At 43.5% G+C, this 142,344-nt stretch overlaps 6 protein-coding genes across 14 annotated transcripts in view; 5 read left to right on the top strand and 1 right to left on the bottom strand.

Annotated features, from left to right (window-relative positions):
• Positions 1-38,014: 38,014 nt before the first annotated feature.
• CCNE1 (cyclin E1) lies at positions 38,015-50,648 on the bottom strand. Its single transcript, XM_074913728.1, has 11 exons — positions 50,474-50,648; positions 50,277-50,367; positions 49,960-50,028; positions 43,330-43,472; positions 43,115-43,250; positions 42,152-42,298; positions 41,235-41,330; positions 40,730-40,864; positions 40,531-40,642; positions 40,289-40,446; positions 38,015-39,485 (listed from the first exon to the last, which is right to left on the bottom strand). The coding sequence occupies exons 1-11, from the start codon at positions 50,485-50,487 to the stop codon at positions 39,363-39,365; spliced, it is 1,224 nt and encodes a 407-aa protein (XP_074769829.1). The 5' UTR covers positions 50,488-50,648; the 3' UTR covers positions 38,015-39,362.
• A 466-nt stretch (positions 50,649-51,114) lies between these two features.
• LOC141963970 (uncharacterized protein F13E9.13, mitochondrial-like) lies at positions 51,115-97,602 on the top strand. 7 transcript variants are annotated; one of them, XM_074913732.1, is made up of 9 exons: positions 51,115-51,186; positions 51,412-51,487; positions 52,656-52,738; positions 60,000-60,180; positions 67,529-67,679; positions 69,834-69,961; positions 76,066-76,161; positions 77,002-77,118; positions 97,039-97,602. In XM_074913732.1, exons 2-9 carry the CDS (start codon positions 51,415-51,417, stop codon positions 97,134-97,136), a joined length of 927 nt encoding a protein of 308 aa, XP_074769833.1. In that variant the 5' UTR covers positions 51,115-51,186; positions 51,412-51,414; the 3' UTR covers positions 97,137-97,602. The 7 variants fall into 7 exon arrangements, with proteins under 7 accessions (XP_074769833.1, XP_074769830.1, XP_074769831.1 ...); XM_074913735.1 differs by lacking the exon at positions 51,115-51,186 and adding an exon at positions 54,112-54,218 and having other exon boundaries at positions 51,433-51,487; XM_074913729.1 differs by lacking the exon at positions 51,115-51,186 and having other exon boundaries at positions 51,236-51,487.
• Positions 97,603-100,816: 3,214 nt separating this feature from the next.
• LOC141963972 (protein C19orf12-like) lies at positions 100,817-108,434 on the top strand. 2 transcript variants are annotated; one of them, XR_012634243.1, is made up of 5 exons: positions 100,817-100,976; positions 102,406-102,698; positions 103,617-103,703; positions 105,145-106,063; positions 108,097-108,434. XR_012634243.1 is itself a non-coding variant. In XM_074913736.1 (2 exons), the coding sequence occupies exons 1-2, from the start codon at positions 100,817-100,819 to the stop codon at positions 102,669-102,671; spliced, it is 426 nt and encodes a 141-aa protein (XP_074769837.1). In that variant the 3' UTR covers positions 102,672-103,451. The 2 variants fall into 2 exon arrangements, 1 of the variants encoding a protein (XP_074769837.1); XM_074913736.1 differs by lacking the exons at positions 103,617-103,703; positions 105,145-106,063; positions 108,097-108,434 and having other exon boundaries at positions 102,406-103,451.
• A 1,590-nt stretch (positions 108,435-110,024) lies between these two features.
• On the top strand, positions 110,025-120,535 carry LOC141963605 (protein C19orf12 homolog). Its single transcript, XM_074913086.1, has 3 exons — positions 110,025-112,076; positions 117,665-117,834; positions 119,746-120,535. The coding sequence occupies exons 1-3, from the start codon at positions 111,991-111,993 to the stop codon at positions 120,009-120,011; spliced, it is 522 nt and encodes a 173-aa protein (XP_074769187.1). The 5' UTR covers positions 110,025-111,990; the 3' UTR covers positions 120,012-120,535.
• Positions 120,536-129,487: 8,952 nt separating this feature from the next.
• On the top strand, positions 129,488-132,502 carry LOC141963711 (protein C19orf12 homolog). Its single transcript, XM_074913297.1, has 2 exons — positions 129,488-129,707; positions 131,713-132,502. The coding sequence occupies exons 1-2, from the start codon at positions 129,548-129,550 to the stop codon at positions 131,976-131,978; spliced, it is 426 nt and encodes a 141-aa protein (XP_074769398.1). The 5' UTR covers positions 129,488-129,547; the 3' UTR covers positions 131,979-132,502.
• Positions 132,503-141,467: 8,965 nt separating this feature from the next.
• LOC141963664 (protein C19orf12-like) overlaps positions 141,468-142,344 on the top strand; it is a 3,278-nt gene continuing 2,401 nt past the window's right edge. Inside the window, exon 1 of one of the 2 annotated variants that reach the window (XM_074913218.1) lies at positions 141,468-141,690. In XM_074913218.1, the coding sequence (XP_074769319.1) occupies positions 141,531-141,690 (160 nt within the window). In that variant the 5' untranslated portion in view covers positions 141,468-141,530. The remainder of the gene's footprint in view (positions 141,691-142,344) is intronic. The other variant, XM_074913219.1, reaches the window with a different exon arrangement.

The following is a 142,344-nucleotide window of genomic DNA, read 5'->3' as shown; positions in this document are numbered from 1 at the left end:
GGGCAGGCAGCCCCACGGACCCTCTCCTGGACAGCCAGCCCCTCGCACAGCGACCTGCTCCCTGCCACAGATCCGTGTGATGGTTATCCAAATCCATCCCCTGCCCTCGCTGGTGCCCATTTGGACTCCAGCCCCTGAAGCTATACCTGACGATTCCATACAAAAGCCATTCTCCCCCCTTCCTGCCTCCCTTCCCACTTTGCTGCCAGTGACAGCGGCTCTCCATGCTCCTCATGTGAGATCCGTTTCCCTGAAATCTGGCAGGGAGGGCTTCCCAGTCCCTTTTTCCCCAGCACCCTTACCATCCCTCACACCTGGCCTGTGACAGCCCTGCATGGGGACATGCAGAAGTGGCATGACAGAGCCACAGGTAATCATGGCTTGTAGGAAGAAGACGCTGCTCAGTTCCCTGACACAGCACAACCACTGGCACTGACAGCATCACAAATCCTGTCAGGGCTTCCCTGTCTGGCACTAAACCCATACCTATTATTTATGGATACCCCTTTTTAAAATTAGATAATTACAAATCAGAAAATACATGTCCTTAAATCTGTAAGTGCAAAAAAGGGGTTATAAATATGCTAAGTCATTCTTTTATGTGACCTGAATAATTATGGAAACTGTAAGAGTTGCAATTTAAAAGGATTTTCAAAACACATCATCTTTCAGAAGACACATCAGTAGAAGGTCATCTGTGACCCTTGCATTGTATGGGTTTTTCTGACAGAGTAGATAGACCTAAAGTAAGATGACAGCTACCCTCCCATAATTACCAAGTAGGAATCTGTAACAAACTGAAAGCCACCCAAAATATCAATGTCAAGGTACACTCAAATGGAATCAGCACAAAGATAAGCATTATGCTTATATCCCTACACGATGTTGTATCTGAGCTTAAAGGAAGACGTTGATTTTTAATGCACACACAATACATCTGTAATTATGATATACTACAATTATTATAGCAGCATATGCAAATCTTGTACAGTGGAGTATGAGACTAGACTGCTCACACAGACGACTAGTTTGTGCGGTCATGGTAATCACAACGCAAGCAAGAGAAAACCGTGCGTGCACGTCTGCCTTCCCACATTTGGCAGCCCAGGCAGTTCCACCCTTCTGTCCTATTAACCATGTGCCCATCAACCTCACGCTGGAGCAGCATTTATATATTCAAAAATCAGGAGTGTCAGTTCTAATGCTAAGGGACAAGTCCCATTGTCTTCTAGCATATCGCGTTTTCTTTGAAATGACTTGTCCTAGATTTTTAGATTAAAAATAATGAGTATATAATTCATATATACCACATAAATTTTATATTAAAAAAAAACTTAAAACCATACCTACAGTACTTTAGTACCTGACTTGTATATTTATGTGACTATTGTTAGAAGTGACTAATTGGGTTTGATTAGCTTCATCATTAATATTCTGTCCATAATTTAACATGCTTCAATAAAATACCCTAAAGCAGTATAATGATTAGATTTCAGGAATATGTGTTTTGCAATTAAGTTGCTCTTGATTTTGATATGCAGATTAAGAAATGGTGGTCTCATTTAAAAAAAACTGCCCTTATTAACTCAGCAGTATACTCTGAAGATTAGGTAAGAAATCCAAGATTTTCTCTTTGTATATGCTAGTTAAAATGTATTTCAATCAAGCATATGTGGGCAAATCAGATTTGATTAGTTTAAGTTCACAGTCATTCTATCTAAATGAATAATGTGTCACCTAACATTGCAAAAATTTGATTAATAGTTTATCAGTTAATTAAAAATGGGGTTTAATTTTTCTTTTTTAGGAAAATGCAAGGTAGATATTCCTTGTCTTCATCATAAATGCAAATTATTTCAGCTTGAATCTATTGTTCCTTGCTCACTTCTTAGCCAACTGGCAAGAAAATAAAGCTTTTAAAACGATCTCTTTTAGAGAGAAGTAGTAAAACTTTGTTTGCTTACACATATGGCTGCCAGTTGTGTAAGTTCAAGCGGGATAATCTGTGCACATCCTCATTCCTCCCCCAGCCTCTGCAGGCACTTCTCGGAGAAGGCCTTGGACCACCTTTGCTCCATCCCACGCAGGTCCAGGATGACTCTGAGAGTGAAGCAGCCAGGTAGGACCCATGGAAGGGTTGGGGGAGAACAGAGGAGATGCCATCCACTCCAGGGAGCAAAAGGAAGAACCACAGAGGGCCGACATTACTGGCAGCCCTGGGAGCTGAGTGAAGGACCAGCTGACAGTCCTCAGTGTCTACTCTTCGTCAGCAAGGGTGCCCAGCCTCCCTCTGCAACAGCAGCTCCTTGGGGCCATCGGCCCACCACAAGCCCAGAGGAGCACAGGGGCAGGATAGCAGGCGGGAACCCGAACTGAGAGCTCCTGAGGAAGGGATCCACTGAGCAGATTGAGTATCCGAGAGCAGCTGCTGCTGTTGCACCTTGTGTATATATATATATTACATGTCTCTATATATTTTTATATATATATATATATATACACACCCCCCATACACATTCATTCTCGCTAGCAGTCCTCCATCCTGCTTAGCCAGAGAGGGTACAGGATGGAGCTGTTGGTGGTACCTGCATTTGTGCGAGCACTCTATACATGTCTGATCTGTGTTGCCAGCTGTGTGTATGTATGTGTATATATACATATTTATGTGGTGTATGCAAGTACCTACATCCTAGCCTCGCTGCTGGTTGGACCTGGGAGCATGGACCTGCAGAAGCCTCGCACTTCTCAGGATGTCAGATCCTGTCGATACATTTTTCTCCAATATTATCTATGCAGAACAGCTTGGGAAGCAAGGGAGGGGCCATTTCCTCCATCTAAAAAGCTTAGAAAGTTATTTACAAACACCAACATTAAATAAATGACAGCGCTACAAAAATCAAGCATAGAGAGTGAAAAACCAGCAAAGTTGAGGTTTCCTTCAAGACCTCAGTTTGGTTACTTGGTGCAGCCACATCATATAGTTTTAATTATATTCTCCCATGTTACACTTTCTACAGGATTTGATATTATTCAGTGCACAGCATGAATAGCGGTCTCTGAATTAGCAGGCATGAAACATGTACATCTACACATGACATTATCCAAGTACAGAATTTAAGATGCTTAGCAGAGCGTCTTTTAAAGATGCTCTTACAAGTCCCCATTATACCCTGGGGAAAAGAGCCAGGACTTTAGCAGGGAACACAGGACAGTCTTCACACTGCAGAAGATAGTCACAGGAGGTGCCTCTCATCACTCAGGCTATGCTTGGGACTGCTACACAGAGCAGCCTGTGTGCTCCCTGTAAGCATCACCATCAGAGCAGGTGAGAATGGCAGGATGGTGGTTTCTCTGGTTCAGCAATTACCAAGAAAATTTGCCTGCTTTTCCTCAAGAAGTGTGTTCCTTTATTTTTGCATTTGAATTTTAATGTTAAAACCAGTCCAGAACATTAAAAATACCTACTGCAAAACAGCCGGCTGACCTCCTCATGCATCTGACCCTTCCTCCTCCCCACCAGCACGGTCCTCCCTGTGGCTCATACACACTGACTCCAGTGCTCCGAGTATCTAGATCATCCCACCCTTTTTTCTTCAACATTTCAACACCCCATCCTTTTCAATCTGTCTGCAAATCAAACCTCTTATTTTAGTCCTTATAACTGCCTCTTCTGTTCCCTTGTCACCTACACTTTCCATACATTATATCTTTATTTTTCTGCATAAGGTAGCCTCCCCAGAACTGATCAAGATGACTATTACCTTTTCTCCTTCTCTCTATAGCCACCATTGCTGCCACATCAGGAAGAAATCAGCTACTTAATTACAGCATATGAGGCAGATAAAACGCCAATTTTGCCTCCTATTTATAATGATCACTTAATTCTGCAGGCATCCCACAAAGAGCAGAATCTGCATGCTGGTCCCTCATATTTTCATATTGTTATTAATAATCTGAGCATGAGGGGGGTGAAAGACAGAGAGAAGAGATCCTATTTGCTGCTGTACAGTTCTACAGTAGATATCATAACTGTAGCACAATAACCTTGTTTGTGAGCAACTAAATGTATCTATATTAAGGAAACTGCAAAGCGTCATGCTTTCCTGACATAAGCAGTCCCTTCTGACTTTATAGACCATCTTCTGATTGATGAAGTAGAAAGCTAAAAAGGGAAAGAAAAGCCTTATTTGATTATCCATTGGACAAAAAATGGAAGAAAACAGTTAACAGTAATTAAACATAAAAATCTCCAACTGCAAGTGGAAATATACAATTACAGTGACATTCTCACAGATTATATTAGACAGAAGGCTACAAGTAACCCTGAATAATGGACCCGTCAACAAACACAGTTCACTCCAGTGGAAGCTAGGAGTACTCAGAGTTCTAAAAATCAGACCAATAAAGACTAACACCTAGATAACTGTGTCCCTAAGATAGACAGAAACTAATTGGTCATGGATAATAGTATAACATGCTTGCCCTCCACCATTAATATGTAGCTATATTAATATATCATGGCTTAGTAACGTGGTATGACTGGGATCTATATCAAATTATTATGTCAATGGCCCATTAAGCAAATAGTATATTAAACCAGTAGAAGAGCATCGCGTGTTTGCTCCATAAATGGGTATATAACAGCAGGTTTAGGATTTAACTAGACTCTCCAATAAATGAAATACTATATAAGCTGCAGGTTAGCAACAAATTTGCTCTACCTCGTTGGTTTCTATATAGAACCAGACATGAGGAGGTATTTTCTATCCTAAGATTTGCACTGTAGCCAATTAATATGAAATATTTTCCTATGAAAAGCCATACAAACATGACCATGTAATTCCCTTCTAACAGAAATGTTCCATTAACATTTCTGATAGAGGTCATCAATTCTTCTTCATCACATTATTTTCACCATGTCCAGCAGTTATCTATAACACCAAGGACACCAAACATGCCTCCCATGCTTTTTTCCCGCTCCAGTGTTTGAGTTCAGCTTGCCACAGAAGTTCAGTGGTGATGAAAACTCCTGGACAGGAGCCTGTGCAGCCTGGGAACAGGGCAAGCCTCCCTTTCCTGTAGCACTCCTGACGCTGAAAGGCAATTACCTAGATGAAAGATGTCTGACTTCTGTGCCCATTCCCCCTGAAACCATGAGGACTTCCAAAAAGAAAAATAAATAAGCAACAAATTCAAGTTGAAACGTGGATATTTATCCATAAAGGAATGTATTAAAACTGCACATTTGCACAGGTCACCAAGCACCTATCATCTGGCTCTAGTCCCCAGCCATGCCTGGCAGAAGCTGGACTGGAACAGGGGAAAAGTGAGAGGCGTCGCGTAAGGACTGGAAGGTCACAGAAATCTCAGCTTCCCTCTGATGCTGAGCTCAGCCTCTGGGCGCAGCATTAGCCCTGAAGTCACTCCGGCTTTTGCTGTGCAGCGTCTGCCAGTGACTTACAGACTTGCCTGGCTTCTCACTGCACCTTTCAAGAGGGCTCTCGCAAGCGGCTGGGCTGCTCTGTACCCCCCCACCAGCCATCCAGCACTCAGCTTCAAACCAACTGCAAGACAAACTCCTTCCACCTCATAAAGAAAACACAGGACTGCTTTACAAACAGAAAGAAGCTAAAGTTAAATTATGGAAAGCTTTAAGCATGTCCCTGTATTGACTCACCAGCAAAACACAGGGCTGATGCCTTTCAGTGTGCAGCTAAGTCATGGCAGCGGTCATGCCCTCCCAACCTGCCCACCCTATATACAATATCAAAAACCACCTTTTTTGTGTATCCTTTAACAAACTCATGTAAATAAAAACCATGTGGTACTGATAGACACTATTACTCTATAGCAAAGACTTCAAAAAACAACATGGAGAGGGGATGCAGAGTCCAAGGTTCAGGCCAGTTATTATAAACTAAAAAGGAATTAAAAAATAAACTACTGAGTCATTTGGTACAAGCTGCAGCTGGGGGTCGGGGCCACGTGTCCTACGGCTGCACAAGCCAAGGAGGAGCAGAGCTTCAGGGTGCACAGCCCCTGCATCCCGGGGCTTCCCCAATGCTTTTAGTCTGGTTCAGATGCCCAACCCTGACTTTGGGCAACTCAGCGGCAGGTTGGTGCCTTGGCCAGGAGGCAGGCCGGCTGCCCGTATGCATTGCCTCTCCTCTGCAGCAGGGCGTCTTGCTGCCGCTCCCAGCCTTGCAACAAGCTGCTGGTGTTCCCAGCACACAGGTCTCCCCGTGTCCACCCACGGTGTTTGCTGCTGAAGACTCCCTCCACCTCTTCCCCTTCCTGGGATTTTTCCTGAGCTCACTCCTGCCAGTGTACGCAAGTTACTGCTGCTATGGTTCTCTCACGTTGAGCACGAATTGCTTCCCTCCGCATGTGTGTTCTGTTCACCGATACATGGATCTGGTGACAGTAATCCTCTTTATTTTCAAAATGGTTAATGGATTCAGGCTCAATTTATCTCTACTGTGTGTTCAGCTTTCTGGCGTCTATGAAGTGAGCATAAAACAGTTTCAGACACTTCTGTTCACTATGCACAAGAGTAAAGTGCTTGAAAAGATGCAAGATAGTGAAAAATCAGTGCGGTGTCTTTCTGCCTCACTCATGCCTGCCAATATCATTTTAAAAAAATCAATAGATTGCAATTTGCATTAATTTTAATAAATTTGCATAAACTGAAGCAAATACATTGGAAGCTTTGTCCCTAGCAATTTTAAAGTTATGCTGGAGCAAAATGCTAGCATCAAGAGCTCATTGCAAGCAGTTGCCTTGAGAGGTTGGCTAAAGCAGGCAGGTATTCCTCTCCCTACATGGTACTGGCTGGGCCGGCAGCGTGGGCATGGGAGCAGGGTCAGACTGCCCCGGCAGCACGCTTGGGAGGGATGGGCACATCCCCGGCTACTGCAAGGCAGCCTCGGCTTTGGAGGTGGGCTTTGCCAGGCCACCTGAGAGCCAGCCGCATGACCGGCTTGACCCTATTTTTGCAAGAAGGCAGTGAAGGGCCCAGGAGCTGCTCTCCTCGCTGCAGGTGCTGCTCACCAGGCCCTGGGCCACACTACAGCTTTGGCACCCAGCTTCGTGTCAGAAGCTGGTCAGCTCTGTGGTACAGTACAACACGCGTGTATGTGTGCATTCAAAACACTACACACTGTTAGGCAGCCAAAAATGTAACTTCATACAATTAGAAGTAAAGCAGCTATTTGGTGGTTGAATAGAGCCCAGACTGGTTTTCTGACTGCAGCTAAATTCTCAGCTCAGACCTTGAGTAGCCTGTATTGTTCCATTCCCATGTTTTTGGAGCCCAGTATTAGGTCCCTGAGGTGCTGATCAGCCCCATGCTACCTGCAGCAGTCATTGAGCAGCCGATAATTCAGGTACACAAATGTGGTTTGACACTGGGAGATACAGACATGTGCAGGTTAACAAAGCCTCTAGGTCAGATCTGCAAGTCCACCTACTCCAGACTCCCCCAGCAACCTCCAAGCAAGTATTTCTCTTTTCAAGAAGGCATGTTTCTCATCTCCCAAATCCATAACTGATCAGGTATAAAATCGGTTTCAGGACAGTGGGATTGCTTTAAAAAGGATCATGTTTCTGGCTCTCAGCTGTGTTCTTCAGCCAGAGATGCATTCCCTCAGTCTATGGTATAACCTGCTGCATAGCAGGACGAGCCCCTGGTCCTGATGGTGCAAGGCACCAGGTGCTTACTGCCATGGACAAGGTAAAACCAAGCAGACAGGGCAGTGCAGTGTTGTCAGGGAAAGCATCCTATATCCACATCGCACAACCCGATGTTGTCACTTTGCAACTCAGTCCTTCAGCAGAGCAGGCAGACCATCGCACCAGCCTTCACAAGCAGCCATGCCTCTTGCCTCTCAGCATAGCGAGTTTCAGCAGAAACATGACTTCTCCAAGGTTTTTAAGCCATGTTGTTCTGCAAAAATGATGTAGATGACATACAGGCATAACACGGTGCCCTTAAGCCTCAGCAGTCAGCCACAGGCAATGAACTACCACGCCAGAGCCCCTACCAAGATTTAAGGGGGAAGAAAAATACTGCTGCTTACAGGCCTAAAACCAGAAATACAAGGGTAAAAAATGAAGTGAGTAACCACTTTTCTGCAAAATGTGTAAAATATCACTGAGAGAATAAAATCTGCAGTTGGCTAGAATATAAATAAAAATCTCACAAATACACCAAGGCCTTCAACATTGCAGCTAGACCAAAGAAAAGCAATGCATTGGAAAAAATTCTTTCAAATCCAGTTCAGAGAAGCTGATTTCTGATGTTCTTCAACTCAGAGCTTAGAATAATTTTTTCCCTGTAGGAACTTACACAAAAATGACAAAGAAGGAAAAATATATAAAAAGCCAAGAAATAATGACTTTTTAATCTTTGATGATATCTACTCAGAGGGTAACTATCTGTGAGGATTGCAAAATTTAACCTATCATTTTCATAGTGACAACAGAATTTATAGATTAAAGATTTATAGATTTTAAACATTTGGAACAAAACCATCTGGCTCCGTGATAGCCAGCCCCAGACTCACTGCTTCAATAGCTAGAGCACTTCTCACTGAACAAAAGCCAAACCTCAAGTCATCAACAGCATCTGGCTATGATAAAGCCTTGCTCCAACACCAGCTATTCCAAGATGCACTGCTAAATTAGCAGGATGCGCCTGAGAAGTTGAGCTGCAGAAAGGGGTAGGTGGAGACACAGTAGGTGTCCTCTGGGGAGGCTGGATGAGGTATTGAGCGTGTGCCTCACTTGGTCAGGAAGAGGAACATTAAAGCTGAGTAGACATAGACTAAATTTTTTTAATCTGCTCTCATAGGGGTCAGACACTCTCTGGGAGCTTACAGATGCTTCCAGCTGGGGAGGAGGCAGCTCCTGGGAGCAGTCAGTGTGATGGTCCCAAGGCAGCACCTGGCTCCACTTGCCCAGGGAAACGACCTCCACATTCCCTTGCCATCCCCACCCTGGGGCTGGAGGCCCAAAACACCCCAGTGCCCAAGGATCAGGAGGAAAATGGGGTCTCCAGGGTGGGGGTGGCCAGAGGCTCACTCCCCACCCAGCCACAAGCCCATCATGCTGCCCATTTTGAAGCCACTTCTGTTTCTCAATGGTAAGGTAGAAATAAAATACTTGAGACAAATCTCTGACATTTTATAACTGCATTTGCACTAACAAATGTAGACGACACATTTATTGACATTGTAACAACTCCTCCAGGACAACATTTTTAAAAAAATTGAAGAGTAAAGATAAATCTCCCATAGATATTGCAATGAATCTTACACTGACATCCTAACAGCTCTGATTCAATCCTTGAATAGGGAAGAGCTCATTAAAAATATCTTCCCCAGTCACTGCATGGGGCCTATGGCTCCTTCAGCCCAGCCCCAGCGACTCCCGCGTGCAGCTGGTGATGCCAGACAGGAACAATTTATGGTTTCATGAATTTGATGAAGTGACATATACACTCAGATTAGTACGTTCGTAAGAATTGTAAAGGTTTCAGGCCCAGATTTTGTGAACTCAAGTTTAATTGGCCCACTATTACTATGACTGCATATGCAAATTAGATCAGAGCAATTTCACATGTAAATGGCCATAAATTGGGCACGCCAAGCCTGCCGCGGACTTGCTGCTGCTCTGCCGGCGTGGCACATGAGCCAGCCCCCAAACTGCCTACACCTGCATCTTGCTGGGGCTACCCTCAGGATCCCACCTGCACAGAAACTGCTTCATGTCATGCTCAATACTGCAGGCTGTTATAAAACATGGCTTAAGCAATGGGCTGGGGAAAGCACAGAGCGGTGCACGGCCAAGAGCATGGGAGGTGAGAGGAACAGGTTGCAACCCAAAGAGTGAGCCAGCACCTCTCCAGGGAGGCTGCTTCCCTCCCCGTGTGAAATCCTAATCCAGGCCTCCACCAAGGGCTTGCCTGACCTGGTAACTCACCAGCAATTAGGAGTAAAATTTATCCTGAAGTTTTTTCTTACAGACTTGGCTGCATCTAAGAATTTTCACAAGTTTTTCAGACTTTAGTGTCTTTCCCTCAGGACAGTCCCTCCATCCTGGGTCTTTCTTCAAGGCAAGTCCCCACAGTTAATGGGAACCCCACACCATAGGGGTGGAAGTTGAGACTGAGCCCTCAAATTTAAGGCAGTTCAATAGATTTAAACCTAGACTGGTGCATTTCCATCCAGGGCCTGGAGTTTTAGTGACTGGGGCATGGGTGCACTGCAGGGCAGCACCTTGTCTTTCTGCAGAGCCACATGCCGGCCCAGCTCACAGCCCAGGAGGAGATGCTGCAACATCACCTGGGGACACTGCAGAAGAGCCACCACAGAGCTGCTGGCTCCAGACATAGCAGCTTCTGCTCCTTTTCCTTAAATATCTCATTTGCACACTGTATTTGTTGTTGTTTAATGAAGAAAGACTTGCGATCTTCAGCTCCGGACTTGGAGCTCTTAAAAAGAACCTGAAAGTATAAAAGCCTAATATTAATGAAGAAAAACAGAGCTATGCAAGCCAGAGACAACTAATAACCTATGCAGAGCTATAAACTGATAGCGATTTGCTGGTCTCTCCTAAGAAGTGAAGCACCAAGAGTTTTCATATAATACGCTCTTAAGGAAGACTCAGCATTCAGTCTATCTGAACAAGATGCTTTAGGCTTACTTTCCTCAAGACTTCTGTGCCATTTATGGACAATTTCTGCATATAAAAAAGGAAATTAGCGCACTAAAAATGACTTATGCACCAAATTAGTCTGTTTTCATACCCACAAAATCCCAAAGCAGCTGTATTTAACTCTGACCCAAGTATTCACCTCAGGGGTGAATTACCTAGAGAAGCTGGAGTCAGACAGAAAAGCTTTTGCGGCTTTAGGAAGCTTACTTTAAATATTCACCAATAACTTCATTTTGTGGAAAAAAAGCATGAGGATTTGGTACACATCATGCCATGACCCAGCGTGGCAGGAGCCACTCCCATAGCACCAGATGCCCACAGTGCGGTTCTGCCCAACCATTTCTGTTATTCCCATGTTTTTCCATTTTAGGTGAGCCCTAAAAATATATTCCAACTTTAAAAAATGAATCTGCGATACCCAACCTCAATAAGCCACATGCATTGCTGCACCACACTTCCCATGCCCTCCTGCTGCTGGACTTCAAACTTCACCCAGGGACAGGCACATTGGTTTGAGATGCATCAGTCTCCTTCCACATCATCCTATGCCTGATGCTGAAGGGCACTTGAGAAGAAAAGCTAAACCTGGGCCATGTCATACAACAGCCTTCCAAACCGTGGGACCTTTTTCCACACATTTTCTGGGCATTTTCCAGAAATACAGAGATCCTCCCAGTTTCAGCAAGAGGCACCACTCAGAACTTCCCTGTAACTGTTGCTAAGCCTCTGGGTGTGTGTCAGCCTTGTGGAAGTCACATGCAAGAGCTGGAATAGGAATTGGCTTCTTTTGCTCCCTTTAACTCAATGCAGTCTCCTCTGTTTACATCTGCAACCTAGACTCAGCAAAAACATCCTGCACAGATGAACTCTACAAGCACATAATAAATAAATAATAACAACAATAACGGTTTGTGTTAATATAGCACCTCTAATCCAATTATCTGAAAGCTCTTTGCAAATACTAATTAATTAAGTCTTGCAACACCCCTGTGACATAGGTTATTATTACCCCCATTTTACATATGATAAACGGGAGTCACCAGAATGCTGCTTCCCTCGAGCACACAGTTAGCAGCACGGCTGGAGCAAGCCTTGGCTGGGCAGAGCCTGCAGCCTGCACTCCAGCACCACACATCATGGCACTCTGAAAAAAGGGTTTTTTTGGGAAAGACCATCACACTGCAACAGCAGAAGGGTGGGAAACTTCCCAGCGATGATGAAATACCCCTAGAACCAGCCCTCACACACAGCAAGCACCAGGCTCCCACTTGCTGCTTTCCTACCCCAGAGAACCCCTGCAGATCCACTCAGAAGAAAGATGAGATCACATGTTATCCCTCCAGCTGCTAACATAGCATAAAGCAATAACTGTTTGCCTTGGGCCTACTTGGAGGCAGAGGATTACAAAATAAAGAGGTGTAGGGCAAGAGCTCAAGCCCCCCAAAAAAGCTCATAAAAGCACATGACTTTTTTATGGGCAGCTATGGTTTCTTCCAGGTGCCATGAATTTAAGGATCCTCAGAAAAATCTGTAATTTATGACAGGTGGAGACATTTGTGTTTAGTTGGGAAATGGCCCATCCCAAAAGGGCAGGTGTATGGCATCTTGAGGGAGTGGGTGCCTCCTGAGGGCTCCCACACTGGTCTTGCCCATGGCAGCCAAGGAGGCTCAGGCTCAGCACTGCATGCACAGGTGCTTGCACAGATAATCTGCCCTGATGCCTTTTATGTGTCTCAGCAATTTCAATACTTACTTTATTCATCATTCCTTTAAAAGAGATCCTAACATCAAGAAAGCAAATAATTTTTCAACTTGCATTTTATGAAAAATTAATTGCTAAAGAGAAAGACAGTTGCCGTTCACTTTCTGCTGAAAGCAGGTTGGGTTACTTTATGTATCGGGAAAGTCAGGCAAAATACCTCTGAAAATGACCCTTTTCTGCTCTCTCCTGACAGGGAAACACATTTGAAGGGGTTTGCATTTGTTACAACCATTCTACACCCACACTGTCTTTAATTAGCTGCTGTTGGCTGGAAAAGCTGCAGCAACTCCTTTGACCAGCCATCCAAGTCAGGGACACTTTGGGCAGGGGAGTGGTTGGAGCTATCCCTCACTTTGTTTCAGCTTACCCCAACACCAACGAAATGGTGCGAAAGAGGAAATATTTTACACTCCTGTTGAACCTTTTCAGGAACACGCTGGTTTTCACCCCAGAAGAGTGTTTCTGTCAAACCCATCCCCGCTGCACACTGAGCCATGAGCTGTGTGGTAGTAACAGGGGGGAACCACCCTTTGTCTGCAATGAAATCCATCCTCCCCGTTTTTAACATCCAAGTAATAAAATTCACACAGCTAAATGAAAGATGTTGTTAATTATTTTACGGACTCGTTCCAATTCATTCTCTCCCATGTTATACTGAGGTCAGTTAAGTGCCACAGCTAGTCCCCTGCTTCCCCCAGCAGCACCATGCATGCAATGTGGGGAAAACCAGGCAAGAAGGTGTACTGCTTTAAGTCAAACAAGATAAGGTATGTTTGCCAGTTGATTGCTAAACCTAGGAAAGATCAAACAGCTCCAGTGGAGAAGAACTGGGTACGGCAGCTCATAGCAAGTGCTGTGGCTAATTCCAGACCAAAGGGGAAGCAGGATAAGAGGAAATTTATGAGTAAGCTCTTGAAGTAATGAAACGAAAGTAATGCTGATTGGCCTCATTTACAGCAGTTCAAAAGCTGATCGGCATCATTGAAGTAGTGAAGGATCAACTGACAATCATTTCTTCAGTGAGGAGTGGAGCTGACCCAATGGAGGTGCGGGCACTGGGGGCCACAGCTGCCAACCCCCATTGTCCCCTTCCAGCATCGCCCAGACATCCCTCTGGCCCTGTCAGGGCACCAGCTCAGCTTCCTTGGGAAATGGGGTACACCGTGATGAGTGATGACCAGAGCAGCTCACCAGCTTGGTGTTTTGCCTCTGTAAAATGGGGGGACAAAGCCAAAGAGCAGGTGAGTGCCCAGAGATACCTGCCAGGAGACGAACACCATGCATGGAAAGCACTGTCCCAGTACAAAGAGGCGCCTGTGGCCAGCCAGGCTTTGCAGGAGCAGGACGTTGGCCAAAGTCCCACCCAGCACTCACCCTGTCCATGGAGCTCAAGGGGTTGCCCGGGGCTGGGTCAGCCTGGGGTGAGCACAGCCCCTGCAGCACAAGGTCCTCCCTGCTCACCTCACGGTCAGGGCTCTGCTCAACCACAGGAGCCAGTAACCAACAATTCAAAATAAAGCCAGTGGATCTTCAATTACTCTCGAGCCTATTTTTAGGATGAAGGAGATTTCTCTCCAACAGTTCATAGTGTGCTCCCCCAGAAACGGGGCAGGGAGAAAGCGCAGCACATTTGTTACTAATATACCTTCACTTTGAGACTGAGTTTGACCCATGTCTGGGTCAGAGTTGTATGGGAATACATTATTTGTGAACATGGAGTCATCTGGAAAACATGTGATTCCACTGAATTTGGACAAAACCATCTGCCCATAGGTTGCACCGACAGACTGATGGAACATGCAGTGTATGGAAATGTTTGTGTCTTCCTGGCTGATGTACTGTGTTATGACTAATTTTTGTAGGCCACATTGCATTAAGTCAGGATGTGCAGTGAAAACAACATGCCTGATAAAATCTTATGTGAGACAATGAAATGTAATATATATATACATTTTGAAACTGTGGAGAGAAAAATGACCTTTTCCACCTACACATTGACTCGAGTCCTTATGTAAGTGCAAAAGTGCTGTCCATGAACCTGTATGGCCAAAACCAGGGTGTTTCCAGTAGCATTTCACATACCTGTGGGAAAAAAAAGTAAGATGAACCCCAAATGAGTGAAGTGGTTTTAAGCTTTCTGTTTTGATACTAAACACAGTGAGCAAGTTTAGCTTGGTGTCCGTAACGTGGAGAATCCTAACCCACCGCCGCACCAGCTGTTTTACAGGGCAGAACCACAGAACCACGATCTAGGTTGGCAGCACATTGGTTGTGCCTCTCTGAGTCTCTCCCACTCCGTGGGGAATGAAAATCCAACTTCACTGGCGTGGAAAACAAAATCCCGTGAGAGACCAGGAGTTTCCCGGTGTCGGTTGGGTGGCACGGCGGGACTGGGAGCCTCGGTCAGAGGCAGGTGAGGCTGCTCGGCGAGGAATTTCCCGCAGGGGAATTGGGGTGGCGGGGATGCAGCGGCGTGGGGGCAGGCGGGGCTCGGTGAAGCTCGGGGGATCTTGGCGAGGCTCGGCGGGGCTCGGGGAGGCTCGGTGGGTCTCGGCGGGGCTCGGTGAGTCTCGGCGAGGCTCGGTGAGGCTCGGTGGGGCTCGGCGAGGCTCGGGGGATCTCGGCGAGGCTCGGCGGGGCTCGGGGGGTCTTGGTGAGGCTCGGTGGGGCTCGGCGGGGCTCGTCGCGGCCCACGAGGTGGCAGCAGACCCTTTGCTATGCGGCGGCCGGGGCGGGGGCTCCGCCGGGCCAGCCCGGCCCCGCCCCGCGCCTTTCCCGCCCGCGGCCGCGCCGGTGGCGGGGCCCTTCGGCGGGTTGTGGGTGCGGAGGGCCCGGCCCGCCACCGGGCGGGCTGCTGGCGGGGCTGGGGCGGTAGCGGGGCGTTCCCAGGCGGTGACTCGGGGTCCCTCCGAGGGGTGGGGTGCTCAGGCGTAAAAAGCGCTGCCGCGGGCCGGGCGCCCCCCGCCATCCGCCCGGCAGCGCTCGCCCTTCCCTGCCGCATGCGGCGCAGCTTGCTGCCGTCCTACCGATACGGTAAGAAACTTGACGTTTTAAACGGAACAACAGGAGAAAAGTGCACCTCAGGTGTCTTTACTTGCAGGGACTGCTCCTCCGAGGGAGCCGGGGGCGATCCGCGAGGCCCAGCCCGAAGGCGAAGCCGGGCCACAGCGTGACAGGCGGTTGCACCATGACACTGCTGGGCCGCCAACGGGCCCTGGCCCTGCTCACCTGCCACCAGCATCGAGAGGTCCTTCACCCACGGGGGCAAATTAAGGCATTTCCCACGAGGCGTGTACAGGGACTAACGAGTTCAGCGTTAGCCGCCCCTCTGGGAGCCGTGACCTCGGGCACCACGGGCATGGGGGTGTTGGGGGCCATGGGGCGTCACAGCCCGGAGGGCAGGAGGCCCCTGCAGCAGGGCGGGACGAGTGGGGCTGGTTTTAGCTGCGGCTACAAGGCACGATCGGCTGTGCAAACCCAGACAGGGCACCATCAAAATTCAGCAGCTGGTAATTGTATCTGGGGACCTGTGGGGTGAAGTAGTTTTTCTTTATAAACTGAAAACGCAAACGTGGAATTGCTGTCTGCACTGATTTTTCCCCCCAAAGAGCTCACATGCTAATAGAGACTGCTACACATCTCCTCAATTAAGCAGTCAAGACGTGCTGAATAATAAATGAGCACAGAAAGGCCTCTGCTGCAGCTGGGACCGAGTCCCCGGGTAACTGCGGTGAGCGCAGCGGGTGCACGCCACGCTGGCACAGTGCTCCCAGCCCCCAGCTTTGCCAGGGAAGCTCCTCTCCAAAGAGCCCAGCTTTCTCACCGTAGTGGGTGCTCTCTCCGTCACCTGCCCCACCCAGCCTCTGGGAGCCTACAGCGCTGGCGGCAAGGACCAAGCCCAAAGACCCAAGCATCCCACTGTCCCTGTCCTTCACCTTTCTGCTGACAACTTCCAGTCCCCTGCCACCTTTGCATCTCCAATACACAGACCACTCTCCGCTTTAAATGAGTTATGGGAGGGTTACATGTATACATATGAGAATAAAGCAAAAGTTAATTAAAAGTTACGACCTACATCAAGCAAGACCATCAAATGTCTGTTATATTAAATGAGGTGGATGAGTCCTCCATCTTGCTCAGTTTTAGCATTTACTTTTGGGCAAAGCATGGACACGATGGCATTTTTCTCCCACCTTGGGTGGCAATATACCTTTGTTTAAAAGACTGTAAGGAGCGGAGAAGTGAAAGGAATGAATGTAGTTGGAGGTTATTGCTTGGGTGGGCAGAAGAACATGAAAATGCAAAACAACCCAGCAGCCTATAGATGTAGTCAAACTCCTGGCCATTCAGGCAACTGATTGCTCAATAAATGCAAACGGACAAAGTGAAGCATCACTGAACTTGAGAGATAAAGGTCCTAACAATAGAGGCTTTTTACAGTGTGAGTCCAATTTTTTTTTGCCTGTTTATATAAGTAAAACCCAATTTGAGCAACCAGAGCATCAGCTCTTTACAGTGAAAGATAATTTGGCTGGAGGAGCCAGTAAGATTGTGTAAGATCCTCTAAAGAAAGCCCAAAATATGTATCCTCGTTTCATTAATAAATGGCTTAAATCCAAGCATAAAAATGATGTGACTTTAATGCTTTCTCCAACTGGTAGCCACATTCCTTGTTAGCGAGAGATCCCATGTGGGAACATTAAAATAAGACATCCCCACACAGGCTGGGAGTGATGAAACACGACCTAGCAGCTTCAGCATGCATCAGAGGATGGAGCTTGCTAATAAAATATTAAAATAAGCAGTTCAGCCCTAAATGTTTCTGTACCTGCTGGGTGTCCAGATTTTGCAACTGGGATTTAAAGATCTTTATATTTCTAAGTGCCAAGTTTCCATAAGTAAATATGAAACCGAATGTCAAAAGCTGATAATTATGACCCAGTTTGTAGCTGGAAGTCTAACTCGATAATTTAAACCTGTACTTTGGCTTAGTCCAGGAAAACCATCAAAATCTAGCATCTCTCTGTGAATAAATCTTTGTGAAGTTGGCAGGCCACAGGTAGGAGAGGGACCACATGATACGGTAGGTTCTCATTTTTTGCTTCAGTAGACTCATTTTTTATTGAATAGCAGAGTAAATATTTAAGCAAAACTAGTGTAAACTGCTGGCAGGTATGCCATGCTAAGTAGCAGTCATTTACTTTTAAATAATTAAAAGTCAATATACAAGCATAGCATTCTTGTTGCAGTGCGGCATATCCACTGCTCTGCCTGTGTGTCACTTCAGAGCCTGATTTACTAACAGAACATTTAGCTTAGCTCATTTTGAAAAAAAAGGGTTTTAAAAAAAAGCCCTCTCTATTGTGTATGATTGCAGGTATTTTGGCTACGCAGACCCCAGCTATTTCTGGGTAAGGCTGAATCTGTGTTACTTGTGGGGCTGATAAGGAAAGCCCTGATTTCCTTTGCATTATGCATAGCGGAAGTGTCAGGATGGCTCTGATGGCGTTTAATTAAATATTTGGCAGTGTTTAATTAATTAAATATTTAAACATTAAATACTAAATAGGATGTGATATCTGCTTAGTGGACATTATGTCTCAATAGCCATTAGTCATTAAATAGGACTCAAATTGGCCCTAGAAGACTCCCCTTAGCTAAGCAAGGTCTTAAGTACATGCACTTTTGGATCTTCATTAATAAGTAATAGAGGCCAATTCAGACTATGTAGCAACACAGAGATCCCTATTAACGGAAATGTTAATGTCTCTGTTTGAGACCAAGCTCTCCAATCCAGACAGCAGATGAGATGCTCAGAGCAGAGGGGTGGGATGCAGCCCCTCGGGTAATGTATGGGGCAGCGGCTGGGATGGGGGGCAGCAGCTGGGGCGGGAAGGCAGCGATGAGGGGGAGCCCCACCATGGCCATCGGACGCCTGCTGGCACCTTTGCAGGGAAGGATGAAGGTACGGCACTCGGATGCCTGTGGTCTCCCAGCCGCATGATGTCTATATGGGACTATTTTGGGTTAACTTCAGGGGATTTTAAATTAATTACATGGTTTAGCGTTCACACACACTTATGCTCCCTGCAAGAGCCCTGCTTGCCTGGGAAGCTGTGGACAGCTGCCTCGGCGTAAATGAGAATCAGGCCCTGCACGCCCACCCTCTGATAGATTCCCCCAAGCATTCGCCACGAGCTGATCCAGCCAAACGGTACCACGTGCCGGTGCTCTAAAGCCATGCTCGTCGGGTGGCATCCGCAGAGCGGCTCACACGCTGAAAGCTAAGCACATGCATAAGCACTTGGACGAAGCAAGGTCTGTAAAAAAGAGGGGGACGGATGCTTTAAAGATTTTTCTGCAAGATATTTTTAGCAGGGAAACAACGTTTTACAGGCCCTTGTGGTTTTGAATTTGCAATTTCATTATTCTCTATTCCCCAGATGACTACTAGTGGCAAACACTTCATACTTTTCATCTCAGTGATATTTTTGGTAAGATTTATCTTTTTTACCATTAAATCCGAATACTGCACTCAAGTTCACATTTGCAGTTCCTTTCAGCAGCCTGCACAGGCAGTGCCCGAGTGGCTCTGGCCCCCCAGCGAGGGCAGGCGATCCCCGCAGCCACCCTGCCAGCAACCCAGGGCTTTTCAGGTTGTAATTAACTGGTTGTAATAAACTGGTTGTAATTTAAAGCAACTCTGAGATCATTTTAAATGACACTAAAGTCAAATTAAAACCCAGCAAGGGGATCCCTAATCAGCCAAAGATTCCTCTTCTGTGGGGATCTGCTGTAACATGCCACATGCCATCAGTGGGACTTCTGGAGGGGCGGTGGCAGCAGGACCGCTGCATGGGGCTCAGCGTGCTCCTGCCCTGCACTTCTCCCTGGCTTCAGCATTCATAGATCTTCTGTGCCTCCCAGGCTGCATACATGCTGATAATCAGATTGCACTTCTGCCTAGTAGTTTTTACTTGAAATATCATTGAGTTAGCTCTTGAGGGATTTGTGTCTAGTGACATATATATTGGTATTGAAGTCAGAGGTCGCCTATTGCAAAGATCATCTTGATAGGATGATTATGAAAAAAGCCATGCTGGTTAGAAGATTCTCTAACTAGATTTGGTCTTCTTCCTTCAGCCTCACATTAGCGACTCCTGGTTTCTCTCTCTGTTTTAGTGATCCAATCTTTCTTCTTCTGAATATCTCCCTTGGGAGCTTTCTACACAGACATTTTAATATATCACACTATTCTCTGCAGAAATCATTTGCTCAATAAAGAGACTGGATTTTTTTAATTGCAACATTAGCAGTGTTCAATAGCAGCCATAATGCCTGCACCTATGCCTGGCACAGACTGGGAAGGGCAGGTCCTGGATCAAAGACATCTTAGGAGCGAATCAGTCCTTTCACCTTCATGTTTCCACCACATGTAGCTCCTGGTGCAGCTGGGACCAGCTTTGGATGGGACGACGTGGCTGCCAGGAGCAGCGCTCTGCAGGAGACATTCCTCCACCATTTTGCTCCGTGCAGACTCCAGCTGCACCTTCTGTATGTTTTAAGAAATTGTCGGTGATGGGATAGGCACTACAAAGCAAGCACCCTATCAAATATTACGCAGCACAGTCAGTCACTGAATTACCAGCTAACTGCCAAATGCAGGTTTATTTTCAGTTTTAATGCTTCTTGCTGCACAATATCAAGTTATCAGAAGACACTGTCTGCAGAACACAAAACAAGTATCAGTGCCACACATCCTAATAATTCAGACAACCTGCTCAGCATCCTCTGCCCACACCACCTTCCCAGCCAAAGCGAGGTGAGCCTGCTTGAGCTGCAGGCAGGCTGCTCTGCTCCCTGCACTCACTGCTCTCCCAGTTATTTCTCCTGGTAGCTTTGCATGCTTGTTGCGTGCCGTTAAAAGGCTTTTCATTTCCTGACAATTTATAAATATGTATTGGGCCTGAAGGATGAGGGTAAAGCAACTGCTGTTTCTTTTTTTAAAGAAAATTAAACATGACAAACTTAGTTATTCATGCAAACCATCCGCCTGTTATCTCTGATTATGCAGGATCCAAATGGTGAAGCTGAGTGAATGAGTGCATTCATCAAAGTAAACTGTCAGAGGCAGGAACACCGGTTTTAACCTACCCCTACCTATTCTCTTTTGTACTTACCTTTCATCATCTTCAACAGGCAGTGCAGTTGCTTGGTACCAAGAGCACCTATTTCACTACTAGGTCTCTATTTTAAGGGGATTAATTAGCCTCCAGAGAATGGAGAAGAAACCCTGCATGTAGCGCTCTCATGCTTTAAAACATCATTTCGTCGGGATATTTTAAGCTCGCAGGCCAGAACATATGGTATTTCAGGAACAGAAGCTGGAAGCACAGTGCACGTGTATTCCTTCACACACCCAGTGCGGGAGGAGGTGAAGTGTTTTGTTAAGCCTCAGCGTGTGTGCATATGTATGTATGCGTGGGAGAAATAAGCAGAAATAAACTTCACACACCGAAAAGTGACAGATTTATTTTCACCCATCCACCAACCTGCCCCACAGCAACAGTGAAAACCTGGGATACATAAACTTGAGAAAACAAGAAAGATTGTATCATACTGTCTGAAATTTGTGGCAAGCACCACAGTTTGCTTGTCTGTTTTAAGCCAGAGAAACTGCCTCAAACATGAGCTCTTATATCCAGGAACAACTTTGATGAATCTTCCAAGGAAGCTCCCGTGCCTGGGGCCAGGTGTCCCCTCCCGAGGTGGCAGTGGCCACTGCACCAGGGCTGCCCACAGCACGGCCCCAGCCATGGCCAGCACACACAGCACTTCTCTCCCTGCAGCCACCATGGGGAACAAGGAAAACCACCCCGCTGACCCGCCAGGCATGGCCGTCCAGCTCCTCTCCTTCAGACGGGGTGTTACACCAAAACACCCACCTCTTACCCATGTTACCTGTCTGTTCAGCAGCTTGCCAGCTGCTTTCACAGAAGGAGACTCAGGTAAAGATAAAATAATTCTGAGCACACTTACTTAAAGTAGTGACAGGGTAAAGACAGCATTTTGGCAATGCATTGTGATGCTGCCTACCACAACTATGTGCCCTGTCATCTCTGCCTGAACTGCAACAGCTCACAACAGGAACCAGACTCCGGCACATGCTCATGTTGAGAGTCCCACACTACCCTGGGTGTGCCCATATAACTCTCAGCAATGTTCTTTAATACCTTCTTATTTATCTCGGAGTGCAGGTACACGCTGGGAAGGGCAAATTACTGTTTGATGTGGCACACTTGGATCATCTGTGCAAAATTTGCAAGTCAATTGGTTTGTGACAAGTCGTCTTCTTCCCCCTAAAACATTAACACGGTTAATGGTGTGGTGGTACCTCCTGCCCAGATGATGCTCAGGAGACCATGGAGGCTCCCTCCCTCTGTCCTGCACTGCCCTTCACCACTGATCCCACTCACATTGGTGCAAGCCAAGGACCAGAATTTTAAGGTTTTGGTGGCAGTGACAGCAGCCACCAGCCCTGTGGCGCTGTGCCATGCCGGGGGGTCAATCTGGCCAGAGATTTTCAGCGTGGGCTGGAGGACACAAGTACTTCTTGGAACTTGCAATCCCTTCTGTGGTACAATATACTGCTTTAGCAACAGGAAAAAGCCACAGCACTCTCTCCACCGTGATTTACACTCTGGTTGAGTCAGTGTGACAGCAGGACTACTTAACGCTACCCTCCGCCCCCGCTGTTACAGAGTTATGACTTTAAACACCGAATATGAATCAAGAATTTCCTTTCCATTCAAATCCTCCTTCTGCCCTTCTTATCTGACTCATTTCCAAGATGCCCACTGACCTTCATGCTAATTGATCATTACTAATAGATAAGGGTAATGCAGCTTTTGAACTGTACTTACTGCGTGATCTATACTTCTTGATTGGCACAGACTGTGGTTTTTTGCCTGGACTAAGATCATCTGAAATTAAATCAGAAGCAAGTGGACAATACTTTAAGAATACCACTGCATGCTGGAGTGAGCTGCCATGCATTACCTGAAATGTCTGGAAAAGCCCAGTTCCATCAGAGGTAGGGATTTGCAGGAGGGCGAATGAAGTGGGCTCTTCTCTAACACCCCCACGTAGTGTGCTTGGTGTCACTGAGCCCTCGTACTCACACCTCCACCACCACATCTCCTGGGAAGGTGCCTGGATTCACTGCTTGGAGTGTAAGTGCTTACTGGTTGCACTTCCCCAAAGGTTGGGGTGCTTTGCAGATGTGAGCTCAGGAAGCCATGCAGCCCCGTGCAGCTGAGCGATGTCTGCCTTTCGATACAGTGAACTGCAAAGAATTTAAGTGACTTGTCAGGAGTTATCGGGAGAGCCCGAGGCGCAGCTCAGAACACAGTTGCTGCCCACAGCCTCCTCTGCAGCTATCAGATAATGCCAACCCTCTGCAATGCACTAATACTGAAGAGCACATTTCATACACAAATGGATTATTACTGGAATCTTATAGATAAAGCCATTCATCTTCTGAGGCCCTTGGGAGTCTGAGTAGTTAATACGTATCACAGCAGAAAGATACATAAAGCACACAATACAAAGACACATTGAGAAGCATGTATAGAAGTGTTGAAAGGGAGAGAAGAAACAGGGCAGAAAAGCAAATCTGCATGAGATAGACAGTTCAGCAGATGTGCATGCAAGTTGACCAAATAAACCAGATCTTCAAGCACGTTCAGGTGAGGTCTTCAAGAGTATCAATGTGGGCTAAAGACTTCAATTGTTCAGCCACCAATTTTCTTAGAAATGCTGTCAATGATGCAGCAATGATCAGCCCTTATTACCAGATCTGCACGTGCATGGGAACAGTCACAGGTAGGAGTAGATGCTGGTGACTCAGGACACCTAACCTGCCTAGCCTGGGTGTTTCTACATCTGCCCGCTTATCCAACCACAGTGACAACAATAAGACCAGAAATCCTGACACCCCATTTTCACCAGTGCTCATACTCTGGTGATGAGCACTCTAAAAACCCATTTCAGGCAGAAAAGAAAATTAATGAGGGAATAAAAGAGGTTGAGTCACACATCTTACATCTCAAATATGCCTTGCACAAATCAGCCGTGATGAATCGTTGTATGAAGTCTGGGTAAGGCTCCTCGCTGGTCAGAATACAGATAAAGCATGTGTGGGCTTCTCACAGTTAAACAGAGCTTGTTAAAGGAAAGATGCTGTTTATCCTTTTAATTCTGACCACATCATTCACTCGTCATCTTATTTAGACCCTATTTTTCCCCAGACTGGCAGGTGATATGATTGCATTGGCCTCGATACAATCACAGCTTGCACTCTGCTTGACAATCCAGCAGCAGTGACCAGAGCTTTTGTGCCGGTGCAGCTGGGAGAGCCGAGCGCCTGTGCACGGAGATCCCACCCCATCAAAACCATGCGGCCGGCATAAAAACAAAACCAGGCAACTTTCAGTCCATGAATATACATCTCATTCAAAGCAAAAAGGAGGCTATCCAGCAGCAATGCCAAACATGCAGATTAATGACAATGCTTTGCCTGTGTAAATGGCCTTGCTGAGTCCAAACACGTTCTTCCGAGATGCCAGATTTTGTAAGTTAGCAAAAATGTTGAGCTGTCTGTTTGCTTTAAACAATTATGTCAGCTCTGCAAGTAAAATATGTTCCCTCGCCTGACCTCCCCATGCTGCTAGGTAGGGCAGCATTTGGCTGTCTCTTTCTTTAACACAGACATCAGGGGACAGCTGGAGAGATTCCTTGGGAAAAGCAGGGCAGAGCCAGCGAAGGGAGAGGCGGAGGGACCAGAAGCAGAGACAGGCTCTTGCAGCAATGTGCTTTATCACCTGCTGCGTCACAGTGAAGCTCTAGTACTCCAACTTAGGTGCAAGCCCTTGTCAGGTGTGGGTTTAAGTCTTAAGTGCCAAGTAAAAACAGACCTGTTTTAGAAAGGCAGCCCTTTAAATAGAAGATGTCTGATTTATTAAAAATACAGCCCTAAAGCTGACAAGACAAAGGAAGCTATTATTGCTTCTCCCACCTCTCTTCCCAAAAGGGGAGTTGCTGCAGAGAGATTAAATGATTTATCCCGGGTCACAGTAGAAGTTTGTGGCAGAACTGGGAATTGCAGAGGCTCCCCTGGGTGCCCGCCCAGTACATTAAGCACAGACTCAATCTTCTTCTCCACAGCACCAAGTCAGAGGCCGGGTCAGGCAGCCTCTGTACTGAAACAGCTTGTCAGCGCCTGGCACTGGGCTGCCCGGCAGAAAACCGCTCACTGTCAATAGCGAGGGCAGAGCAGCAATATTTATATCGGAGCTAATGGAGGCAAACACCGATCGCTTTCTTATGATTTACACCGAACACGCCATAGCCAGGCTCAGCCAGAGGAGCCGGTCCCCCCCCTTTCCAAAGGATGCTTAGCCGTGCCCAGGGGAGCTACGCCAGCACCCTGTACCAATGGGACCAGGCTAGAGCCAGCCTGCCAGGATATTTTCCCAATCGAGCGCTCACCTGAATTTTTCCCCCATTCAGTAAAATAAGTCACACAAATGTAGTTTACCCTAGGACTGACACTTGATGTGAGACCACAGGAGGCTCCCAGCCTGGAAGACGCACGGAAGGACTGCACGGACAAACCTGGGCGCTAGATGGCAACAGCCTGGAGCGAACTGCCGGGGAAATAAAACTAGAGGGCAGCCTAGTGCCAGTGCTAACACATATCCCGAATATTTCGCTGCTGTTATCTCCAGAGTCCATCTAAGGCAGCCTTCCAGCATGCAGAAGATCAGGTTTGGGAAAGCCAGAAACATTCTGGGGGTTATGCTGAAACGGTTGATTACAGCACAAGCTGATTGTAAACAAATAGGAGGGGAAAAAAAAAAAAAAAAAAAAGAAGGGGGAGGTCTTCAGTTTTGTCACTACATTGGAGGAAATCTGAGATGGCACATCTGGGAATCCCCGGGTCACACAGCTCCTGGACACACCGGTGTCTCACATCACAAAGGCTCAGCCTGCTCTGCAGGTCTCTGTTCACACAGAGCTGTCTGTCCCGTAGCAGGAACCTCCCACACCTTTCAACTACTAACCCATAAAAGTAGCTTCTCAGGACCCCACCACATATAAAACCAATAGCCATCTTGGCTCAAACACAGTGAAAAAATGTGTGCATGAGAATACACCGTGTTTATAGAAGGTATTTCCCACATTCTAATCAGGTGAAGAGAGAACATAACAATGTAACAAATCCAAAAGTTATGACACTTTTGTCTCTGATGTTTCCACTTCCAAGCTAGCAGCAGGTGAGAGGACAACACAGCTTGCTCTTTCCAATATTCAGATACAGTTTAGTATCAAAAAATCTTTCAGAGTGATCACAGTCCAGGAGAATACATCTAATTCCCTCTAAATAATTTGGAGCTTCACTGGGTAGAAAATTGCTATTTCTGCTCCAATGCCAGAGAATTCCATTTTTAATTATAGAAATTTCTGTTATGCACAATTATAATATTCTTTCATATTCTCTCTCACTCTTAGTTCAAACATACTATTAGCTTTTTAAACTACTGCTATGCATCGAGCAGACACAGGTCGCTCCTGCTGCAGAGGAATGCAGACGGTCATGCCTCTTGAATCAACTCAGATCAAGTAACAGAGGATGAAGCATCTTTTTTGTATATTCCAGGATGAATTATCCTAACACTCAATGACTGTCTGAATGCAACCTCCAGTGAGATGAAATTAGAACAGAAAAACGTTAAATACCTTTTCCAGAGCATGGATATATGAACTGATAATGCCTTGTGGAGGCACCACGAGCTAAGCACCAAATTCAGTGAGCAGGCTGAGAAAAGCCACATGAGAATCCACAGCAGAAGTAAGCGAAAAACAATAACCCTTTGCTACTGTCTGTGTTTGCAGGATCAGAAAATAAAGGGATAAATTCTCATGTCCAAACCCATAAACACAAAATTATCTTTACACAGTGATTAATCATCCTATAGACTTAATCAGCTGAAGCAAAAAATCAGCTTGTGTCTGCGGAGATAGATATTCAAGGGCAACAATTCACAGCTCAAATCTGTCCCAGTAGGATGAAATGAGAAGACTCCAAACACACAGGAGTTGGTCCAGACCCACGTTCTGAGGATTAGTGTTTGTAAAGATACAAAGATGGTCTCAGTTGCTTTAGTTTGCAGCTTCTCTCCAAAACAGATTGTCTCCATAAGTTTAGTACCTGCTTTTTCAGTTCCAGCTGGAATTTAGTACTTTTTCTGATCAGAATCGATAACTTTAATTGGTAGTTTAGAGTTAGGTGCAAGATGCGTTGACACTAATGAAAATTAGTTGCTTAATTTGCTCGCTACACAGGGCAGCGTGCCAGGGAAGGTGGTGGGAAAGCACAGGAAGACTGCTGCTCTCTGCACCCTGTTCCTTGGGGCATGCAGGAATGGGATGGGATGGGATGGGATGGGATGGGATGGGATGGGATGGGGGCTGACGTGGCCAGGCAGCAGCAGGAGAGCATGCAGGCAGCTGGCTGTGCGTGCCCAGAAGCCCAGGCAGCAGCCTCATCACTGTGAGAGTGCACACAAGGGCAGAGAGAATTTACTCACGTGCAAGCGCAGAGGAGAGCCGTGTCCCTGACTGCTGCCCAGGACGGTCAGAGCACATGGGGTGTGCACAAGGACCTGAGAGAGGTGGGCTTCCAGCCCCACCGCCCAGCCAGGCTGCTCTGTAAGCATCGGGGCTTTATATGCACCAAGCAGGTCTCTTGCTCCTCAAGGAGAAAATTTTTCCTTGTTATGGACCAGACACAAACCACAGGTCTGTGTGCAGGAGAGCAGGCAGGGCTGCACCTGCCTGCACTGGGGGAGTCTGGCAGCCAGCTCCCTGCTGCCAGGACACCCACCCCATCACACTAGAGACCACCTCCAGTGTTTGCTCTAACAACAGCCTCCTCTCACCAAATGGAAGAGACTGCATGCATCAAACCCCCCAGTATCTTCCAATTAAGCTCTTTTGGTATGGATCAAAATTAAACCACAGTCACCATGCAGGCACATCTGAAGCCCTCACTAGCCAGCAACTAAAGGGTCCAGGCTGGCCCTGTTTGCTTTGAAGCATGCCTGCTGGCTGCAGGTTTCTATAGTGCTCGCTTGCAATTACAGCTTTTTTCAACTTCTCTCTCTCCTTTTTTTTTTTTTTTTTTTTTTTTTTTAAATTTAAAGAGATTGAGAGGAATTAAAATACCCTCATCAATCAGATTTATCAAATAACATTGTAGAGGTAGGGCCAGCTGCAGCTACACATGTCAAACTCAGCTGCAGATATGAAAGGAAAGGCTGCAATTCATAGTTAGGGTGCTCATCTTTTTTGAGGATTTAGCAGTGAAGCTAATCCCATTTCTATATTCCTAAACCTGCAGAGCCGCCTGACTCTGAGCTAGGTGAGGGAACCCCAGAATCAGTCCCTGTGTACATGGGTCAGGACTCTGAACCCTGCAAAAGGGAGTGTCTGCACTGCGCTTGCCTGGGCACGCTGCTTTGCATACTGCTGTGATGTCCCCATTCTTGGGGCTTGTGAAGAACTCAAGAGTCATTTGATTTCTTTCCTTGTCCTTGCACAACACGTGTGGCTGAACTGCCTGGATACATCGTTTATCTAAGTCAGCATGCACAGGTTACTCTGGTCATAAAAGTTCAAGCGAAAGAGGAGAGAATAATGGCAAAACTTCTTATTGATTTACATGGGTCAGTATTTTTTCAGCCTTCTCAGATTTTGCCTCGCTGATGCCTACTTTTGTTAAACACCATTAGCTGAGTGACAATATAGCCAAAGAAATTAAAAAGCAGGTAACATCCCCAGACAGATACCTGCACAAAGATCTTCAGGCATGGATAAGAGGTGTCATGAGGGGGCATGAGCTGAAAATGATGATGAGAAATAGACGTCTTGGGAACAGAAAAAGTCAGAAGTGGAGCAGTCTTCCCTCTTCTGCTTAAAATTACTGTTATTACCACGTAAGCCCCCAAGCGCCACAGTTCTGGGACAGAGCAATGCCCATGATTCTCCTGCAGGCCCTGCTGGCTGCTACTTTTTACAGAGCACCTGATCACAGCCCTCCTTCTGCTATGGCAAAGTGTCAGCGGAGCATTCAGAAACCACAGTAACTTCTCCCCTCCCAGCATCCACTGGGAATCCACTGGAACATCCCAGCAACCACTGACACTTGCAAATAACAACCCCCTCCCTGTTAAAAACCCCAGGAAATTCAGGGACAAAGACATGTGTTTGTGCATAATGAGACACACTCAAGAATGCAGAAGTGTGGAGATGCTTCATGATTTTCCTCATAATTATTTTAACAAGCAAGCTGTAAAAACTAAAAGAGAAGGGATAAGGGGTTTTCCCACCCCACCTGAGTGCACGCACTAGCCTCGCACACAGGCTCTGCCCTAGCCTCTCCTGCACCTGGGTGTCCATGGAGATGCTCTCCAACATGAAACATCACACCCTGCCTTTAGGTGTATGCTACAGTGTTGAACAGGATCTTGTGCAGAAAGATAAGTGTGACATTCGTTTTCCCTTCAGACCACGCCATGGCTTTGCCCTGCAGTGTGGCTGTGCCACGGGGCAGCTCCCAGGGCCCTCCCACACCCTCAAACCATGGCCAGCGATGCTCGCCCAGCAAGGCTACAGCTTCCACAGGGTGCAAGGCAGCTGCTGCATCAGAGTACACTTTGCACCCCACTGGACATCCTTGCTCTTGCACCGCTGTGCAGTTTAATGCAAATACACTAACACTGAAAAATACGTTTGCTGTGCTGAAACCAAAGCCTGTTGGTTTCTCCACCATCCAGCAGAAGGAGGCAGTGATGGTACAAGCCATCTTTGACTGGTCCTGGCCAAATCCCTTCTACCAGAGGCACAGGATCCCATACCGACTCACCTGGGTTCCCAACAAATTGCTTTCTGCAAACACAGATGCTTCAGCTTCAACCAACTTCTTTAGCAGAGGTTTCCAGACTGCATCTCACATGGTAAAGGTTTTCAGTCATCACTCTTATGAAATTGAGCTGGATTCCTAGGCTCCTGCCAGACACTCGTGTCCTCCAACAGACTCCATCTGCTGGTTTTTTAGACAAGCAACTTCTGCAAGGACAAAATATATTGAGTTAAATAATATATACTTCATCTTTTGTTTCTCTCAGCAAAACTGTGCAATTTTGGAGATATTTTGTAAATTCAGATTTATGATGATTGTTTTTCATACTATGGCTACCACAGTGACCATAGAGAATTTATTGAGGTAATAATGTATTTAAATAGCCAATTTTCAAAAAATGGAACCATTGCAATGGATTAACATTCAAACCATTAATATTCAAACATATTAAGTCACTTAAAGGACTTTTTTGTGTGTGTGAACATTTTGGGGTATATTCTCCTCATAATACGTGAAGAGAAGATATGCTTTACTGTTGACATTTAGCACATTTTCTTTATTGCTTTTCATTTCATTATGAGTAAAAGTGTTATTTGTCCACCCAGCCTTCCCTAGGACGAATGCCATCATTTCTGTTTGCAGAGGCAACCAAAAATTAAAGGAAATATTTTAGATGTCAACGTTAAATGTCAAAAACCGATTTTAAGTAATTACTAATACCCTGGCACATATGCATTTTATTCAGAAAATCCCTGTTAAAAATATTCATCGGGGAATATTCAAATTTATTATGTAGAACAACACAGCGTTAACGTGCTAGCTTCTATTTAATGCTTTGGTTCATAGCAACAAAGATACCAATGGGAAATCATTAAACAAATATGCGATTTTTGCAGCATAATAGGTCTATGTTTGGTATCACTTGAAAAAAACTCACCAAGCTCAAACCGACAGAAAAAATGCAATGATCAGGCAAAGTACAGCAACATTATAAATGTTAACAGATTTCAGAAGTGATTTTATGTTAATTCAAATGTTAATGCTGTCCGAGGCTGCTGAAAGGAGTGTGGGGCTGCGGAAGGAGATAGACATTGCCGGCAGGGGAAGGCACAGGGAACACAAAGGGCTGCCTCTTGGTGTGGGTGGGGGAGTTTTATTAATTATATTTCCTTTAGAGCCCTAACAATAACATGTCAGTATTCTACACATTCTGTACTTAATTGACATTAATGATTTGTCCGGGTCCTGGTCGTTGCCGGTGAGCCTCCCCACGCCGTGAGAATCCCGGCCATCTTGCGTTCCTTCGGCCCCGCCGCGCAGCCCCAATTAAGTCAATGAGCGTGGGGCCGCTGAGCTGCTCCCGCCATCTCCACGGCCCCTCTCCCAGCCAGGTCCCATCCGGACATCTTCCAACTCGCCCTCCACATCCCTGAAGGAGTGCACGGCCCCCAGCACAGCCCTGCACAAAGGGATGCATTCATGCTCCCCCCACGCCCCAGAAGGACGGCCGCCCGGCATGCCCAGCTACCCTGGCCATGGTGGAAGAGGTCCCTCCAGTTTCCCTCTGACACCAACAGCTGGGAGAGAATCAGGGATTTCTCTCTCATGCTCACAAGCAGCAGGTCCCAAAACACACACAGCTATTCCAAACCCAGTGTCCCACGTGCCTGCAGCTGCCCTCGAGGTGATAACCTATCTGTAAGCACTCAGCAAAGTCAGGTATGCAATTATAAGCAATGAAGCGATGCCTCTCAAAACTACCCTCCGCCTGAGTTGCTCTGGTATTTTTACCCTTGGTGCCATGCAGCTCCCAGACTGCAACGTGTCCCAGACTCTTGGATTTACCTTCTCTGGAGTCAAACCTTTCCGTTACGCCAGTCCCAGGAAACGCGGTTTCTGTTCAGGCAGGCTGCTGGGGAGCAAAGTCCACCCGGCAGCTGAAGGCTCCAAACCCGCTGCAGCTCCCGGCACACTCCAGCCTGGTTGCTGCCGGCAGGCAGCCCTCAGAAACCGCAGAGGAAGCTTTACCAGATAGTTCGAGAGCACATGCAAGTTACAGCAGTGACAAAACCAGGTTGTTTGGGGCAGATGCACGATGGCTTCTTGGTATGTTCAACCACTGGTACATAAAGAACTCAAGCAAATTTCTCCATGAGCGCCAGACTAACAGACCTGCTCTCATGCATGGTGTTTCCTCCCTCCTTGGAGCTACTCTTAGCCTCTACTCATCCTCCATCAATGCCAGATGTACACCACGGCTGCCAGTGCTACACCCCCAATTCCTTCGTCCCCTCTTCCCATCTTTCATCCTGCCAGCACAGAGCCCCTGCTGTCACTTGTCAGGGGTCTGGCCAAGCACAGAGCACGGCAGCCAAGCCTGTGCCTCTCCTTCACATGAGGATCAGCAGCCTGTCTGACTCCTTTTTCTTCCTTGTATTAACAGAAGTCAAATCTTCTCAAGTTGTTCAATGGAACAAGCCAACAGACAGGGAGCAGGAGAGGGAGTGAAACCACAGAAAAGCCCCATAGTCCAGTTTTGACAGGAAATCAGGCTAGAAAATAAAAAATCACACTGTCCAAGCAAATACCATCCTCTATTAGGAGGTTTCAGGACCAGCCATCCCACAGGAGCACCTCTCCTACTCCCAGCAGAACAGGGTGGCCCAGGCAGCGAAACATTCAACAAATTGTTGTTACAACTTCTCAGGGGATAACATTTGCTTAAAAACAGTCAGAGGCATTTGGAGTGATCTATAGGGCACTTTGTTATGTTAATGACTGTTACCAACTGTCTCTTCTTTATACTAAAGTGTTGACTCATTGACAGTTGGGGTGAGACAAGACAGCTTGCTTGTGCCTTGCAGTCCTTTTGCACTCACCCAAACTACTCATGTGAGGACACTTTAATATGAAGAGACACTGTCTGTGGCCATTATTAATCTCCTGACTGAAGCCCAGAATACTAATAAAACCACGCAGGATCAGCTAACCTTTCCTCAGTGCATTCTTCATTCTGCAAGATTTTGGCCAAAATTAAAACATTTTTCTTCGCTCTCACAAGGCTGTGGCTGACAACCAGGCTTCTCAAACCAAGATGTAAAAAGGTTTTCACTTGACCTCTACTGTGCCCAAATAACATCATCATCATTCTGGCATAGGTAAGAGGGGATGACTCCTGTAAGCCCAGAAATATCAACTTTATGAACTTCAGAAAGCAACATTTTGCAGATCTGGCTGAAGTGAGAAAGCAACCTGTTTATTCTCAGACCGACCTTAAACTGAAGTGTAACAACCAAACCTCACTGTGAGCTGTACAGTCCAAATATTACACTGACATCTGGTAAGCACTTGGAAGGTGAATATTGGGGTGAAAAAAAAAAAGAGTTATCTTTTAGCTGTTGTCATGCTCAATAATTCTTAACATATAGAAAAACTGAACTGAGATGTTGAGCTGCAGAGGCTGGCATCTTGGTACAGTACTTCCTCGAAAAAAAAAAAAAATAAATCCAAACACCTTACACAGAATCATAAAATAAAGCACCATATTCCTCTTTTCTGTCTGATGCTATTACTCTGGGACTCAATCCAAGAATGCTCAAACCATTTATCCTGGTTACATGCAGGGCACGCAACAGGTGAATTCATGTAACTGGAGTCTGAACACAGTAACTTGGCAAACCACAGATGTCCCTACTTCTTCTTTTGCCTTGTGTGGGGGAAGAAACCCAAACCCTGTCCTACACAGCTTTACTACATTTTTACTCTCTTTGCAGTGAAGGCCGAATTTCCATCCAAGCCACATATTTTTAGTTCTATGTGAAGCTTCTTCCATCCATATTTAAGAAAAAAAGCAACAGTCCTAGATCCAGAGGTGTGTGCTGCCTGCTCATGCTCACCAACAGCAGTCTCACCCTCTCAGCTTTACTGGATTTCTCATCCTTACACCATCAACTGAAAGCTCACATCTGTACACAAGTTACTTTGCACCCCCGACCCTACTGAAAATAAAAGAATCTCCTTCCAATGGAAGAAAAAACAACATACCAAGATATGCTTTTAGTACCATGAAAATCATGTCTGTGGTGTGGCCTTTAGCTGCACGATTTTCCAGAAAATGTTTAGGCTTGTTGCTTTTTTCTGTCTGGAATATTCTTTAGCTCATGATTAAACCCAGTATCATTTCAGTTTCACAATTTGTAAAAACCCAAACATTTGATCCTTTGATTTTGCCTTTATAGCTTAGAAGTTTATTAACATATGCGGCTGAATACTTTTTAAAAACAAAACAAAACAAAGCAAAGCAACCAATAAAGTGAAGAAAACTGCAGTATTTCCGGAAAGACATTAAGTGCACTTAGACATAGAGGACCGTTTCCCTGCCGCAGCCACTGTCTGTAAACACACTAGCTCCTCCTCTTTCCAATGGTCATGGAAATTTAAGAAAGCAACTAAGCCCTTATTTCTCTAGCCAAGACCAAGTCAGAAATGTAACGTTTGAGACTCATAACACATCACTAAAACATGATGATAAAGGAGATACTTCCCCCTCAAATAAAGAAAAGGTCTTGTTGGGAGACTGCAAGCTCTTCTCCATCCCAGGAGCAGAGGCTGGTGCAGATGTCTTCCAGTGCAGGCACCAGTCTGTAGAGTAAGGCCTTACTCTCACACTGAGGAGTAGGGGATTTTCACCCCCCTTACATGTCAGTAGCAGTCTCTTCAGTTCAAACAAGCAGACATTTAACTGAAATTCCTAGGAGGAGAAACAACAGGTCTACCTGTCCAGGGTCCACTGGCAAAGAGAAGGTTAGGGTGAGGCTCTGCACATCATTTTTCCTTATATCTCAGGTGATCACATATCCTAAGCCAAAAAGAAATAGGCCTTCCATAATTTTCCTCCTTGAATATTATTGCAGCCCTGCTGAAACATCAGTACATTATAAAATACATTTGCTTTCTTACTATACTAGTTAGATGAGATCATGTTCAGCTCAGTGAAACAAAACCTGTTTTCAAACAGATACACAGTTCCAATAGACAGTCTGCTCCTCTGAATTGCCAGCAGCTGTAGGACCAAAGTCCCCTGGGCTCAGAAAGGTTTTCCTTCCTTCCTTGATAGCTATTTGATCGAATTTGTCCTAAAACATGCCAGTCTGCAGAGTTTTGAAAACCCTGGTTTTATGCAGTCTACAAATTATTTTTTTTAATAATCTGAGTTTCACCATAAACAGAAATAAAAAGCTTCATATAGAAACTTACCCTTTTGTGCTTAGCATGAACTGATTATTTCAAGAGACTGTAAGGAGACAGATTACATAGCATTACAATATTCCGCAGTCTTAATTAAATGTTTGATTAAGCATAAGTTGTGTCAGTAGCAGACAATTCAAAAAATCGAGAGAAACAGGTTTTGTACTTTAAAGATAAGATATAATGTGACTTTTTTTTGCAGGTAGCATGGCTGAAAGAGCCCATCACCAAAATACTTATTGTTCAACAACTCAAGCCAAGCGGCTGCTTTGCGGGAGTCCTAACTTCAAAGCACAGAAATTTCAGGAATTGGCTAGAAATCAAGTGCTATAATGGCAAGAAACAGACATTAAAGTCTTCTTGCATTTGTGTATAATAATCACCTCCTGCCATCTCATAGACACAAAAACCCCGCCACCCTAACCTCTCAGTCACTCCACCGTGAGATGTCTGTGCCCTGTGGTACAGGCGATGCTGGCCGGGGTGAGGGCAGGAGGACCAGAAGAGGAAGGAAGAGCCATGCTGCTGCCTGCCACGGGCATGACAGACAGAGCCCTACACCCGACTTACATGCCAAGTCTGAGCAGGAGATCTCTCCAGAGAGATTACAAGAGCCCAGGTCCAGCTGACCTCAGCTTTGCCAACCAGGAGGAGCTGTGCTTAATCCCCAACAAATTCAAGGCTAGGTAAAGTCTGAGTTAACCTCTATTATTTCACAGGATAAACTAGCGTCTCCCTTTTATTGAGGGCAGAGGGCTGTGGGGGAGGAAGGCTTTGAAGATGAGGGTATGTATGATCTGATACTTTAAATGCATGTTGTTAAATATGTAGAGGAAGCATGTTCCCAAAATAGGAGATTTTATGCCAACAAACAAGGTAAAGCGGGTCCATCCAACATCAACACTTGCACTTGCCAATTCCCCTGCTGCACTGCACATCAGCCTCTTGACTATTTCCTAACAGCCTTTAACCCAGCCTCCCAGCGCCCTGACTGGCTGTTACTCCCATTAAAGTCTGGAGAAAGCCAGCTGTAGCCTTTGGCAGTTCCCAAGCTGAAGTTCCCGATGCCTCCCCCAGCACGAGGCAGTGCTGCAGTAAGCCTCCTATGCTCCACCCAGGTCCAAATTCACAGCCTAGCTGAAGGAAGAACATTTTACCCGGCTGCCTGGGCTCAGGCTGCTCCTGCTGTGAGCCCAGCCAGCCGCGCTGTGTGTGAAGGCAACAGCGCCCAGGCATTGAGAGAACTTTGAGGCAGGCCACAAGGCTTGCCGGGCCTGCAGCTCCCAGGGGATGCCTGGCTGAGCACCGGTGGAAGCACGCCACTGAACCCGCGCCGGCTGCTGACCGCCACCTCGTGCGAGCAGGGCTGGAACAAACCCCCTCGCGCTGCAATTCCTCGGAACCAAGAGGAGATGCTGACCTGAGACCTAGAACAGAGCGCGAGCCACAGGCAGACCACCCTACTGCTTTACACGGGACAGGCTATGCAAAGTATTTCCATCAACTACTGTTAGAGAACGACAGCATTTTCAACAGTTTAGCCCCTGGCAGACTCACAGTGGAGACCTCTGCACCTTCATCCTTTCTGCTCACCAGCACCCCTTCTCCTCCACCCCAGCCCACAGCTCCAGCCCCAGCTCACTCGTTTGGGGCTATGCCCTTCAACACAGCCACAGCTACAAGCAACTTTCAGTTCTGTAGCATAAGTAATACAAAATTAGCACTGGTTTAATTTCTCTTGTTCAGTTTCTCCGGTGCCCCCAGCTTTCAGACCAAGGTGAGCTTTTGATACATAGTTATGGTGAACCTTTCAGGAGGAGGAAGATAATCATTTGCGACCTGGATTACTGCAGAATTCAATTTACTTTGCAGCATGCTTTATGCTGGTCTGTAGCTATTAAAGGGAGACACTTTCCAGTTGAGGAGCGTGCAGCAATGCACAGCTAAACTACTTTTCTCGGGGTTCCCCAGTGCCATCGAGCCCCCTGGCCTGCACACTTGCACCGGGAACAGCCACCTTGTGCATTGCCCCAGGGCCCTCCTCCCCTGGAGCTCGCCCCAGCTCTCAGGGTAACATGCTTAGAGTCAGACAGTTCGCAGGAATGCAGTAACAAACGAAACCTTTTTCTCTTATCTAGCCAGACACAACTGACCACTTGCTTCTCTCTGCCTGCCATGAATCTACCTCCAGATTGGTCCAAGACACAGAATTTAGAAGAATACCCTCAGGCAAAGAAATATGGAGAGAATTCCCTCTTGATTTTGTTTTGGGGTTTTTTTGTTTGTTTTCCTCCTCAATAGACAACCATTTTCCTTAAAATTAGCTGCACCATTCCTCAGTAAAATGATTTTCAGCCTGTAGCAACCAGTGCATAACTTTTTCAAGGTACCCTAGAACAGCAGCACATTCCAACTGAAGTATCCACATGTGTTGCAAAGCAACCAGAACCAAAGATTCTAAAAGCATAAGATATAAAAGCTCTTAAGGTAAGTCACCCTTGCTGGAAAGTACGCCATCTCTGGCATGTTGCTGCATTCCCACCTGCTGCAAAGCCATGATCCCCACAATGTGAACAGGCTGCTTCCCAGCCAAATAACCTTTTTTTTTTGGGGTGTGGTGTTGGGGTGTCAGTATAACATTAGCAGGATGACCATCTAAATCAGAGACCCAGTCTGAACAGTTTCATTCATAGATGACTACGTATCTATGGTTTCCCACACAGCTGAGAACACATGGCCCACCTGCATTCACTCTTGAGGAAGTATTAACGAGGAAGTTATATGTAGCTTAAACTAAGAGTTTGTCATACCTGTAATGTTATTACAGAATATTTTCTTGAACAGTTAAAAGTCAAAGACAATGCAATCCCCATTTATGAGGCTGGTTGCAGTTTAATTTTTTTTTTTTTTGGAGATAGATTAAACACATCTAAGCACTGAAAATAACAGTAAAAGAACTAGTACTCAATCTTGGCTGGTAATTTAGAAATTAAGCCTAGAGACTACCCTTCAGGAGAGTTATTTGCCCTCCCTCCTTTTCATTCCTTAAATTTAGAACAAAGTCCCAAAATGTGTCTTGACAATTCCTCCAATGTTACAAACTTTTTCAATAATAGGCAAATATAACATTCTAGGCTATGTAGTTCTCTGAGAAATTAAAACCTCTGAACGAGCACCAGCAAACATGTTCAGCTAACATTTACACTTGTTTGGTTTGCACAGAACTTACAACCATTTATTGCAAGGGGGAAAAAAATAGCAACAGCAAAGAATTTGCTTACCATTAGTTACCATAGGCATTTTTATTACATTAAAACTTTTAACATTTATCAGAATACTGGGTCAGGGAAGAGCAGAAGGGAGAATAACTTAAAAAATATAAGAAAAAAGCAGCCTTGCTGGGAACTATTGTTTAGAAAAATTAACCAACAGCAGAGTAGGAGCTTCCTGAAATAAGTGTTGTAGCATTTATCTACAGAAGGACATGATGAATCCTGGTAGTCTCACAAAAGTTCAGTGTTGTTGAACCTCCAAAGTAAACACAATAAAAAAGCAACCATTTTAAAAATTTATTTCTCTATACCCCTTTTGTCTAGAACCGTGTCCTTCCAGAAAGCATCTTATGACTTCTCATGTTCTCAGACCTTGCAAGGGTCAAGGAAAACTCTTCCTGTAAAACAGCACACACCATTCCAGAGTTCAATTTTGCACAGAAGACGAGTAGTTGACAAAGACTATGCCATAATACCAAAGTTTAAATGATTATTTTAAGAAAAGGTAGGCTTCTCCTACTGATCACTTCTTGCTATTAAACATAACAATCCAGACAATCTCATTCAAGAATTTCCCAATACACTGATCATTAGAAAGTGTGTTGTGGAAGGATTCCTCAGATACTTGTCATGTTTATTATCCCCTCCCTAGCCACCTGCATCTGGCTAAGGGAAATCCAAGTAGCCCAACACAACAGTTTTATCTTAGCATCCAAAAAACAAATTTTAATTGATAAGCCAGTAGTGGTAAATAAATAAAGCCATAGTTACTAATTAATTCATCCCCAACTCCCACACTACTAATGGTCAGTCTAAAAAACCTTAGCTGACCATAATTAAAAGAAAATAGGAATATACATAAAACCAGCTGTCTTAGACAGCATTTTTATTAAAAATGGATACACAGAGACATAGCAGCATTTACAATAAAGGGTTCTTAAAAAGGCATCAAGTTGGAAGCCAACCATTTGAAAAAGGAGCTTGGAAATGTCTTCCACAGCACTTTTTGCCCATTTTGTCAATAGGGGACAGTATAACTGTAGATTATCCAAAGGACAAACAGGCACAGTAACTAATCTTATCTTCAAGCCCTTTTTCTCAAGTTGGTCTCATCAAGCATCACCCTCCATAGCAGCATTTGGAGCACTCTTCCGTGTTCTTTTAAGTGGCTGGTGTACTTGATCCATTTCTTTAAAATATTTTAATGTTCAATAAAAATATTTCAAATAGAAAAGTTCTTCTGTCACAAAAAAGGTAGGGTTTCCTTTACAGATTCCATAAAAGCTTATGAACTTCACTGGCAGCATTTCTATAATGGAGCAGGAGTTAGAACCAGCAGAACAGGCACTTCAGCAAGACTGTCTGTCAACAGCTTCTAAAGTCATATTGGCTTCAACCCAGAAGACTGTTTCTTACTACTTTGGGGTGGTGTAAGGACACCAGTGGGGAAAGGTGAAGTCCTATTTTGCTCAGCCAATATGGCTTGTTTTGCTTGAGCTTTGTCCTGAAAGCACATGAAAAGGAGAAAAAAAAATAGTCTCTTCACTTTGGTGTATCTATGCAACAGATCAATATAATTCAGTGTTTTATAACTTGATAGATTGCTAATCTGGAAATGCATATCTGTATCTAACCCCTCTAATAGGAACTGATAAATCATGCAGTACACAACAGTGAATACAAACATCAAGAGGTCAGTATTAACTTTTGGAATCTGACAATCAGCATTACTGTACTTGTATCAAGGAAACAAAATTCAGAAGCAACTGACCAGGAAGAGCTTTAACTTCTACAACTAAATGACAAATAAAAAACCTCCAATATATTAGATTAACTACAATTTGTAGGACTAGATTTTGATCTTCTGCAAATTTCTCATGCTATAAAAGACTCAACTTCTTGTCAATTACCACTGTCCCATGAGATCAGTGTCAAGTGATCAGTCTTTATTTTCTCTTCTCCATCAGACAAAGTTGTATTACATGTATTTCCTATAGAGAAAGGTCTAACATACAGTATTTGAAGCATCCCAAAGGGTAGAAATATGCTTCTGATTTCTAGGGTAATTATTTTCTGTTTGAGATGAGAGGCTGAAGTCAATCACTTTTTTTTAAACTAAAACTGAACAAGTCGGGTCTCTTTTGCAAGAATTTTGCAACTGGAGTACAGTCTTATGCCTTTTATCATCTGCATACACTCAAGTCTCAATTTGATAAGGCTTGACTTAAGTTCAGTTTGAACCAAAGAAGAAACAAGATGTTAAGAGATATTACAGACAGCTTTTGTCTTTATTATGCATATACATACCAGCAAATCCAAGCTGTTTATGTGCGTTTGTATATTGTGCAAGTCTTCAGGAGCTACACCTCTAAAGTGTTTGAGTTTGGAGCTTCCTACTTCCCTTATAGCCATTGCAAATGGAACCATCCATTTTACACATTCCTCTATCTCACACCATTCATAACCTGGAAGACAGGACATATATTTATCTCCCTACATGAAGCGTGACATTTGTATACACATTAGACTTAGTTTATAAATGCCAATACCTGAAACTTTCTGCATCAACTCAGATGAGGAGAAGTGATACAAAGCAGAAGCTGCAAGTACTCCATAGGTATATTCCAAGCAGCCAATATCCAGCACACAGAGATCCAAGAGCTACAACACAACAGATGTTTAATAAGTCTATCACAAGAACACCTTTTTTCCCCAAGTGAAATAGCATTTGAAGGAAATCAGTCTTACCTCTGCTATTTGTACAAATATTTGCTGTGGATATTGTGGCAGCAATACCTCATAAAGCTCATTTAAATATGCAACTTGCATGTAAATGTTTAGCCATGATACAACTGTCAGTGGATTTAAGTTCCAGTTGAGAGCCTGAAAGAGTAGACATGCACAAGATTTCAGTATAATTAAAGAGTTCCTAACTTAAACCATGCAACTTCATGTACTCCAGATCAGAAGCTGTAATTCCAGTTCATCAAGGCATCTTTGAAACACACAGATCTAATCCTCTCCTGTACCTCCTCCTGCTGATAGGGTGGGGGAACAATTAATTTTGCTAATATGCACATACTGGTGGATGCTTTAAATCACTTGTTACCTAGAGAACACTGTTTTCTAATTAGAAAGAGAAATTGTGCCTCTTAGCAGCACATAAGATTAACTGAGGCTCTCTGCTTTTAGTCTGATTATGCTATACATTTTTAAAAACTAAAGTAGAACTAATTCCACTTTGAAATATTACCTTCATGATGATCAATTCCATACTGAGGATTTCATCTTCTGTACAAGCTCCATCTGTAACATACGCAAACTGGTGCAACTTTGGTGGATAAATTTCCTGAAAGATAGGAGATCAAGTATTAATTTGTGGAATAGGTTGTAACTAATCTCGTGTGCTAAAGAAAAAAAGAAAAAGAAAAAAGGAACAACCCACCACTAGTTCAGCATTTCAAAACAGAGAGAGAAAAAAACCCCAAACCCCCCACCCTAAGTGATGATGTTGTACTCTGCCTTTAACATACAGATTTCTTGTTCAACATTTCTGCTTGTAGCCTTCACCTTTCACTTTTGATGGACCAGTACAACATGCATTATACTTGACTACAGCAGTACTGCAACGGTATCATAATTGACATCTAGATTTTTTTTATACATATTAAAGAAAAGGCCTTTTTTCCCTTGCTTAAGAAGAACAGATTGAAGAATAATAGCCCTCTTAAAAGACAAACAGTAAGAACCTAAAAAGCACTATGGATTTTAATAGTTCAATTTGTTCCAGTAAATAAAGAATAGCTGTGACTATCATCCAGTAGGTACTCTATTGACAACAGAATTGCAACAAGTGGTCTCTGTATACAGCAGCCAGCCAAAAACTCCTTTAGCAACTGCAATTAAAAACTTTATATTTATTCCAACACTGAAAAGACTATCCTTTTAATATTAAAGAGATATACTGTGATGTTAGCTAGTCTTTAGCAACTTCTAAAAAAAAAAATCAAAAAGAGGAATTTGAAAATAAAAAAGGATTTTTTTTGGTCTCCTAGCTGAAAAGTCATAGCAACAAACTCCATAGAGCCTGCCAAAATGCATCTAGTGTACAATAAGTGCACTGTTTGTCCATTCACATTTTTATGTTTAAATAAAGCTGGTTATACTTACCTCAAGCTTTGCTGCTATGAATAAAGAAGAGATACCAATAAGCTGCAATAGTGTTTTTACAACATTCTGTTGTGTTGCCATAAACCGATCAAAGAAATCTTGTGCTAAATAAAAAGTTTCTCTATGAAGCTTGTAGACTTCACAAACCTGGAGAGACATCAGAGATTACAAAGGTCAAGAACAGTGTTACAGAGACAAAACCAGATGCTACAGATGTACTCAAAAAAAGCAAGAGCTAGACATAAGATTCATATTGGCTTTCTGTTTCACTGCTATTATGAAGTAAGATGTTAACTAAGAGCACGAGTTAAACAGTTTCCTTTGACACAAGATGACTGCCACTACAGTAACTCCCAAAACAAACAGATCAGAGTAAAAACCCTTTTAGGAAATGCATGCACATGTTCTAACAATGTCAGAACATCAGTTCTTCATTTTTGCAAAGATGCATCATTCCAACACCTCAAAAGAGAAAATTCTCAGAATTACTTTAGAACTAAGAACAGAAACTATGCCACCAAGTCATCCAAACAGCAAAAAAAAAAAAAGACTCACATGCAGAGTTGTACTACATTCTACATGTCCAAAACAGAGCAGTTGAGAGATGCATCTGGTCTCTAAGACACCACACCTTCCTTTTTACAATGACTTTCATAATCATTTGTGCAGCTTTTATCTGTGGTGTGACCTTAAAAAGCTTACATTGTGGAGCTTTAGAGACAAACTGTTTATTATCCACAATAATAGAAATGAATATCAGAATATACTGTCAGTTTGTATACCATCACCTCAATCCATTATATATTCTTTTTTAAAGTTTGCTGCCATTGACAAACCTTAAGACAAAGATGAGCATCTAGTGCTGAATGAGTTATGCAAAGATCATGAAGCATGATCATGACAGTTATTAGTACACTTCAACAAAAGCACACTTGAAATACTCACAAGCACTGAAAAGCTTACCTCCATTAGCCAGTCTAGAAGGATTGTTCTCATTTTAGGTTGCAGGAGAGGGTGCCTTTGCATATAAAGTTTATCCCTCACATATGTCTCGTCTTTATTTATCATGTTTTTCCATACATCCTCCCTGTTTGCCCAGCTAAGACAAATCAATATGTTTAGTATCAAATATAAGACTAAAAGAAGGCAGACAAGCAGAAGCAAAATGGCACACTTACCCTAGAACTGGTAAAGGTGAAGCTCTAGTTGGAACAACACTTAGAGGTATAAAGTGAGAGTAATCAACACCAACTGGATCATCATCTTTATCCGGAGTAGGAATCAGCATATGGGCATTTTTGTGAACATTATTCCAGGATGGCTATTAAATGAAATATGAGATTTTACACTGTGCCTTTTAAAATAATCATTTTAGTTGTAAATAAGAGATAAGACATTGGCAAGAAACTACAGTTACCTCTTTAAACTGCACAAAATCGCTGAGATTGGAAGGGAGCTCTGTAGGTCATTTTGTCCAACCGCCCTGCTCAAGCAGGGTCACCTATAGGCAGCCACCCAGGACCATGTCCAGATGGCTTTGAATGTCTCCAAGGATGGAAGCCCCACAACCTCTCTGGGCAACACATGCACAAGTGCTTGGTCACCCCTGCCCTAAAAAAGTGTTTCCTGATGTTCAAAAGGAACAGCCTGTGCTTCAGTTTGTGTCCATCTCCTCTTGCCCTGTCACAGGGCACCACTTAAAAGAGCCTGGCTCCATTTTCTTTACAACCTTCCTTCAAGTACTGATATACAATGATACAATCTCCCTGAGCCGCCTTTTCTCCACGCTAAACAGTCCCAGCTCCCTCAGCCCTTCCTTATAGAACAGATGCTCTGGTCCCTTAATCATCTTAGTGGCCCTTTGCTGGACTCTTTCTAGTATGTTCAAGTCTTTTGTACTGGGGAGCCCAGAACTGGACACAGTACTCCAGGTGTGACCTCAACCAGCAGTGAGTAGAGGGATGTTGCTTATTTTCAGAGTAAAGAAAGTTTGCAACTAAAGCTGATGAACAATTACCCTGTTCTCCTTTTGAAGGAACACAACTATTTCACAAAAGAATATCCAAGTCAGATCTGGTCTCCTGTTATCACACTGCATTTTGTTTTTACCGGAAATATTTTGATTGAAAGCAAGATGCTTGCCTTCAGGTAAAGAATGAGCAGATGGAACTTTAAAAACCCAGTTTGTGATTATAATCATACAAAGACAAGATCAGGATTTCTGGTAAGGAATATGTAGATGCAATGCCTGAAGTTGTGGTTCCACGCAAAGCAACCTTGACAATGAACACAGTAAAATACTAGGTTGTAGAATTGTTCTTACTCATTCATCTTGCTGTGCTAAGATGAAAAAACAAAGCACTTACGATTCAACTGTTTTCAGAATAAAAGCAAGCACATGTTAAGCAATTGCCACTAAAGTATCAAGTTGACCAGTCCATATACAGAATTTCGCCAAGGTCTGCAAACATCAGACATCTGACACTCCACCTTTCCTATCCTTTTATTTGGACCAGAACTTCACTTTAAGTTTACTCTTCTACTGGCTCACTTTCTTAAACAAGATCTTGGTGGACACTTCACACAGTTCCCCAGGAAAATACTAGCTTTTTTAAACCTTTTTTGTTTTATTTTGCAGAATACAGAGCCAGCCCCATGTCATCATGCCTAAGCAAATTAAAATTTGGCATTTCTGCTTAATAGTGAAGTGAGCCATCTTGCTGTGAACTGCCCTGTTCTGCAGTGCTGAAAGGACAGAAATCCCTAACAAGATTCCTAGTGTGCTTCAAGAAGAAAGATGAGCCACAACCCCCCGCCCCGAAGAATCATTAAGTGTTAACAAGTAAAATGCTCTACATTAATTTTTACCTCTTGCAAAGAAGGTTCCACACCTGTTATTTGTCCTGTCCTACATCACTTTCCAGCAAAATGGCTACCCTCTAGCACCAGCTTCAGAAACAGAAACCACTGACTTGATGAAACAAAACCCACATTTCACAGTTCACTCACAGCTAAGACTGCTTTGTATTCTGAGTTACTGACACACAGATGGGTAGTTTTTCTTCTTAGAGTTCTACATGCAAATCTAGCATAGCTACATACCCAGCCACGCCACAATTTTATTTGGGTGAGGGAAGGCAAAAAGAGGGAATAGTATCTTTATCTTAAAAGTGACAGATTCCTTATGCACTGAAAGTTTGAATAAAAGTGTCACATCAGCATTGCTTTAAGTTAATTTTTGTCCTCCCTCAATACTAGACTTTAGTTACACTTTGTCCTCCAAATTGCACAGCAATCCCAGCTGCTAACAGCCTTTGGAGAAGTGCTGCTTTGTCAGTTAATCAGCAAACCAACAGAAGAGCAGTAACATTACATAATGTCTATTTAAAGGTGACTAATATGCCAGCAGCTTCTGAAAGACAAGGGATTTGCTCCAAAGTTCTCAACCAAAGTAGATACCTCACATACTGTACTGCAGCAACAATTGACTTATGAGATTTCACTACCCTCCATCTTCTATAAGGAAATGTAAATCAAGACTCAGGAGCCTCTTAAGCACTTTGAGAAGTGAAAAAGTTTTTGACTAGTTAATATCACTCACCAAAACAACTGGGGAAAAGATGCAAGCAACAAAAATCTGGCTTAGCTAGAGACAAGAACGAAAGAAATGTGCAGGGCCCTCAAAAGCATGAAGCTACCAGGAAGGGAGACAGAAGTCTGAATTAGTGTGAGAGCACTATAGCTCTGGCATGGGTTTTGGTTGAGGGAATGAGCATATTAATCAGACTCCTGAGTCTTTAAAGCAGATTCAGCAAGACATTAAACAAAAACTAAGAAACAATATCAAGAAACTGCATTATACCACACTAACTGTAAGGAAATGGAAGCGACCACTGGAAAAAGAAACAATTTAAGGTGGGGAGGGTGTGAGGAAACCATAAAGACCTTCCTCTGGGCTTGCACGGAGCCAACCCAAAAGCAGGGAGCTGCCAAAAAGTGACAGATGTTACAGAGAATCTGTGCAGCCTAATGGAGGAAATCCTACTGTCCTGGGCTTACTTCTGAGGCAAATAGGAGCTGAGTAAGATGCAAGCCAAAAATCAATGGGGAAAACTACCTCTTCAAATCTATATGGAGCCCAGCAAGAAAGCTTGGTGACACCCACAGTAATATTCCAGATACAGAAATAGAACAATTTATCAGATACAGATCTGTACCTCAGACCCCAGAACTAGATACAGATTAGAGAAACTGAACTGAGGGCATGAAAAGGCTCATTAGGAATAGGAGCACCAAGAAGGGCAGAAGGTAGGTGACCAGAGAAGTCCATCAGAGCAGTCAAGCCCATACAGCTTCAAAAAAAGAAAACCCAGGAGTTCAGAGGTGTTGGTTAGTTTTTTTTAAAGCTCAGATGCTCCCTTCCACACTTGTGTTTTCTGCAGCATGTCATAACTCACTGATAAACCAAACGTTCATTTAAACAGATTTTTTTTTGGACATTCTTCAGGCACATAGGCCAGACAAAATGGAGCAGGTAGTGACCACTGGGGCTACTGGTTACAGGCAGAGCCTCCAGTGAAGCAGCCACACCTAAGAGTACAAGCTGCAGATACACTCGTGTGTCTCAGTGTGAGCTGGGAGCCACCAGAACAAGCTTCCACAGACCAGGACAAGGAAGGCAGCAGAAAAGCAGGGAAAGACAGTGACCCAGAACTGCATTCAAACAGCAAGCTCAGAGGATTTTCAGCATGGAAATCAAAAGCAGAGGAACAGCCCTGTTCCTCTCACCCTAAAAAACAACACTGTGTAACAGGCATCAATATCAACTACTACACTGCAGCCTTAGTTTGCCCATCAGACCTGTAATTCGAGCCATTTTGCACTCACTGGATGCACTGGTTTGAAGTATAGTTTTTCTTTGCCATCAGAAAGGGATTCCAGTTATTAAATAGGAAAGAGAAGAGCAACTCACATTATTAAGCTGTTTTGATTCTTTCTGAATAGCACAAGAGCTTCTATTACTTTTAGTTTTCTAAAGAGTCTGAATATTGTCCTGCCCCAAATTTGAGACAAATCAAGCTCTGAACCTGGATATAGTTTACATTCTTTATCTGTTTGTCTCAAAACTTGCAAGTTGTTTTTTGGGATTTTGCTTTTTTAAATTGGATCTTCCAATGATAACCCTGACTAGTTAAAGAAACTTTTTGGAGGATATTTTCAAACCAGTTAGGTGGAACATTTTGACAACAGTAAGACTGGATTCTGGAAAAAAGTCTAGTGAAAAGCTGGTCAAAACAATTTCTCCTTACCACCTGAAGTAGTTAGTTTCATCTGAAGAAATCAACTTCTATATTCAATTCCCCACTCTAGATGGAGGTGGCTATGTAATTTGTATCACAATTGCACAGATGACTCTAATCTAGTTAGATGAATTTTGTTTTACACGGAGCCTTGGAAGTGTATCTGTCCACAGAAAGCAGCCAGAATTAATATGAGAATTGCTAGCAGAATTACAGCAGTGCCAGTTCTCTAAAATCAAACACAGAATTTATGCAATATTCTGCTGTCACAAACCTGATGATATAGCCACCCTTTCATCACATAAAGGGCAATGGCATCCTAATTAAGAACTCAGGCCTTATGTTCAACAGAAACAAACTAATGAATTGACTATGAAGATGCTGTAAAGTGGGATGTGACTATGATATTTTGCCTTGTGCATAAACTAGTGTCAGTAAACAATTTATTTAATGTAGAAGTCATGTGGTATAGGCTGCAGTGGATTTATAGCTACTTGCATTTTAGAATTGTTGTGCCTCAACAGAATAACTATCTCACTGGCTATCATACAAGCCTGCTATACTGCTGCTGGAACCATAAACATATTCTCATTAGTGGCCCATGGCAATTTATATCAGAAAATAGCTGGTGTCACACCATAGACTGAAGAGCTGCTGCTGTGCAGCCAAATGTTAGCTTTTTTAAACAGCTCTGTAACAATCTGGCTACTTTGTCACAACAAAAAACCTTCTCTATGTAAGGATGGATACTCAGGTACCAATTTCATTTATGGTTTACTGAATCAAAGGACCAAATCCCACCAGTACCCTAAGCTTAACTTGAAAAATTCTCAAGTAAATATTCTGGATGCCAGCTGCCTAAACTATCTAAATTTGAATTTACCTATTATTCCTGAAGTAACACTGAATGGCTACCATGCCAGGAACACAAACAAGAAGAAAAAATTGGAAGTCTTTATGTACTTTCAGAGTTGAAGGTCAATGTATGCAAAACATATTTCAAGTTCTTTCCACTGTCTTTCCTAAAGAAGATAAAATTGGGTTTCCGTTGTGAGTTTTTTAACAATACCTTAATATTATGCAATAAACATGCACAAGAAGTCCTTGCTCGGCTCAAACAGAATTAATGTTTTGGTGAAGGAGAGAGCTGTGGTAAAGGACAGGCAGCTCTTCCTTGACAGAAGTGAGAAATTAGTTTAATATACTGCACAAAAGAAAGACAGAAGGGAAGAAGAGATCCCCTCATTAAATGCTCACCATTTGAGCCCGCTTAATATGTTGACTGATAACTAGTATACGCAGTTGCAACAAGCAGAGGCCATTCCAAACAATGATGCCCATCTGTTATGGTAGCACTTCAGTCTTAGAACTTCCAGCTGCCACTTCTGGTTAGATGTGCCACATTATGCATAGCCTTGCGTACCAAATGAGTACGGTCTGTACTCCCTGATCATGACTTTTGCAGCTTAAGTATCACCCTGCATATGCATTAACAGACTGAAGTCCTAGCAACAGTGACTGAGCAAGCATGTGTGTATGTACAGGAAAAAAACAACAAAAGGAGAGGAACAAACCTATCTCAGAAAACAGTCTACTCTGTTTTATTTCGAGTGGGCATCTCAATGTACAAAAGCATTGTGCTTTCAATACCATATACCAACATAGCATCCAGTGTAGATACCAGTAGTATCTCAGGTTCAAAGATTATAGGAAGGGCACTAAGGGAGCAAGAGGACAGTACTAAAGTTAGTTTTGACTTTGTAACTGAAATCATTATGTCATACTGAGAAAACTGGCAACAGTCACTACTAACCTCCACTGCAGGCCTGATTTCCACAGCTACATGACTTTACAGAAATTATCCCCCTGTTCTGCAGAGCAATGAAGCCTATTTTACTACTGCATTAGCATCCAGTAGAAACTTCAGTTCTAATCAGGAACCTCATACTCTGTCAGCCTTATAATGACACCTGTCAATTGGAATGGAGCTAATGTTGGAAGCAATGGGAGACCTTTTCTCTCTGCCAAGTGACACATGAATAGAGATACGACTGCAAAAAGAATACTTTCAAAAGATGATTCTGTTCATACGCTTAAGAGCCTTGTGCTTTGGCCTGCAAGGTACAGCACATAAGCACATGGCTGTACGGCTGGAACGCTCTAGAGAGGTCAATGCAGAGCCCCTCCAGATAGGCCTAAATGCATGTTATGGCTTTTGTAAGGTGTACACTTGCAATCCCAGGACAGCTGGATATACTGAAGTATTAACATAGTGTTTTAGACCAACACAGGCCTCATCTCTTGCAAAGACTCCAAAGGAACCTGTATGAGCTGAAGTGTTTCGCATTCTTGATCAGGCAGGGTTGACGGTCTCCCTCGCCCACTGCTATACAGCATCTGGTAGCCACGTACCTGTCGCACCACGTTCATTATAATAACGAGGCATTGCAAAATAGTAACAGGGTTAAGAAAGATTACAGGAGTATGATCTAAAGCCAAATTGGTTACCTGGTTTTCATACTGTTTTTTCCTAGCCATCTCCACTTTGGCAATTTCTTCATCAGGATCCTGTAAGAACTACAAAAAGGAATACATAATTTCAAGAGTACCAGCTGCAGGACAAGCGACCGTAGGCCACCACGAAGCATGCCCAGTCCCTCAGGACCGCAGCCCCGCAGCAGACCACCGCCCACCCAACACCCCGACCACCACATGGCCCCCGCCACCCAACAAAAGAGGCGATGGCCCGGAGGCCAAGCCCGGCGGTGGGGCAGGCGAGGGCCTGCAGGCACCCGGGTGGGCCGCCGGGCCCGGCCCGCACTCACCGTGGCCACATCGGCTTTCCTCTTGCGGGCTCGCATGGCGCACTCCGCACCCGCGTCCCCCTTGGCGGGAGCCTTCTCCTCCGCGCAGTCGCTGCCAAGAGAGGAGAAGCTGAGGGAGGCCCGGCCGCGGGGAGCCCCCTCAGGGGTGCCTGGCGGGGACCTCGGCCTACAGGGCCCGGCGCGGCCGGCGGACTCACCTCTCCCGGCGCATGGTGCCCGCCTGGGCTGGGTCGGGGCGAGCGGGAGGGCCGTGCAGGGAGCGGCCGAGCAGGCCCGTGCCCCAGCCCCCACAAAGGGCCGCGGAGGCGCGGGCACACGGTGCGGAAAGGGCGGCCGCCGCCCCGGGCCGGCCCCCGCCCGCCCGCCCCGCGGCCGGGCACCCCAGGAGGCTGCGGGGGCGCCCGCCGCCCCCCGCCCGCTCACCGGCTCCCTCGCTTGCTCACCGCCGCCGCGGACCCTCCCGGCCGAGCGCGCTGGGTGCCGGGGGGGTGCCGGGGGGGTGCCCGGCCGGCGCTGGCGGGGCGCGGGGGCAGGGCGGGAGCGCGGCGCGTGCGGGCTCCGTTGGGCGCCTCCTGCCTCACGGCGCGGCCGCTCCCGTCCCTGCGCACAGCGCGGCCCGCGCCGAGCGGGACATTTAAACGCGCGGCGCGGGGCCGCCTCCCCGCCCGCCCGCACACGTGGCCCCGCGCGCAGCGCCAGGGGCCGGCGCGCGGGCGGGGCGGGGTCTGTGGGGGGCGCGGCGGGGCGCCGGCGGGCCCTGGGGGAGCGGCGCGGGGCGCCGCGGGGCGCGGGATCCCGCGCCGGGGCTGGCGGGGCGGGGCCGGGGCCGGCCCGGGGCGGGGCGGGGCCGGCGGCGCCGACGCGGAAGCGGCAGCAGCAGCAGCAGCAGCAGCGCGCGGGGACGCCACAGGTGGAGGCGGCCGGGCCGGCGGCGGGGCAGGGCGGGGCGGGGTGAGCGGAGCGGAGCGGACCGGACCCGAGCTGAGCGGGGCCGAACGGGGCCGAGCTGCCCCGCCCGCGAGCGGGAACCGGCCCGGGCCCAGCCCGCCTGCGGCGGGAGGCGGGCGCCGCCATGGCCGGCCGGGGCCTGCCCGCCCCGCCGGCCGGCACTGATCCCCTCCCTCCTTCCCCGCAGGACATGCGGCTGCCCGGGCTCTTCGGGCGCCTGAAGGCGGCGGTCGTCGGCGTGGTGCACGTGGGAGCGCTGCCAGGTAAGCGGCGAGCACAGCCGGCGGGACCGGGCCGGGCCGCGCCGCCCTCTCGTCAGCGTCACCCGTTAGGCCGGGTGCGGCCCCCGCGGCAGGGCCCGCTCCCCTGGAGGCCTGTCCCTTCAACCGCCGCTGCGGGCCCCCGTGATGTGCCGCAGGTTTGGGCATCTCCCCTCTCTAGAGGTAAAAGAGGCAGGAGATGCTTCCACGTAGGGAGCTGGGCTGAGAGAACAGGGGCTTGGCTGTGGTGAGCTCTGCGCTGCTGTTTCAAGAGGCAGGGGTTGGGAAGTGCGCGAACGAGCGCTGGGACAGGACAGTGGTTGGACAGAGCTCTCCCATGCCGTGAGAGGCGGCAAGAAGTTCAGACGACAGACAGGGTTTGTTCCGTCCCGACCTCCTCACCCCCCTTTTCTGGGGCTCAGGTAAGCAGAGCTGATTACAGCAGCTGACCTTCCCCTTGCCAGACTCGTGCCCGGAGCTCACCGTGCTCCATATTTTCCCAGGAGCAGCCTCCAGACATTACGGCCAGCGTTCCCCACGCTGTGAAATCAGACAATCCGACAGAGGCGTCAGAGGGCTCTTCACAGTCCCCATTTCACACTCTCAGTGCCTGGCTTTAGGAACCCAAATACCAGAAAAACTGTGGAGTTGATCTTAAGTTTACCTTACTCATTGAACTCCAGCAAAATCCATGCGTGTTCATTTCTGCCATGAAACACTTATACTGCAGATCTGATACAATCAACCTTGCAGATTAAAGTTAGCTTTAACTAATTTTACATTGACAGGTGTTTAGCAAAGGTGTTCTGCAGATCTAGAGGTCGGTCTTGCCATATGTTGTATTGTGTGGAGCATCATTAATGCAGGATAAGCTGTAGTAAGTACAGGAATAACAAGCTAACAGCAGGGCTGGTGCAGTAAGAGATTATAGCAGGTATTCCTTAAGTCTGTGAGTTAGATTTAGGAGCTGAATTTTTACAGCAGATTTGTCAAGTTCAGCTAAAAAAGAGATGCCACCAAGGCATGTCACAAGGAGATAACAGCAGCCTTCTATCAAGTTTACCCTCTTTCTCCCTATTTCAGTATGCCTGTGGTTACTCTGCCCGAAAGCTGTTACTGTATGTGGTTTTGGTTTGTGCATGCCCTGGGGTAAGCAGCATCTTTCTTGCAGGGACACCAAGAAATTCCCTTCCATTGACCCAGATCACTGATCAAGCTTGTCAAGAGGCAGAAGCTTACAAGGATGCTGGAGTTGTAAGTTTTGGTTTCCTTCTTCCTATGGCAGCATTTACACGAATTTGCTTCTGCATAGCCAATATTTTAAGTTGAGTCTATAATTCATCAAAAGCATCTTAAAACGCACTGTTTAGGAAGATGCCTAAATCCAGATTTTTTATTTCAAATGGTAAGTAGGCCTTCTAGAGTACAAACCCTAAAATAAATATACATGCACCCAAAACAATTGAAAAAGCTTAGGTTCGAACCGTGCAATTCAAGCTGCTTCAGTTGGATTACCATCAATTTAAGAATTTCTAAGAATCAAATCTTAAGCGGGGGAAAAAAAAAAAAAAAGGAAAATTGACTGCAACACAGATGGCTGCTGGCATGTTAGATACCTGGCTGTATCCAGTCTGACAAGCCATGGTATTTTTAGCTCTGTCCAATGCTCCAGTTTCACAGTCATGCAGTAATGCCATGTGTACAGCCAAGGCACTGCATGCATACCTCAGTCACTTGTAGTGTGCAGGATCACCCCACATTTGGTTTCATACCAAAACAGCACCAATCATTCAAGGACTAAAGAAAAAAGCTTAGGCCCTTTTCTGCCCTCTTTAACCCTTCTATCCTACCCCCGGGCAGCAAGCATGCCTGATTTGCACATATAGAGGAGGAGGCCCAAAAGGCCAGTCTCAGCCAGAGGCAAGAACAGGCCGGTACTACTGACTGAATTGCCATTGGACCTAAAGTGGTGTAGTAATCTCCATAGGTCAGTAGATTTTAACAGGGTGTATGTCCTTTTGAAAGGTCAGATATGTTTTAAAAATTTGATTGCACCTTGTCTTCAGGTGTTGATGTGCTTTTTCTTTGACCTGCCTACAGTATATGTGCATTTTCTGGCACGGTAAGGTGGTGTCCTAATGTCTGAGGTTTGAAAATGTCTTAAATGATCAAGTAGTCACTGCTCTGAGCTGCTGTTTTCTGCAGAACTTTAATAACAAGTCAGTTGAAACCTTTTTTAATGGCATAAATTAGAATGATACTTTACAGACTGAACAAAATTGAATATAAGATCTTAGTCTAAATTATAGAAAACCATGGTCAAAATGCAAAACAAGTCACACGAAGTAGGTTATGGGCAGAGCACTATCAAGTCCAAATTAGGAAAAAATCCCAAGAACAGAATTGTTGGAAGGATAAACAGCAGTGCAGAAGAATTATGTTTACATAGGTGGACTTTAGTGCCTGTGAACCAGACAAGCACGTGCAAGATGTCCACCCAGTTAGAATAATCTTTAACTGCATGTTGTACAGAATGAGTAAGTTTTCTTCCTTTTCATGCTTCTTGAAAGAACAGGTGTGCAGTAGCTCTGTGTTCTGTACTGTGACTTTATATTTTTTCTTTACAGTTACAGTATCAACATGAGGTATAACGTGATTTGATCTACAGCAGAGGAGTGGCAAGTCTCTGTCTTCCTGTGTTAGAGGAAGCGGTTACACAAGTGATCTATAACTGGTAAAAGCATTGCCCCACGTTCTAGTGCGTGTTTACCCATTTCCCTTACATTCTAATTACACATTGAAACTTTTAGCAGCAGGGAGAAAACACCAAGTATACCTAAAGGTGAGGGAGCGTACAGAAGCAGTTCAGTTTCACTATTGACATGCACAAAGCTGAAACAGTTTTAAGACAAACTTTAATATCAGTATTAACACAAAATTTTAATTTGGGTTTTATACTTTACTGTCTTTTCAACAGCTGTAATAAATTCCGCTATTCCAGGTCTAACTGGTTTACCTTTTCTCCTATTGCATTGCAGTCTCTGCTCTAGAATATATTTTTAAACGTACCTCTCAGGTAGACAGATGAGGTGAATGCAGTCATTTCTCCACACATTTGGAAAAATTCAGGGCTTAAAGTTACGCTTAGTCTGTTTCCCGTCGAAGTCACAAGAACATCAGTATACATTCCACACCGATCTTCATTCTAAATGTCTGTACACAACAGTGTTACAGCAGTATGGCAAACAAATCCTTTATTAATGCCATAAAGGCCAGAGATAACCGTGAGAGTGTCCATAAATACCAGTATGGTTGTCTAACACTTTCTGTAGTTCACTTGTTGGGTTTTTCCTGGTACTTTAAGAGAAATGCAAGTTATCAAGATAGATACTGCAGAAACTTTCTGGCTTTTGCACCAAGGTCACCACTCTTCCATGCTAACTCTCCTGCTTCTGTAATGGGAATATATGTGGGTTTCCCCATCAGTAGTCCAAACGAACTGTTAAACTCTGTTTTTCTTGTGGAAGAAGAGCTAGAAAGTGAAAAGTTTTTTCCATGGGTGCTTCTAGTGACAGTATTTCCAAATGCTGCCAACAGTAGCCTTTAAGAAGATATGTAACCATTTTGCTGATACTAGATATTTACATATTGTTTCAAGTTGCTTGAATTGGTGTTAACATTTAAAAATAAATATGGTCTTGCTCACTCAATATGCATTGCACTTGAAGTAAATCCTAGTATATTTAGAAAAGGTGACTTGTTTGGCACATTAGCAGCTTAGCATAATAAATATAAAAGATTTGTGATATTAGAGCACAGTAATGAAAACAAGTGAGCGCTCAGTCAGGAAGCCATCTGTGCTCAAAATGTATATGCTTTGTACTTGCGTGTTGCTAAACAATTAAATTCCCTAGACAAGATTTTTATAAGCAGCAAGCTATGAGGCATTATGATCCCTCCAATTTGTATCTGCTTTTGTTTAAAAAAATGCAAAATACATATTCAAGATAACTTTTATTCATTTCGTTCAGCCTGGGTTATGCTTACTTTGTAGCCACAGAATAGAGCACAAGCTTCCTATAGTTTCATTGATATTGATCACTTTACTACTAGTTACTGTTATATAGCTGTAGTTACTTGAATAGCTGACATTAGAGACAGCTAGAGATAGAGAAGTAAAACTATTTCTTAAAAAAAAAATAAATCCCCAAGTTAAAGCTACATTGACTTGCAGATATTATGGTGCTTCTTGCCATACAAAATTTTAGGTTTCCTTCTTCTACCAGTGCTGTCTCTGGAGATGCATTCATTGCTATTCTGATCCTCCCAACACTTCTTTTGTCTCTGTACTTGGAAGGCGAGTACATGTTTTACACTGATGTTTTTAAAAAATGAAAAGTTTCAAGTCTGTTACTCTTATAACTATGATTATAGTTGGAATATACATTGCTTAGAGTTTAATAACAGTTGAGACCAAATAAACTAGTATTTCTGCATAGAAACATATAGGTAGTTATCAGATTACAGAGGTTAACATTTCAAGTCTTAGCTATATTACTACCTCTTATGGTATATGCAGGAGAACATAAGATACCTACTTTCATATATTAAGGCAGTAATTGCTTGCTCTGGAGATAGAGGTTTTAAAGAAATTAGGGAGGAATTAAAGGGAGCTGTGCCTAGAAACAGCAAATAAATGCTCTACCGAAAGCACCTGATTTCCTTTATAAGGTGCATATGACAATGGTGGTGGGAAAGGCTGTAATTAGTGCATACTTGAGCCTATATAATAACAGGTATGGTACAAAAACCTCTCTTTCCTCCTGTAGGAAAGAGTAGTTGTTTTAAGCCTGCAAAGGTTTGTATTAGCATGTATGTGTTTGTAGGTAGAGCCTTTCTGTTAGGGGAAACACTGGGGTTAAAGTTGCCTTAGGTAAAAGTTATATTAGGTAGATGCTGAGTTAAAGCTTGTATGATTGTTCTACCTGTTGTGGCTTATAGTGCTGTGACTATTTTTGAGGCTTTTCTACTGTGATATGTGTGCATGCAGCTGAAGTGTTTTAAGAGGTCATTTCTGTAAGTGGAATAAAGCTAAGGAAATTATTTTTCTATATAATCAGAGAGCTATTTGAATGACCTGTTCTCCAATAGCTAACTGTGATACAGGAGGCACTTTGCACATACGTAGTACTTCAGAAGTCATTCAGACTAGAAAGGAGTTATATTGTTTGAGAATTACTTTTATAATAAGGCTATTATATCTAAGCAACACTTAAATGATCTTAGTATCCAGTGGAAAAGGAACACAAAAGGTATTTGCTCAAGTTTTCTCTCATACTATCTAAATAAATTCTGCTTTAGAGGGTATAATACAGTAGTTGTTCCTATAGACTTCTAAACTATAATCTTAAGTTCCAAGAACTTTAATGTAAGTGTTTTCTTTCCACCATTTTAATTAGCTGTCTGATAGTACTGAAGTCTGTTTTATATACATATCAATTCAGTAAACACAGAAATCTGTGGTGTTATATTTTTATATAAAATATGAAAGAAAGCTTTGAGTTAACGCATGTGTAATTCAGCTCTCTTGCAGAACATATGTTGTTCATTTTTGATTAAACAAAACATAATATGCGAAAGAACATAGTCTATTGGATGGTACCAAAAGAATAACACGTTATTAAAGTAATAACAAAAATATTCACTGTAACTGGACCTTGAGGCCATAGGAAGAGACAACTGCTAGAAAGTGAATATAGTCAGTTTAAGGCAGAAGAGAGAAATGTTGGAATCCTCCCATATGCCTGCATTTTGAACTAGAATTCAATCAGATACTTTTCATGCACAGTAGTATGGCTAGGGTTTTTAATTAATTTTTAAATTAATTAATTTGTTAATGTATCTAATGGAATAATTTGCTTTATGCAAATCCCGAGCTGTCAGACTAGTAGCAACTCATGGAAAGCTCGCTTTCACTGTTGAATTCCTGTGGAATTCTGCCAGCCCATTCTCCTCCTTTTTTGGCTGCTAGGGTGGCTCTTCAGGAGCAGAGCAGCTGAAGACCCCTTCTCAGATGCCTTTCATAGAATACCAGGTTGACAGACACCTCAAGGATCGCCTGGTCCAACCTTTCTTTGCAAAAGCACTATCTAGATAAGATGGTACAGCACCTTGTCCAGCTGAATCTTAAAAGTGTCCAATATTAGGGAATCCACCACTTCCCTGGTGAGATTATTCCCGTGACTGATTGTTCTTACTGTGAAAAATTTTCCTCTCTGCTTTATTCCTGTGTGTCCTATTGAGGTTGATTCTTGATTGCCTGAAAGCCTGGGGCTTCTGATTTGCAGACCCTAGCTCCTTGCCTTTAGGATAAGCTCGGTGTTTCCTAGGTATCCAGGTTTTGGTGATGTCTGCCAGTGAGAGCATTCTTGAGCCAAGGACCAAGGGCTTTCAGGTTTTGTAGCCTCAAGGAATTACCTGGTTTTGAAGGTTCATTGCATTTTTTGAGTTTGTTTTGTTTCATTAAAATATTATAGTTCTACATTAATGCCACATATTACTACTGACCAACTTTGCGTTCTTGCTTAGACTAACCTAATATCTTTACGTTTACAGAGGGCAAAAGGCTAAGGTACCAACTTTTTGTTGGTACCACACAGGATTCAGTAGTTGTGTCTGAGGTACAGGACCATTTGGTCAGTTCAGGTTTATTAGAACAGTCCTGACCTCATTCAGAGAAACTGACTTAAAAGTTTGTGGGTTTTTTTAGTTTCTGAAAATGCTGTGGATTTTCTGAGGACTGGTTGTCATCTTTGTAATACAGCTATCTCCTATCACAGCTAGAGTGTGGATGTTAAATTATACATAGAACTGGACGTAGAAACAAAGTCAAGGAGATACTTTGTTTAGTTGTCATATTTGGTTTTCCTTTGCTTAGTTGAGGTTTCCTTGGACTGAAATTCTGTACTGAAATATGCTGATGGATGGCACCAAATAGTGAGTAGGTCTAATGTTGGGTGCTCACAATATTGGATCACTTTTTCCATTAATAGGTTGTGTCCTTTTGGTTTTAAGGTAGCATGATGTATTTTGTGTATTTAAATACTAGGCTGTAAGTAATTTGGTAAAGGCAGCTGTACCCTGGTATGCTGAATGTAGGTGGGTCATGTGTTTGGACTGACCATATTATTCCACTGGATTATTTCCATTCTCACTTCTCCTCATCCTCCACGTTAGGTGTTCATTTATGATGTTTGTGGTTTGGCCTGTAATTCAGCCATTAAATGCTGACTGCATTTTATATACTGTCTTTCTTTTACTGCCAAAAGGGCTTCTGCACTACAGCAAAGATTAAAGAAGTGTTACGTATGATTTTTTTTTTTTAAAAAAGGAAACCTTTTTTCCCCCTTCCTGTTTTTCTACGTTATTATTAACGAAACTTCTTTGTATAATGTGTAGTTGTATTTTTTTCCTCAAATGTTGTTCTTTCTATTCTGCTTCAGTTACAATATCTTTGAAATGTAAAGCTCTCATTTTAAAGGATTAAAATGTGTGATAAAACTCCAGAGAGAGTGAAATTTATTTCTATATGTACAATTAATTTGCCTGGTCAACTTTTTGCACTTTTAGATTGAAGCAGGTGAGAAATTTCTTCTTCCAACATTTTCACTGCAAATGCAAAACATCAGGCTTGAAATATGTTTCAAGGCTATACTTTTATTCTTGTTATTAGTCCTTGACAAAATTATATATGACTTGCAGTTGTTGAAAACTTTCTGATATATACTATACAATGATTGGAAAAGTACAAGGTATCAGATAATGTACAAAGATTTTCAGTAAATCGTATAAATTACATCAGCAGAGTATTTTATCATCACTCCAATGTTTGCTAAGATTATGTCCCAGTGGAGTGAGACGTATAGTAGATAATAAATAGCAGTATCTTCCTTCAAGTAATTCTGAATCCACAATGGGAGAAATATCAATAGTTAATACTATGGTATTAGGCACACTGCAAATAGGCACAATAAGAGTCAAACAAAAAAATTCCTTTATTTATCCAAAATAACAATTATTTTCTGACATTAATTGAATTGAAAATTGCATTGATTATCTATAAATCTTCCGTTATCCAAACATTCTCAATATCCTGTATTTCACTTGGATAATTGAAGTTTGACTTTACACTATTTTTAATGAGGTATAAGATTTAACTCATTCGCCTATAGTTCACATTTTAGGATGGATCAAAGGAAACCAAGTTGATGAATCTATAATTAAAATCACATTTATTTCTCTTCATGATTTCCCTACAAATACCATGCTGTTGATGAAAGCACTTTTATAAGTGGTTGTATGCATCAACACAATTTACTTTAGATAATCCTTCCTTTGAAGGAAAACCTTTAAACTCTTGTGTCTTTTAATACAAAACAGCATAATGGTAAACTAGCCATGTTTTTAAAATTCCTTTTTTTCCCAGTTTAATCATATTTCTTTATAATCTCCACAGGATGGCTTGATAGTAGAAAACATGCATGATCTTCCTTACGTGGTGTGTCCTGGGCCTGAAGTAACTGCAGCAATGACAGTTGTTAGTGCTGCAGTGAGACGAACCTGCCCCCATCTCACGCTGGGTGTCCAGATCCTGTGTGCTGCAAATCAACAGGCGATAGCAGTTGCTCTTGCTGCAGGTAATAGAAATGACTCATCAGTTATTACCGTTGTTTGCTATGGCATTTACTCTCTGCAAATTGTGCATTGTACTAACATAGATACCATGAAAAATGAGACATGAAAAGCTCACTGTACCCTGAAAAGGCAGAAATTAGATTTTGAGAAAGATGCCTCCTTGATTGTAATAGATGATACTTGCACACTGCTTCAGTTGGAGGCAGCTAAAAATCCCAAGGCCGCTCTGCAGCTTTCTGGGTGAAACCTGTCTAAATATAATGATTAGTTTAAACGTACTCATGTCTAAAAGCCACCTTTGGTCTAACTCTATTTACTTCAGTTAAATTATATTTGAGGATCAATTTAACCCACTGTGGTTAAGCATCCTGTTTCAGCATCTAATTATATTTTGTTGCTACTACTGTTATCCATTAAAACTAAGTTTTCATTGCCTTTTTTTAATGAATGGATAGAATGAAGCTTTTTATATAATAACAAAAAATTGAGTGTACAGCTAGTGAAACTACTTAAAATTAAATTGCATTTTGGGGAATTAAATATAAATTAATCTATCTTTATCACATGAATCTTAGACTTGCTAACCTTTCTGCTCCTACTGCTTGCTGAAGCAATTTTAGTTTTTCAAGTTATGTTCCATGATTTAAAGATGGAGGCTGGTTTAATACAGAAGACTTGTACTTCCTAAATACTTCATAAATTGAGGGCTAATGCCTGTTTTTGCCCAAATTGCATATGTGATTACAGTAAGGTTGCACATTTTTGAATGTACAAATTTTATAAACAGGCAGAATTTCATAGGAATTAAAAACTAAAAGATGCTGGTGTTAATTGAAAATCATACTTCAGGTAAAATAACGTAGGCTAACTTATTTGCGGTGACAGTTTTAATTATGTTGATTATGTTCTAAAAGTCTTAAATTCCTTTTTTCTTGGAGGAATTCTTGCTAGTAGATGTGTTTTGAACATATTTCTTTTGGGTGCTTTAAAATCAGAAGTTGCCATTTCCAAGGTATCTAGCTACTTGACAAACTGACAAAACCTAATTTTTATTGCTGCAGTAGAACATATATGAAAACCTGAAATAAAAGCGCTAACAGAATCTAGTTTTAGTTTTTAGGGATTGTATGCATGTAGAATAGTTGGAGTACACAGGCATTTGCAAAAATATTTACACATCTTTTTAAAAGCAGTAGTCAAACTGTTAGTGAGTTATGCATCCTTTGAGGAGTGAAATTGATCACTAAATAAGGGATATAGTGTGGGAACAGTGTATTTCTCTTACTTCTCAGCAATTATTAATGAGGTAGAGAATTCCTGGAGGGCTTGGGTTTTGCTCAGCTCTACTACTATTCTGTCCTATTTGCTCTGTAACTGGAGAACACCAGCTAGGAAGGGCCTGTGTTTAATGCATTTCATCGCACTTCTCTAAAAATTACTGTCTGAAGTTCACTGAACAGGAAAGCAAAAAGAAAAGAAAATCACTTTAAGCAAAACCATAGGAAAGTGAGTGCTGCTATGTAGGTAGCAAATGTTTGAGTAGTTTTTCTCTGGAAACTTAGTAGTGACTTTAATGTCAATACAGTGTTAATAGGTGGCTATTAATAAAGCAAGCCCTTTCTTGCTTCACTACAAAAAATACTTGCTGGTGTTTCAGTTAAAAGCATATGTAGCATCTCCTGCTACTATGTAGTCATTTCACTTTCCCTGTGGAAGCTCCTGTCTTTGGTAGAAATAGCTGTTCTGAAGAGAGCTGCACAGGGAAATTCTAAGTGGTCTCTAGGTGAAGGTAATGATTTTATTTTGTAAAGGGGGTAACAAGTCAGCAGGTTTATGGTGTGACTAGAAGGAGCTCAACATCAGCAATGTGTGGTTATGTTAATAAATATGTTGTGGGTAGCCAAATAGTAACAGATTAAATCACGGAATTTTCTTAGCATATTGACAAGGTATTGGATAAATCTGAAAATAACAGTAATAGATCAGGGGATGAGGCATCTGAGAAAGTTGAGAATTTTTTAAAATTTATTTTGGTTCTTTAGGAAACATTTATTTATCCAATTAGGCACCTAAAGGAAGGAATGCCAACAAAAGTGTGTTCATGCAGGATACTTCGGCAATGGTAGGAAAACAGTGGGGGATCTTGAAGAAAAAGGGAACTGCTGTGTCTCCACTCTTTTGACAAAAATAAGCAGTTCCTCATGTTACCATAAAACAACTATTGAGCCAAAACAGTTGTTACCAACATCCTCCCAGCTTCAAAAGGTTATTGCAGACTGTTAGCCAGTGCTGAATGCTCCTGGTTCAGGCACCGACCGGTCCACCCCAGCGGGCTGAAGGAGGCGGTTGCCCAAGGGCATCCATCCGGCAGGCCGTGGCGTCTCCCTGCCTGCAGGGCCCGTGTTCCCCCTCTGTCTGCCCCATGCTGAAATCTGCCGGATTTTCCTCCCTTCCTAAGGGCGGGTATGGCAATGTTAGCCCACTCAAAAATCAGTGTCCTTATATACACAGATAGTGGGGGAAATTCATATCACCTTTTGCTGCTCAATTTTGTACTCTTCTAATGTAGGCATTTTAATATGAAATACAGTGTTGTCCCTAAGGAACCGCAGGCCACAGAACACAGACGCAGAGTAGTAGAGTTTTGTATTTATATTTTTGACTGGAAGCCATCTTAATGCTCAAATACTTATTCTCAGAAAAACAACCCTTCTTAATAGTTCATTTTAATGACATCCTCCAAAGGCTGTATTATCTTCCTTGTTTCCTAAAATGCTCTTTGTGGAGAAGCAAGTCAGAATTTGTTTGCTAGGCTTACTGTTCAGTTGGTTCATTATTAACAGGTGTACCTTGTGTTTTTTAGAGGTGTATAATTTCCTGTTTGTAGTTTCTGATTTAATTAACTACATCTGCTTGAGGTTGAAACAAAATGATGTATATAAGCAGGTTCTATGAGCATTTGTAGAGGAGATAAAAATACAAATGCTCCCTTATTTATTTTTGTTTAGCAAATATTACTGGTAATCATTTCTCAGTGCTCAGCAATGTCCACAATATGTTTACTAAGTCTGGGTCAGATTTAGGTATAGTATTTGATTTTCCTTATTTATCAGCATGCCTTGCTTCCTGAAGTTAACCATGTGTTAATTTCATGTAATCATGTTGCATGATGTTATCGACTTTCAAATTTCATGGCTTTTCTTTTATTGAAAGTTTGCTAATTATGAAGCACTATTCATATTATAAGGGACTGTTGTGTCTAAAGGAATTGCCCAAAAGCCCTCAGCTGATATTTGCATTTTTTCTTGCATTAGTGAGATGTTCTCCTTGGCTCTAATCTATCAGTGTAGATAGTGTAGATCTTTGCAGAGGAGATGCAGAGCTTTTATAATACAGGGAGTATATGCTGGTGATAGTGCCTTTATTATTTTGCGCATTCTGCATGCTCTCCATTACCAACATGTAGCAGTGATTGAGAAGAAATAAATAACTGGCCCATCATTAACCTAATGGAGACAAAGTTAATGGTGAGAAGAAGGATTTCAAGAAAAATGGCCATTGTGAAATACTGGCCTGGCCATCTGCTGATCTCTGAGGCATAAATAGTCCCCATAGCTGTATCTCTGTAGCAATGCACAAAAACACTTCTGATATTCCAGGTACCCCTCTCTGCTGCATCCTCACTCCACAGGGTGGAAAACCTTAGTGTATGGGCCAGAGGCAAGTTATGCTCATGTGTTCTGGCCACAGCTTCAGTCTGGGTGCCTGGGAGCCAGGACTGTAGGGGCTACTGTAGAGTGCAGCTTCCCTACACATTGGTGAGCCTGTGCTACACTTGTCATGAATCAGGGCTCAGTTTTTATCTTCTCTCAACTCATAAATTTAGAATAGAATAGTTCAGTTGGAAGGGACTTAGAGTAATCATTTAGTCCAACTCCATCTCCTCTTGACTTAAACTGCCCTTTTTTCCTGTAAGGATCATGTTACTGAAATCCCATTTTTGAACTAGTCTTCATCAATGATAATGACACAGTTGGTAGCTGATTAAGTGAGGCTTCATATCAGAAAATATCCCAGGTACCCAGATATCTCGATGTCTTTTGTAAACACAGCTTTGCTGTCTGAGAATATTCCTTCCCCTCACCCACAATCAGAGATATCTTCCACAGTATTTCACTTTCTACAGCCCATGACACTGTTTAAGGTGGTATAAAATTGAGCAGAATTGTGTACTGCTTTTTTGTTTTTAACTGCCACCGTATTAATGCTGTGTTGGTGGGGTGGCAGCTAAGCTGAGAACTGCAGCCGCAGGGGCTGTGGAGCAAGTCAGTGAGCACTGGAGGCCCTGCTGGAGATGCTTCTCCCAGTCCTGCAATTCATGCTGAGAATGGAAGGAGATGCTGCAAGATAATGTCCTGCGTAGTAAAGGGTCTTCACAGCATAGAGATTGTATGACTAGCATCAATACAGACAAAGTCAATACTACTCTGAATTTTCATTTTCAGCACAAAATCAGTCTTTCAGATTCTTTCTGAATTAGAAAGGTAAGAGGAGCTGGGAGCCAGGTTTTACTGCACATTAAAAAAAAAAAAAGGTACCGCCAGTAAAGTTACCTGCAGCATCTTGCCTTTGTGTAAAGGGCCTGAAGTCCAAAATTCAGCAGCAACCAGGAGCTGCCGCCTTGCAGGGCCAGATCCCATTTCTATGAAAGCAGTAAATCCTAGCTCCCAGCTCCTTTTGACTTTAACTGAAGGAAGGAGCATACCTGAGAAAGGGCTTCTTGGATAAAGTAAAATTACTATTTCCTCCATCAATTCAGTCTTGCAATATTTTCTCACCCAGCAAAAGAAGTGTTTCTGTCTGTCATATTTTTTTTTCTTTTAGTCATAAATTATCATGGGAAGGAAAGTAAAAAACCAAAACTTTTCTCTACAATTGATAGACTTTCACATCTGTTTAGGTAAAGCTGTTTAAATAGGATTAAAGTAAGTGCAGTAACACTAACTTCTGAAAAAGAGACAAGCTCTGGTTCCTTGAGTAGGCCTTGCAGCTGCTGTTGCTTGATACCATGATCTTAATATACTCGAAGTTCTGTTTATTAGGCTCATTGGAAATTTCCTGTTCTTGTCTTCCAGTGAGATTACAAAATTTTTTTCTTCCCATATAAGTCAGAAATGGGACTGCCTATTAACTATTCAACGGTTATTACTTTTCAACTTGCCAAATGTGAAAGTAAGCAATAGTATCATTCTCACAATTTTATGAGCGTAAAAATGAATTCATTAGCAGAATCTGATTATGGCCTCATAAAACAGAAGGGTAATGATTTGGTGCCTGCACCTATTACACTTGGTTAAAATTTGTATTTTCATAGTCCCCAAAAAACCAGATAGAGTGCAGCCTTGTTAAACTAAGTACAATCCTAATGTTTAGCAGAAAGTCTTAAATTATTAAGTTAAGGAAACGCAAAACAAGCATCTACAAACATCTAAGTAGTGACTTCAATAAATGAAATTACTGAAGGAATAGCCCCTGTCCTGAGTTAGACATTGTGATTGCTGTGAAAATGTAACATATCTTTACATTCATTGATAGTCTTATGATTAGAGACATATTTTTTTCTCATTTAACTCTGAATTGTACTGTAAACTTGGGTGATTTAAATAGAACCTATAGCTTTTGTTCCTGGATGCAGAAATCTCTATCTAGCTTTGCACTGTGTTTATTACCCAATGCCTACTAGCACCTGTAACTATACTTTTAGTATGCTCTTCTCTTTGGATTCTGAGAATATTCCATGCTTTTCACCCACTAATCTCAAGACACAGGACAGCTTGCAATTGATTCAGCATCCATCTGTGATGTTTCTTGTTAGCTGGAGTCTTTGTTGCTAAGCAATACAGGCTCTTCTCTATCAGGCATAAGATTCTGTTTCTGCAACTTCAGGGCTTTTGGAATGAAACTGAAATTTTGAAATAAACAGGCACCTTGTCATTTGGTAAATACATTTTAAAGATCATTTATGTTTATATGGTGAGGCCTCTGTTGCCTAAGCAGTTCTCTGGTGGGTGGGACTGTGTTCTTGATGGCTGCTTTCAGATGTATTGGCTTCCTTGGTATGATGTCAGCTCTAATTAAACATGCAGCTGACTCCAGAGCTGGAGCAACAGCAGAGCTTCAGAAGGGCTTGGAAGAGACCTCTAAAGCAAACTGGAAGAACAGCAAAAGCTGCACAAGATTAGTGCAGAGCTTTGACACGTATGTTAAGTGACAGGTGAAATAAACTTCAAGGCTGTGAAAGACAGGAGATAAGAGGGGAATACAATAAGGGAGTCAGAATTCAATCTTGTGCCTCACAGCTGTGGGTTTATTACATCATGGCCCAAGGCTTCAGTATTTTAACACAGAAATATTTCAAGACTCTGTAGGGGGTCCCTGAGAGTAGATGAATGGCCTGTGTGAAGTCATTGCTATTTGTAATCTTCCTCTTAAGTATCCATCTCACAAAATCTTCCTAGTAAAAAAAAAATAAGGATATGGTGGAAACCATGTTGCTAAGACATGGTAGAGTTGATGGTTGGAGTAAGTTTGGAATAGAATGGAAAATGTTTCACTCTTCCCAAACCTTATCTTTTTGTACCTTTGGCACAGCTCTAGAAATAATTTGTTGATGTGATGCTGCGTAGAAAACACAAGGTACATTCAGATGAAGAGTCAAACAGGTTGTATATAATGTGTCACAGGCTGTGTTTTCTTGCCTAATTTCCTAAAGAAGACTTTATGCTGTTCCTCTGTGTGTCCATGTCCTCGATGCTTTTTGACTTGATGGACAACTTCAGGCATATTTAACAGAAGAGATGTTGGGAAAGAAGGAATACACTGAAAGAGTATCTGGAAAGAGGGGAGGCACCCAAGTTAATGACCATTTTTTGAGAGAAGACACACTGTTAGGAGAAAGGAGCCATGTTTTCACCTACCTGCTCCTCTGGTACATGTCCACTGGCACATCACAACAAGAGGCAGGGCAGGATGTGCAGCTGCCTGTTCTGAGCCACACAGGAACAAACTGATGGGGGCTGAGAAAGAGAAGGGGACCATAGGGATAGGGAGAAAACTGGTTGACAGGAGTTGAAGGTAGTAAGATGGAAAGAAGTTGGAGAGAATATCAGTGAAAATAAAGAATGAAAAACTTAAATATGTGGAAAAGCAAGGTTGGTTAGTCTTGGAGCATATGGAACAACTTGTGTTGGGATCAAATAAGAGGTCAGTAAGGTGGGGTTTAATTTGAGTTTAATATTTCAGTTTTTCATTCTTCAGTTTTAGCTATGATTGCTTTTTTTATTTTTTCAGGTCTTGATTTTATCCGGGCTGAAGGGTTTGTGTTTTCTCATGTTGCTGATGAAGGGATTATAAATGCCTGTGCAGGTAACCTGCTACGATACAGAAAACAAGTTGGAGCAGAGAAAATTCAGATTTTTGCTGATATTAAAAAGAAACATAGGTAAATACAAGCAATATTTTATGTAAATATGAATGTAATAATGACCTTATACTTTTCAACACTTTCTGATTTTTTTTTTTTTTTTTAATGCCTATTTAGTGTCAGGAAAGTTAATGATATAGGGAGAACTTTACTGTTCAAGCAAGGTCTTGCAGTGCTATTAGGGGATATATTTAAAAATAAATTTGCACCTGTAAGCTGCAGGTTGCTACATCTGTGAAATTTGCAGTCATTTAACCTTCAGGATTTATAAATGCAGACTGTATAAGTTTTGCATCTGGTGTTAGGTGAGATTTTGTATACTCATGTGTATGCCCGTATGTTTAAGGAAATTTTGTTTCTGAAGGCTAGGCATCAAGGTTTATTTTTAGTTATGCAAGCAGTTGCCATATAAATGCATCCAAATCACAATATTTTGGCATTTTAAAAAGCTATTCTCTTTTTTTTTCCCCTTTCTGCCAATAATAGTGTTTTCTTCTACTTAAATCAGTGCTGTCTATGTACAGATTATGTTCTATGATTATCAAACAGAATGAACTTATGACAGATGAATACAATTTCTTTTCTGCTGATACTTTATCGTCACTGTCACATGGTACTTTCAGCTATTTAGATGTCACTCTTTGGGTTTTTTTCCCCAGAAGAACTGCTCAAGTGTTATGTATTATACATGCTAAATAACCTAATTAAAAAGTTTGTGTGTAGTGTGTGGGTAATCATGAGAATAACCAAGTCTGGAAGATCTTAAATACCTAATAAATAGGTCAGAAGTTTCAAAATAGAAGGGAAACAATGCAGCATGGTCAAGTGAAACTTTTAAGGTCCTATCAGAGTGGTTCCTTTCTAATGATTTCTTTATATATATATATATATGTGTGTGTGTATATATACACACCACTAGACTTTTTTTGTAAAAAAAATTGATTGCGTCATGTGATTTTCTTTGTCTTGACAATTGATGAATTGCTATTTGGATTATACTTCCTGTTGTTCAAATGGTTTGCTTTTAAGAAAGGAGGAGAGGTTTTTGTTTCAGGTAGTTTCATAATCTGAGAAGTAAATGTTGAGGGAATTGTTGGTTGAGTTTGTTTAATTAGAAAAATATGCCTGCCACTTTGCTGCTAGCTTCCTGTTCTTTAAAATGGGAAGAAACTACTTCCACACTCTGCTTGCTCTCTTATGGCTACCCTTCATGTGCTGCTTTTAGGGTGCCTGAAGCCCCATTTTAACCTCACTGTATGTATTAGGTATTTAGGCCTGCCTGTCTCCAGCTGCAGAAAGGGAGTTACTGTACTTCCTTTTGCATCCATTGCCACGGGTGGCATACACTGCACACATGTGCTGCCTCTGAATGTGGCCAGAGCATGGCCCCCTCCAAGAGCATTGTCCAGCCAGGCTGATCCAGGAAAGCGGTTGGCTCCATCAGCACTCATCAAGACAACATGTTGGCCATAGCCATTGTTTTCTACTTAAACAGAAGTATAGAAACAATAAAGTCAGGTGTTGAACCAGCAGTGGCTGGAATTCTTTCAAAGTGTAGAGCCATTTAAATTAAAATCTGCTATTGCTGTAGGTTTCAAAGTGTGTCACCCATATATCAGAGATGGCTAGTGAAAAGCTAGGTTGCAGGTAATTGATGTTTGTAACTGCTTTGTAAGATGATTCCTGTGATTATATCATAGGTAATAACTATACTTTGTTAGTTGGACTTTGTGAAATGATGTGGAGGGTGTTAATTCTGTTCTAGGCAAGAGAATCTGATTTATGAATGACTGCACATCCACAACTCCCACTTGAAGTCAGAGAGCTGCGTGTGCTCAACATTTCTGAAATACAGGTGCTCGACACGTAAGCAGCTGTCTCAATTGACACTTGGTAGTTCACACTTGGCAATCACTCTTTAGAGACAGGAGACCCAGAGCAATAGACGGATCAGTTATGGTTCCTTGATGGAAAAGGCTGGGTTTTTTCCTCTTGTTTGTATTGCAGTGTTACTTCCCAATTTAAAACAGGACACTTACCCTCTCTCACAAAGCCTGCCTTTGGTTGTTCTGACAGCGGGAAGATGAAGAAATGCAGTTTAAACATTCAACAAGATGGATAACAAATGTGTGTGCCGGCAGTAACCACAGGGTACGTTCCTGCTGTTTACAGTGCTCACGCTCTGACGGCAGATGTCAGCGTGGCCGAGACCGCTTCAGCTGCCGAGCTCTTCATGGCTGATGGGGTTGTACTGACTGGCACGGCTACTGGATTGCCCGCAGATCCTCGGGAGCTGAAAGGTGAGAGCTGTCATACGAAGGTCGGGCAACAGGCAGTGAATCAGCTTCTGGATTAATGTAGAAAGAAATCTATATATCTGCTCTTCCTTAAGGGAAAAAAAGAGGAAGGAAAAGAAACTCTCACTGTAGGGTTTGATTTGATACAGGAGAACTAATGTCATTGAGGTTCTATTCAGATTGGCTGTCAAATGTTTCCAAACAACAATTTGGCGGGACAAAAATGAAAATTATTTCAAGCTTTTAAAACACTGCATGATGCTGAGGCTTAAATGAAAAAAAAAAAAGGATGTAAAATTATGTTAAAAAAATTAATCTTCCATATCTAAAAATTCTTAATATAAGAAAAAGCTACTTTGTAGCCTTATTAGAAAACTAACTATAAATCTTTCCAATGAAGAGTTAAGCATTTTTATCTTTCAAAATGAAAATGGAAGTCCTGCAGGAAAAGGAGCATTTTGATAAGGCAGTATTCCAAACAGTAATATCAGGGTAAGTACTACTTAAAAGATGTTCAGAAAGAATACAAGTTCATTGGTAGGTAGCAAGCTATTACATCAAGGTAATTTTTAAATGGTATGGACTTTTTATCAAGGGAGCATCATTTGACCTATGAGTTCTGACCTTTGCAAAAGCGTTACATGATTCTTCATATTTTTATACTGGCATAAGTTTGGGCTGTCTTCATGAAACTGGATTGCTCCCATGCTAGAATTAAAGTTCTATCATGAGGGTATTTAATTTTCATCACTAGTTTTAATTTAGATTAAGGGCTTGAATTTGAGGCTTTCACTACATAAAATAGAACGTGTATTTTTTTAGGTTTTACTTTTGCAGACATGCATTATTTATCTTAGCATGTATTGAAGCTCCATTGCAGAGTGTATTGTATTCAATGTACGTTAGCTGATCAGGGTGAAGAACATAATTTGCTCGCCATAGATAACCTGGACCTCAAATATCTTTTGAAATAACATGAAATAATTCACTATTTTCAGGATTTGATCTATATTATATGTGCTTAACAGCATTTAAAATGAATCTTGAACTTGTCAAAATGGGTTCTTATTTCATACATATTAAGCTTTTTCCAAATAATATGTTATAAATGACTATGCTTCTATCACTAATGTTAAAAAGAAAATGATGGCTTGATGTGAACACAGAGCTCTCGAATTAGTTGAGTCTTTCAGTATAGTAAATTAGAAATGATATGTGAAATAGGTGACCCTGAAAGCTAGGTATATTTTAGACACGGCAAAATTTCATTAATCTAAAGCTCCATCCCTACCTGCAATTAATGTCCTCATCACTCTTAATGCAGATTAAGTAATGAAAAAAAAAAAAGCAAAAAGCATCTGATAAGTATTTGATAAATCTTAGAGCAACATCCCAGGTTAAATTCTGCTTTCACATATGCACGTGCAACCTCTACTGATTTCCTGCATCAGAGAGCAAAACCTGACCTCTAGACCCATGGTTTTTTTTAATCACAGGACTCCAACCAGACAGTACCGTGGCTTCTGCTTTTCTTTCATGTGAACAAACATGTCAGTCTCTGTCTTGTTCTCTTTCTGGGTGCAAAGAACAAAATGAATCAGACTTGGCGGCTGTAATGAAGTACACGCATTAATTTTGTGTTTGGATTTGTGCTATGAAAGCAAGAGTCTGCAGATCATGGGTTTATTTTACTTAGGTCACAGCATTTTTGATGTTAGCAGGCCCTCTCATGAGAAGAATGTTGGTTTAAAACAGCTAAGAGAATAACTTAAAAATCAATATTCCAGAGTATAAGGAAATGACAAATTAGGCATATCTATGTCAACAGATTCTTGAAAGGAATCAGATCTACAGTCTACAAAGTTGGTGTTGATGTGAGTGAAATTTTGCATTTCACGAATTTATGCAGCCCTGAAAGTGCTGTATTACGATGATACACACAATTGGGCACCTTTCATCACACTGCAGAGCATCTCTTGAAAGCAGAACCAAGAGACAGATGAGATTTTTGTCATGTCTTTTTTTCAGCTTTGTGGTGCAGTAATATAGAAGTGTTTTTGCCTTTGTGTCTTTGTCTTGAATTGACTGATTTGTGATGGGGTGTAGAAAACAAGTGTTTCCCTGTCAAGCCAGAGAACCATGTTCAGGAGAGTTTTGTTTGTAGTTTGTGCGTCTGCCTTCTCATAGGCAACCGTCAGCATCGCTCCTCGCAGAGGCTGGCAGACTTTGGTCTGGGGCTCCCTGGGCATACTGGGGCACCAGTGGTTGACAGAGTACAAGGTCTAAAACTCAGACTTCAGGTTACTGTGGAACAGGAATTATAGCTGAGCATTTTGAACTACAGTAAATTTATTTAAGAAATGATATTTTCATTTAAGAGGTTTATAGAACTTTCTTCAGTTTGCTACATCGTGAAACATTCTTTGGTTGGAGAGTGAATCTGCCAGGTTTTCTGGTTGGATGTAACTGCTGAAATACCTGTTTTACATCCAGGTTGTATTTCAAGTGACCAAAGCTTTATGTAATGACTGCTTAGTTATCTGTGTGAACAAAGCAAATGGCCTCAGCTGAGTGACCAGTGGAAAACAGGGTACTTCATGAAACCCAACAGCTGGCTGTGACTGTTACCTCCTTAGTTACTGTTCATAAAAGGGGTGTCAAGACTGATTTACCCTCTCACCTTTTGATGGTACATTTAGGTCAAAATAGAGGCTACTGCCTTTGCAGTACCCTTGGAGATAACGAGAGATGTGAGTCTCTGGTGAGTACTTTTTGTAAACCCTAGATTTAATGACAGAGAAAAGGTCCTCTGAATTAAAAAAACTAAAATGTGTTACAGTGGAGCATTACCATAAGCATAGTGTTGTGTACGGTACAGTGATTACTGCATATGAAAAAGCTGTTGAAGAGTGGTTGAGCAAGTTATTGGCACAGTGGTGCTTATTTTTGCGCTGCTCTTCACCATTGTTTTCAAGCTAGGAGCCTTTATTTCATATAACTTGTGTATACCATAGTTCAAATGCTTTCATTGTGCTTTGCAGCCAAGCGCTATTTCGTTTGATTTTATTAAAGACATGTCTGCAGATGTACTGTCACAAGAAAGAGCACAGTGCCCTCTAGTTACAGTTTATTGAAATAGAGAAATGTGTGAGTTGGGTAAACTTTAGGATCTTGTTACTGTAACATCACGGAATTGTCTCTTTTTCTCTGTGTCAAAAAATACGTAAGCAGAAGGAAGCCAAGAAGGCTGAGGGATTTAAAGCAAAGCTCTGTGTTAAGAGACATCTTGACAGTGACTGAACATTGCCACGCAAAAGCATATCTCACTGTTGTTGCTTTAGTTTCTTTACAAGTTAGAATTTCTATTAACACAGCTAATAGACAAGTCACCTTCTACTAATCAACCTGAGAACTTGATGTGCTTGGAAATGACTTAAAAGTAGCATCTGTAGCATACCTAATTAGATAACCCAGTCTCATTGCAGACCAAGCACTCTCATTGCCATTCTTCACGTTGTCAATCTGAATACATCTCCAGCACAGGAGATGTGTGTATGGGCTTCATGTGTCATTTATGGATCACAGCAGGAGTTGGTCACCTTGCTACTCTCAAAAGCTTTGGGGTGTTTTATAGTTTCACAGCAGTCTCCGGTTTCACTGGTTTTTACTCTTTGCCTGGTAGGGTAAGCCAGTGTCTCACACCCATGTGGTCATGCTCTGTTTAGTTATTTGGCTCTTTACTTTTCCTGCTGATGTGAAATAATTATAGAACAAGTACCTGCTAATGTGCCTTACACGCTTGTCATAAAAACAAATATTGACTTGGGAGTGCAGTTCTTCTGGGAATACAGTAAAGTACTGTTGCACAAATCTGCGGTCAGTCGTAGCACCTTAATTATGCATTGGTATCTATGTAAAGCAGATATGAAATTTCTAAGAGCACGTAGATACTATATAAATAAAATTCTGATTTTTCTAGAACAGTATTTCAGTAATAATGCTATAAATAACTAAGAATGAATTATTTTGTTGCTGTAAGCAGGATGAATGTAAGAATGTAAAATATGCATAGAAATAACTATAGTTTTGCATGTTCCATCTGATTTGCTTAAAATTTTCAATAAGGACTGTGTGGAATGGTTATTTTTATGTTAAAATATTTGTAAGAAAAATGGTAGGGCATGTGACCTAAAAAGGGATTCAAGAGCATTTTAATTGATCCCCTTTCTTCAGTGAAGTAGGAAGGTGATAAATAATTAGTCTTCCCTGAAGCATAATTAATAAGTTAGGCTTCTGATGAAACTTCACTTAAACAGTGTTTTGAAGCAGACTTGTATGTTGCATATATGCTTTCCCTAGTTACTTCAAGCTCTAACCATCTTACATCACTTTTATCACCAATTAAATCAATTTGTGTGGTTTTAAAGGTCAGAAATAATGCCTCAACATTTCTCTAAATAAAGGAGTCCTGTGAGTGACTCTTAGGATGGTCAGTTTGAAATGAAAGGATGAGAAGGATGCTTAGTAATTCTTGAACAGGGATTTTTAATTTTTTGTTTTCCAGAGATAGTATTGACCCAAGTTCTGCAGAAAATACTCTAATAACCTCTGTATTTATCCATGGGGAACATTTATGTTGTCAAAACAGCCATTCCCTTTTGGTTTTAATCTAAAAAATATTAAATTCTAACTGATCCACAGATCAGTTTCTGCACAGTCAGGTTTGTCAGAATGCATGCATTTCACAGTGAATCTGGTCACCTGAACCATGGACTGAAGTCCACCCTGTACGTGAGGGGTGAAGTGGATCTGTAATATTTTGAGGCCTGTTTTGATGTTTTGTTTATTTCTTATTTTGGACCTAGGTATAGGGTCAGATAATTAAGTAATACATACTCTATATAGAAAATAATGTCTTTTTTGCTCTATTGCCACTCATAGAAAGAGAAGTAGTCTTTATCAGTACTATCTTTTGCTTTCTGATAAACTAGCTGGAGCTATCAATGGAGTCTGTACGACCACCACTTACTTTCCTACCTCTGAGTCCTGGAAATTGATCATGAAGCAGTGAGCACGTTCCTTTTCCATTCCCTATGAATAAGGCCCTTGTTGTTTCTTCACTGAAGATCATCTACTAATTGTCAACATAGCATAAATTCAGCAAGGAGACCTGGCAGAAATACACACCAGTCCAACTACCGTTATTCTGATTTAAACTGATGACAGAAGAATTGTAATGAGCACAGCTCTGCTGAATAGTTCTGCCAGTGTAATGATCTCACCAGACTTGCAAAAAAGAATCTGAGCTTCCAATGAATGGAAACAAGATTGGCATCTTATTCTTGTAGCTGTATTTTGATTACTTCATGGAAAGATTGGGGGAGGTGATTATTCTCATCTTAAGGTGAGGGAAATGGAGAACACAGTTAAAACTCTGGATGGGGCATGGTGGCCCGCATGGTCCCTCCAGCATCAGTAAATCCTTTTCAAGGCAATGGAACTGGGATCTTACTGGGTGCTACTGCAACACACTAGTAAACGATAGCTTCTTCCCGTGTATGTGTAGTGCCTCGAGCACAACGGAGCCTCTAAGGGTGATGATAGCAGTCACAGTAAGTAAAAGGGTCTGGTCCTGCTGTGCAAAAATTTCTTGCATCTACTATCTCTTCTTAGCAGGGATGTGGAATAAAAGTGATTTTGACGGAGTATAGTAAAATGCAGTAAGTTCTCTGCCAGCCAGCTGAACTAAAACTTGCTTAAATCTTGTTCCTTGAGAATAAAGATGGGTACAGGTGTAGTACCAAGACCCAACTTTCATATCTTCCATAGCATGGAAACCATCCTCTGATATGTGGTCAGGAATAGTATTCTGCACCATTTCATACAACAACAGAATGCAAAATGAAGTAAAAGTGAGATTTTTCTTAACAGCTGTTCAGAGCTAAAGGTGTTTTTTCTAGAGAAGTTGTTTCATTCTACAGTAGAAGTAAGAAATACCATGATCATGAGTTTACCTTTCTTTACTGTTGAAAAAACTACACAAATTAGAGTCTTGATAGAGTTTCAAAGATGGGACTTAACCCTAATTTTGGTTTTCTTCTCTTCAGAGGTTAAACATGCTGTGAAGATTCCTGTGCTGATTGGGTCTGGGGTGACTTTGGAGAATATGAGAAATTACTTGGATGCAAACGCTCTAATAATTGGTTCGTATTTCAAGAAAGAAGGTTATTGGGCAAATGGTGTTGATCCTGACAGAGTAAAGAAATTTATGGAACACATATGTAAACTGAGAGAATGAGTTTGTCAGCAAACAGTATTTTTTTGTGTGTATAAGTGCAGTGTCATACATCATACAGAAATAAAGCACAAATGTGTGCTTGAATGCCTAATAACATTAAATGAAAATGCACATCTTCTCCATAGCTAGCTGGGAAACATGATGACACTAAAATAAACTGGTGCTCTGATGTTTCTTTCTAGGCAGCACATTTCTGTGGCCCTCAAAGCCATCATCAGTGCGAAACCAACTCTCCAAAGGCTTGTGTAATATATTCTCCCCTATAAGTAAAATGCTTATGGAGTTTAAGAATTTGTAGTAAATATTCATCACAGGTGAGCTGAGTTTTGTTTTGCCTGTGAGTACAGTAGGATGCCCTAAGTTTACAGCTAAGAGTATTGTAAATTGGACAAGTTAATTAGCCTTTCAATTTCCCCATCTGTAAAATGATGATAATAGTACCTACATCACACAGGGGTTGTAAGATATAATAAATGAATGAATATACAGCACTTTCATCTCAAATGAAGGGCTCTATTAAAGTTCAAGATCATTATTTTTTCATTAGAATTGTGCATTTATTACAAAAATGTAGTAATTGTATACCATGCAAAAATTTAAGATACTTGGGAAATTGATTTACTTACAATACTTATTAGAGAATAAATGTAAATATTTTAATTACATTTTAAGTAGAGTTGGAATTTAGTCAAAATGTTTTTGCAAAAATTGGAAATTTTAATAAAGGTTTATTGTTATTTTTCAGCAAACTCCTACAGCTCTGTACCTCTCCAGACTAGTATTAGTGATGTTAAAAAATGCCAGGTTCCTTCCAATAAACAAGGTGTAATTATGATGGAAACCTTTCTACTAAAGCTGACAGGTAAACACAGATTTTCATTTTTCCTGTAAAATGTAGAGGAAAAATATGACAGTCTCACGTGTATGTCGTAAGAGATTCCCCTTGAATTTTATCTTTTAGCTCTAAGAAAGTTTAAAATAACCCAAAGAATATCTGTTATGTCATGGCTGTATAAAATGTGGGCATATGTTTTCATTCCTTGGGAATAGGTGCCAAGTTTATCCTCTGGGATCTGTCTCTCTCTCTGTGTCTCCTTGACATCTATGCACCAGGCTTCTGATTATGGTAATGAAAGCTATATTGTAGATATCAAAGCAAGTATAGAACCACATTTTTTGGTGTCAGCTGGCAGAGTGTCTATGCTTCTCTGAACAAAAGATACATCCTCCTTCCAAAGGCAAAGAGATTTTCAAGAAATTTAGTTTCATTAACATAATGATGATTCTAGAACATCACAGCATGAGCTCAAGTCTTCTCACATTTCTTTTTTCTGGACTAGTCTGCTTCCCACATGACTCCTATCAAAGCAGTGAAATGTCTTTGGTGTGCTGACCTGGAAAAGAGATTCTTCAGACCCTGTGACAACCTTGGCATTCTGCTTGGCTCCCTTTTCCTCTTAAATATACTGATGAAGTTTCAGTGCATAGAAACCCTTTCAGGTGCCTTTTTATTGTGTCAGCACTACTTTTTCAGAAGTCCACATTTTCACACACGTTTTAATCTGCCATGTGCTTGGACTTCCATCAAAACCAACAGTTATGTCCCAACCACTTGTCCCCACCATTTCTCTTGTGCCGGAAGGAGCATATGTGTGGCCTCATAGGGATCAAGAAATGGTTCTAGCTGAAAGCTAACCCAGTCTTGTACCAGCCACACTTGGGGCAGGGGTGGGGGTGTTGTTTATGGGGAATTTAGGTCATCTTCCTCATTCCTTGCATCTGCAGCTCAAATTCCAAGGCAATGTGGAATTATTTGAGGATTATGAAGATGCTTTCTAAATCTGTCTTCCACACACTCATTCACTCACAGTATATTTACTTGGTAAAGCATTGATCTGGTTTAGTCTTTAAGTTCTTAGCCTGAATAATGACTTCTGTCTTATGTCCTCTTTATTATGAAAAACATCATATTAAATAAAAAAAATTAATTTCGATATCAGTAGTATCAGTGTGCCTGAATCAGGACATATTTTTCACCTTTGTGCATTTAGGACTGTTTTCAGGCCTTTCACAAGTTGCATATATTTCCATACATCATTGCACAGAAGATTTAATGATGGTTGTCCCAACAGCTATTTTCTAATACAGTTGTTACCAACTTTGAAAGTTATTTTCAGTAAACCTGTAAGCTAGAAAGGCTGGCACGTAAGCAATAATCACTAGCCAGTGCTCTAGTGCCATAAAAAAAGTAAACACCTTCAAGTAGTCACCTGAAAACTAGAACTGATACACTGATAAGGATTGCTCAGTGATGTATAAAGAAACTGATTACAGTTGCCAAAAGTCACATTCATCACTGTGAGTGTGAAAATATAATGTGTTACTAGCATCTTTCTTGAATTGGTTCCTACTCATTCGCATCCTAAAAAGTGACTGGAATTCAAATGGGTTTTCCTCTGAATGAAAGCGGTGGTGAGAACTACTTTAATGCTGTGTGCAAGGTCTAAATGAAGTAATGTCACACCCAGTAGTCTTTAAGACAAAAACACTAAGGACTTGGTGTAATACTCATAACATGCAGTGAATACTGGAAACAGCACGTTCACTGTCACGATTTCATTCAACACACTATTTTGTAACACTTACGGAAGGAACAAGCCATAATTTGGGTCTGTATTGTTACATATGAATGGTAAGTGCAGAATTCAGGGAATGGAAGTAAAGAAAAGCTGATTTTTAAAGCCTGGAAATGTGACTGATCGCCAACTCTTTATCATTCTTTGTGTCGAAAGTATTTGTCTAGCAGCATTAAGCATCTGCTTGCCTGTTTCACACAGATGCTGTAAGTAGAATTTGACCTTTTGTTCAGAAAGTGTTTGAATATTTAATGTAAAAATATTAAGTTATCAGAAAGGCTGTCTCTTTTGGGAAGAGCGTTCAATTTTTATACAGCCCAAGTTGTTAAAGTACTTTGGAGCATGAACAACTTCAGAGCAGAACAAAGCAGGCAGTGCTAATGTGTAGAAACTCCAGAAGTAAATAACAGCTGTTCAAGAAGACTTCTATTAAATATGTATTAATTAATTTGAAGTGCATCACTTAAATATGTGAAGAGATTATCTTGTGTTAATTTACATTAAAACACACAGCACTTGGTAGCCTCATTACGGTATCCTAAGTATATCCTAAGCTATCACCTCATCCTACGTTGAGCATTTTGTTGAGTGTTGATTGCTTTCGATTTGCCCTTTTAAAATGTCAGATAGTGGCCTCCCTTTCTTGTTGGATCTCTTCTTTCTCTCAGGTTTTGCTCTTGCGTGGTTACTGTACTTACTCGTGTCTGTTCTGTGCTGAGCAGAAAAAACTTTAAAAAAGATTATGAAAATGTACCAGTAATTGCCCACAGCTCAGTTCCCTGATGTGCCCACCTGAACTTCACCTGTGGTTCTCACTGTTAAACTTATAAACCAGCAGAGAGAATGTAAGTGTCCGTTTGTGTAGCAAAATGGCTTTCCATGAAGATTCAGTATCACCTTTACTACAGGAAAGATACCTAGTAAAATGAGGGTCTCTAGTGAAATTATAGATGAATAAAACTCACTGGTAATAATAGACTTTGTGGTCTAAATCAATGTATAAATCTTAATAAATCCTCATTGGATTCATAAAATGTAAATATTTTTTTAGACCTAATAAGACAAATGGTCTTTTTTAGGTATTTTGGTGCTGAAAGTATGTCAGCTTGTAAGATTTGTGGATGATTTACAGAGATTTTCTTCCTTGTGTCATTTAGGCAGTTGATCCAGCTGCTAGGCTCTGCTTTCATCGCATTACTTTGATTCTGCAGACTCCCTGATTACAAGTTGGAGTCCAGTTCTTGTTTCCTGCACCTATGCCAACAAACTCCTCACTGCTGGCAAAACAGGAATGGAAAGGACTTGCAGGAAGGGGGAGGGAAACCAAAATATTCAGCTTTAGCAAAATCTCAAGGTCCATGACAAATGTCTACATTGCATGGTTCTCTTCAGAGAATTACATGGGGGGGGGATGTTTGGTGTAGTTTCAGGTTTGCAGCCTCTTCAGTTAAAATTTTGTGAGATCACACCTAGGTTGTTTCCAAGTTCATCTCTGCTGGTATTTGTGTTTAGGGAGATGTTTTTTCCTAAATGAAAGCTGAAGTTTTGCAGGATAATTATGGCAATAAAGGGTGATTATCTGTAGCAAAATCCAGGCTTGGAATTCACAGTTCCTTTGCTTAAGAGCAGATTTAGTTGTATGTATCTTCAAAAAGAAACCATTAAATGTTTGCATTACAAAAACTTCACTTCCTGCACCTTTGCCCTAACATCTAGTCAGTGTTTGCTGTGCTGAGGAACGTAGAAATTGAGCTTCGGAACAGAACTATCTGGCTTTTTTTTTTTTCTTGCATGTTTGTGGTGCTTATCTATGCAACCTAAATAATGTATTATTCAGAAGGGGTAGAGAATTGGGTTGAGATACTCTTTTTGTGAGCTAACATGCCATGGTGTGTCGTAGAATTGACCTTCCCCTCCACTCTACAGTCCCAGTTGCAGAAACACCATCAGAACTTAAAATCCTTCAGAGACAGAGCTGGATTCCTGCCTTAGAGGTGACAGAGAAATGTACTCAGGTAGCTCACTGGTTTTGTATCAGCCAGTGCTTGTGACTGGGGTTTGCACGATGTTGAGGCATTAAGGAACTTCTCTCCATTTTTTCCCCCTACTCGTAACCATTGTTTGACTCTTAGTGACAATGATTATTTGATCCTTTGAACACTTGTTTTAGGGATAAAAAGCCTATTTCTCTTAGAATGTCTGTTAAAGGCCTGTGTTAGGACTAATAACTTAAGTCACATTGTTCTCATATGGTGACTGGTTGGGAATTTTCTATTGGAAAAGTCCATACTTGGTCAATATTAAGTTGAAAATGTTGCATAGTTTCCTGATTGCATTCATATTCCTGACTTCATCTGTCAAAAAGACTTTGACACTCACTCAGGTCCAGACAGACCTATTAAATACTTCCCTTCAATTATTCTTCAGCTGGCAAAGTTACTACTTGCCTATGCACTATCTCAGACCAATGCCTTTGGGGCACTGAAGTATTCCAGCCTTCACAGATTATTCCTTTTCTCCTCCACGCTTTGCTCACAGACAGAAAACTATTGCTCCTTCCTGTCAGCCTCTGCAGGTCTGCAGCAAATAGAGGAAAACAGAGGCAGCAGCTGAACTAAAAGTAAAGCCAGATGGTTTCTAGTGAAATGTTGAGAGTAATAGATGCTTTTTCACCCCAATCTTTAAACGCACAGATAATTTTAGGGAGAAAAAAGTCTTTTCTGCAATGCAAATAGGAAAGCCTTTCACATGAGGCAACAGGATTGCAATTCACAACACAGTCTGTTTCTTTGCTTACAGTTTGAAGCTTTAGAAGTAGTAAAGGTAAGGGGAGCCTAAGATGTTTCTTGTTAAACACTTAAGGAAAAGATGTGTGAGGGTAATTATCTTGATTAAAAATCTGTTGATCTTATTAACAGGTAGGTTTCTTTCAAGATGTTAAAAAGGGATTTTGCTGATTTGGGGTAAAACTACTACTCTCTGTCTATGTTTAACTTCTCTCTTTCCTGTCACTTGAATTTTCATTGTTTCACAAAGTAAATTCAGGGTCAGACAGCAAATGTTAGTGTTTCATAATTTATTTTTCTAGAGGATGTCACTCTACTTGAAATGAATGGGACAGAAATGCTGTTTGGTTGCATGGATCAGGTGTTTTGTGTATTAAAATGCAACTTCTGTCCTACTACCTGTGCAGAGGGAAATGGAATATCCAGTGTAGGGGGTAGGAGCTCATGAATCAGTGGCTATTAAGGACTTTTTCATTACTTAGGGAGCAACATTTAGTGTAAAAGTGTAACTTAAGTGTACAAGAAATTTGAAATATCTAAATTTGCTAAATCTGATATGAAATTAAGTGTTCAAGATAGTAGTTAAACTCAGAATTGTTTGACTTTGTGCCGCAGTCACTGTATTAGCTGTGCCATATCATACTGCTATCAGAATGAGGTCATAAAACAGAGGACATTGAAATCATGTTTCATACAAATGTAGGAGGAATCCCAAAGTCAACAGTAAACAAGGATGAAAAGGAAGGCAGCACAGTAAGGGCAAAAAAAAAAAAGCTGAAGTTTCCTGCAGTTCCTGCCTCATTGTTTATTCCAGCTTCCTGCTTTTTCAGTTTGCCTCTCAAGCCTTTCTTGTGCATATACATAGATAGAGTATGCAGAAGACTAAGAATAAGCTGAAGGCAGAAACTGACTTAATGAAGACATTCTTGTGATAGAGAAAAGATTTTGTTGTCCACAGATGCGCAAAGAAAAATAGAAAAGCAGCTGCCCTTAGAAATGGAGTAAAAGTAGAGAAGAGTGCCACGTCATGATGCTTTAGTTAAAATCTGATGTGTTGAAAGTCTGTGAGAGGATCTGTACTGTTGTACAGGGATATAACCAAGAGGAGAAACAATAAGCTTCTGCTAGAAAAATATGGCAAGGCTTGTGTCTTAGATACTGTCCTGAATAGTGCTGACTTTTTGTCAACTTTAAGCTGGAGAATAGTGATAAAAGGAAATTGTGTTCAACCATTCTGTTATGGATGATAATATTAATAATCAGTTTCGTGTCAAAAACTTCTGTTTCCTTAACATCAAGCTATAGAGGTATAGTTGTGCACTGTCGTCCTCCAAAGGAAGATTCTGAAGGGCAAAGGTCCTCATCTCATTAGTTTCCATCTCTCCTCTGTGGGTAGTTTGTCTTTTCTGAAAGCCTTTGTGGGCAGAGACAGTATGAGGGTGATAGAAGAAATTTATGTGGCAAATGGTGGGTAGGTGAGATGAACTGGAGCTGTGATACAGCAATCAAGTGAAGGCTTCCTGGGTCAGCTGGCCTGCAGAATTAAGAAACAAGGGATGTAGTTGGTTAGTAATGAGTCAAATTACAGAGTATCTGCACTACACCCGTGAGTTGGTGAGCACTGGAGTTTGGATGAACTGGGATGGCTTATTTTACTGCTTGCACTGTCTGTTTAAAGTATCAGCTGAAGCATTCATGAGACCAAATGCAGCTGGTGGCATTTGGGCTGTGGAAATTATAGTTTTAATACTTTTCTAATAGTAATTTGAGAGCTTAAAGGGTTATATGACTAATATTTCAGTTGGACACTGAAAACCTTCAAGTTTCAGAAAATAATTTTTTTTCACACAACCTTGATCAAATAGCCAAAAATATTACAGGATTCCTCTGAAGCACTAGCCATGGCTGCAGCAACATACTTGGTGAAATAGATCAGTGGTCCAATCTGCTTTGACAACTCCTATGTAACTAAAAATAGGAGAAATAGAAGAGAAAATTTGTAGGGCTGGTAGTGGCTTATATTTTTCAGTAGTTTATCAAGATTCGAGAGCACAGATTTCCTTTGGGAAATATTAGTTCTTAGGTTTACAAAGTGCCTCAGTTGTAAATACCCATAAAAATGACAATTTGGTAGGTCGTATTTATTCTTAGGCGGGTCAAAGGACATTAGCGTATTCCTACTATATAAATCTGTCAGGTACAGAATTTCTTTATGCTCCCAAATCACAAAAGCGCCTCTTACAGCCAAGGAGAAAATGTCACATTATTGCCAATCAAGGACAACAAGCAAGCATATCGATTTCTACCCAATAACTTTTACCCTGCTCACTAAGTTTTTATCACTGAAACTGGACACATCAACGGATTGGATTTAATATATACATATAGTGCTGATTTATTACAGGAGGAGTAATACAGTCTGGCCTTACTTCTAGCTCAATATTTTAACACATTTTATTCCTTGCATTGAAGCTTGCAATGACTTTTTCTACAGACAAAGTGTATAACTTTCAGATATCCCTGGATGTGCAGAAATCTTCAGCTTGCACGGGTACATTGACTGCGATAGGTGTACGTGCGTCCTGCATTTGGTGGTCTTACAGTCCTGAGTCTTGATTTTAAGATTTTATGTATGCAGAAGTCTGTAGCAGAGGTACTGTTTCAGAGAAGTATAACTAAAGATAAACTTGGGGATTAGGGATGTGAGATTGGAGGACATATAGTCATAAAAGGTCAGAGTTGCTTGCTGAGCCTGGTCTGAAGATGTTGATTTTCATCTCATCTGTGGAGCTGTATATGTAAAGCCTTATGTAAAAGGGCTGTTTACCAGTCACAGATACTGGAATGCAACAGAAGGCTAGCATCGTCGGTCTCTTCTGTTGCTAAAACTTCATAATTTTTGGTAATTTTTTTGTTGATAACTGCAGATCACTGCAGATGATTTGGCCCACTTCACAAATGCAGCATCTTTGAGCTCTCCATATGGAGTGATAGCCATTGCTTATGGTAGAGGTATGATCAATTAATTACTTCTTGGAAGGCAAGCGCATCTACAAAACTGAAGGCAATAATCTTCACCGCAGAATTACAGAACAGTGGAGGCTGGAAGGAGCATCGTCTAGTTCAGCCCCCTGGCTCAAAGCATGGTCAACTAGAAAGGTTGCTTAGGACCTTGTCCAGACAGGTTTTGAATATCTGCAAGGATGGAGTTGCCACAACCTCTTTGGGTAACCTGTTTCAGTATTTCAGTGGTCAAGGATAAGCTACTGAGTTAAAACTACAGGCCACGTAAGTCAGCAGGAACAGGTATCTGCTAATTTTGTTATGACAAATGTATGAAACGAGTAGCCTAGAGAGCAGTCAGCTCCCTTGTTGTGAAATGATAAGTCCTGCTGGGTATTTACCTATCTGGGCAAAAGACATCAGTTTTGATTGTTCTTTGGCCCCTTAAGAGCTGGACAACTCTTCTGTAGAATAAATGGATGTGGAAGAAGCTGATGGTTTTGCTGCTCATGTTCATCATGATGTGGAGAGACCTGGAAAGGCCATACCATACTCTGCGTTGCTTCCTGATGGAATGAGCAGAGGGACATATGTTGAATTTCTCCAGACATGTCCTGCCCCAGACAGACATTTTGTCGAGAGGTTATATTCAAGGATTATGTATGTTTGTCAAGATTTCCAGATGTCTAGTAATCGCAGCCTTTTCTTGGCACATGAGCAAATCCTTTCTACCGTGCATGTATAGCAAATCTGACACTTACTGGAAATGCCTGCTGCACATGGTGTGCACACTTGCAGTAAATCTGATGTGTCTGGGACTCTTTCTTGTGCATGTGCCCTCCTGTGAATTTTCACGAGCACAACAAATTGGATGTGTCCCAAACATTTTTGGATTTACTGTGCACATTCAGACCATCTGTGCAGCACATGTACCACAGGTCTAGTGACGCTTTAAGGGTTTTGACACAGTGCGTACACTACACAGCTCCTGACGATGCATTTCAGTATAGGAGGAGTTCAGTACGGGATCATGGAACACTCAGAAATCATGCTTTTTACTAGGAATCTCTAGGAAGAATTCTGCCACTGGAAGAAGCTGATTTTTGGTTCTTCAGTCTCCTGACTTGTCACAGATAATTGTCCAGTAAGACTTGTCCTACCTTCAAGTGTGCTATCCTCTTGCAAAGGTTTTGAAAGGATCTGTGAAGGCAATGGTTTTTGGTTTTTGAGGGGTGTGTGTCTTGACTGGAACCTATTTTCGTCACCAAAGTAAATTCAAGACAGAAGAGGAGAGAAAAAGATGGTGAACAACTTGGATTTGAGAGGAAAATATGACCCAGGGTATGCATATCGATTTCCAGCTCAGATGGAAATGTTGAGCTCTGCTGGTTGCCTTCAAATCACCTCTCAGAATCAGGCCCACAATGAGAAAGTTACAGCTACTTCCATGCCATTCTTACCTTTCCAGGTAAATACAGAAAGCTGTAGCTGCCAGAGCAGTGATGAATCATGACTTCCTTCCATCCAGAGAGCCTTGGGCTTTTTCCACCTCCAAACATTTAACTTACTTGCAGGGCTGACAGAAAAGCTGTAGATATTTTTTTTTTCCCAAATATCCATTTGCCTTTCCATTTATCTACTTTTATCTAAAGTAGAGAACCTGATGGATGCCCTAGGTAAATCACACATTTTCTGTCTGCCAAAACGGTTTTGCAAATGCTTATTTCATGCCATTACCATTTTTCTGTTTCTAGCAGTAAATCAAAAAGTATCAGCCATTCATCCACTTTAAAAGTAATGCCTTTCCTTTGCATAATTACACATACCCAGTGGAGATCTGTATGCACAGTAAATCTGTTCCTTTAAAAGGTTTCGCCTTAAGTACCACAGTGACATAAATTGGTGTAGTGCAAATTTATTTATTTAAAAGGTTTATTCTTTTAGCTGATAGGGTAACTGATATACTTCCATTGTTCCATTTGGGCGGGGAGGGCTTTTATTAATGTATCAGATTTAATTCTGCAGCAGATGTTTATGTGGAAGGGTCTCACTCCTTACAGGACTTGAGGCAATTGATATGTGTGTGTAATTTATTCTCATTACAGGTTTATTCTTAACTGCTGTTCAGGGGGTATTCACTGTATCTCCAGTAGATCCTTGAGAACTGAATAGTTTAACGAATGTAATGAGTAAACCTGAAAGGCGTACACATAGAGAAGTATACGTATTTGGACGTTACCTCTCCAAATTTGCAAATAACATAAGTATGGTATTAAAAGTGAGTGAGAAATTACCAGAAACAAATGTCTTCCAGTAATAAGTGCCCCAGACAGTATTTTGGCAAAGTAAAGATTAAAAAATTGGATCTCTTAATCATTCTCATGTAAACTTGCTCATCTTTATAAGTTGTGCTTGTAGCTCACAGGGGTGTCAAACCTAAGGCAGAGAAGCCCAGCTGGTGGAAGCCTGGGAGTGAAATGATGAATTTTTTAGCAGCTCTAAGTTTATTTTTAGGCTTTATAGAATTATATTTCACTTCCCTTTGAGTGAAATTGTAGGAAGTATCTTAAAAAAAAAAAAAAAATTACATTAAGAAACTTTACCAGAATGACAAAAAGTAGCAAAACACCAGAACCTAACTACAGTTGAACATGTAAACATGTCTGGATTGCAGCTGAAATTGTGGCTACAGTATAATCCTGCAAATATTTACATACATGTTCAGTTTTATGCATATGAGAATTCTTCAGATATTCACAGTCTGAGGATACATCAGACTGCAGGTTAGGTCATGACATGACATGAGTGATGCCACGGAGAAGGTGTGAATGTATTTTTTGTGGATATATTTTCCATGGTACCGGATATGAAAGTGAAATTCAAGGTGGCTGTATTTTTTTAGGTTATGCAATAAAAACATGCAGAAACATTTTGGGGAGAGGATGGTTTATAAGCAAATTTTGGGTCTTGAATCTAATTTGGTTAATAAAGGTAGTTTCATTACACAATCAAAATATTCAACCCTATAATTTCACACTATCCATTTAAAAATGTTTTTTCCTGGCATTACAGAGCTGTTGATGCTCTTTCCTGCAGTTGGAAAGGAAAAACAGTCTTAGTATCCAAAGCAAACCTGGGAAAATGCCATGGGCCTGGGATGAGGAGGTGCATATAATAATGACAGATCTAACAAGGGCTGTATATTGGAGGGAGAAAGTTTATTACATGAAACTCCACATTCCATGTCCATTAAGGTCACTCTTTTGAGATTTCATTTAAAGTGGATCTGGATTTTGGGGGTCTTTTTTTCTAATACATTAAGTAGATCAGAGGTTGCTAACTGTCCTTTTTGATCAGAATAGATTGTGGTGGTTGCAACCATACAGCTTCATAGCAGTACTGAGGAACAGTAACAAATGCTGGCAGGGGGGCTTGGAGAAGCAGGGGACATAGCCCATTCAGACATTAGAGAGCAGGTTTGGTACTGGTGTTTTGACTTCAGTTGATTTACATACCCTGAAAGTGTGACTGATTCTTGTTTGAGGTCAGTTCTAACTAGTGCATTTCACACTAATACTGATCTGTGACAGCAAAAGGTAGGCTTTCTTTTGTATGTAGGTTGATGCACAGATACACAGTCTAATGCAACTGTTTCAGCCAACCTGGTTTGTTTTCAGAGAGATGTATATGCCCTGAGTAGGAAGAAAAAGCACTCTTAGATGGTTTGTAATGGTGCTTGATAATTTTAAGGGCAGGACTGTTTGATGCAGTTGCCTTTGATAGAGACTGGATTAGTAAGTGACAAAGATGCCTCTTTGAATCCCGTGTCCTAGAATGTGCTCATGGGAGCTGCTAACTGGGAGTGCTGGAGACTGCAGCCTTCCCCCCTGAAACAGCCTCCCCACTGTTCTGCAGTTGGGAACCAGAGTCACCTTAAAGGGTGAGAGAGTACCTCAGCTCCCAGACTGGCTCAATCTTTGTCTTCCCATGCTGTTTGCATCGATGCTAATCAATGTTAATTATGGTAGTGGGGCTTGTGATGTACTCATTATAAGAGCCATCCTATTTTTCTGTGCTTGTACAGCCTGTAACACAATAGAGCCCTGATTGGGGTTCCCTAGATGCTACATATAGTAATACAAATTGTTATAATAATGAATACATGGTTCATGGTGTAAGACTACCAAACTCAGTTCATACAGCCTGCTGAAGCATCACTTGATAATTCTGTTTGCTGTTACCACTAACTATGGCATACAGGATATGTCCTGACAGTTGGGACCTCAGCCAGTAAACCATTTAAGCTTTTGTTAGTATTTAAATAGGTGCATGGTTTTAAATTTACATTTGAGTCTGTCGTTGTTAGTGTAAATATATGCTTGAGTGTGTGCTTAAAAACCTCTTCTGATTCAGCATCCTTATTGTGCTGGGTTTGTTATCCCACCGTTACTCCATGACTATACTGGGAGTTGATGGGATGGTGTGCCAGAATAGATGTTTTTTTTCCTAGGCTGAAGGTTATAGGTGCAAGAGCAGGAAGATGCTTCCTCCAAAGAGCTGAGCAGCTAGTTGGGTGTAGGTTGTAGCAAGGGTTCCCACCTCCTCAGGCTGCGGTCCCCTTCCCAGTGTCACTCAGTGCTGGGCACTCTTGTACTAAGAACTGATACCTGACAGGTGCAGTTGCCTGTGATTAATTTGGTTCAGCTCTACTGTTGTCCTCACTGGGAATTTCAGCACCACTGTTTTTATGCATTAATTGGTATAAATAATTACTATTCAGTCCCTGACTATGCATCCCCAGGCCTTACCCTTGTGAGTTCTAGTGACTTAAATAGTCTCATAATTTTTTTTCAAATAAATTTTTCCACAAAGAGTCCCTTATTGCTTGTTACCTGATTTATTATGGATATTGGTTCTAGTCCCATTTTTTCAATTCCCACCAGATTGCATTCCTGGATTTTAGTTATCTATGTGCAGTTTAGGTGTGTGATTATCTGCCTGACTCTGGTTAGTTCTCCGTTGTGTACCACATTGTGCTTACCAAGCCTGTGTAACAAAAATGTTCTAAATTGTTAAGGTGTTATATTACCTCTCTTGAGTGTACATGTTGTTTTAAAAGGAATTTGAGTCAGTGTTGAGTTGCTTCTATGTTTGTAATTAATCTAAAATATTTAGTATAGCAGCTAGATTTTTTCCTTGTTAACTGTGCTTTACTGAGATTTCATGATCTACAGCACACCCTAGTGATACCTGGAAATTACAAAGTTAGACCCAGTCAATTTTACTTCCTTTGTGGTGAAGGCAAACTTAGGATTCCAGTAAGCAAAGTCTATGAAAGTAAATGCTTTTGTATTCAAGATGTGAAGCGGGTTGAATCCCTTGGTTTATGAAACAAAAAACAGCCTTAGAAATTGAGACTCCAGGATATTCTTCTGTGAAAAGAACATCTGTATAATGAGTTTATCTGTTCTGCAGTCTGTATTGTTGGATGTATTTTACAACAGACCATGGGGAAAAGCAACCCAGGGTTGTGTGAGAAGGGAGGAGAATATTTGTTGGGTTTCCTTTTAGACTGGAGAGATGTAAATAAAGCATTGTGGAGGAAACCTGCAGGCAGTCTTCACAGGTCAGAAGCCCAAATGATCATTTACTGTCTTATGGCCAGAACATTAAAATTTAGGCTAGATATTTAATTCCTGCTTTTACAGATGGTTAGGTCACTTAGTTTTTCAGGTGATGGTACCTATCTGAAAACTACCTAGTTTTCGGTGGCCAACAGGTCTATATGATCCTGCAGAGGTATGTGCACCTACTTAACTTTTTAGGCTACCTTGCACTCATCTTTTTCTGGATTAGGATCTCTATTTTGATAATCTGGTTTATTTTTAATTCTCTGAATGCACAGAATGGCAAGGGTTATGAATTGGATGCCCTTGACCCCCCTGGTAGGGTGAGAAAATAGGTTTGAGAAGGACTCTGAGAAGGAAGTTTAATTATATTATCAAGGAGGCAGGCAGATATTTATCAGAGATTAAATCAAAATGGTGATGTGTGGATAACACTGAATGGAACTGAAAACAATATGAGCATCAGAGAAGAAGAGTGTAGGCCTTGTATGTTACAGTGGTTGAAGTTAAATCTCATGAATTCTCAAAGAGAAACAGAATTCATCAGAGAGATGAGAGTTAACAATGTCCTAACCTCCCAGCATGTGAAAGCTGTAGCAAGTACCCACTGCAGATGCTGTCAGGCTCTAAAGCAGCTTGTGCAAGTTCAGTCTGCCTGTAGAGTTGCTGTTGTCATTGTTCACTACGGGTGCTTAAGCCCCAAACAACTAAGCTATCCCAGAAAAAGCAGGTTTGGCCAGTGAACATTGCATGCCAGCAGACAAGCAGTGCTGAGGCTGTTCTTATTTTCATGAAGGGCCATGAAGCCCGGACAAGTGCTTATACCAGTACCCTTGACCAGCTTGCAGCTCCAGCTTGGCTCAGCTGAAAGATCCAGTCCTGTATCTCTGTTACATCTACAGAGTGTTAATTGACTATGTGAGGCAAAGCTAAAGGTGGTGCCCTCCTTTCTGGCTCGCTCATGCATGACAAATCTCTAATATTCTTTGGAGAGACAAGTTTCCTCTCAGACCTCTGCATTTCACTCTTGTCAGGTAATCCAAACAATAATGGAAATGAGCATTCTGGTTTATGTAAATAAAAACAAAAAGTTTGCAATAATTTATGGTGTTTATTTAAATGACATGCAAATTACTTTGTGAAACTTAGGGGGGAAAGCAGCACAACTGAAACAGCACAATTGTTTCCAAGAACATTCATTTCAAATCCACATACAATATTTCATTCATGCTTAATTATTTCCCCAATGCTAGTCTAAGCATTACTAGTTTCCTTTGTCTTTTTGCTTTTGCATGCAGTGTGATTAGCAAAACTGCTTGTGCTCTACCAACTCCTGCACGTACGGGGTTTAGCCTCATTGTTCAAGGGGTGGAGCAACAAGCAATATGAACACTCATGCTGCCAAATTTGGCACACGTGAGCCCTCCAAAGTATACAGATATCACCCATTTCATTTAAAGCCCTGTCCATTTTTTTGCATTGCTACCATAATGGCAACTCCATTGTCTGGGTGTATTATTTGAAGCAGCTTTTCTCCCATTGTTTGTGCACTGTAATCCTCGCGGTTTCTGTAGTCATCGTGAGCAGCTTACTTGAAAGAAATCACTTAGCTCTCACAGATCACTCTCTCTGAACCTGCTGGCAAAGGAACGGGCCATGACTAAAGCATGAGACCTGTGATCTTTCTGAAGAAAATCTCTTCAGTAGAGTTTATAATTTGTTGCTTTCATGGGGCTCTGTTCTCAGGGTTTGGACTCAGTGTTATCTTTCGTCCCCCATGGATTTTTCTACAAGGCATGATGGGAATGTAGGCTGAAAAAAAGACTAATAATGCTGGCTGTGGATGTGTACCCTAACAACATTTTACACACATTTCAAATACTGGCAAAGGGAGACATCTACTGTTTGACAGAAATTAAGGACAGTTGTTTATTCTAATTGCAGCAAAATCTTAGCCTTTTATTCTTCCATGACATTGAGATTGACACATCCTGCTGTGAGTCTTTTCAACAGACTTTTGAGAACTTAATGCTTGTCTACTTAGGGCAGAATGAAAGATCCCCTGGAACTTATCATAGAGAAGGAGCCGCCCAGATCTTTCTAGTCTGCTTGGCCAGTGCCCTCTACTCCAGTGTCTCTCATGGTTGTGTATATTCACACTGTTGTAGGTAAAGCTATTTGGTATTAGCTGTTCTTTATCAATTATGACCATTATGGTTTTGCATGCACATCATTTTATTTCTGAGACAGTCATTTTGTGATGTTTTTAAGGCAGTGGTTCCCAAATTGAGGTCTGCAGAAAACCAGCAAAGGGCCTCTTTGTAGTTTGCAAAGACTCTCCAGTTCTTTTTGTTTCTTAAGTCTAGATCACATTATGGTACAACTATAAATATGGTATAAACACTGCCCTGCTCTTCACTTACTTTAGCAATAGCTATTTATACAACTCTCTTATAGCCATACAGGCATCATGTGTGATCCCAAATGGTGACACCCTTGTGATTCCAAGTGAAGCGGAGAGGTGGCCCAGGAGACAGTATTAAAATATAACACGCTGAACTGTGTAAGTCTCAAAATCCCACTGTAATACATTTTGCAGTGACTTCTAGAAGCTTTGAATCTGGTCCATCATTGTAGAGAGTGATTCAAATTCACCTTTCCATCTTCTTGCCTCCAACCTATCATATGAGAAGAGACAATTGGGCAATACACTGTGTACAAGCTGGCTTCTTCATTTCCACGCTGCTACCTAGCTGACTGAGAATTCCCCTCTTGCCTGCCACGTTATCAGAACTGAGACCCAGGAAGGCTGGAGAGAGCTGTTCTGTGTTCCCAGAAGAACAGGAAACTTAGTCTTAATGGCTTTGTATCTTTGGGCTCTCATTCAGCACCTGTGAAGTCAGTGTAAGTTTGGAAGTGAAGTCAGCCAAGGAGCCTTGACTCTGATGGGATTTAAGTCAGCTGCTTTGTGCTTACTCTTTGTGTCTCTGAAGTACTATATGTTTGGGGTCAGAATTATATGTAGCTGAACATCTACTATTCTCAGACTCCACAAGCACAGGTTACGGTGCAGATTTCTCACACCACTGAACAGTATCAATCATGGAAATCTATCCCCAATGTTATTCCATACACCTTTAAATGTCATCCCATCCTTGATAGTAGAATGCTTTGTTCTTTAACTGAATTCACAATACACAATTTAGATCTGATTTTGAACTTTGTCTACTTTATGTATGCCCTTTAATTAGAGGTTTGAAGAAAGCTCACATGCACTTTTCTTGGATACATTCTGCAAAAGAGTGTTGAATAGAGGAAGTGGCTGTAGGAGACCACTTTTTTAGCTCCTGTATGGAAACCTTGCAGGTATTTTGTGTAGCTATTTTTTAACCAGGGTTTTATTTCCACTTCAGCGTTCATGCATACATGTAAACTAATTTCAGGACACTGACTTTTACATTCAGATTTGCTATAGCTTTTTCTGAAAAGGTCACAAAATGGCTACTCTGTACTGGTAAACACAATTCTGAATGAGGCTTCTGAGGAAGTAAAAAGCCAGCACAAATGACTACTATAATAAGAGTCTGAAAGAGCAGAAGATTGGTACACCCTTAAGGGTATGCCTTAAGGATCTTTATGGATTGTTATGCAGTTAAGGATATGCCTTAAGTATCTTTAACAGCTCACTTGGATAGTGCTAGCTAGCAATAGATGCTTTCTTCCAAAGCACCAGCCTATATTTTTGCATCATCTTTCAAGACTGAGCTGATATATGCAATTAATAGTGTTTTGTGACCTTCTGCACCAGCAGTCCATCTTTTTGGCATTGAAACTGATTTTGTCCAATTTGCCATTTTATCACCTGAGATTGTGCAGGGAGACCAGAGAAGCACCTTTTACAGCAGCAGTGAAATGATTTAGTACAGTGATACTGTTCTTCAAATTCAAACTGTTTCCTACAAGCTGATGAGGCGAACCTCCTCTTTGCTTAATGTCACATAAGGTACATTGAAAGGCTGTGAAGAGACAGATGTTCTATATCTTCACTTCATATGCAAAAACCTGTTATATCCTTTATTTGCATTCAATTAGAAGTCAGACCCTGATGAATATCTAATGTAGGAAATGGGGAAAAGATCTGCCATCAAGCATATGTTTTGCTTGTAGTGGATCTCTGTAACCTAGTATTGTGTCTTCCTGTAGCGATTCGGTCATTTTTACTATTTTATTTACACCTGCATGCACAGAGGTGAAGAGTGTTAATAGATGAAAATTGGAGCTGAGTTCCTGCTTTTAGAAATGTTGCCTTTTTTCCATTGTAGAGAGTTCTGGAGAAAGCACCATTCCTTTTAAACAGTCAAGCAGTTGCAAAATTTCCATTACTAAGTGGCTCTGTTTAAGGATTGAAATGATATAGCATTACTTTTATATTCATTTTCTCCTTCAATATACATTCTGCCTTGTTTGATCTTGTGAAGCTTACCGTTTTCTTGGTAATCCAGAGTATATCAGGATCCCAGAAGTTATAACACTGTATTGTTGTCAGGAAGGGAAGGTTCAAATTATAAATGTAATACAAAGCAGAAGTGGCAGACTCTTTCAGAACAGATGCTGTATTCCCCACAACCCTGTAAAAGCATGCATACTGGGGTTATATAGTATCTAGAGAGAGATGTATGTTGTCTAGAGCCCTAGATGTTAAACTGGGATAAGCAAAGCAGTTTTTCTTCACTGCAGCATAGGATTTCCCAGACTTCTGGGGGAACTGATAGAAATCTCTTACACTCCTAAACTTGGATATGATTAGAAACCTGCTTTGTTACATCTTCCATCCCCTTTCTTCTCTGTGGACCACTCCCATCATGCACGCATTCTGGGGAACACATGACATTTCTTCCTTTTTCCTCTTTCCTTCTTGCTTTGATGTAACATTGTAAATTAAACCATCCTTACCCATATCCGAGTTAACACACTGACACAAAAGGAAAATCTTGAGTATTTTTAGGTGCTTTGCAAACTTGAGGCATGTGCAAGTAATATAGATCCCTTTGCTTAAGTTTTGTTTCTTTCCTGCCATTGTGATAGTAAGAAATTTAAAGATTAAAAAAAAAAAAAAAGTGCAAGTAGATGAAATGATGAAACTAAGTTTGTCACTTTCAGTTGCTTAATCTTCATGTTTTCTTCGGGAATCTCTGGCATAGAAGAGAATTCAGAGAAACAGGGTTTTTTTGTCCAACAAGATTAAGTGCCTCATCTTAAAAAAATCTGTCATGATTTCCTGTGAAGGTAATAGGTATTTCAGATGATTGCATCATGTATTTCTGGACAGTTCTTACAGACTGAGCCTGCTCCTGATGGGCATTTTCTTGAGACCCTGTAAGGAGCAAGCTGAAAGCCAGAATGAATCATTCTGTTGTTAGCCACAGTCCACCTCCAGCTGAAATCGTTCCTGGTGCCCCTCAACGTATCTCCTAGGATGTCAAAAGCTATGAAAATATGCAGTGAACCCAGGATGCTGAGGACATGCTGAACTGCCTTGTGGTTGTTTTAGGTTCTTGCTGTATGTTAAGGAGGGATTTGGCAGAAATCCGCTAAGTGGCTCATCAAACCAGAGTGGCAATGCACCATTGCTGCGGTTGATTTTGACCGATGATTTGAGGATTTTGGGGGGTGAAAGGGATTTTTTTTCTCTTGATTTTTAAAAGCATAGAGTCCCTAGTAGCCTGGAGAGGAAAAAGATGTAAAACATCCTGATAAAGTGGACAAAGAGAACTATGATCTAGGAATAGTAGTAACAAATTCTAAGAGCCCAGCATACTGCAGTGAATATAGTGAGATTCCTGGCAGGAACTGATTTGCAGCAGGAGCAGAACCCACCTTGAACTGCTCTCACTCCACTCTTAGAATTTAAAAAGCTCGTGAACCTTTATCTCTGGTATTAATTATCTGTTAAGAGTGGATGTTGGAATGTGCACAAATACACACTCGAATTAGTGACAGATCCAGCCAGAATACACAGTCCTGTACCAGAGAATACAGCCAGCAGAGGTGTCCCTGCTTGTGTTTAGGATGTCTGTTCCCCGAACAGCGCGCACGGAGCCGAACTCCGGTGATGGCGAGGTGTGGGGAGCCACCAGATGGAGCCCGCCGGGTAGCAAACGTGGTCGGGACTTGCTGCTTCAGTAAGACCAAAAATAGGACTTCTGTGCTGTTGTTTAGCCCAAACTCACAGAATGTTTGGTGGAACATGTGGTGTGCTGATTCACGTGTGTTGGCTAACGCTCACCGAGGAGAATACCAGGCATGCAGTCGGATGCTGGCTGGTCCCTATGTACGGAGTCAAATCTTAATCCAGCTGACTCAATAACCAGACTCTCCTTGACTTCAACAGGGTCAGAATTCCTCTGAGAATGTAGTATGATTTACAGCAGCATGTACATCTTTAAAGGATACACTCTGCACTGTTACCTGCTATTTTTGTTTTAGTAACTTCTGCCATGGAAAAAAATAGCATCATAAACACCTGCTTATGTGGTCTTAGTAACCTGTGGTTATTTTTAACTGGAGTAGTGAGGTATAGAGTGATAAAAAAAAACCAACAACAACCTCTTTCGATGGTTGGCAGACTTAATTGCTTTTAATTTTCCTCATCAGAAAGCTGCTTACAGCTGGAATTTGGGTCGTTACTTTTAAAAATGTACATGGCATTTTGGTTCTTTGCTCATTTTAGGAATTGCATTTGCTTTTTACATCCAAATCATAAAAAATCAAGAGCACCAGCAGACCTGCAACATTTTGAGTTGTTACACAGAGAGTTATTTTATGTGATCATATAAAGCATGGGGAGGTTAAGAAGTCCTCAGTGCAGTCACAGGAAATGGACAAAAATGGTGAGTTATATTCCTCCGTCTTTTCCTCATCCTGCTTTTTCATCTTCTCAACAAGTAACTGAGGGGAGATGGTTTACCTTAAATCCGAAATGGAATCAGAAATTAAATCATAATAAAGGTTTAGCTGACAACAACAAAAACCTCTGTTAATAATCCGTTCTTGGGAAATGGCAGCATTTTTAACATTAGGCAGTAACTTTCCAAAGATTGTACCGGTGTTAAGAAGCAGTGTGATATTTCAAGCGCCATATGTGACACAGCTGTTTAACGCTGCTTCAGTGCGGATCGTGTTTGATTACATATGGTGCTATATCAGACTGGCAGGCTGCGCTTTACCGAGCTGATGACTGAAATAAACCTGGATGAAAAGTACACAAAAATACTCTCCGTTGATGCTCTCGGATTACAGGCAGGGACGTCCTGGCAGCATTCTGTGCCCCACAGCCCCTTTCTTCCTCCCGGGGAAGGGCTCAGCTGGGGCCGGGCGGTGCTCTTCCAGAACAGATCCTGGAAGCCCAGGGGCGTTCTGCCGTCTCCTTCATAAAGGCCGTGTCCGCGCAGAGGAGCCCGGGTGCTCCCCGGGCCGCGCTGAGCACTTCCCCGATGAGCACCGGGCTCCAGGAGAGCGGTTCTACCGCGCCTGACCTCCGGCCTGGGCCGGGCCGCTGAGCCAGCGCCGCCCCGGGGCGCCGGGCCGGGTTTGCTGCCGGTGCCGCCGCGGGGGCAGGCGGCGGCACGCCGAGGCCGGTTGCCTAACGCCGCCGCGGGCTGCGCGCTCTCCCCGCGGGGCCAGCGCGGGAGCTGCTGCAGCGGCCGCCGGGCCGCTCCCCGAGGCCGGCCGCCGCCAGGCGCGGAGGTGAGGGCGGGCTGCGCGGGCCCGGCGCTCCCGGCCGGGGCAGCGGCCGACGCCGGAGGGGCCGTGGGGCGGGCAGGAGGCCGGGCCGGGCTGCGCGGGGGTCGCCCCGCCGGCCCCGCTCCTCCCCCGGCGCCGCAGCCGTTTCCTGCCCGGCCTTGAGCGAGCCGGGCGCCGCGCCCGCTGAGGTAAGCGGGAGGGAGGCGGGAGGGAGGGAGGGAGGGAAGGGCCGCGCCGGGGCTCGGCGCCGGCCCCGCTGTCCCCTCCGCTTCCCGGGAGCTCCCGCCCGGCCCGGCCCGGCCTCTGCCGGCTGCGCGTGTCGCGGCGGCCGGGAAGGCCCCGGCTGGGGCCGCGGCAGCCGGGCGCTGGGGGGAGCGGGGCCGCGGCCCAGGGTCCGGCGGGTGCCGGGGCTGCCCCGGGGCGGGCGGCGGGGGGGGCCTGGGCCCTGGCTGCCCCCCCGGCCTCTGGGGCCGCCCCGGGTCTGAGGCCGTCACGGGGAGACGGCGAGGGGAGCTGGGAGAATCTTCAGGTCCGAGGGAACGCTCCTTTGACTTGTGCTTTCTTTTACCTTGCGGCTGTATCATCGTTTCAGTGATAGTGAACCTGAAATGGGCGTTGTGGGAAAGTAAACACAAAAATACGTGAAGTGTAATTAAATTTCAGCTGTTTGAAAGAGTTTATAATTGCATTTTATGCTCAGCCTATTTTAGTCATAAAGATTTTAATAAATTTTAAAACATTGAGAATATGAGGATTACTTTTAGTGAGCCGAAGCTTGCATTTTTGTAGTGAGTCAGGGAAAGCATCTTCCATTTTCAGGCTTAGTTTGGATTTGGAAGATACCACTGCAGTGTGCTGCGCCAAGTACCTCTACAGGGGAGCAACCTCGGCTATTCCTGTTTTCCAAGTGTTAGTTCTTTTTTCTTTTTTAACGGAAGGTTGGATTGGTTTAGGTTCAGTATAAGCTACCTGTATCTTTTGTTTTAAAAAAAAAATAAATCTACCTTCTATGTACATGTGATTATATTTTTAATCATACTGAATATTTTTTTCTTTGGTTTTGCCCTGTAATCCCTTTCCTCAGTTGGCACACGGAATCGAAGAAACTTGCTTAATGAGCAAGCTTAAACCGTACTGTTCAGTGCTGAGTCCTCGGGCCTTATTTACTGAACACTCCTCCAGCTCTGCTATGGGGTTGGACTTTCTCAGTTTGACTTTAGGGGTTTTCCTCTGATCTCTGAATCGGTGTCTTTCATTAGTATTGAACCTATTTTTGCAACATGAGATGTGGATATTTTTAGTATCTCTATCTGTTCTCCTATCATTAAAGTAGTTACATTTGAATTTGGTTGTTATTTTGAGGCTCAGCATCATTGCAAATATTGCTCTGAGACGGCAGGATGGATCCTGGGAAAGTTGGATCATAGTAGCCGTTTCTGAAAAGTTTGATTCAGATGACTGGCTTAAGTGCAAGCAAACATCAGGGGCAAAATAAGGGGTAAAATGTTTTCTTCAGGTAGACGCTTTTTTTTTTTTTTTTAAGCAGAGAAGCTGTACTGTTTCTTCATGCAGCTTCTTTCCTTGGTCACCGCACTTGCTGGCACTGGCAAATCTGAGGCGTGTGTTTCTTCTGTTGTGCCTCCTGATTTACCTGCTGTGACAAGGCAAGCAACCAGGGGAAAAGAATATTTCATATGCAGAAATTCTGGAAAGGTGCCCTGTTATCAGTTGGGTTTTCTTGGGGCTGGATTCAGTGCAACTGCCTGGCTTCCCATGGCTGCAGGATTGGGGGTGGAACATTCACCCGGGCATGCCCCGCTGCCCTTTTTGTCAGCGGGGGCCACAGCAATGGCGATGGGTAGCCACGCTCTCTGTGGGCCTCTACAGAAATGAGTGGGCTTAGACAGGCAGCAGCAGCAAGTGAATGAGGTGGGACAGGTTTGGTGTCGGAGGGATCGTTCTCGAGGGCAGATCTCTGCCCCATGCTGGGGACTTGTCACTGTGTGTAAGGGGGCTGAGGTCCCATCTCTCTGCCTCCTTGTACACGAGAGTCATCCCACGTGCCTGCTCTGAGCCCCGACTGCTGTGCACGTACACCCCTGCATTTCTGATGCCCTGTCTCCAGCGCTCCCCGTTTATTCCCAGGTCACTTGTCTGACTCCTCCTGAAATCTGTTCCCTTCCTCAGGCTCTCCTTGATTGCTACAGACAGCCTCCCGCCTTCAGAAATCAGTGTGGAAGTGGTTTAAGTGCGTAACAAAATGTGGAGAAGGGCTGATATGTGAAAACAAACAACTGATTTGTGGCAAGAATTAGGACAAGGAGAACATACCTGACAGACTTGTCCATTATCATCTGCTGCTTGCAGAAGAGTGAGGCTCTGATTTGTCTTTTTCCCCAGAGCTGTGCACGATGCTGAACAGACGTGGCAATAGCTCAAGACAGAGGCGATGGATAGATAGAAGAATTAGATCGAAACTTTCTTGTCCTTGTTCAGTCTTCTGATTTTTTGCATAAAAACAGACTTTCTGCTCTACTCTGTGCTTTTCTTTTGCAGATTCAGTAACCTTTAGCTATTTGGAAATGTATGTTTCCAAATGAAAGAGAAAGTGAATTTTTTTTTTCCTTTATTGACTGTGCCTCTGTCCTTTTGGTCTCACAGACTCCTGAATTCTGTTTTTTCCTAAAATACATTTAGCAGCAAGATGTAGTCCCTGTTACAGCAAACAAAATATAACTTAAAACATCTTTTCCAGTTTTGTCAAGATGCCTATCCATGTTGATGATGTGATGCAACTGTTGTGCCACCTCTCTCAGGTGAAGGGGATGAAAGCTGCTGTCAAACACTCTGCCCAAGGAGCACTGCTGGCAGGTGCAACAGCACTTCTTGGGGGTCTGGTGGGAGGTCCACCTGGAATCGCTGTAGGTAAGTGTGTTTTGCTTTAGGAACAAGGTAATGGTAGCAGTCAGGGAGGAGGTTGGTACCTGGTGGCACAGAAGAAAGGAAACTGGCGTGTAAAGCGAGGGTGTGTAAGTGTTCTTGGTCAGCCTTAGCAAGGGACAGGGTCATCTTCCCAATGGTCTTGTTAAAAATGATGTTTATTTCTGTTTTTTAAAAGTATCTGCTATTCACTCCTGATAAACTTGTTTTTTTTCCTCTGGAATTCATTATTCCATGTCTCTTTGCTTTTTATCCATGTATGGAGAATTACAGGAAGGCCAGAGACTCGTACGAAAGAGCTGTCTCTCCTCTGTGTTTTCTGCATTACAAGTTGTCTAGTTCGAAAGCTGCCTTGTCACTGAAGTCGTGTGGGCCTTGGTCCTTGAGTGCTGCTTACTCCTGAGAGCTTACTGGTATTGGAGTGTGCCTGCGTGAGGGTTAGCAAGGCTGAGTTATAAAAAGAACTAAATAATATGTGAGGAGTGACAACAGAAAATGCAAAACGAGGCTGTGTTTTTACTCCTGTTACAAGTACAGAACTGAATAGCCAGAAATAATATTTTGACAAACTGAATTTTGGAGGCAGGGTCTGCTCTGATGCCACCCCTCTGTCGTGAGGGTTCTCCCTCCTTCCACCAGGATGTCTGTGTCCCTTGGCCACAGTGCCAGTCCTGTGAACTGGTGTGGGAGAGCACGGTCTTGCAAGTTAGACTGGTAATGCTGTGAAAGAGAACAGCTGTGTAGGAGCTAATGCTGGTTTCTCAGCAGCACCCACAGTCACATCAGCTGTAGAGGATCCCACTGCTGTTACCTTGATGACCAGAAACCACTCTCCTTACCTGAACATTTCTTGGCTAGCTGGGGTAGGTGTTTTGAGTGAGGTGTTGATTTGGGAGATGAAAGCAAGGAATGTGTCTAACCTCTGGAAGCTGATGGGTTTGGTGACTGTGAGCACTTTCTGAGAGGTGGACTTTGTGGGAGTGGAGGCAGCAATGTGTGGCTCTACAGAAGCAGAAAGCTTGGATGGGTCTGGGAATCTCTCCTAAGAGATTGTGTGCTCATGGCACTGATGAGGCAACTGTTGGTCTGGTGTTTTCCCTGGGCGTGGTTTCATCTAGTAGTAGACTTTACCTGAAGCAGGGCCCTGAGGAGTGTTGCTTTGTTTCTGATTCCTAGCTTGAAGCTATTATCTTTGATTGTGTAAAGAGTTCCTTTGTGTTTGCTGTGGGTGAAAAAAGCTTTAAAAAATACTTCTTGGTGCATTGAACATGGTGTATAAACCTGGTTAAATTAGACACATATGCAACTCTGCCTTGATTTCTAATAAAGGTGGCAACATTGCTGATGAAGGCTGTGGGTAGAATTCCAGGTTTTAACATGAACTGGTCAAGAGTGACATCTCTCTCTTTTCTAGGAGGAGCATTTGGTGGATTGCTGGGTGCCTGGATGACTGCTGGACAGTTCAGGCCGGTCCCTCAGATTTTATTGGAATTGCCTCCTGCTGAGCAGCAGAAGCTCTGTGATGAAGCTGTTGTTGTTATCAGTCACTTAGATTGGACTGATATTGCTCAGCTGACTGCTCTTGTAATGGGAAATGCAGGTCTCCAACAGAAGTTGACAGCAGTTCTGATAAATTACCTCTCCAAAGAGCTAAGAGCAGAGATACAGTATGGAGAATGAACCTATCCAGAGCAGGCTTTTTACAGTGTAATAATTTTTTTCTGACAATTGTGATTCTTCAATGTAGCAATTATTAGTTATCAGTACTAATTATGAATGTAGGCAGATCTCAGTATTAGTTTGGGGTTTGGAGGTTTTTTGGGGGTGTTTTTTTTTTCTTTTTGGTAAGGATAGTGTTAGATTACTGCATTATCCTGATGCTGACTTGTAATTTTGAATTATGCTGCACAAGGACTGAATTCAAAGTCACTGAAAGGAATCATGCTTCTCTTATGCTAATGTATTAGTAGTTAAGCTTTTCAAAGTCTATGTGTTTTAGTTAGGAGATTTAATCTTGTTTGTACACATGCTTTAAATTTCTTCTGTGAATGACATCTAGGTGCCAAAGTAGTTGGGGCACCGAAGAATTTTACCTAATGTCGGTTTCAGTCCTGGAAAGCAAAGTGTATTACTGTGAATTCAAAGATCTCAATCCTTACTTTAATCTTTATCTAATGTTAATTGTAACTATTAGATATGTACTTCTTTCTGTAAGATGTGAAGCCAATGCCTAAACAAGGTTTAAAGCAACAGGTAAACAAACTGTGCAAAGTTAGTAGTTCAGCATGTCCTATAATGGGAAAGCATTGCAATAATTCTAAGAAAAACTGAAAAATGAGGAGCTGAATCTGCCATGTTTGTACTATCCCTAGGGTTAGGGTTGTGATTTCAGCATTGGTTTCTTGACTGAATCTGCACAGCTGGTCCTTTGTTTTCATTAAAGTGTTCATGAGAAGCATCCTAGTGGCCTCTGTTTTGCTTTAAATAAATGAGCTGTTCTTTCCCCTAGAATCCATTTTTCCCCTAGAATCAAGACTTACCTGTGTGTATGTGGTGAGATTTCTAGAGGTTGAATTTTAAACTCAGAAGTTGTATTGTATACATTTGATTGATTTACATCTGCAGGTACCGTTTGCTGTTAACAGGGCAGGGACTGTTCTTCTCATCTGAAAACACTTTTTCGGTGATGTGGAAGACAGACAGAAGTGAATGGTAAGTGGACACTCCTTAGGCTGTGTCACAGATGAAAGTCTCTCACACAGTTATGGTTTAACAGAAATTTAAGATTATTAATGGTATGAAGTAGATCAAAGGTTACATTTTAGCAGCACGTAATGGTTGATTGATTTAAAGACTGACAAAGTGATTTCATACGATATGATTAAAATAGCTACTTGATTACAGATTTGAGCATGACCAGAGTCACATTGTCTTACTACAACGTATTCTGAATCATATATATGTAAAACACAAGACGTACACACACAAAGAGCATGGAAACATCTGGCTATCGAGTGAAATGATATAGAGATCCACACTCGTAAAGGCAAATGTGCTCAGGCAAACACATGGAGAGGTGAAGAGGTGGGTGGAAGAGGCTAGCCTACAGTTAAAATTTGTCCCTTCTCAAGTCTGGAGCAAATACTAGCAGTGCATTGGTATTTCTCAGCAGATGGTAACTGAGATTCAAGAAACAGTGGACAGAAGTGGCTTTGTGGACAGAGGGTCATCAAACTTTGAGAAGTCTGAGCCTGAGAGATGTCCCAGCTCAGGGGAGACGCTGGTCAGAGCCCACTGCGATCCAGGAGAGCTCAAAGGGTCTTGCTTAGAATCGCTCTTTATAGGTTCTGAGATAATTGGCTCTTGGCAGGTACTTTGCCGTCTCAGTCCAACGCAGACGATGGAACATTCTGGTACTTTCTACCAGATGTGCAAGCCCAGAACTCGCTAGATCTTGGAGTTTTGGTATCACCCCCGTTGGGCCACAACCCAAGTTGGATGTAGTAAGTTGTCAGGAGATACGGACCCTTACTGTTGTTGTTAAGTGATAAGAGGGGGGGGAGCAGGAACCAAGTGTGCTAAGGGAGTGCCTTAACACTCTGGTCCACTGCCTTTGTCGTTGTCCTCAAGTGCTTGGAGAGGAGGGGGTAGAAACCAAGTGGGCTAAGAGGGCGCCTTAGCGCTCTGGTCTACTGCCTTTCCTGATCCGTGTGACCTGACATGTCGTCCGTTTCCCAGCGATAGGGAAGATAGGCCTGGGGAGCGTTAAGGAGTGCCTTAGTGCTCTGGTTCTCTGCCTTTGCCTATTCACCCTGGGCTGCCATGTGAGGCGGGCGGAATATTGCACTGAGCACCGAGCAGCCCAGGAGGTGTGGGACGGGGCTGCACCACCACACTCTGCCATAGTTTCATAATGTGAAGCCAGACGTCAGTGTCTGTTCAGTTTTTAACAATCTTTCAGCCTTCACTGTCGTGCGAAGGGGGCTGGTGTCATATGGGTACCAGTAGAAGTTTGGTCCAAGTAGCTGGGAGTTCTGCATGGGCCAGTCCAGCTTATGTTCAGCCCTGCTGCCCCTGAGCTCCCGAGAAGCTTTAGGCTCCGTGCCACAGAGCAGCATGCTCTTAGTTGGTGTAACAAATTTCCCTTCCATAGGTTTTCAGACGACCGAAGTAGAACCAGGAAGAAATGCATCGAATTGTGTTTGTTCTCTGCATCATTACTGAAGAGGTTTGGTACTCGTGGAACTTGCTGGCAGGTGGCAGGTGCCTCTTTTCAAAGTGCTAGCAATAGGATTGCAGTCTGGTCTGAAACACGTTTCACTGCTGGCAATGGAAGAAGAAGAGAATCCAGCTCAAGTGTTCATCTCAAGTGAGTTTGGACGTACGAGAACTGGGAAATAACCACTTCTGGTTGTGGAGATCCTGATACGTAACTACCGAGGGAGAATGAGCGTGGCACCCCACCGTGGTTCTGTTGTTTGTATTTCAGTGGGTCATGACAGTTCATACGGTTGAATGCTGCAGAAGGATCACATTCTACCCCTAATGCTCTGACTACAGCCCTACGCTATGGGATTGAGGTCACCATGATGTTTGGTATGTCTCCTTATGCAGGGATTTGGGCAAGTTGAAAGAACTCTTCAGCAGATTTGATCATCTGAGGAGAAGACCAGCTGCACAGCATGTGTTAATATCCATCTGTTGCTGTTCTTGGGTAGAGACATGGCTGTCCACCGCTGCATCCCTTGCTGGTATTGGAAACAGCTACAGGCAGGGGATGGCATCTTCAGAAATCCATTCCAGCTGCATAATGTCCGGGCTGCGTGTAAGGCACGGCCATCGCCTAGGAAACGACGTAACGCCGTGCCAGCACTTTCAGAGAGCAGCTGAAAGACTCACTGTGGGGAGGTGTACATGCTTACATAAAGAAACCATCTGTGATGCTGCTTGTTAGCCTGCTTTGGTTGGAGATGTGTCAGAAAGTCGTGGTTTAGCCCCAGCCGGGATCTAAGGAGCACACAGAAGAGTAAAAGTGAGAAAACTCGTGGGTTGAGATAAAGGCAGTTTTCCAGGTAAAGCAAAAACCACGCACACAAGCAAAGCAAACCAAGGCATTCGTACAGCGCTTCCCACTGGCGGGCAGGGGCTCAGCCATCCCCAGGACAGCCGGGCTCCGTCACACGTAACGGTGACTTGGGAAGACAAAGGCCATCACTCCGAACGTGCCCCCTTCCTCCTCCTTCCCCCAGCTGTATGTGCTGAGCACAGGGCGTGGGGTATCCCTTGGGTCAGCTGGGGTCACCTGTCCTGGCCATGCTCCCTCCTACTTCCGTGTGCGCCTGCTGGCTGGCAGAGCACGGGAAGCAGAACAATCCTTGGGGTAGGATAAGCACTGCTTAGCCACAACTAAACATCAGGGCGTTACCAACATTATTCTCATACTAAATCCAAAGTACAGCACTGTGCCAGCTACTAAGAAGAAATTTAACTCTGTCCCAGCCAAAACCAGCACACAGAATCAAGCTAGGTTTTCACTGGCAGGGGGTGTATTCTTAGGTAAAAACTGCCTTTTGTTCCTTTGGGGCTTTTTTGGGCTTGATTTCAAAATAGAAAGTGGCTTGATTTCAAAATAAAGTGTTATGTAGCAAAGGGAGGGAATATTTTTTTTTAAAAAAAAAAAGCAACCCTGAATTCAAACATAGATTAGTATGAGATGTGCTGTCTTACGGCAATTAGATTATTTCTTAAATTCTGCCTGTCAAGGCTGGATCAGTACACGGATAACAGAGTTACCTTTTTCCATGAGAAGTGGGGTTAACTTTTTTTTTTTCTGCTCGTACTGTGTTAAATTTCTGGCTTTAATGAATTTGTATTAGATAACAAGTATCAGCCCAGCTACAGGCTCGACTAGAATTCATGTACGTGCCCTGCTGGAGTTGGCTTTTTGGTGATTATCGTCCGTGAGCTATGACTGCACCAATGTTTGGTGCAGCTGCATATCACATGTAGTTATGGTGAGAAGATACACAAGCAGGCAGAGGAGGGTGGTTTCCCCCTCATGATGCCTGCAGGACAAGTGGATTTTGTGAGCTGAGCAGCAGCCAGGTCGCTAGTCACCGTCACAGCACAGGCTTCCCACAGGTCCCGTTCCCGGTGGCATCGCGGGGACTCCCAGGCGTGGTCCCTGGAGGAGGATGAGAACTGCAACAGAGGCCTTGAACGCAGGGTGGGAACAGGGCGCTGGTGTGGTGCGCCTTGGTGGCACACCCGTGATACTGCTTAATTAGTTGCTATAGTGGTCATTAACTGGGGGTTTTACGGGGTTTTGGTGCGATCCTTGTGCTGTGCAGGGAAGAGGGTTCCCCGATTCACCCCACTGAGCCCCGAGTGCACCAAGAACCCTAAAAGCAGCCCAGTCCTGAGGTCCCATTAACTGACTGACGCTGAGTTTAGAGCAGGCAGTGAGGATCTCACCAGCAGCGGTTATCTGCCCCGAAGGTGACCGGGCAGAGAGCCGCTCTGAGCCCCAGAGCTGAGGTTCTGCAGAGTAAGTCCGTGTCCCCGCGAAGGAGGGTCTGGTGACTCAGCTCGTTTCCATCGCCACCGCTTACGTACTGCTCCAGTGCACGGGGCAGGGCTGGGGTGCAGCGGCTGCAGTCACCGGCTCCCAGCAACACTCCCCTCCAGGGGGGAGAGCTTGTGCTGCAGAGGCCTCGGGCGGGCCAGGATAGCCGCTCCTTTGAGGCGAAATGCTCTTCAGCACACACAGCAGAAAGCTACTGAGACCCAGCGTGTCACCTGTCTTTCGGGTGACACCTTGTTGATGGTTGCAGCCCAAAGGTGGTTTGCATGCCTCTTCTCTCTTCCGGGTGGTTTATAGGAAGTCAGTGTTGCAAAACTCACTGAAAGGTCTTATGGAAGGGGAAGGGGATTGTATTACTCAAAGTCATTAAGCAAACTGATTAAGCCTCTCCTCTGAGTGGTGCCCTCCTGCTTTCACATACACGTGTAACTGGGCATACATCGTTTATACCAGTCTTTATATTTCTGTGAAAAACTATGCAGATCCATGTGGAAATTCCGTTTTTCTGTTTTTTTCTCACAGTGCTGCCGCAGCTCCAGTTAGTGCTCGCTACTGACATGTAGGCAGAAGAAACCGAACACCTTTGCACTGCAGAGAGCTAAAGCTATAGGCCCCTATATGAGGTTTCATCTTTTCCTACGTAGAGATCACGGAAATCTGTGTCTTGTTCAGGCCGTAAGCCAGAAATCGAACATTCGTCACGTAACTGCAGTAAGTGTGGGATAATACTTCTCATTAAGTGTGACTTATGAATTCCAGAAGAGCCTAAGAGGTAAATATATAAAATTATTCTGAAGTCTGCAAAACTGAAGCATTCATTTCTCTGGACGACTGTTCAGAAGGCTTAGACAAACGTGAGCAATACAGCGTTCAACACTCCGTAGAGGCACTGCATTTGGCTGTCTGTACCTCTGCCATTCCCTCAAAGCAGTCTGGTTTGGTGTAGTGTCACTGCTGATCTTTCAACAGAGACAGCCCTTCAGCTGTCAGCAGGGTGGCGTGGTGGAAAGCCCATTTTGCTGGGCCTCTGAAGAGGTATCATCTTCAGTGGCTCTTCCGCTTGTTTGCTGGGTGACCTTGAATAACTTCCCGTCTCCATCCTCAGTGCATTTTTGGTTAAACTTTGTAACCTATCTATAAAATCATGATAGCACTCTTAGGCAGCTAACCACTCTCTGCTCTTGCACTCTGTTCTGCAGCTCTGGCCCCGTGCGGAGCCAAGGTGCCGCACACAGGGCAATGTGACCTTGGGCTGTCGAGGGGTTCCCCAGCACACGCTCACCCTTGCTGCCTTCTCACAGCTGGGCCATGCTCTGTAAGGCAGCTGGCACAGGACGATGCCTGCGAGGGGGTGTGCTCTGTGTTAGGGGACGTGGCTCCTCCTGTGGGCTTTGACAGGAGCGGGAACAAAGCCACAGAGAGGACTCGATGTCACATTTACTTTTCCCTCTGGTTTCCCTCAGGTGTCTCTGGCAGAGCCTTTGTATCTGGAACCACTAAGGCTCTGGTTCAACCTTATGTGTAACTCCTCTGATAAAAACCACCTGTGGCTTTTTTTTGTTGTTGCTGCCTGTTAGAGGAAAAGAGGCCTGTCTGGCCTTGAGTCAATGCTTTTGCCTTCTCAAATCCACTTTTTTCTAAGGTTCTTAGCAAAACACATTGTGTTTAGGACAGAAAAGGAGAGGCTAGACAAAGCTCAAGGGGGGGCGCAGTGCTCCGTTCCTGCGTGGGGCAGCAGGGTCCCGAGCAGCAGTATTGCTGCCGGCAGCGGGTGCTCTGCCCCAGGGTGGTTTGACTGCGCAAGAGGGCACTGCACAAGAGCTCTGCTAAAGCAAAACCTCCGATCTAGCTCCCCTCCTCCTTTTTCTCCACGCTTCCTACAATGGCAAAGGGGGGAGGTTGTGTAACTCCATCCTGGTCGTGAACCTCTCAATGAGAGGTTTATGGAAAACCTGCTTGTGGCTTATTTGCATTTCTGGGCCTTACTGGAAATGAAGTCAAATGCGAACTTCAAAGGGAGTCACTCGGTGTCTGTCAGCGCTCGATACTGCCTCCCCACCTGCCTCGGCTCCTCCAGCTGCCGTCTCGGGACCGCAGCACCGACTGACTGCTGCGTCTGTCCGGAGGTTTTGGGAACAAGGGGGTGGGCAGGAGAGAGGCTCCTTCCCCTACACGTGTGCGGCACTGGGCTTTCTCCTGCCTGTGACACGCGGCGTGAGGCAGGCCCGGCTGTGCGTTGCCCCGCGCTGCTTTCCACCATGGTGTGCAGCCTGTGCCTCCCTGGAGCGCAGCAGCGCTCCTCCCCAGGGGCTCCCCAGAGCATCTCCAGCGCTCGGGTCTGGGAAAAGGCTTTCTGGGAGCTGTTTTGCCATATTGTGTCCAGCACAGAAGTGACAGTAGTGTAACATCTTCTTCCTGCCAACACCCTTCTTAAACATCCATGGCCTGGAGCAGCAAGAGTCAGAAACAGCAGCCTGTACTTTTTGTTACGGACGCATCGCTTTCAAGCTCAGCAGTAGCTGGGAGCATCTGTGCTCCTCTGTTCCTCCTGACAACCCCAAATCCCTGGCTGAGGAACATGAGGAACTGCCTTGCAGCAGTAGTGAGTCGGAAGAGGCCATGGGCTGTGGCAGAGCCAGAACTCCTGTTTGGATAAAAACGGAGAGTTTGAGTAACTGGGAGCAAGACTCTGGCTGAGAAGCTGTCTTGCTTCACCCTGCTGCCTCCGAATGCTTGTGAAGTGCGGAGTCAGCACCAGGCTCTGGAGTTGCTGTGGTGCCTTGGCTGTGCCTTGGGATGGCGGAGCAAACGTCTTTCACTGAGCCTCTTTGATCCTTTCTTTTCAGTCTACTCACAGAGCAAATCTCCCTGTTACCTTTCTTTCAGCTTTTGTGACTGTCTGCTACAGCAGTGCCATCCTCTTCCTCACCCTCCTACTGACTTTGGAGAGCAGAAGAGGATTTTCTCATTTTGATTAATTTAGTGAGCTGAAGTTTATGTTTTGTAGTGAGTCAGGGAAAGCATCTTTCATTTTCAGGCTTAGTTTGTATTTGGAAGATACCACTGCAGTGTGCTGCGCCAAGTACCTCTACAGGGGAGCAACCTCGGCTATTCCTGTTTTCCAAGTGTTAGCTCTTCTTTCTTAACTGCAAGCTGGATTGGTTTGGCTTCCATATCAGCTAGCTGAAGGAAGTGACCTGCATCTTTCTCAAACACTGCCTTCAAAATGGAGAAGCTGGCTAGAAAAAAAAAAAAAAAAAATCTGCACTTAATTTATAAATTAGAAAGACATTGAGTAGGTCTAAAAGTATTTAAACAGCCGGTGTTTCACAGATACTTTGTAATTAAGCAGTGCAGGGAAGAGGGGTATCCTAAGTACCTAGGCAGATAAAGTGCCAATTTTCCTTTAATCCCAGCAGAAGGAGATACATCCCACTGAATATTTACCTGCATTTTTAGGCATCCAAGAGCCTTTTAAAATCAGCCCCTAGATTCCTACAAGTAGTTTACTACATGCCTTGATAAGTACACAAAAGAAGAAAGTAAGCAACACTCTGAAGGTTGTAGGTCTTACAAAACAGTATAAATATGCCCTTTTATGCATTTCAGTGGAATTCAGATTATCTAGCAAATACATGAGTTTCTTGCCATCTCCTAATGTAATTGAAACTCAAAAATTGAATATATGAATAAATGTATAGTCAGAAACTTAATCATATTATTACAATAAATATTTGTAGGTGTAGCAAATCCTCATGGTTGGGAAAGAAGAGTACCAACTACTGAGATAAGAATGGCAACCAGCATGTTTTAATCTTTACACCAATAAATAGAAATGAACATGTCCTTAACAAAATAACTAAAAATTACAAATGCAGAGCAAGGTTAAAACTCGTACATTTAAGCCAAGTTTTACTGACTGCTGAAGTCAGTCATGATTTAAATTGCACAGAGCACCTGCTTTGCTGATTTTAAAAACTAGGCTGGACTCTAAAGGTAGGATTTTCAGAAAGTGGTGATTTAGGAGGACAAAGGCTACTCAGGCCAATACTATGTGTATGGGCCAGTGATGAGATAGTCCTCCTTTGCAGATAGGAATATCCTGATTCCCTGCCCATCCCAGCTATTATTGCAATAGGTAGTGAACTTCTGGCCTCTTTAATCATGAGGTCAGATCTTTGTGCATGCTGTTGTTTGTAAAGTTGTGTTCTTGAGTCCGTCTCAGTTGCTGAGTTCTTTGCATTTTGGTTTTGCTCTAGCCCTGACTTCATCTTCATTTCAAGAAGTTGCCGTACAGACAGAGCTGTTGCGGTACAGTTGAGACAGAAGAATTGTCCTGGGTTATCTCCTGGGCATCTGTGCTTGCACAGACGTTTGCTGTTGTCTTGAAGTTTCAGTCTGAGAACCACACGGATCATGCATTGCTTTCTAGCAGCTGTATGGAGATGGTCACCCCATGCTCTTGCTTATCACCGTGTCCACCAAGGGGAAGTTAGCTCCTGGTAAGAGGATTTAGACCGATGCCTTCATTGCTTGGTAGGTTTGGAATTTGTCCTGTAGGTGATTTTTGTTCTATGTACGTGCACACTGTAGAGAGGTTTGCTGGAGAGTAGGCTCCGTTAACTCAGCAGGAGGTTGTAAGGAGCAGTGAGGACAGCTCAGCGGTGGGCCAGGCTGTGTGGTGCTTGGGATATCTCCTGTGTGGATGTTTGGGAGGTGTAAGTGGGACAGTGAGTCCAAGGGATAAAAGGGCTTTTGCCTGTCTGAAGGCAGAATTCTGTGAAGGGGGAAGTGGCATAATGAGATGGGAATGTTAAATAGGAAAGAGCTGAAATGAGGTTCCCACCACAGGTTAATCTGGGGACCCTCTTTGGTTGTTTGCCTTAATGGGGCTTTCAGTGAGTTGGGTGTGATGTGATCCTTTAAGGAAATGTTTTCATTCTTTCTATGGCATTTTCTTCTTAAGAAGTAATAAACTAGTTCTGAGAGGAATGTACTTTTTAGTTAAAACCCGTTTTTAGTAAGACCCATTGTTCTCTTATACAACAAAGCTAGTTTCTCAGCAACTTCATTTTCCAAAAGTCTCCATATGTTTTTTTCTTGAGGTGCTGAATATTCTCAGTGCCATGTGGAGTCAGTAGGAGCTGTGGGGAATCAACACCTCTGAAAGCCAGGGCCAATTTTGTGGATGTCATTGACATTTCTTTTCCTCCATAAGTGTAAATCCAGTATTTTACATTCCTAGTATTTCTTAACATCTGGGTTGATTCTGTAGAAAATAATTTGTGCTAGAAGCAAGTTGTGCTTTTCTTTACTTGTCAGTTATGCAATTAAAGTTTATAAATATTTCTGGCTGTCCTCTGGTTCTACCTCTGACACATAAAACTTACAACTCCTTTTAATCTGGGGTGGGATCCTTTCTCCCTTGTAGTTCACTGGCATTTTCAACAATGCTTCTCTTCCTATTCTGCTCACTCAGTGATTCTGATCATTGGGTTGATGTCAGCTGCAACTTTCTGCTCCACATTCTTGCAGCTGGTTTCTTACAGACCTTACAGCTCTGTGAGTTGTTAGAGGTTTCTAGCTGCAGAGCTTTACAAGCATGTAGTTTGATTTCCTCAGCCTTTTTCAATCAAGACAAAAAACCACAAAAAATTTTGTGAGTGGAAATTCCCTCTGAGGAATTTTTGAGGGGATTAAAGCAGTAAAATAAATTCCTATGGAAAAAAATACTGTTGCTTGAGGTCCAGTATGTTTCTGCTTTACCTTGAGACTAATACATTATTAGGAATCCCTGTGTTCACTCACCCCACTCTGTACGCCACCAGATAGCAGTGTGGTTCCTGTTTTGTTACAGTCTGGGTTTTTTTCACTCTTAAGCCAATTGCACTTCGACTCTATTTGTGAAAGAGTTTTTTATTTGTTCAGAGAAGCCCCAGAGCAGCTGATCACCTTTGCATGGCTCGAGGTGCCATGTCACTGTAAGGAAATGTCCTAGCATTTATTGGCAGTGTGGTGGATGGAGTAATGCGGATGGCTTCTGTGGACAGCCAGCTTCTACACGCTGCAGGAATGTGATGCAGCAGCTGTGGGTTTCTTTGCTCACAAAACATCATTTCATGTGTATTAGAATTAGATTGGTTTAGGAAATTGTGGGAGACACAGAATCACAGAATCAACTACGTTGGAAAGGACCTTGAAGATCATCTAATCCAACCGTTAACCTCACACTGACCATTCCCAACTACACCAGATCCCTCAGCGCTATGTCGACTTGACTCTTAGACACCGCCAGGGATGGGGACTCCACCACCTCCCTGGGCAGCCCATTCCAACGCCCAACAACCCCTTCTGTAAAGAAATGGTTCCTGACATCTAGTCTTTCCCAGGTGCAACTTGAGGCCGTTCCCTCTTGTCCTAGCTCTTGTTACTTGGTTAAAGAGGCTCATCCCCAGCTCTCTGCACCCTCCTGTCAGGTAGCTGTAGAGGGCAACGAGGTCTCCCCTCAGCCTCCTCTTCTCCAGACTAAACCCCCCCAGTTCCCTCAGCCGCTCCCCGTACGACCTGTGCTCCAGACCCTGCACCAGCTCCATTGCCCTTCTCTGGACACGCTCGAGTCATTCAATGGCCTTTTTGTAGTGAGGGGCCCAAAACTGAACCCAGGAATCTAGGTGCAGCCTCACCAGGGCCGAGTACAGGGGTCAGATCCCTTCCCTGTCCCTGCTGGCCACGCTATTGCTGACACAAGCGAGGATGCCATTCGCCTTCTTGGCCCCCTGGGCACACTGCTGGCTCCTGTTCAGCCGGCTGTCAATCACCCCCCCAGGTCCCTCTCTGACTGGCAGCTCTCCAGCCACTCCTCCCCAAGCCTGTAGCGCTGCTGGGGGTTGTTGTAGCCCAAGGGCAGCCCCCGGCATTTGCCCTTAGTGAAACTCCCCCAGCTGGGCTCAGCACATGGCTCCAGTCTGTCCAGGTCTCTCTGCAGAGCCTCCCTACCCTCGAGCAGATCAACACTCCCACCCAACCTGGTGTCATCTGCAAACTGACTGAGGGTGCACTCGATCCCCTCGTCTAGATCATCAATAAAGATGTTAAACAGGAGTGGCCCCAAAACCGAGCCCTGGGGGACACCACTCGTGACTGGGCGCCAACCAGATTTAACTCCGTTCACCACAACTCTTTGGGCCCGGCCATCCAGCAGTTTTTTACCCGGTGAAGCATGTGCCCCTCCAAGCCATGAGCAGCCAGTTTCTCCAGGAGAATGCTGTGGGAAACGGTGTCAAAGGCCTTGCTAAAGACCATGTAGACAGTGTCCACAGCCTTTCCCTCATGCAATAAGCAGGTCACCCTGTTGTAGAAGGAGATCAGGTTTCTCAAGCAGGACCTGCCTTTCATAAACCCATGCTGACCGGGCCTGAGCATCTGGTTGTCCCGCATGTGTTGTGTGGTGGCACTCAGGATGAGCTGCTCCATCAGCTTCCCGGGCACCAAAGTCAAGCTGACAGGCCTGTAATTTCCCAGATCATCCTTCCAACCCTTCTTACATATGGGCGTCACATTGGCCAATTCCCAATCTGTCGGGACCTCCCCGGTCAGCCAGGACTGCTGGTAAATGATAAAGTCGCCTGGCAAGCACCCAGCCAGCTCCTTCAGCACCCTTGGGTGTATCCCATCTGGTCCCATGGACTTGTGTGTGTCTGTGTGATGCAGTAGGTCACTGACTGTCTCCTCCTGAAATGTGGAGGGGTCGTTCTCCCAGTCTCTGTCTCCTGACTGAGGAGGCTGGATTCCCTCCGTACAACTGGTCTTGCTAGTAAAGACTGAGGCAAAGAAGGCATTAAGCACCCCAGCCTTTCCCTCATCACTTGTTACCATGTTTCCTCCTGTGTCTAGAAGGGGATGGAGACTCTCCCTGGACTTTCTTTTGCTACTGACATACTTATAGAAACATTTCTTGTAGTCCTTGATTGCTGAAGCTAAATTAATTTCCAGCTGGGCTTTAGCCCTCCTGATTTCCACCCTGCATAGCCTCACAGCCTCTTTGTAGTCACTGTGAGTGGCTAGCCCCTTCTTCCAAAGGCTGTAAACTCTCCTTTTCTCCCTGAGTTGCAGCCAAAGCTCCCTGTTCACCCAGCGTGGTCTTCTCTGGTGTCGGCTTCTCTTAGAGCACCGGGGGACCACCTGCTCCTGAGCCATTAACACTTCCTTCTTAAAGAGCGCCCAGCCTTCCTGGGCCCCTATACCCTTCAGGAGAGTCTCCCAGGGGATCCTTTCAAGCAGGTGCCTAAACAAGACAAAGTCAGCCCTTCTGAAGTCCAGGATGTCAGTCCTGCCTAGCTCTCTCCTGGCCTCTCTAAGAATAGAGAACACTATTATTTCATGATTGCTGTGCCCTAGTCAGCCTCCAACTGCCACTTCATCCACCAGCCCTTCCCTGTTCACAAAGAGGAGATCCAGCAGGGCACCTTCACTGGTTGGTCCTCTCACCAGCTCCATCAGGAAGTTGTCTCCCACACATTCCAGGAATCTCCAGGACTGGTCCCTTTCTGCTGTATTGTATTTCCAGCAGATATCTGGGAAGTTAAAGGCATCCTCAAGAACAAGGGCAAGCGATCGTGAGATTTCACCTAAGTGCCTATAAAATATCTCGTCCATCTCTCTGTCCTGGTTGGGTGGCCTATAGTAGACTCCTACTACAACATCTGCCCTGTTGGCCTTCCCCCTGATTCTAACACAAAGACACTCCACCCTGTCATCACTACACTTGTACTTGAAGCAATCATAACAATCCCTAACATACAGCACCACCCCACCACCTCTCGTTCCTTGTCTGTCCCTCCTAAAGAGCTCGTAGCCATCAACTGGCACACTCCAGTTATGGGAGACATCCCACCATGTTTCTGTAATAGCAACGACATCACAATTTTCCTGTTTCATCATGGCTTCAAGCTCCTCCTGTTTGTTACCCATGCTGTGTGCATTGGTATACATGCACACCAGATGGGCCGATATTTTGCCCCCTTCCCTCTTCAAATCTAGTTTAAAGCTCTGTCAATGAGCCCAGCTAGCTCCTGCCCCAAGATTCTCTGTCACCTCTGGGACAGGTGCATTCCAGCTAATACCAAAAGGTCTGGTGCCCTGTATACCAAACCATGATTGAAAAATCCAAAGCTCTGACAGTAACACCAATCTTGGAGCCACCCATTCATCTGCTGAATTCTCCTGTAATCTTCCTTATCCATCCCCGCAACCAAAAAGATGGAGGAGAACACAATTTGTGCCCCCGACCCCTTAATCAGTTTTTCCAAGGACCTGAAATCTCTCTTCATTGCTTTAGGCCTTCTCCTGGTGATATCATCACTACCTACCTGAAAAACCAGGAGAGGGTATTAGTCCTTGGGTCTCACTAGAGTGGGGAGTTTTGCTGTGAGGTCCTTGATGCAAGTCAGTCAGTTTGACTGCGGGAAAGCAGATTGTGTTACTCTCAGTGAGAGCCGTGTTGTGTTGTCAAGTCTCCAACTTGTGTTTTCCCATCCATGCTGCAGAGTCTTCACACTGAAGAGCTTTTCATGAGACATTCACTGGAATTAGCCCAAAGAGAAGCAGCACTCAGGCAGTTAGGTTAGTCCCAGTTCATGCTAAGGATGTGCAGGACCAGCACGAATCACTTCACGTCCGTCTCACTGAGGGGAGGAACTAAGTCCTATAGCACTTAAGTCTTCTTGGTGCTGGGGTGACATCATCTGCTAGTTGCAGTAGAGTGAGGGTCTGATTTGTCTTTTCCCTGAGCTGTGCACAATGCTGACAGACATGGAATTGCTCAAGGCAAAGTCAATGGACAGTAGAATTAGATAGAAACTTATTACTGTTACTTGTCCATGTTCAGTCTACTGAATTTGATATAAAAATAGATTTTTCTAGTCTACTCTGTGTTTTCATTTAGAGATTCATTAACCTGGAAAATGGGTGTGGATTTCCCAGAAATGAAAGTGAAATCTCATACATCTCTGCTCTTAGTTTCACAGACTCCTGAACGCTGTGTTAGTCCCTGTTGCAACAACCAAAAGATAAATTAAAAATTCTTTTTCAGGATCATCAAGATGCCCATCAAAGCTGATGATGTGATTCAACTATTGTGCCACCTCTCTCAGGTGAAGGGGATGAAAGCTGCTGTCAAACACTCTGCCCAAGGAGCACTGCTGGCAGGTGCAACAGCACTTCTTGGGGGTCTGGTGGGAGGTCCACCTGGAATCGCTGTAGGTAAGTGTGTTTTGCTTTAGGAACGAGAAGTGTGGTTAATTCTCTGAGTGAAGAAATGAGGAAGTCTGCGTAGTAGGTACGGGTTGAAGGAAGGGGGCATGCAGTGCTGAGATTTCATGTAACTGGGCTTTAACAAGATGCTGTTTTGCATGTGAGCTTATTAGAAACGAGCAGTGAGTCAGGAAAGCGTGTGTCAGTGTTTCCTCCTAGGGTGACAGTGACCTTCCTGACTTGGACCCCTGTGTGGCAAGCTGGAAGCCATCCAGAGGTCTGAGGCTGAGATGGTGGTGCCTCTGAAACCCTTTGAACAAGCCGTTAACCAGTCATTTGCTTTTGGTGGGTAGAGCCCTGGTTCCCCTCCTCAGAGGTATGCCAGTGTCCACACAGGGTGTGGGACGAATCAGAGAGCAAACTACCAGGCTCTGCGCTCGTTAGAGCGGGCTCTGCTCCAGTGCTGCGGGGGGGAGTGAGGAGGAGAGGGGTGAGGCAGGGGCCAAGGAGCGCAAAAGGTGATGGTAGCAGTCAGGGAGGAGGTTGGTACCTGGTGGCACAGAAGAAAGGAAACTGGGGTGTAAAGCGAGGGTGTGTAAGTGTTTTTGGTCAGCCTTAGCAAGGGACAGGGTCATCTTCCCAAAGGTCTTGTTAAAAATGATGTTTATTTCTGTTTTTTAAAAGTATCTGCTATTCACTCCTGATAAACTTGGTTTTTTTCCTCTGGAATTCATTATTCCATGTCTCTTTGCTTTTTATCCATGTATGGAGAATTACAGGAAGGCCAGAGACTCGTACGAAAGAGCTGTCTCTCCTCTGTGTTTTCTGCATTACAAGTTGTCTAGTTCGAAAGCTGCCTTGTCACTGAAGTCGTGTGGGCCTTGGTCCTTGAGTGCTGCTTACTCCTGAGAGCTTACTGGTATTGGAGTGTGCCTGCGTGAGGGTTAGCAAGGCTGAGTTATAAAAAGAACTAAATAATACGTGAGGAGTGACAACAGAAAATGCAAAACGAGGCTGTGTTTTTACTCCTGTTACAAGTACAGAACTGAATAGCCAGAAATAATATTTTGACAAACTGAATTTTGGAGGCAGGGTCTGCTCTGATGCCACCCCTCTGTCGTGAGGGTTCTCCCTCCTTCCACCAGGATGTCTGTGTCCCCTGGCCACAGTGCCAGTCCTGTGAACTGGTGTGGGAGAGCACGGTCTTGCAAGTTAGACTGGTAATGCTGTGAAAGAGAACAGCTGTGTAGGAGCTAATGCTGGTTTCTCAGCAGCACCCACAGTCACATCAGCTGTAGAGGATCCCACTGCTGTTACCCTGATGACCAGAAACCACTCTCCTTACCTGAACATTTCTTGGCTAGCTGGGGTAGGTGTTTTGAGTGAGGTGTTGATTTGGGAGATGAAAGCAAGGAATGTGTCTAACCTCTGGAAGCTGATGGGTTTGGTGACTGTGAGCACTTTCTGAGAGGTGGACTTTGTGGGAGTGGAGGCAGCAATGTGTGGCTCTACAGAAGCAGAAAGCTTGGATGGGTCTGGGAATCTCTCCTAAGAGATTGTGTGCTCATGGCACTGATGAGGCAACTGTTGGTCTGGTGTTTTCCCTGGGCGTGGTTTCATCTAGTAGTAGACTTTACCTGAAGCAGGGCCCTGAGGAGTGTTGCTTTGTTTCTGATTCCTAGCTTGAAGCTATTATCTTTGATTGTGTAAAGAGTTCCTTTGTGTTTGCTGTGGGTGAAAAAAGCTTTAAAAAATACTTCTTGGTGCATTGAACATGGTGTATAAACCTGGTTAAATTAGACACATATGCAACTCTGCCTTGATTTCTAATAAAGGTGGCAACATTGCTGATGAAGGCTGTGGGTAGAATTCCAGGTTTTAACATGAACTGGTCAAGAGTGACATCTCTCTCTTTTCTAGGAGGAGCATTTGGTGGATTGCTGGGTGCCTGGATGACTGCTGGACAGTTCAGGCCGGTCCCTGAGATTTTATTGGAATTGCCTCCTGCTGAGAAGAAGAAGCTCTGTGATGAAGCCATGTGTATTCTCAGTCACTTAGACTGGACTGATATTGCTCGCCTGACTGCTCATGTAATGAGAAATGCTCATCTCAAAGAGAAGTTGGAAGCATTGCTGAAAAGTTTCCTCTCTGAAGTGCTAGGAGCAAAGGTTCAGTATAGACGATAAATCTTTCCAGAGCAGGTTTTTTTTATTATTATTATTTTTCTCTGAAAATTGTGATTCTTCAATGTAGCAATTATTAGTTATCAGTACTAATTATGAATGTAGGCAGATCTCTGTATTATTTTCAGTTTGGGGGCTTGGTTTTGTTGTTTGTTTTTTTTTTTTCTTTTTGTTAAGGATTACTGCAATTACTGTCATAAGGATTACTGTATTACCTGACATTGTCTTGCAATGTAATTTTGAAATACTCTGCACTAGGACTGAATTCAAAATCACTGAAGGGAATCATGCTTCTCTTACACCAATATATCCCTAGATAAAATTTTCAAAGTCTTTGTATTGAATCCTGTTTGTGCACGTGCTTTCACTTTCTCTGTAAATATCATCTAGGAGTCAAAGTAGTCGGGGCATTTTGAAGACTTTTCCTACTGTCTGTTTCAGTCATCTTACTACAACATATTCTGAATCAAAGTATATATATGTAAAACACCAGACATACGCACAAACAGCATGGAAACATCTGGCTATCGAGTGAAATGATATAGAGATCCACACTCGTAAAGGCAAATGTGCTCAGGCAAACACATGGAGAGGTGAAGAAGTGGGTGGAAGAGGCTAGCCTACAGTTAAAATTTGTCCCTTCTCAAGTCTGGAGCAAATACTAGCAGTGCATTGGTATTTCTCAACAGGTGGTAACTGAGATTCAAGAAACAGTGGACAGAAGTGGCTTTGTGGTCAGAGGGTCATCAAACTTTGAGAAGTCTGAGCCTGAGAGATGTCCCAGCTCAGGGGAGACGCTGGTCAGAGCCCACTGCGATCCAGGAGAGCTCAAAGGGTCTTGCTTAGAATCGCTCTTTATAGTTCTGAGATAATTGGCTCTTGGCAGGTACTTTGCCGTCTCAGTCCAACGCAGACGATGGAACATTCTGGTACTTTCTACCAGATGTGCAAGCCCAGAACTCGCTAGATCTTGGAGTTTTGGTATCACCCCCGTTGGGCCACAACCCAAGTTGGATGTAGTAAGTTGTCAGGAGATACGGACCCTTACTGTTGTTGTTAAGCGATAAGAGGGGGGGGAGCAGGAACCAAGTGTGCTAAGGGAGTGCCTTAACACTCTGGTCCACTGCCTTTGTCGTTGTCCTCAAGTGCTTGGAGAGGAGGGGGTAGAAACCAAGTGGGCTAAGAGGGCGCCTTAGCGCTCTGGTCTACTGCCTTTCCTGATCCGTGTGACCTGACATGTCGTCCGTTTCCCAGCGATAGGGAAGATAGGCCTGGGGAGCGTTAAGGAGTGCCTTAGTGCTCTGGTTCTCTGCCTTTGCCTATTCACCCTGGGCTGCCATGTGAGGCGGGCGGAATATTGCACTGAGCACCGAGCAGCCCAGGAGGTGTGGGACGGGGCTGCACCACCACACTCTGCCATAGTTTCATAATGTGAAGCCAGACGTCAGTGTCTGTTCAGTTTTTAACAATCTTTCAGCCTTCACTGTCGTGCGAAGGGGGCTGGTGTCATATGGGTACCAGTAGAAGTTTGGTCCAAGTAGCTGGGAGTTCTGCATGGGCCAGTCCAGCTTATGTTCAGCCCTGCTGCCCCTGAGCTCCCGAGAAGCTTTAGGCTCCGTGCCACAGAGCAGCATGCTCTTAGTTGGTGTAACAAATTTCCCTTCCATAGGTTTTCAGACGACCGAAGTAGAACCAGGAAGAAATGCATCGAATTGTGTTTGTTCTCTGCATCATTACTGAAGAGGTTTGGTACTCGTGGAACTTGCTGGCAGGTGGCAGGTGCCTCTTTTCAAAGTGCTAGCAATAGGATTGCAGTCTGGTCTGAAACACGTTTCACTGCTGGCAATGGAAGAAGAAGAGAATCCAGCTCAAGTGTTCATCTCAAGTGAGTTTGGACGTACGAGAACTGGGAAATAACCACTTCTGGTTGTGGAGATCCTGATACGTAACTACCGAGGGAGAATGAGCGTGGCACCCCACCGTGGTTCTGTTGTTTTTTTCAGTGGGTCATGACAGTTCATACGGTTGAATGCTGCAGAAGGATCAAGTTGCACTGTCTCGGGCCTGCCCCACTGCCCTGTTTGTCAGCAGCGTCTGCAGCAGCAGCAGTGGGTACCCATGCTTTCTGTGGGCCTCTACAGAAATGATTGGGCTTAGATAGTCAGCAGCAGCAGGAAGTGAACGAGGTGGGAAAGGTTTTGTCTTGCAGACATCATTCTTGGGGCAGGTACCTGCCACATGCTGTTGTCCCTCAAGCAGATTTCCTTAGACAGTGTGCAAAAGCCAGTGTTACACACCAAGCCACAATCGCATTTTATTCTGTATTTGCACAGATGGGTGCTAGGTGGTAATGCCAGAAAGCGAGCAGACCACACAAACTACATGGATACACATTTACTGTAACGACCATTGTTTAGTTTCTTATCACGTCCCTCGTTTGTGAGTTACATTTAAATTATCCTCACTTGCGGTGTTAATTAGCATGCATGCTCTCTACAGGCATGGCAGGGGAAAGTGTTTCTGGTCTTGCATTGAGTCGGTGGTTGTGATCTTCCTCTGCCATCTTTACCTTTCCCCCATTTGCCACCGATTTCGCTTCATGCTTCCCAGGCAGTCATCCAGCCTTTGGTGCACTATGAGGCAATATGTTCCTCTCTTATCAATCTTTTAGCTCCAGTTCAGGGACATAGTTGTTAGCCCGTCACACATTGTTTATACAAAGTATCAGGCTTACACGATAGAGACGGTGACTAGTGGTCCTTGTACTTGATGAGAAACATATATGGGCTACAATTCCCCTCTTTGAGACTACCTAGAGAACTTAAATTCTTCTAGATAAGTCTCATCTTTTCCACGGTTTGTTCACCCATACTTAAGCAACATCTCCATGTACATTGGATGAGTACATAAAGGCATACAAACACAATTAGTGCTGTAACTAAAATTCCCAAGTTTCCCTACCCATAGACTCAAATCAGGAAACCAGGAAGTTAAGCATTTGAATGTTTCTTCAGATCCATAAGGATCCATAGGGAGTATTATCCTTTTGTATCTCATGAAGGATTTTAGCCTGTTTCCAAATTTCATTTAAATCAGTAGAAATCCTTCCACTTTGATGTACATATACACAGCAGCTCGTATTTGAAACTGTGCATACTCCTTGAGAGATCAGCATCATATCAAGAGCCATCCTATTTTGTAAAGCAGTTTTAGCTAACTCAGACACTTCTTGCAGGGCCTTTATAGCATTTCAAGTCTCATTCCCAATTTTCTCATTTGCAGGCAAAATATTTACTATGGCTTTTCCAGTTCACTGACTCCAGCCATGGTATAAACCATCTGGCAAAAGAATGAAAAGCTGTTGGTCATTCTGTAAGAGGACTGCCTCCTTTTGTCTCTTTAGAAACAATCTTAGCCAAATATCGTTTCCTCCACTAAACTTGTCCATGATTTTTATATTTGGAACAATTGCACCTAAAGTGCATATTCCCATCTAGTTCCCCGGTAAAACTTTTCTGGCTTGTGTGCCGCATATCCAGAACCTTCTGGAACCAGCCAGACAATACTGGGCAAGACAACATCTCTTCTTTTTGCTATTGTTATCGTACAATTACAGCTAGGGTGATCTCCCCCAGAAGTGCTGTTTTCCAACAAGCAGTTTATCCTATCTATCCCTTTTGGGGGGGAACATCTCTGAAAACATAATTTGTAACTCTCACATGGAGAGTTTTCTACTTCCCATTCCCAAGATTCTAACATATCTACTTTAAAAGAAGTATTACTCCACAGATTTTGCCAAGGAATCCCCTTTTGGCTGTGTTCTGGAAAATGAGTAGAAACCCAACAGTCAGATTGGTTTGCAATTGTAACTGTCCTCTCAATCAGTCTGAAATATAAATTCCAATCCCACTATTTCCTGATTACTCTTGAGTCAGAAAAATTATCATACAATACTGTATCACCCAAATCCTGCTTTGTTCTTGATAGACATTTCTGAGCATATGTCACAAAAGGAATCAATGGCATGAATAGTATACAAAACAGAGAAACCAGTCCTTGAATACAGTTTAAATCAGAATATGACTTAATGGATTCCCAGCTGCAGTTCATTGTATTCTCGAAATCTTCAGCTTCAAAGGTTGGATTTCCTCAGAAATCCACTCTTCCTTTGGACCCTCCTTCACTCTGGTGTAGTGTATCCAAGAGTCTACCCCTTCTAGTTTAACAGTGTGTGGCAGGTGCACCTGCCCAATGAAAATAGGGCTTCTTGGCTGCTGAAGTGTAGCACCTTCCGATGTCCCCTGTTCTCAGGGCTTCACGGTAGTTGGGGCCTTTGGCCAATGGGAGCTGCTGTTGACTCCAGGTCAGATTGGGCCTGGGTAGCAATGGAGTCCCCTGGGGGGGCCATTTGGAGCTCGTCCCCTGGAGCCGCGTGCTGCGGTCAAGGACTCTGCCCTTGGGTCAGGACGCTGCCCAAGGAAACTCCTTGAGGTGCTTTGGGTCAGGACGCTGCCCTGAGAAGTTCCTCAATGTTGAGAGCCCTCGCTTTTTAGGTGAGTGATAGAGCATTTTGGGTTGTTGTTAAATCCCAGGAAGCGGTGCTTTTGTCTGGGTTTTGGGCTGTTGTTAAACCCTCGGAAGTTGTTCTGTTCCCCTCTGATGGATGTTCAAACCTGTAATTGAATAGTTGTGGAGGGCTAGTTAATTGTGTTGACGATACATTTTTAATTTTTGGTGTTTTTTTGTTTATGTGAGCGCCTCCATAACACAGCGGTAGAGGTAACCAACAGTACCAGGTAAGGCCCTTTCCACTGTTCCTTTAGGGGTTCATCCTTCCAACTGCAGATACAGACTCAATCGCCAGGATGAAAGTCATGTACTGGAGTGTCTAAAAGTACAGGTGATCTCTGGTTTAGGCACCTGTGAAGGGAGGAGAGAACACATACCAAAGAGAACATATGTCCAGCTAGTAAATGGCCTCCTGTTACACGCATTTAACTATCTTTACCAGTTATTTACTGGGTATGGATTACTGAACAGTGTTTCAAAAGGACTTACACCTTCTCTGACTCCGGGGGTAATCTGAATTTTCATTAACGCTATTGACAACACATCTATCCATTTCCTCTGACTTTCGTGAGACAATTTCAAATCTGCCTTTTCACTGTTTGATTCATGCTTTCCACCTTTCCACTCGACTGAGTCTGCCAGGGAGTATGCAAATCCCATTTAATTTGTAGGAATTTTGCGACCCCTTGTACTATTTCAGCGATAAAATAAGGCCAGTTATCCCATAATATACCTTCTGGGATGCCAAGTCTAGGAATCACCTCTTTTAACAGCACTCTAAGTCCTACTCTGGCTTTGTTGGTACTACACGGGAAAGCTTTTGGCCATCCTGAGAAAGTATCTACGAGTACTAAGAGATGCTTAAACTGGTTACACTTTGGTAACTCCGAAGAATCTATCAGCCAGTATTCCCCAGGGGTTCGACCTTGTTTAACTTCTCCTGGTGGAGGTCTCTTTTGGAACTTTGGATTATTTTTACAACATTACTGACACTGCCACACAATTACATTGGCTAACTTTTGCAATTTCAGTCCTATAGCACATTGATTGAGTCTCGCAGCTAACGCGTTTCTTCCTATGTGAGGTTCACTGTGGGTTTTCTTCAATACTTCTCTAACCATAGGGGTGGTAATTAATACTTGCCCACCTTTGGTTACCCACCACCCTTCTTCTGATTTGGTACAGTCAAGGCATTTTGGTAGCTCCTCTCCTTTTCAGAACAAGTTGGGGGTTCCCAATGGACCTTTCCTGACGGTACCAGTGCCCCAATCAATGATTCCTCCTTCACAACTCTTCTAGCTGTTTCATCTGCCTTTTGATTTCCTTTGATTGTTTCAGTGTATCCCTTCTGATGCACTTTGCAGTGCACAATTGCAACTTCTTTTGGCTCTAAAGCAGTTTATAGTAACTTTAGAATCTCTGATCCCTGTTTAATAGGAGCTCCTTGGGAAGACAATAGTGCACGTTCCTTCCAGCTGGCTCCATGTGTGCGGGCCACTCCAAATGCATACTTGGTGTCTGTATAGATGTTTATTCTTTTACCGATAAACAGCTCCAAGGCTTAAGTTAGAACCATAATGTCTTCCTTTTGAGTGGAAGTATTGGGTGGCAATGCTCACGCTTCAGTCTCTTTTTTGGGGTTACCGTGGCGTATTCAGCCTTCTGTTCCCCAGTCATCATGAAGCTACTTCCTTATCTGTAGAAAGTTCAACTTCAGGATATGTTAATGAATCTTTCAGATCATGTCAACTAGAGTATACTTGCTCCATGACATGCAGACAGTCATGCTCCAGCTCTCCCCTCTCATCTACTGGCATTAAAGTAGCAGGATTCAAAGTGGAAGACATCCTTAACGTGGCATCATAGTGTTCAATCAGTATTGCCTGATATTGGGCCAACCTGCTAGGAGAAACCCAATGATGCCCCTTTTGTTTAACTATCACTGCATGTGTTACAAAAACTGTGATAGATTGTCCCAAGGTGAGTTTCTGGGCTTCTTTAGTTAACACCACCACTGCAGCTACTGCTCTCAAACACGCAGGCCATCCTTTATTTACTCCAATTGCTCAGAGAAGTAAGCTACCAACCTTTTTGGGTCTCCTAGAGTCTGGGTCAGGACCTAGAAGTGCTGTTGTTGTCTCTTGTGGACACAGAACATAAAGGGTTTATTCAAGTCTGGCAGACCCAGAGCAGAAGCTCTCATCAATTCAGTCTTAATGGAATCAAATCCTTTCCATCGCTCTGCTGTCCATTCCAGAGTTTCTCCAGGCCCCTTAATACCCACATATAATGGTTTATCAATCAGGCTAAAATTTGGTACACAGAGTCTGCAACATTCAGCAATTCCCAAGAACCCTGACAGTTCTTTCTTAGATCAGGGAGGTAGCTATTTGACAAAATAGGTTCTTTTCATTCTGGACTCAATTCTCTTTTTCCCTGAGATATTTCAAATCCCAGGTAAGCCACTGTAGTTTGAGCTATCTGGGCCTTTTTCTGGGAGACACAATATCCAGGTAGCCCCAGGAAATTGCGCTAGTCAGCTGTGGCAATTTTACATTCCTGTTCAGTTCCAGTTCCCAAAAGTGTATCACCCACATCCTGCAACGGTGTGATAGAGGGATTCTTACTTTGCCATTCTTCCAATTCTTTGGCAAGTACATTACTGAGCAGGGTTGGGTTATTCTTGAATCTTTGGGGCAGGACAGTAGGTAGTGGGACTTACTATGTTATTAGTAATCCGTGTGTTCCGCCCACTCTGTACACCACCAGATAGCAGTGTGGTTCCTGTTTTGTTACGGTCTGGGTTTTTTTTCACTCTTAAGCCAATTGCACTTCGACTCTATTTGTGAAAGAGTTTTTTATTTGTTCAGAGAAGCCCCAGAGCAGCTGATCACCTTTGCATGGCTCGAGGTGCCATGTCACTGTAAGGAAATGTCCTAGCATTTATTGGCAGTGTGGTGGATGGAGTAATGCAGATGGCTTCTGTGGACAGCCAGCTTCTACACGCTGCAGGAATGTGATGCAGCAGCTGTGGGTTTCTTTGCTCACAAAACATCATTTCATGTGTATTAGAATTAGATTGGTTTAGGAAATTGTGAGAGTCAGTCAGTTTGACTGTGGGAAAGCAGATTCTGTTACTCTCAGTGAGAGCCGTGTTGTGTTGTCAAGTCTCCAACTTGTGTTTTCCCATCCATGCTGCAGAGTCTTCACACTGAAGAGCTTTTCATGAGACTTTCACTGGATTTATCCCAAAGAGAAGCAGCAAATCCATTTTAGCACACAGGTGGCTGGATTAATCCAAGGTGGTTTTGCCCTGTAATCCCTTTCCTCAGTTGGCACACGGAATCGAAGAAACTTGCTTAATGAGCAAGCTTAAACCGTACTGTTCAGTGCTGAGTCCTCGGGCCTTATTTACTGAACACTCCTCCAGCTCTGCTATGGGGTTGGACTTTCTCAGTTTGACTTTAGGGGTTTTCCTCTGATCTCTGAATCGGTGTCTTTCATTAGTATTGAACCTATTTTTGCAACATGAGATGTGGATATTTTTAGTATCTCTATCTGTTCTCCTATCATTAAAGTAGTTACATTTGAATTTGGTTGTTATTTTGAGGCTCAGCATCATTGCAAATATTGCTCTGAGACGGCAGGATGGATCCTGGGAAAGTTGGATCATAGTAGCTGTTTCTGAAAAGTTTGATTCAGATGACTGGCTTAAGTGCAAGCAAACATCAGGGGCAAAATAAGGGGTAAAATGTTTTCTTCAGGTAGACGCTTTTTTTTTTTTTTTTAAGCAGAGAAGCTGTACTGTTTCTTCATGCAGCTTCTTTCCTTGGTCACCGCACTTGCTGGCACTGGCAAATCTGAGGCGTGTGTTTCTTCTGTTGTGCCTCCTGATTTACCTGCTGTGACAAGGCAAGCAACCAGGGGAAAAGAATATTTCATATGCAGAAATTCTGGAAAGGTGCCCTGTTATCAGTTGGGTTTTCTTGGGGCTGGATTCAGTGCAACTGCCTGGCTTCCCATGGCTGCAGGATTGGGGGTGGAACATTCACCCGGGCATGCCCCGCTGCCCTTTTTGTCAGCGGGGGCCACAGCAATGGCGATGGGTAGCCACGCTCTCTGTGGGCCTCTACAGAAATGAGTGGGCTTAGACAGGCAGCAGCAGCAAGTGAATGAGGTGGGACAGGTTTGGTGTCGGAGGGATCGTTCTCGAGGGCAGATCTCTGCCCCATGCTGGGGACTTGTCACTGTGTGTAAGGGGGCTGAGGTCCCATCTCTCTGCCTCCTTGTACACGAGAGTCATCCCACGTGCCTGCTCTGAGCCCCGACTGCTGTGCACGTACACCCCTGCATTTCTGATGCCCTGTCTCCAGCGCTCCCCGTTTATTCCCAGGTCACTTGTCTGACTCCTCCTGAAATCTGTTCCCTTCCTCAGGCTCTCCTTGATTGCTACAGACAGCCTCCCGCCTTCAGAAATCAGTGTGGAAGTGGTTTTAAGTGCGTAACAAAATGTGGAGAAGGGCTGATATGTGAAAACAAACAACTGATTTGTGGCAAGAATTAGGACAAGGAGAACATACCTGACAGACTTGTCCATTATCATCTGCTGCTTGCAGAAGAGTGAGGCTCTGATTTGTCTTTTTCCCCAGAGCTGTGCACGATGCTGAACAGACGTGGCAATAGCTCAAGACAGAGGCGATGGATAGATAGAAGAATTAGATCGAAACTTTCTTAAGTCTCTCATTTCTGCTACTTGTCCTTGTTCAGTCTTTTCTCCTAAAAGCAGATATTTCCGGTCCACTCTGTGATTCAGTAACTTTAGCTCTTTCCCAGAAATGAAAGTGAAAGCAAATTTTTTTTCCCTGTATTGACTCTGCCCACTATTCTTTTAGTCTCATAGAGTCCTGATCTCTGTTTACTCCCTGTTGCAGCAACTTAAAACATCTTTTTCAGTATCTTAACTCATTAAGATGTCCCAGAGAGTTGAGGATGTGATTCAACTGTTGTGCCACCTCTCTCAGATGAAGGGGATGAAAGCTGCTGTCAAACATTATGCTCGAGGAGCTCTGCTGGGAATTCCAACAGCACTTCTTGGGGGTCTGCTGGGAGGTCCAGTTGGAGTGGCTGTAGGTAAGTGTGTTTTGCTTTAGGAACGAGAAGTGTGGTTAATTTCTGAGTGAAGAAACAAGTCTGCGTAGTAGGTACGGGTTGAAGGAAGGGGGCATGCAGTGCTGAGATTTCATGTAACTGGGCTTTAACAAGATGCTGTTTTGCATGTGAGCTTATTAGAAACGAGCAGTGAGTCAGGAAAGCGTGTGTCAGTGTTTCCTCCTAGGGTGACAGTGACCTTCCTGACTTGGACCCCTGTGTGGCAAGCTGGAAGCCATCCAGAGGTCTGAGGCTGAGATGGTGGTGCCTCTGAAACCCTTTGAACAAGCCGTTAACCAGTCATTTGCTTTTGGTGGGTAGAGCCCTGGTTCCCCTCCTCAGAGGTATGCCAGTGTCCACACAGGGTGTGGGACGAATCAGAGAGCAAACTACCAGGCTCTGCGCTCGTTAGAGCGGGCTCTGCTCCAGTGCTGCGGGGGGGAGTGAGGAGGAGAGGGGTGAGGCAGGGGCCAAGGAGCGCAAGAGGCGATGGTAGCAGTCAGGGAGCAGGCTGGTACCTGGTGGCACAGAAGAAAGGAAACTGGGGTGTAAAGCGAGGGTGTGTAAGTGTTTTTGGTCAGCCTTAGCAAGGGACAGGGTCATCTTCCCAATGGTCTTGTTAAAAATGATGTTTATTTCTGTATTTTAAAGGTACCTGCTATTCACTCCTGATGAACTTTTTTTTTTTTTTCCTCTGGAATTCATTATTCCTTGTCTCTCTGCTTTTTATCCATGTACAGAAAATTACAGAAGACTACAGTCTAGTAGGAAAGAGCTGTCTCTCCTCTGTGTTTTCTGCATTACAAGTTGTCTAGTTCAAAAGCTGCCTTGTCACTGAAGTCGTGTGGGCCTTGGTCCTTGAGTGCTGCTTACTCCTGAGAGCTTACTGGTATTGGAGTGTGCCTGCGTGAGGGTTAGCAAGGCTGAGTTATAAAGAGGAACTAAATAATACGTGAGGAAAGATAACAGAAAATCATAGAATCACAGAATTGTCTGTGTTGGAAAGGACCTTAGAGATCCTCTAGTCCCACCCCCTGCCCTGGGCAGGGACACCTTCCACCAGCCCAGGTTGCTCACAGCCCCGTCCAGCCTGGCCTTGAACCCTGCCAGGGAGGGGGCAGCCACAGCTGCTCTGGGAAACCTCTGCCAGTGTCTCACCACCCTCACAGGGAACAACTTCTTCCTCATATCTAATCTAAATCTGCCCTCCTTCAGTTTAAACCGTTACTCCTCCTGCAGAGAGCCCACATTTGCCTCGTCTCCTTTTATCACCACTGTACCTGTAGAATTTTTTCTTGTTGCCCTTGACATCCCTGGCCAGATTAAAATCTATCAGGACTTTGGCTTTTCTCCCCAGATCCCTGGCTGTTTGGACACTTTCTCTGTATACTTCTCATCCGTCCTTGCTTCTACCCTTTGCAGAATGCAAAATGAGGCTGTGTATTTACTCCTGTTACAAGTACAGAGCTTAATTAATAGCCAAAATAATATTTTGACCAATGTACATCTGAAGTTACCAGGAACAAAGAAGTGAATTTAAGCTTTTGTAAAGAATTTGTAAGCTGTAAATCAGAAGTAAAAGTAAAAATGAAAGTGGCCTCATTCTTGAATGAGATGATGAGATTATGTGCTCATGGCACTGATGAGGCAACTGTTGGTCTGGTGTTTTCCCTGGGCGTGGTTTCATCTAGTAGTAGACTTTACCTGAAGCAGGGCCCTGAGGAGTGTTGCTTTGTTTCTGATTCCTAGCTTGAAGCTATTATCTTTGATTGTGTAAAGAGTTCCTTTGTGTTTGCTGTGGGTGAAAAAAGCTTTAAAAAATACTTCTTGGTGCATTGAACATGGTGTATAAACCTGGTTAAATTAGACACATATGCAACTCTGCCTTGATTTCTAATAAAGGTGGCAACATTGCTGATGAAGGCTGTGGGTAGAATTCCAGGTTTTAACATGAACTGGTCAAGAGTGACATCTCTCTCTTTTCTAGGAGGAGCATTTGGTGGATTGCTGGGTGCCTGGATGACTGCTGGACAGTTCAGGCCGGTCCCTGAGATTTTATTGGAATTGCCTCCTGCTGAGAAGAAGAAGCTCTGTGATGAAGCCATGTGTATTCTCAGTCACTTAGACTGGACTGATATTGCTCGCCTGACTGCTCATGTAATGAGAAATGCTCATCTCAAAGAGAAGTTGGAAGCATTGCTGAAAAGTTTCCTCTCTGAAGTGCTAGGAGCAAAGGTTCAGTATAGACGATAAATCTTTCCAGAGCAGGTTTTTTTTTTTATTATTATTTTTCTCTGAAAATTGTGATTCTTCAATGTAGCAATTATTAGTTATCAGTACTAATTATGAATGTAGGCAGATCTCTGTATTATTTTCAGTTTGGGGGCTTGGTTTTGTTGTTTGTTTTTTTTTTTTCTTTTTGTTAAGGATTACTGCAATTACTGTCATAAGGATTACTGTATTACCTGACATTGTCTTGCAATGTAATTTTGAAATACTCTGCACTAGGACTGAATTCAAAATCACTGAAGGGAATCATGCTTCTCTTACACCAATATATCCCTAGATAAAATTTTCAAAGTCTTTGTATTGAATCCTGTTTGTGCACGTGCTTTCACTTTCTCTGTAAATATCATCTAGGAGTCAAAGTAGTCGGGGCATTTTGAAGACTTTTCCTACTGTCTGTTTCAGTCATCTTACTACAACATATTCTGAATCAAAGTATATATATGTAAAACACCAGACATACGCACAAACAGCATGGAAACATCTGGCTATCGAGTGAAATGATATAGAGATCCACACTCGTAAAGGCAAATGTGCTCAGGCAAACACATGGAGAGGTGAAGAGGTGGGTGGAAGAGGCTAGCCTACAGTTAAAATGTGTCTCTTCTCAAGTCTGGAGCAAATACTAGCAGTGCATCGGTATTTCTCAACAGGCAGTAACTGAGATTCAAGAAGCAGCCTGGCTTTACCCTGGACTTCTGCTGGCTTTGTGGACAGAGGGTCATCAAACTTTGAGAAGTCTGAGCCTGAGAGATGTCCCAGCTCAGGGGAGACGCTGATCAGAGCCCACTGTGATCCAGGAGAGCTCAAAGGGTCTTGCTTAGAATCGCTCTTTATAGGTTCTGAGATAATTGGCTCTTGGCAGGTACTTTGCCGTCTCAGTCCAACGCAGACGATGGAAGATTCTGGTACTTTCTACCAGATGTGCAAGCCCAGAACTCGCTAGATCTTGGAGTTTTGGTATCACCCCCGTTGGGCCACAACCCAAGTTGGATGTAGTAAGTTATCAGGAGATACGGACCCTTACTGTTGTTGTTAAGCGATAAGAGGGGGGGGAGCAGGAACCAAGTGTGCTAAGGGAGTGCCTTAACACTCTGGTCCACTGCCTTTGTCATTGTCCTCAAGCGCTTGGAGAGGAGGGGGTAGAAACCAAGTGGGCTAAGAGGGCGCCTTAGCGCTCTGGTCTACTGCCTTTCCTGATCCGTGTGACCTGACATGTCGTCCGTTTCCCAGCGATAGGGAAGATAGGCCTGGGGAGCGTTAAGGAGTGCCTTAGTGCTCTGGTTCTCTGCCTTTGCCTATTCACCCTGGGCTGCCATGTGAGGCGGGCGGAATATTGCACTGAGCACCGAGCAGCCCAGGAGGTGTGGGACGGGGCTGCACCACCACACTCTGCCATAGTTTCATAATGTGAAGCCAGACGTCAGTGTCTGTTCAGTTTTTAACAATCTTTCAGCCTTCACTGTCGTGCGAAGGGGGCTGGTGTCATATGGGTACCAGTAGAAGTTTGGTCCAAGTAGCTGGGAGTTCTGCATGGGCCAGTCCAGCTTATGTTCAGCCCTGCTGCCCCTGAGCTCCCGAGAAGCTTTAGGCTCCGTGCCACAGAGCAGCATGCTCTTAGTTGGTGTAACAAATTTCCCTTCCATAGGTTTTCAGACGACCGAAGTAGAACCAGGAAGAAATGCATCGAATTGTGTTTGTTCTCTGCATCATTACTGAAGAGGTTTGGTACTCGTGGAACTTGCTGGCAGGTGGCAGGTGCCTCTTTTCAAAGTGCTAGCAATAGGATTGCAGTCTGGTCTGAAACACGTTTCACTGCTGGCAATGGAAGAAGAAGAGAATCCAGCTCAAGTGTTCATCTCAAGTGAGTTTGGACGTACGAGAACTGGGAAATAACCACTTCTGGTTGTGGAGATCCTGATACGTAACTACCGAGGGAGAATGAGCGTGGCACCCCACCGTGGTTCTGTTGTTTTTTTCAGTGGGTCATGACAGTTCATACGGTTGAATGCTGCAGAAGGATCAAGTTGCACTGTCTCGGGCCTGCCCCACTGCCCTGTTTGTCAGCAGCGTCTGCAGCAGCAGCAGTGGGTACCCATGCTTTCTGTGGGCCTCTACAGAAATGATTGGGCTTAGATAGTCAGCAGCAGCAGGAAGTGAACGAGGTGGGAAAGGTTTTGTCTTGCAGACATCATTCTTGGGGCAGGTACCTGCCACATGCTGTTGTCCCTCAAGCAGATTTCCTTAGACAGTGTGCAAAAGCCAGTGTTACACACCAAGCCACAATCGCATTTTATTCTGTATTTGCACAGATGGGTGCTAGGTGGTAATGCCAGAAAGCGAGCAGACCACACAAACTACATGGATACACATTTACTGTAACGACCATTGTTTAGTTTCTTATCACGTCCCTCGTTTGTGAGTTACATTTAAATTATCCTCACTTGCGGTGTTAATTAGCATGCATGCTCTCTACAGGCATGGCAGGGGAAAGTGTTTCTGGTCTTGCATTGAGTCGGTGGTTGTGATCTTCCTCTGCCATCTTTACCTTTCCCCCATTTGCCACCGATTTCGCTTCATGCTTCCCAGGCAGTCATCCAGCCTTTGGTGCACTATGAGGCAATATGTTCCTCTCTTATCAATCTTTTAGCTCCAGTTCAGGGACATAGTTGTTAGCCCGTCACACATTGTTTATACAAAGTATCAGGCTTACACGATAGAGACGGTGACTAGTGGTCCTTGTACTTGATGAGAAACATATATGGGCTACAATTCCCCTCTTTGAGACTACCTAGAGAACTTAAATTCTTCTAGATAAGTCTCATCTTTTCCACGGTTTGTTCACCCATACTTAAGCAACATCTCCATGTACATTGGATGAGTACATAAAGGCATACAAACACAATTAGTGCTGTAACTAAAATTCCCAAGTTTCCCTACCCATAGACTCAAATCAGGAAACCAGGAAGTTAAGCATTTGAATGTTTCTTCAGATCCATAAGGATCCATAGGGAGTATTATCCTTTTGTATCTCATGAAGGATTTTAGCCTGTTTCCAAATTTCATTTAAATCAGTAGAAATCCTTCCACTTTGATGTACATATACACAGCAGCTCGTATTTGAAACTGTGCATACTCCTTGAGAGATCAGCATCATATCAAGAGCCATCCTATTTTGTAAAGCAGTTTTAGCTAACTCAGACACTTCTTGCAGGGCCTTTATAGCATTTCAAGTCTCATTCCCAATTTTCTCATTTGCAGGCAAAATATTTACTATGGCTTTTCCAGTTCACTGACTCCAGCCATGGTATAAACCATCTGGCAAAAGAATGAAAAGCTGTTGGTCATTCTGTAAGAGGACTGCCTCCTTTTGTCTCTTTAGAAACAATCTTAGCCAAATATCGTTTCCTCCACTAAACTTGTCCATGATTTTTATATTTGGAACAATTGCACCTAAAGTGCATATTCCCATCTAGTTCCCCGGTAAAACTTTTCTGGCTTGTGTGCCGCATATCCAGAACCTTCTGGAACCAGCCAGACAATACTGGGCAAGACAACATCTCTTCTTTTTGCTATTGTTATCGTACAATTACAGCTAGGGTGATCTCCCCCAGAAGTGCTGTTTTCCAACAAGCAGTTTATCCTATCTATCCCTTTTGGGGGGGAACATCTCTGAAAACATAATTTGTAACTCTCACATGGAGAGTTTTCTACTTCCCATTCCCAAGATTCTAACATATCTACTTTAAAAGAAGTATTACTCCACAGATTTTGCCAAGGAATCCCCTTTTGGCTGTGTTCTGGAAAATGAGTAGAAACCCAACAGTCAGATTGGTTTGCAATTGTAACTGTCCTCTCAATCAGTCTGAAATATAAATTCCAATCCCACTATTTCCTGATTACTCTTGAGTCAGAAAAATTATCATACAATACTGTATCACCCAAATCCTGCTTTGTTCTTGATAGACATTTCTGAGCATATGTCACAAAAGGAATCAATGGCATGAATAGTATACAAAACAGAGAAACCAGTCCTTGAATACAGTTTAAATCAGAATATGACTTAATGGATTCCCAGCTGCAGTTCATTGTATTCTCGAAATCTTCAGCTTCAAAGGTTGGATTTCCTCAGAAATCCACTCTTCCTTTGGACCCTCCTTCACTCTGGTGTAGTGTATCCAAGAGTCTACCCCTTCTAGTTTAACAGTGTGTGGCAGGTGCACCTGCCCAATGAAAATAGGGCTTCTTGGCTGCTGAAGTGTAGCACCTTCCGATGTCCCCTGTTCTCAGGGCTTCACGGTAGTTGGGGCCTTTGGCCAATGGGAGCTGCTGTTGACTCCAGGTCAGATTGGGCCTGGGTAGCAATGGAGTCCCCTGGGGGGGCCATTTGGAGCTCGTCCCCTGGAGCCGCGTGCTGCGGTCAAGGACTCTGCCCTTGGGTCAGGACGCTGCCCAAGGAAACTCCTTGAGGTGCTTTGGGTCAGGACGCTGCCCTGAGAAGTTCCTCAATGTTGAGAGCCCTCGCTTGTTAGGTGAGTGATAGAGCATTTTGGGTTGTTGTTAAATCCCAGGAAGCGGTGCTTTTGTCTGGGTTTTGGGCTGTTGTTAAACCCTCGGAAGTTGTTCTGTTCCCCTCTGATGGATGTTCAAACCTGTAATTGAATAGTTGTGGAGGGCTAGTTAATTGTGTTGACGATACATTTTTAATTTTTGGTGTTTTTTTGTTTATGTGAGCGCCTCCATAACACAGCGGTAGAGGTAACCAACAGTACCAGGTAAGGCCCTTTCCACTGTTCCTTTAGGGGTTCATCCTTCCAACTGCAGATACAGACTCAATCGCCAGGATGAAAGTCATGTACTGGAGTGTCTAAAAGTACAGGTGATCTCTGGTTTAGGCACCTGTGAAGGGAGGAGAGAACACATACCAAAGAGAACATATGTCCAGCTAGTAAATGGCCTCCTGTTACACGCATTTAACTATCTTTACCAGTTATTTACTGGGTATGGATTACTGAACAGTGTTTCAAAAGGACTTACACCTTCTCTGACTCCGGGGGTAATCTGAATTTTCATTAACGCTATTGACAACACATCTATCCATTTCCTCTGACTTTCGTGAGACAATTTCAAATCTGCCTTTTCACTGTTTGATTCATGCTTTCCACCTTTCCACTCGACTGAGTCTGCCAGGGAGTATGCAAATCCCATTTAATTTGTAGGAATTTTGCGACCCCTTGTACTATTTCAGCGATAAAATAAGGCCAGTTATCCCATAATATACCTTCTGGGATGCCAAGTCTAGGAATCACCTCTTTTAACAGCACTCTAAGTCCTACTCTGGCTTTGTTGGTACTACACGGGAAAGCTTTTGGCCATCCTGAGAAAGTATCTACGAGTACTAAGAGATGCTTAAACTGGTTACACTTTGGTAACTCCGAAGAATCTATCAGCCAGTATTCCCCAGGGGTTCGACCTTGTTTAACTTCTCCTGGTGGAGGTCTCTTTTGGAACTTTGGATTATTTTTACAACATTACTGACACTGCCACACAATTACATTGGCTAACTTTTGCAATTTCAGTCCTATAGCACATTGATTGAGTCTCGCAGCTAACGCGTTTCTTCCTATGTGAGGTTCACTGTGGGTTTTCTTCAATACTTCTCTAACCATAGGGGTGGTAATTAATACTTGCCCACCTTTGGTTACCCACCACCCTTCTTCTGATTTGGTACAGTCAAGGCATTTTGGTAGCTCCTCTCCTTTTCAGAACAAGTTGGGGGTTCCCAATGGACCTTTCCTGACGGTACCAGTGCCCCAATCAATGATTCCTCCTTCACAACTCTTCTAGCTGTTTCATCTGCCTTTTGATTTCCTTTGATTGTTTCAGTGTATCCCTTCTGATGCACTTTGCAGTGCACAATTGCAACTTCTTTTGGCTCTAAAGCAGTTTATAGTAACTTTAGAATCTCTGATCCCTGTTTAATAGGAGCTCCTTGGGAAGACAATAGTGCACGTTCCTTCCAGCTGGCTCCATGTGTGCGGGCCACTCCAAATGCATACTTGGTGTCTGTATAGATGTTTATTCTTTTACCGATAAACAGCTCCAAGGCTTAAGTTAGAACCATAATGTCTTCCTTTTGAGTGGAAGTATTGGGTGGCAATGCTCACGCTTCAGTCTCTTTTTTGGGGTTACCGTGGCGTATTCAGCCTTCTGTTCCCCAGTCATCATGAAGCTACTTCCTTATCTGTAGAAAGTTCAACTTCAGGATATGTTAATGAATCTTTCAGATCATGTCAACTAGAGTATACTTGCTCCATGACATGCAGACAGTCATGCTCCAGCTCTCCCCTCTCATCTACTGGCATTAAAGTAGCAGGATTCAAAGTTGAAGACATCCTTAACGTGGCATCATAGTGTTCAATCAGTATTGCCTGATATTGGGCCAACCTGCTAGGAGAAACCCAGTGATGCCCCTTTTGTTTAACTATCACTGCATGTGTTACAAAAACTGTGATAGATTGTCCCAAGGTGAGTTTCTGGGCTTCTTTAGTTAACACCACCACTGCAGCTACTGCTCTCAAACACGCAGGCCATCCTTTATTTACTCCAATTGCTCAGAGAAGTAAGCTACCAACCTTTTTGGGTCTCCTAGAGTCTGGGTCAGGACCTCCAAGTGCTGTTGTTGTCTCTTGTGGACACAGAACGTAAAGGGTTTATTCAAGTCTGGCAGACCCAGAGCAGAAGCTCTCATCAATTCAGTCTTAATGGAATCAAATCCTTTCCATCGCTCTGCTGTCCATTCCAGAGTTTCTCCAGGCCCCTTAATACCCACATATAATGGTTTATCAATCAGGCTAAAATTTGGTACACAGAGTCTGCAACATTCAGCAATTCCCAAGAACCCTGACAGTTCTTTCTTAGATCAGGGAGGTAGCTATTTGACAAAATAGGTTCTTTTCATTCTGGACTCAATTCTCTTTTTCCCTGAGATATTTCAAATCCCAGGTAAGCCACTGTAGTTTGAGCTATCTGGGCCTTTTTCTGGGAGACACAATATCCAGGTAGCCCCAGGAAATTGCGCTAGTCAGCTGTGGCAATTTTACATTCCTGTTCAGTTCCAGTTCCCAAAAGTGTATCACCCACATCCTGCAACGGTGTGATAGAGGGATTCTTACTTTGCCATTCTTCCAATTCTTTGGCAAGTACATTACTGAGCAGGGTTGGGTTATTCTTGAATCTTTGGGGCAGGACAGTAGGTAGTGGGACTTACTATGTTATTAGTAATCCGTGTGTTCCGCCCACTCTGTACACCACCAGATAGCAGTGTGGTTCCTGTTTTGTTACGGTCTGGGTTTTTTTTCACTCTTAAGCCAATTGCACTTCGACTCTATTTGTGAAAGAGTTTTTTATTTGTTCAGAGAAGCCCCAGAGCAGCTGATCACCTTTGCATGGCTCGAGGTGCCATGTCACTGTAAGGAAATGTCCTAGCATTTATTGGCAGTGTGGTGGATGGAGTAATGCAGATGGCTTCTGTGGACAGCCAGCTTCTACACGCTGCAGGAATGTGATGCAGCAGCTGTGGGTTTCTTTGCTCACAAAACATCATTTCATGTGTATTAGAATTAGATTGGTTTAGGAAATTGTGAGAGTCAGTCAGTTTGACTGTGGGAAAGCAGATTCTGTTACTCTCAGTGAGAGCCGTGTTGTGTTGTCAAGTCTCCAACTTGTGTTTTCCCATCCATGCTGCAGAGTCTTCACACTGAAGAGCTTTTCATGAGACTTTCACTGGATTTATCCCAAAGAGAAGCAGCAAATCCATTTTAGCACACAGGTGGCTGGATTAATCCAAGGTGGTTTTGCCCTGTAATCCCTTTCCTCAGTTGGCACACGGAATCGAAGAAACTTGCTTAATGAGCAAGCTTAAACCGTACTGTTCAGTGCTGAGTCCTCGGGCCTTATTTACTGAACACTCCTCCAGCTCTGCTATGGGGTTGGACTTTCTCAGTTTGACTTTAGGGGTTTTCCTCTGATCTCTGAATCGGTGTCTTTCATTAGTATTGAACCTATTTTTGCAACATGAGATGTGGATATTTTTAGTATCTCTATCTGTTCTCCTATCATTAAAGTAGTTACATTTGAATTTGGTTGTTATTTTGAGGCTCAGCATCATTGCAAATATTGCTCTGAGACGGCAGGATGGATCCTGGGAAAGTTGGATCATAGTAGCCGTTTCTGAAAAGTTTGGTTCAGATGACTGGCTTAAGTGCAAGCAAACATCAGGGGCAAAATAAGGGGTAAAATGTTTTCTTCAGGTAGACGCTTTTTTTTTTTTTTTTTAAGCAGAGAAGCTGTACTGTTTCTTCATGCAGCTTCTTTCCTTGGTCACCGCACTTGCTGGCACTGGCAAATCTGAGGCGTGTGTTTCTTCTGTTGTGCCTCCTGATTTACCTGCTGTGACAAGGCAAGCAACCAGGGGAAAAGAATATTTCATATGCAGAAATTCTGGAAAGGTGCCCTGTTATCAGTTGGGTTTTCTTGGGGCTGGATTCAGTGCAACTGCCTGGCTTCCCATGGCTGCAGGATTGGGGGTGGAACATTCACCCGGGCATGCCCCGCTGCCCTTTTTGTCAGCGGGGGCCACAGCAATGGCGATGGGTAGCCACGCTCTCTGTGGGCCTCTACAGAAATGAGTGGGCTTAGACAGGCAGCAGCAGCAAGTGAATGAGGTGGGACAGGTTTGGTGTCGGAGGGATCGTTCTCGAGGGCAGATCTCTGCCCCATGCTGGGGACTTGTCACTGTGTGTAAGGGGGCTGAGGTCCCATCTCTCTGCCTCCTTGTACACGAGAGTCATCCCACGTGCCTGCTCTGAGCCCCGACTGCTGTGCACGTACACCCCTGCATTTCTGATGCCCTGTCTCCAGCGCTCCCCGTTTATTCCCAGGTCACTTGTCTGACTCCTCCTGAAATCTGTTCCCTTCCTCAGGCTCTCCTTGATTGCTACAGACAGCCTCCCGCCTTCAGAAATCAGTGTGGAAGTGGTTTTAAGTGCGTAACAAAATGTGGAGAAGGGCTGATATGTGAAAACAAACAACTGATTTGTGGCAAGAATTAGGACAAGGAGAACATACCTGACAGACTTGTCCATTATCATCTGCTGCTTGCAGAAGAGTGAGGCTCTGATTTGTCTTTTTCCCCAGAGCTGTGCACGATGCTGAACAGACGTGGCAATAGCTCAAGACAGAGGCGATGGATAGATAGAAGAATTAGATCGAAACTTTCTTAAGTCTCTCATTTCTGCTACTTGTCCTTGTTCAGTCTTTTCTCCTAAAAGCAGATATTTCCGGTCCACTCTGTGATTCAGTAACTTTAGCTCTTTCCCAGAAATGAAAGTGAAAGCAAATTTTTTTTCCCTGTATTGACTCTGCCCACTATTCTTTTAGTCTCATAGAGTCCTGATCTCTGTTTACTCCCTGTTGCAGCAACTTAAAACATCTTTTTCAGTATCTTAACTCATTAAGATGTCCCAGAGAGTTGAGGATGTGATTCAACTGTTGTGCCACCTCTCTCAGATGAAGGGGATGAAAGCTGCTGTCAAACATTATGCTCGAGGAGCTCTGCTGGGAATTCCAACAGCACTTCTTGGGGGTCTGCTGGGAGGTCCAGTTGGAATGGCTGTAGGTAAGTGTGTTTTGCTTTAGGAACGAGAAGTGTGGTTAATTCTCTGAGTGAAGAAACAAGTCTGCGTAGTAGGTACGGGTTGAAGGAAGGGGGCATGCAGTGCTGAGATTTCATGTAACTGGGCTTTAACAAGATGCTGTTTTGCATGTGAGCTTATTAGAAACGAGCAGTGAGTCAGGAAAGCGTGTGTCAGTGTTTCCTCCTAGGGTGACAGTGACCTTCCTGACTTGGACCCCTGTGTGGCAAGCTGGAAGCCATCCAGAGGTCTGAGGCTGAGATGGTGGTGCCTCTGAAACCCTTTGAACAAGCCGTTAACCAGTCATTTGCTTTTGGTGGGTAGAGCCCTGGTTCCCCTCCTCAGAGGTATGCCAGTGTCCACACAGGGTGTGGGACGAATCAGAGAGCAAACTACCAGGCTCTGCGCTCGTTAGAGCGGGCTCTGCTCCAGTGCTGCGGGGGGGAGTGAGGAGGAGAGGGGTGAGGCAGGGGCCAAGGAGCGCAAGAGGCGATGGTAGCAGTCAGGGAGCAGGCTGGTACCTGGTGGCACAGAAGAAAGGAAACTGGGGTGTAAAGCGAGGGTGTGTAAGTGTTTTTGGTCAGCCTTAGCAAGGGACAGGGTCATCTTCCCAATGGTCTTGTTAAAAATGATGTTTA

This window comes from Athene noctua, chromosome 9, assembly GCF_965140245.1.
Source record: "Athene noctua chromosome 9, bAthNoc1.hap1.1, whole genome shotgun sequence".
Taxonomy (NCBI): domain Eukaryota; kingdom Metazoa; phylum Chordata; class Aves; order Strigiformes; family Strigidae; genus Athene; species Athene noctua.
The sequence above is the reverse complement of the archived record's forward strand: the minus strand, read 5'-3'. Positions and strand labels throughout refer to the sequence as shown.

What these genes read in the sequence shown, in the direction of transcription:
- CCNE1 (XM_074913728.1), bottom strand. An exon ending in TCACCTTTACCAGTTCTAGG is followed by an intron (nt 43,251 to 43,329) that starts GTAAGTGTGCCA and finishes GATTTGTCTTAG; the next exon opens with CTGGGCAAACAGGGAGGATG. An exon ending in GTTGATGCAGAAAGTTTCAG is followed by an intron (nt 40,447 to 40,530) that starts GTATTGGCATTT and finishes CCTGTCTTCCAG; the next exon opens with GTTATGAATGGTGTGAGATA.
- LOC141963970 (XM_074913729.1), top strand. Translation starts at nt 51,349, where the DNA reads ATGGCCGGCCGGGGCCTGCCCGCCCCGCCGGCCGGCACTGATCCCCTC. An exon ending in AGCAGTTGCTCTTGCTGCAG is followed by an intron (nt 60,181 to 67,528) that starts GTAATAGAAATG and finishes TTATTTTTTCAG; the next exon opens with GTCTTGATTTTATCCGGGCT. An exon ending in AGATCCTCGGGAGCTGAAAG is followed by an intron (nt 69,962 to 76,065) that starts GTGAGAGCTGTC and finishes TCTTCTCTTCAG; the next exon opens with AGGTTAAACATGCTGTGAAG.
- LOC141963972 (XM_074913736.1), top strand. Translation starts at nt 100,817, where the DNA reads ATGCCTATCCATGTTGATGATGTGATGCAACTGTTGTGCCACCTCTCT. An exon ending in TCCACCTGGAATCGCTGTAG is followed by an intron (nt 100,977 to 102,405) that starts GTAAGTGTGTTT and finishes TCTCTTTTCTAG; the next exon opens with GAGGAGCATTTGGTGGATTG.
- LOC141963605 (XM_074913086.1), top strand. Translation starts at nt 111,991, where the DNA reads ATGCATTGCTTTCTAGCAGCTGTATGGAGATGGTCACCCCATGCTCTT. An exon ending in CAAGGGGAAGTTAGCTCCTG is followed by an intron (nt 112,077 to 117,664) that starts GTAAGAGGATTT and finishes ATTCTTTTTCAG; the next exon opens with GATCATCAAGATGCCCATCA. An exon ending in TCCACCTGGAATCGCTGTAG is followed by an intron (nt 117,835 to 119,745) that starts GTAAGTGTGTTT and finishes TCTCTTTTCTAG; the next exon opens with GAGGAGCATTTGGTGGATTG.
- LOC141963711 (XM_074913297.1), top strand. Translation starts at nt 129,548, where the DNA reads ATGTCCCAGAGAGTTGAGGATGTGATTCAACTGTTGTGCCACCTCTCT. An exon ending in TCCAGTTGGAGTGGCTGTAG is followed by an intron (nt 129,708 to 131,712) that starts GTAAGTGTGTTT and finishes TCTCTTTTCTAG; the next exon opens with GAGGAGCATTTGGTGGATTG.